The sequence below is a fragment of the Streptopelia decaocto genome (assembly GCF_964273445.1).
Source record: "Streptopelia decaocto genome assembly, chromosome: 19".
Lineage (NCBI taxonomy): Eukaryota > Metazoa > Chordata > Aves > Columbiformes > Columbidae > Streptopelia > Streptopelia decaocto.
In genome coordinates, this window is record NC_138674.1 from 8377676 (window position 1) to 8521854 (window position 144179).

The window sequence follows — 144179 nt, forward strand, 5'->3', positions numbered from 1 at the left end:
GCTGAAACTTTGGACATTCTCGCGAAGGGTTCCCAATCCCCGACAAGACTGGTACCCTTTCACGTCCAAATCTCTCAAACTCCGGGAGAGATTCTCAAAACCAAGGTTGACATGTTTCGAGTTCCTCTCAACATTTTGGAAATCCCGCTGAAACTTTGGACATTCTCGCGAAGGGTTCCCAATCCCCGACAAGACTGGTACCCTTTCACGTCCAAATCTCTCAAACTCCGGGAGAGATTCTCAAAACCGAGGTTGACATGTTTCGAGTTCCTCTCAACATTTTAAAAATCCCGCTGAAACTTTGGACATTCTGGCGAAGGGTTCCAAATCCCCGACAAGACTGGTACCCTTTCACGTCCAAATCTCTCAAACTCCGGGAGAGATTCTCAAAACCGAGGTTGACATGTTTCGAGTTCCTCTCAACATTTTGGAAATCCCGCTGAAACTTTGGACATTCTGGCGAAGGGTTCCCAATCCCCGACAAGACTGGTACCCTTTCACGTCCAAATCTCTCAAACTCCGGGAGAGATTCTCAAAACCGAGGTTGACATGTTTCGAGTTCCTCTCAACATTTTGGAAATCCCGCTGAAACTTTGGACATTCTCGCGAAGGGTTCCCAATCCCCGACAAGACTGGTACCCTTTCACGTCCAAATCTCTCAAACTCCGGGAGAGATTCTCAAAACCAAGGTTGACATGTTTCGAGTTCCTCTCAACATTTTGGAAATCCCGCTGAAACTTTGGTCATTCTCGCGAAGGGTTCCCAATCCCCGACAAGACTGGTACCCTTTCACGTCCAAATCTCTCGAACTCCGGGAGAGATTCTCAAAACCAAGGTTGACATGTTTCGAGTTCCTCTCAACATTTTGGAAATCCCGCTGAAACTTTGGACATTCTCGCGAAGGGTTCCCAATCCCCGACAAGACTGGTACCCTTTCACGTCCAAATCTCTCAAACTCCGGGAGAGATTCTCAAAACCGAGGTTGACATGTTTCGAGTTCCTCTCAACATTTTGGAAATCCCGCTGAAACTTTGGACATTCTGGCGAAGGGTTCCCAATCCCCGACAAGACTGGTACCCTTTCACGTCCAAATCTCTCAAACTCCGGGAGAGATTCTCAAAACCGAGGTTGACATGTTTCGAGTTCCTCTCAACATTTTGGAAATCCCGCTGAAACTTTGGACATTCTGGCGAAGGGTTCCCAATCCCCGACAAGACTGGTACCCTTTCACGTCCAAATCTCTCAAACTCCAGGAGAGATTCTCAAAACCAAGGTTGACATGTTTCGAGTTCCTCTCAACATTTTGGAAATCCCGCTGAAACTTTGGACATTCTCGCGAAGGGTTCCCAATCCCCGACAAGACTGGTACCCTTTCACGTCCAAATCTCTCGAACTCCGGGAGAGATTCTCAAAACCAAGGTTGACATGTTTCGAGTTCCTCTCAACATTTTGGAAATCCCGCTGAAGCTTTGGACATTCTCGCGAAGGGTTCCCAATCCCCGACAAGACTGGTACCCTTTCACGTCCAAATCTCTCAAACTCCGGGAGAGATTCTCAAAACCAAGGTTGAAATGTTTCGAGTTCCTCTTAACATTTTGGAAATCCCGCTGAAACTTTGCACATTCTCGCGAAGGGTTCCCAATCCCCGACAAGACTGGTACCCTTTCACGTCCAAATCTCTCGAACTCCGGAAGAGATTCTCAAAACCAAGGTTGACATGTTTCGAGTTCCTCTCAACATTTTGGAAATCCCGCTGAAACTTTGGACATTCTCGCGAAGGGTTCCCGATCCCCGACAAGACTGGTACCCTTTCACGTCCAAATCTCTCAAACTCCGGGAGAGATTCTCAAAACCAAGGTTGACATGTTTCGAGTTCCTCTCAACATTTTGGAAATCCCGCTGAAACTTTGGACATTCTCGCGAAGGGTTCCCAATCCCCGACAAGACTGGTACCCTTTCACGTCCAAATCTCTCAAACTCCGGGAGAGATTCTCAAAACCGAGGTTGACATGTTTCGAGTTCCTCTCAACATTTTGGAAATCCCGCTGAAACTTTGGACATTCTCGCGAAGGGTTCCCAATCCCCAACAAGACTGGTACCCTTTCACGTCCAAATCTCTCAAACTCCGGGAGAGATTCTCAAAACCGTGGTTGACATGTTTCGAGTTCCTCTCAACATTTTGGAAATCCCGCTGAAACTTTGGACATTCTGGCGAAGGGTTCCCAATCCCCGACAAGACTGGTACCCTTTCACGTCCAAATCTCTCAAACTCCGGGAGAGATTCTCAAAACCAAGGTTGACATGTTTCGAGTTCCTCTCAACATTTTGGAAATCCCGCTGAAACTTTGGACATTCTCGCGAAGGGTTCCCAATCCCCGACAAGACTGGTACCCTTTCACGTCCAAATCTCTCAAACTCCGGGAGAGATGCTCAAAACCAAGGTTGACATGTTTCGAGTTCCTCTCAACATTTTGGAAATCCCGCTGAAGCTTTGGACATTCTCGCGAAGGGTTCCCAATCCCCGACAAGACTGGTACCCTTTCACGTCCAAATCTCTCAAACTCCGGGAGAGATTCTCAAAACCAAGGTTGACATGTTTCGAGTTCCTCTCAACATTTTGGAAATCCCGCTGAAACTTTGCACATTCTCGCGAAGGGTTCCCAATCCCCGACAAGACTGGTACCCTTTCACGTCCAAATCTCTCGAACTCCGGGAGAGATTCTCAAAACCAAGGTTGACATGTTTCGAGTTCCTCTCAACATTTTGGAAATCCCGCTGAAGCTTTGGACATTCTCGCGAAGGGTTCCCAATCCCCGACAAGACTGGTACCCTTTCACGTCCAAATCTCTCAAACTCCGGGAGAGATTCTCAAAACCTAGGTTGACATGTTTCGAGTTCCTCTTAACATTTTGGAAATCCCGCTGAAACTTTGGACATTCTGGCGAAGGGTTCCCAATCCCCGACAAGACTGGTACCCTTTCACGTCCAAATCTCTCGAACTCCGGGAGAGATTCTCAAAACCAAGGTTGACATGTTTCGAGTTCCTCTCAACATTTTGGAAATCCCGCTGAAACTTTGGACATTCTCGCGAAGGGTTCCCGATCCCCGACAAGACTGGTACCCTTTCACGTCCAAATCTCTCAAACTCCGGGAGAGATTCTCAAAACCAAGGTTGACATGTTTCGAGTTCCTCTCAACATTTTGGAAATCCCGCTGAAACTTTGGACATTCTCGCGAAGGGTTCCCAATCCCCGACAAGACTGGTACCCTTTCACGTCCAAATCTCTCAAACTCCGGGAGAGATTCTCAAAACCGAGGTTGACATGTTTCGAGTTCCTCTCAACATTTTGGAAATCCCGCTGAAACTTTGGACATTCTCGCGAAGGGTTCCCAATCCCCAACAAGACTGGTACCCTTTCACGTCCAAATCTCTCAAACTCCGGGAGAGATTCTCAAAACCGTGGTTGACATGTTTCGAGTTCCTCTCAACATTTTGGAAATCCCGCTGAAACTTTGGACATTCTGGCGAAGGGTTCCCAATCCCCGACAAGACTGGTACCCTTTCACGTCCAAATCTCTCAAACTCCGGGAGAGATTCTCAAAACCAAGGTTGACATGTTTCGAGTTCCTCTCAACATTTTGGAAATCCCGCTGAAACTTTGGACATTCTCGCGAAGGGTTCCCAATCCCCGACAAGACTGGTACCCTTTCACGTCCAAATCTCTCAAACTCCGGGAGAGATGCTCAAAACCAAGGTTGACATGTTTCGAGTTCCTCTCAACATTTTGGAAATCCCGCTGAAGCTTTGGACATTCTCGCGAAGGGTTCCTAATCCCCGACAAGACTGGTACCCTTTCACGTCCAAATCTATCAAACTCCGGGAGAGATTCTCAAAACCAAGGTTGACATGTTTCGAGTTCCTCTCAACATTTTGGAAATCCCGCTGAAACTTTGCACATTCTCGCGAAGGGTTCCCAATCCCCGACAAGACTGGTACCCTTTCACGTCCAAATCTCTCAAACTCCGGGAGAGATTCTCAAAACCAAGGTTGACATGTTTCGAGTTCCTCTCAACATTTTGGAAATCCCGCTGAAACTTTGGACATTCTCGCGAAGGGTTCCCAATCCCCGACAAGACTGGTACCCTTTCACGTCCAAATCTCTCAAACTCCGGGAGAGATGCTCAAAACCAAGGTTGACATGTTTCGAGTTCCTCTCAACATTTTGGAAATCCCGCTGAAGCTTTGGACATTCTCGCGAAGGGTTCCCAATCCCCGACAAGACTGGTACCCTTTCACGTCCAAATCTCTCAAACTCCGGGAGAGATTCTCAAAACCAAGGTTGACATGTTTCGAGTTCCTCTCAACATTTTGGAAATCCCGCTGAAACTTTGCACATTCTCGCGAAGGGTTCCCAATCCCCGACAAGACTGGTACCCTTTCACGTCCAAATCTCTCAAACTCCGGGAGAGATTCTCAAAACCAAGGTTGACATGTTTCGAGTTCCTCTCAACATTTTGGAAATCCCGCTGAAACTTTGGACATTCTCGCGAAGGGTTCCCAATCCCCGACAAGACTGGTACCCTTTCACGTCCAAATCTCTCAAACTCCGGGAGAGATTCTCAAACCTGAGGTTGACATGTTTCGAGTTCCTCTCAACATTTTGGAAATCCCGCTGAAACTTTGGACATTCTGGCGAAGGGTTCCCAATCCCCGACAAGACTGGTACCCTTTCACGTCCAAATCTCTCAAACTCCGGGAGAGATTCTCAAAACCAAGGTTGACATGTTTCGAGTTCCTCTCAACATTTTGGAAATCCCGCTGAAACTTTGGACATTCTGGCGAAGGGTTCCCAATCCCCGACAAGACTGGTACCCTTTCACGTCCAAATCTCTCAAACTCCAGGAGGGATTCTCAAAACCGAGGTTGACATGTTTCGAGTTCCTCTCAACATTTTGGAAATCCCGCTGAAACTTTGGACATTCTGGCGAAGGGTTCCCAATCCCCGACAAGACTGGTACCCTTTCACGTCCAAATCTCTCAAACTCCGGGAGAGATTCTCAAAACCGAGGTTGACATGTTTCGAGTTCCTCTCAACATTTTGGAAATCCCGCTGAAACTTTGGACATTCTCGCGAAGGGTTCCCAATCCCCGACAAGACTGGTACCCTTTCACGTCCAAATCTCTCCAACTCCGGGAGAGATTCTCAAAACCGAGGTTGACATGTTTCGAGTTCCTCTCAACATTTTGGAAATCCCGCTGAAACTTTGGACATTCTGGCGAAGGGTTCCCAATCCCCGACAAGACTGGTACCCTTTCACGTCCAAATCTCTCAAACTCCGGGAGAGATTCTCAAAACCAAGGTTGACATGTTTCGAGTTCCTCTCAACATTTTGGAAATCCCGCTGAAACTTTGGTCATTCTCGCGAAGGGTTCCCAATCCCCGACAAGACTGGTACCCTTTCACGTCCAAATCTCTCGAACTCCGGGAGAGATTCTCAAAACCAAGGTTGACATGTTTCGAGTTCCTCTCAACATTTTGGAAATCCCGCTGAAACTTTGGACATTCTCGCGAAGGGTTCCCAATCCCAGACAAGACTGGTACCCTTTCACGTCCAAATCTCTCAAACTCCGGGAGAGATTCTCAAAACCGAGGTTGACATGTTTCGAGTTCCTCTCAACATTTTGGAAATCCCGCTGAAACTTTGCACATTCTCGCGAAGGGTTCCCAATCCCCGACAAGACTGGTACCCTTTCACGTCCAAATCTCTCAAACTCCGGGAGAGATTCTCAAAACCAAGGTTGACATGTTTCGAGTTCCTCTCAACATTTTGGAAATCCCGCTGAAACTTTGGACATTCTCGCGAAGGGTTCCCAATCCCCGACAAGACTGGTACCCTTTCACGTCCAAATCTCTCAAACTCCGGGAGAGATTCTCAAAACCAAGGTTGACATGTTTCGAGTTCCTCTCAACATTTTGGAAATCCCGCTGAAACTTTGGAAATTCTGGCCAAGGGTTCCCTAATCCCCGACAAGACTGGTACCCTTTCACGTCCAAATCTCTCAAACTCCGGGAGAGATTCTCAAAACCAAGGTTGACATGTTTCGAGTTCCTCTCAACATTTTGGAAATCCCGCTGAAACTTTGGACATTCTGGCGAAGGGTTCCCAATCCCCGACAAGACTGGTACCCTTTCACGTCCAAATCTCTCGAACTCCGGGAGAGATTCTCAAAACCAAGGTTGACATGTTTCGAGTTCCTCTCAACATTTTGGAAATCCCGCTGAAACTTTGGACATTCTCGCGAAGGGTTCCCAATCCCCGACAAGACTGGTACCCTTTCACGTCCAAATCTCTCAAACTCCGGGAGAGATTCTCAAAACCGAGGTTGACATGTTTCGAGTTCCTCTCAACATTTTGGAAATCCCGCTGAAACTTTGGACATTCTGGCGAAGGGTTCCCAATCCCCGACAAGACTGGTACCCTTTCACGTCCAAATCTCTCAAACTCCGGGAGAGATTCTCAAAACCGAGGTTGACATGTTTCGAGTTCCTCTCAACATTTTGGAAATCCCGCTGAAACTTTGGACATTCTGGCGAAGGGTTCCCAATCCCCGACAAGACTGGTACCCTTTCACGTCCAAATCTCTCAAACTCCGGGAGAGATTCTCAAAACCAAGGTTGACATGTTTCGAGTTCCTCTCAACATTTTGGAAATCCCGCTGAAACTTTGGACATTCTCGCGAAGGGTTCCCAATCCCCGACAAGACTGGTACCCTTTCACGTCCAAATCTCTCGAACTCCGGGAGAGATTCTCAAAACCAAGGTTGACATGTTTCGAGTTCCTCTCAACATTTTGGAAATCCCGCTGAAGCTTTGGACATTCTCGCGAAGGGTTCCCAATCCCCGACAAGACTGGTACCCTTTCACGTCCAAATCTCTCAAACTCCGGGAGAGATTCTCAAAACCAAGGTTGAAATGTTTCGAGTTCCTCTTAACATTTTGGAAATCCCGCTGAAACTTTGGACATTCTCGCGAAGGGTTCCCAATCCCCGACAAGACTGGTACCCTTTCACGTCCAAATCTCTCGAACTCCGGGAGAGATTCTCAAAACCAAGGTTGACATGTTTCGAGTTCCTCTCAACATTTTGGAAATCCCGCTGAAACTTTGGACATTCTCGCGAAGGGTTCCCGATCCCCGACAAGACTGGTACCCTTTCACGTCCAAATCTCTCAAACTCCGGGAGAGATTCTCAAAACCAAGGTTGACATGTTTCGAGTTCCTCTCAACATTTTGGAAATCCCGCTGAAACTTTGGACATTCTGGCGAAGGGTTCCCAATCCCCGACAAGACTGGTACCCTTTCACGTCCAAATCTCTCAAACTCCGGGAGAGATTCTCAAAACCAAGGTTGACATGTTTCGAGTTCCTCTCAACATTTTGGAAATCCCGCTGAAACTTTGGACATTCTCGCGAAGGGTTCCCAATCCCCGACAAGACTGGTACCCTTTCACGTCCAAATCTCTCAAACTCCGGGAGAGATTCTCAAAACCGAGGTTGACATGTTTCGAGTTCCTCTCAACATTTTAAAAATCCCGCTGAAACTTTGGACATTCTGGCGAAGGGTTCCAAATCCCCGACAAGACTGGTACCCTTTCACGTCCAAATCTCTCAAACTCCGGGAGAGATTCTCAAAACCGAGGTTGACATGTTTCGAGTTCCTCTCAACATTTTGGAAATCCCGCTGAAACTTTGGACATTCTGGCGAAGGGTTCCCAATCCCCGACAAGACTGGTACCCTTTCACGTCCAAATCTCTCAAACTCCGGGAGAGATTCTCAAAACCGAGGTTGACATGTTTCGAGTTCCTCTCAACATTTTGGAAATCCCGCTGAAACTTTGGACATTCTCGCGAAGGGTTCCCAATCCCCGACAAGACTGGTACCCTTTCACGTCCAAATCTCTCAAACTCCGGGAGAGATTCTCAAAACCAAGGTTGACATGTTTCGAGTTCCTCTCAACATTTTGGAAATCCCGCTGAAAATTTGCACATTCTCGCGAAGGGTTCCCAATCCCCGACAAGACTGGTACCCTTTCACGTCCAAATCTCTCGAACTCCGGGAGAGATTCTCAAAACCAAGGTTGACATGTTTCGAGTTCCTCTCAACATTTTGGAAATCCCGCTGAAACTTTGGACATTCTGGCGAAGGGTTCCCAATCCCCGACAAGACTGGTACCCTTTCACGTCCAAATCTCTCAAACTCCGGGAGAGATTCTCAAAACCGAGGTTGACATGTTTCGAGTTCCTCTCAACATTTTGGAAATCCCGCTGAAACTTTGGACATTCTGGCGAAGGGTTCCCAATCCCCGACAAGACTGGTACCCTTTCACGTCCAAATCTCTCAAACTCCGGGAGAGATTCTCAAAACCGAGGTTGACATGTTTCGAGTTCCTCTCAACATTTTGGAAATCCCGCTGAAACTTTGGACATTCTGGCGAAGGGTTCCCAATCCCCGACAAGACTGGTACCCTTTCACGTCCAAATCTCTCAAACTCCGGGAGAGATTCTCAAAACCAAGGTTGACATGTTTCGAGTTCCTCTCAACATTTTGGAAATCCCGCTGAAACTTTGGACATTCTCGCGAAGGGTTCCCAATCCCCGACAAGACTGGTACCCTTTCACGTCCAAATCTCTCGAACTCCGGGAGAGATTCTCAAAACCAAGGTTGACATGTTTCGAGTTCCTCTCAACATTTTGGAAATCCCGCTGAAGCTTTGGACATTCTCGCGAAGGGTTCCCAATCCCCGACAAGACTGGTACCCTTTCACGTCCAAATCTCTCAAACTCCGGAAGAGATTCTCAAAACCAAGGTTGAAATGTTTCGAGTTCCTCTTAACATTTTGGAAATCCCGCTGAAACTTTGCACATTCTCGCGAAGGGTTCCCAATCCCCGACAAGACTGGTACCCTTTCACGTCCAAATCTCTCGAACTCCGGGAGAGATTCTCAAAACCAAGGTTGACATGTTTCGAGTTCCTCTCAACATTTTGGAAATCCCGCTGAAACTTTGGACATTCTCGCGAAGGGTTCCCGATCCCCGACAAGACTGGTACCCTTTCACGTCCAAATCTCTCAAACTCCGGGAGAGATTCTCAAAACCAAGGTTGACATGTTTCGAGTTCCTCTCAACATTTTGGAAATCCCGCTGAAACTTTGGACATTCTCGCGAAGGGTTCCCAATCCCCGACAAGACTGGTACCCTTTCACGTCCAAATCTCTCAAACTCCGGGAGAGATTCTCAAAACCGAGGTTGACATGTTTCGAGTTCCTCTCAACATTTTGGAAATCCCGCTGAAACTTTGGACATTCTCGCGAAGGGTTCCCAATCCCCAACAAGACTGGTACCCTTTCACGTCCAAATCTCTCAAACTCCGGGAGAGATTCTCAAAACCGTGGTTGACATGTTTCGAGTTCCTCTCAACATTTTGGAAATCCCGCTGAAACTTTGGACATTCTGGCGAAGGGTTCCCAATCCCCGACAAGACTGGTACCCTTTCACGTCCAAATCTCTCAAACTCCGGGAGAGATTCTCAAAACCAAGGTTGACATGTTTCGAGTTCCTCTCAACATTTTGGAAATCCCGCTGAAACTTTGGACATTCTCGCGAAGGGTTCCCAATCCCCGACAAGACTGGTACCCTTTCACGTCCAAATCTCTCAAACTCCGGGAGAGATGCTCAAAACCAAGGTTGACATGTTTCGAGTTCCTCTCAACATTTTGGAAATCCCGCTGAAGCTTTGGACATTCTCGCGAAGGGTTCCCAATCCCCGACAAGACTGGTACCCTTTCACGTCCAAATCTCTCAAACTCCGGGAGAGATTCTCAAAACCAAGGTTGACATGTTTCGAGTTCCTCTCAACATTTTGGAAATCCCGCTGAAACTTTGCACATTCTCGCGAAGGGTTCCCAATCCCCGACAAGACTGGTACCCTTTCACGTCCAAATCTCTCGAACTCCGGGAGAGATTCTCAAAACCAAGGTTGACATGTTTCGAGTTCCTCTCAACATTTTGGAAATCCCGCTGAAGCTTTGGACATTCTCGCGAAGGGTTCCCAATCCCCGACAAGACTGGTACCCTTTCACGTCCAAATCTCTCAAACTCCGGGAGAGATTCTCAAAACCAAGGTTGAAATGTTTCGAGTTCCTCTTAACATTTTGGAAATCCCGCTGAAACTTTGGACATTCTGGCGAAGGGTTCCCAATCCCCGACAAGACTGGTACCCTTTCACGTCCAAATCTCTCGAACTCCGGGAGAGATTCTCAAAACCAAGGTTGACATGTTTCGAGTTCCTCTCAACATTTTGGAAATCCCGCTGAAACTTTGGACATTCTCGCGAAGGGTTCCCGATCCCCGAAAAGACTGGTACCCTTTCACGTCCAAATCTCTCAAACTCCGGGAGAGATTCTCAAAACCAAGGTTGACATGTTTCGAGTTCCTCTCAACATTTTGGAAATCCCGCTGAAACTTTGGACATTCTCGCGAAGGGTTCCCAATCCCCGACAAGACTGGTACCCTTTCACGTCCAAATCTCTCAAACTCCGGGAGAGATTCTCAAAACCGAGGTTGACATGTTTCGAGTTCCTCTCAACATTTTGGAAATCCCGCTGAAACTTTGGACATTCTCGCGAAGGGTTCCCAATCCCCAACAAGACTGGTACCCTTTCACGTCCAAATCTCTCAAACTCCGGGAGAGATTCTCAAAACCGTGGTTGACATGTTTCGAGTTCCTCTCAACATTTTGGAAATCCCGCTGAAACTTTGGACATTCTGGCGAAGGGTTCCCAATCCCCGACAAGACTGGTACCCTTTCACGTCCAAATCTCTCAGACTCCGGGAGAGATTCTCAAAACCAAGGTTGACATGTTTCGAGTTCCTCTCAACATTTTGGAAATCCCGCTGAAACTTTGGACATTCTCGCGAAGGGTTCCCAATCCCCGACAAGACTGGTACCCTTTCACGTCCAAATCTCTCAAACTCCGGGAGAGATGCTCAAAACCAAGGTTGACATGTTTCGAGTTCCTCTCAACATTTTGGAAATCCCGCTGAAGCTTTGGACATTCTCGCGAAGGGTTCCCAATCCCCGACAAGACTGGTACCCTTTCACGTCCAAATCTCTCAAACTCCGGGAGAGATTCTCAAAACCAAGGTTGACATGTTTCGAGTTCCTCTCAACATTTTGGAAATCCCGCTGAAACTTTGCACATTCTCGCGAAGGGTTCCCAATCCCCGACAAGACTGGTACCCTTTCACGTCCAAATCTCTCAAACTCCGGGAGAGATTCTCAAAACCAAGGTTGACATGTTTCGAGTTCCTCTCAACATTTTGGAAATCCCGCTGAAACTTTGGACATTCTCGCGAAGGGTTCCCAATCCCCGACAAGACTGGTACCCTTTCACGTCCAAATCTCTCAAACTCCGGGAGAGATTCTCAAACCTGAGGTTGACATGTTTCGAGTTCCTCTCAACATTTTGGAAATCCCGCTGAAACTTTGGACATTCTGGCGAAGGGTTCCCAATCCCCGACAAGACTGGTACCCTTTCACGTCCAAATCTCTCAAACTCCGGGAGAGATTCTCAAAACCAAGGTTGACATGTTTCGAGTTCCTCTCAACATTTTGGAAATCCCGCTGAAACTTTGGACATTCTGGCGAAGGGTTCCCAATCCCCGACAAGACTGGTACCCTTTCACGTCCAAATCTCTCAAACTCCAGGAGGGATTCTCAAAACCGAGGTTGACATGTTTCGAGTTCCTCTCAACATTTTGGAAATCCCGCTGAAACTTTGGACATTCTGGCGAAGGGTTCCCAATCCCCGACAAGACTGGTACCCTTTCACGTCCAAATCTCTCAAACTCCGGGAGAGATTCTCAAAACCGAGGTTGACATGTTTCGAGTTCCTCTCAACATTTTGGAAATCCCGCTGAAACTTTGGACATTCTGGCGAAGGGTTCCCAATCCCCGACAAGACTGGTACCCTTTCACGTCCAAATCTCTCAAACTCCGGGAGAGATTCTCAAAACCAAGGTTGACATGTTTCGAGTTCCTCTCAACATTTTGGAAATCCCGCTGAAGCTTTGGACATTCTCGCGAAGGGTTCCCAATCCCCGACAAGACTGGTACCCTTTCACGTCCAAATCTCTCAAACTCCGGGAGAGATTCTCAAAACCAAGGTTGAAATGTTTCGAGTTCCTCTTAACATTTTGGAAATCCCGCTGAAACTTTGCACATTCTCGCGAAGGGTTCCCAATCCCCGACAAGACTGGTACCCTTTCACGTCCAAATCTCTCGAACTCCGGGAGAGATTCTCAAAACCAAGGTTGACATGTTTCGAGTTCCTCTCAACATTTTGGAAATCCCGCTGAAACTTTGGACATTCTCGCGAAGGGTTCCCGATCCCCGACAAGACTGGTACCCTTTCACGTCCAAATCTCTCAAAGTCCGGGAGAGATTCTCAAAACCAAGGTTGACATGTTTCGAGTTCCTCTCAACATTTTGGAAATCCCGCTGAAACTTTGGACATTCTCGCGAAGGGTTCCCAATCCCCGACAAGACTGGTACCCTTTCACGTCCAAATCTCTCAAACTCCGGGAGAGATTCTCAAAACCGAGGTTGACATGTTTCGAGTTCCTCTCAACATTTTGGAAATCCCGCTGAAACTTTGGACATTCTCGCGAAGGGTTCCCAATCCCCGACAAGACTGGTACCCTTTCACGTCCAAATCTCTCAAACTCCGGGAGAGATTCTCAAAACCGTGGTTGACATGTTTCGAGTTCCTCTCAACATTTTGGAAATCCCGCTGAAACTTTGGACATTCTGGCGAAGGGTTCCCAATCCCCGACAAGACTGGTACCCTTTCACGTCCAAATCTCTCAAACTCCGGGAGAGATTCTCAAAACCAAGGTTGACATGTTTCGAGTTCCTCTCAACATTTTGGAAATCCCGCTGAAACTTTGGACATTCTCGCGAAGGGTTCCCAATCCCCGACAAGACTGGTACCCTTTCACGTCCAAATCTCTCAAACTCCGGGAGAGATGCTCAAAACCAAGGTTGACATGTTTCGAGTTCCTCTCAACATTTTGGAAATCCCGCTGAAGCTTTGGACATTCTCGCGAAGGGTTCCCAATCCCCGACAAGACTGGTACCCTTTCACGTCCAAATCTCTCAAACTCCGGGAGAGATTCTCAAAACCAAGGTTGAAATGTTTCGAGTTCCTCTTAACATTTTGGAAATCCCGCTGAAACTTTGGACATTCTCGCGAAGGGTTCCCAATCCCCGACAAGACTGGTACCCTTTCACGTCCAAATCTCTCAAACTCCGGGAGAGATTCTCAAAACCAAGGTTGACATGTTTCGAGTTCCTCTCAACATTTTGGAAATCCCGCTGAAACTTTGCACATTCTGGCGAAGGGTTCCCAATCCCCGACAAGACTGGTACCCTTTCACGTCCAAATCTCTCAAACTCCGGGAGAGATTCTCAAAACCAAGGTTGACATGTTTCGAGTTCCTCTCAACATTTTGGAAATCCCGCTGAAACTTTGGACATTCTCGCGAAGGGTTCCCAATCCCCGACAAGACTGGTACCCTTTCACGTCCAAATCTCTCAAACTCCGGGAGAGATTCTCAAACCTGAGGTTGACATGTTTCGAGTTCCTCTCAACATTTTGGAAATCCCGCTGAAACTTTGGACATTCTGGCGAAGGGTTCCCAATCCCCGACAAGACTGGTACCCTTTCACGTCCAAATCTCTCAAACTCCGGGAGAGATTCTCAAAACCAAGGTTGACATGTTTCGAGTTCCTCTCAACATTTTGGAAATCCCGCTGAAACTTTGGACATTCTGGCGAAGGGTTCCCAATCCCCGACAAGACTGGTACCCTTTCACGTCCAAATCTCTCCAACTCCGGGAGAGATTCTCAAAACCGAGGTTGACATGTTTCGAGTTCCTCTCAACATTTTGGAAATCCCGCTGAAACTTTGGACATTCTGGCGAAGGGTTCCCAATCCCCGACAAGACTGGTACCCTTTCACGTCCAAATCTCTCCAACTCCGGGAGAGATTCTCAAAACCGAGGTTGACATGTTTCGAGTTCCTCTCAACATTTTGGAAATCCCGCTGAAACTTTGGACATTCTGGCGAAGGGTTCCCAATCCCCGACAAGACTGGTACCCTTTCACGTCCAAATCTCTCAAACTCCGGGAGAGATTCTCAAAACCAAGGTTGACATGATTCGAGTTCCTCTCAACATTTTGGAAATCCCGCTGAAACTTTGCACATTCTGGCGAAGGGTTCCCAATCCCCGACAAGACTGGTACCCTTTCACGTCCAAATCTCTCAAACTCCGGGAGAGATTCTCAAAACCAAGGTTGACATGTTTCGAGTTCCTCTCAACATTTTGGAAATCCCGCTGAAACTTTGGACATTCTGGCGAAGGGTTCCCAATCCCCGACAAGACTGGTACCCTTTCACGTCCAAATCTCTCAAACTCCGGGAGAGATTCTCAAAACCAAGGTTGACATGTTTCGAGTTCCTCTCAACATTTTGGAAATCCCGCTGAAACTTTGGACATTCTGGCGAAGGGTTCCCAATCCCCGACAAGACTGGTACCCTTTCACGTCCAAATCTCTCAAACTCCGGGAGAGATTCTCAAAACCGAGGTTGACATGTTTCGAGTTCCTCTCAACATTTTGGAAATCCCGCTGAAACTTTGGACATTCTGGCGAAGGGTTCCCAATCCCCGACAAGACTGGTACCCTTTCACGTCCAAATCTCTCAAACTCCGGGAGAGATTCTCAAAGCCAAGGTTGACATGTTTCGAGTTCCTCTCAACATTTTGGAAATCCCGCTGAAACTTTGGACATTCTCGCGAAGGGTTCCCAATCCCCGACAAGACTGGTACCCTTTCACGTCCAAATCTCTCAAACTCCGGGAGAGATTCTCAAAACCGTGGTTGACATGTTTCGAGTTCCTCTCAACATTTTGGAAATCCCGCTGAAACTTTGGACATTCTGGCGAAGGGTTCCCAATCCCCGACAAGACTGGTACCCTTTCACGTCCAAATCTCTCAAACTCCGGGAGAGATTCTCAAAACCAAGGTTGACATGTTTCGAGTTCCTCTCAACATTTTGGAAATCCCGCTGAAACTTTGGACATTCTCGCGAAGGGTTCCCAATCCCCGACAAGACTGGTACCCTTTCACGTCCAAATCTCTCAAACTCCGGGAGAGATGCTCAAAACCAAGGTTGACATGTTTCGAGTTCCTCTCAACATTTTGGAAATCCCGCTGAAGCTTTGGACATTCTCGCGAAGGGTTCCCAATCCCCGACAAGACTGGTACCCTTTCACGTCCAAATCTCTCAAACTCCGGGAGAGATTCTCAAAACCAAGGTTGAAATGTTTCGAGTTCCTCTTAACATTTTGGAAATCCCGCTGAAACTTTGGACATTCTCGCGAAGGGTTCCCAATCCCCGACAAGACTGGTACCCTTTCACGTCCAAATCTCTCAAACTCCGGGAGAGATTCTCAAAACCAAGGTTGACATGTTTCGAGTTCCTCTCAACATTTTGGAAATCCCGCTGAAACTTTGGACATTCTGGCGAAGGGTTCCCAATCCCCGACAAGACTGGTACCCTTTCACGTCCAAATCTCTCAAACTCCGGGAGAGATTCTCAAAACCAAGGTTGACATGTTTCGAGTTCCTCTCAACATTTTGGAAATCCCGCTGAAACTTTGGACATTCTCGCGAAGGGTTCCCAATCCCCGACAAGACTGGTACCCTTTCACGTCCAAATCTCTCAAACTCCGGGAGAGATTCTCAAACCTGAGGTTGACATGTTTCGAGTTCCTCTCAACATTTTGGAAATCCCGCTGAAACTTTGGACATTCTGGCGAAGGGTTCCCAATCCCCGACAAGACTGGTACCCTTTCACGTCCAAATCTCTCAAACTCCGGGAGAGATTCTCAAAACCAAGGTTGACATGTTTCGAGTTCCTCTCAACATTTTGGAAATCCCGCTGAAACTTTGGACATTCTGGCGAAGGGTTCCCAATCCCCGACAAGACTGGTACCCTTTCACGTCCAAATCTCTCAAACTCCAGGAGGGATTCTCAAAACCGAGGTTGACATGTTTCGAGTTCCTCTCAACATTTTGGAAATCCCGCTGAAACTTTGGACATTCTGGCGAAGGGTTCCCAATCCCCGACAAGACTGGTACCCTTTCACGTCCAAATCTCTCCAACTCCGGGAGAGATTCTCAAAACCGAGGTTGACATGTTTCGAGTTCCTCTCAACATTTTGGAAATCCCACTGAAACTTTGGACATTCTGGCGAAGGGTTCCCAATCCCCGACAAGACTGGTACCCTTTCACGTCCAAATCTCTCCAACTCCGGGAGAGATTCTCAAAACCGAGGTTGACATGTTTCGAGTTCCTCTCAACATTTTGGAAATCCCGCTGAAACTTTGGACATTCTGGCGAAGGGTTCCCAATCCCCGACAAGACTGGTACCCTTTCACGTCCAAATCTCTCAAACTCCGGGAGAGATTCTCAAAACCAAGGTTGACATGATTCGAGTTCCTCTCAACATTTTGGAAATCCCGCTGAAACTTTGCACATTCTGGCGAAGGGTTCCCAATCCCCGACAAGACTGGTACCCTTTCACGTCCAAATCTCTCAAACTCCGGGAGAGATTCTCAAAACCAAGGTTGACATGTTTCGAGTTCCTCTCAACATTTTGGAAATCCCGCTGAAACTTTGGACATTCTGGCGAAGGGTTCCCAATCCCCGACAAGACTGGTACCCTTTCACGTCCAAATCTCTCAAACTCCGGGAGAGATTCTCAAAACCAAGGTTGACATGTTTCGAGTTCCTCTCAACATTTTGGAAATCCCGCTGAAACTTTGGACATTCTGGCGAAGGGTTCCCAATCCCCGACAAGACTGGTACCCTTTCACGTCCAAATCTCTCAAACTCCGGGAGAGATTCTCAAAACCGAGGTTGACATGTTTCGAGTTCCTCTCAACATTTTGGAAATCCCGCTGAAACTTTGGACATTCTGGCGAAGGGTTCCCAATCCCCGACAAGACTGGTACCCTTTCACGTCCAAATCTCTCAAACTCCGGGAGAGATTCTCAAAGCCAAGGTTGACATGTTTCGAGTTCCTCTCAACATTTTGGAAATCCCGCTGAAACTTTGGACATTCTCCCGAAGGGTTCCCAATCCCCGACAAGACTGGTACCCTTTCACGTCCAAATCTCTCAAACTCCGGGAGAGATTCTCAAAACCAAGGTTGACATGTTTCGAGTTCCTCTCAACATTTTGGAAATCCCGCTGAAACTTTGGACATTCTGGCGAAGGGTTCCCAATCCCCGACAAAACTGGTACCCTTTCACGTCCAAATCTCTCAAACTCCGGGAGAGATTCTCAAAACCAACGTTGACATGTTTCGAGTTCCTCTCAACATTTTGGAAATCCCGCTGAAACTTTGGACATTCTCGCGCAGGGTTGCCAATCCCCGACAAGACTGGTACCCTTTCACGTCCAACTCTCTCAAACTCCGGGAGAGATTCTCAAAACCAAGGTTGACATGTTTCGAGTTCCTCTCAACATTTTGGAAATCCCGCTGAAACTTTGGACATTCTGGCGAAGGGTTCCCAATCCCCGACAAGACTGGTACCCTTTCACGTCCAAATCTCTCAAACTCCGGGAGAGATTCTCAAAGCCAAGGTTGACATGTTTCGAGTTCCTCTCAACATTTTGGAAATCCCGCTGAAACTTTGGACATTCTCCCGAAGGGTTCCCAATCCCCGACAAGACTGGTACCCTTTCACGTCCAAATCTCTCAAACTCCGGGAGAGATTCTCAAAACCAAGGTTGACATGTTTCGAGTTCCTCTCAACATTTTGGAAATCCCGCTGAAACTTTGGACATTCTGGCGAAGGGTTCCCAATCCCCGACAAAACTGGTACCCTTTCACGTCCAAATCTCTCAAACTCCGGGAGAGATTCTCAAAACCAACGTTGACATGTTTCGAGTTCCTCTCAACATTTTGGAAATCCCGCTGAAACTTTGGACATTCTCGCGCAGGGTTGCCAATCCCCGACAAGACTGGTACCCTTTCACGTCCAACTCTCTCAAACTCCGGGAGAGATTCTCAAAACCAAGGTTGACATGTTTCGAGTTCCTCTCAACATTTTGGAAATCCCGCTGAAACTTTGGACATTCTCGCGAAGGGTTCCCAATCCCCGACAAGACTGGTACCCTTTCACGTCCAAATCTCTCAAACTCCGGGAGAGATTCTCAAAACCTAGGTTGACATGTTTCAAGTTCCTCTCAACATTTTGGAAATCCCGCTGAAACTTTGGACATTCTCGCGAAGGGTTCCCAATCCCCGACAAGACTGGTACCCTTTCACGTCCAAATCTCTCAAACTCCGGGAGAGATTCTCAAAACCAAGGTTGACATGTTTCGAGTTCCTCTCAACATTTTGGAAATACCGCTGAAACTTTGGACATTCTCGCGAAGGGTTCCCAATCCCCGACAAGACTGGTACCCTTTCACGTCCAAATCTCTCGAACTCCGGGAGAGATTCTCAAAACCAAGGTTCACATGTTTCGAGTTCCTTTCAACATTTTGGAAATCCCGCTGAAACTTTGGACATTCTCGCGAAGGGTTCCCAATCCCCGACAAGACTGGTACCCTTTCACGTCCAAATCTCTCAAACTCCGGGAGAGATTCTCAAAACCAAGGTTGACATGTTTCGAGTTCCTCTCAACATTTTGGAAATCCCGCTGAAACTTTGGACATTCTGGCGAAGGGTTCCCAATCCCCGACAAGACTGGTACCCTTTCACGTCCAAATCTCTCAAACTCCGGGAGAGATTCTCAAAACCAAGGTTGACATGTTTCGAGTTCCTCTCAACATTTTGGAAATACCGCTGAAACTTTGGACATTCTCGCGAAGGGTTCCCAATCCCCGAAAGACTGGTACCCTTTCACTTCCAAATCTCTCAAACTCCGGGAGAGATTCTCAAAACCGAGGTTGACATGTTTCGAGTTCCTCTCAACATTTTGGAAATCCCGCTGAAACTTTGGACATTCTCGCGAAGGGTTCCCAATCCCCGACAAGACTGGTACCCTTTCACGTCCAAATCTCTCAAACTCCGGGAGAGATTCTCAAAACCGAGGTTGACATGTTTCGAGTTCCTCTCAACATTTTGGAAATCCCGCTGAAACTTTGGACATTCTCGCGAAGGGTTCCCAATCCCCGACAAGACTTTTACCCTTTCACGTCCAAATCTCTCCAACTCCGGGAGAGATTCTCAAAACCGAGGTTGACATGTTTCGAGTTCCTCTCAACATTTTGGAAATCCTGCTGAAACTTTGGTCATTCTGGCGAAGGGTTCCCAATCCCCGACAGGACTGGTACCCTTTCACGTCCAAATCTCTCGAACTCCGGGAGAGATTCTCAAAACCGAGGTTGACATGTTTCGAGTTCCTCTCAACATTTTGGAAATCCCGCTGAAACTTTGGACATTCTCGCGAAGGGTTCCCAATCCCCGACAAGACTGGTACCCTTTCACGTCCAAATCTTTCAAACTCCGGGAGAGATTCTCAAAACCAAGGTTGACATGTTTCGAGTTCCTCTCAACATTTTGGAAATCCCGCTGAAGCTTTGGACATTCTCGCGAAGGGTTCCCAATCCCCGACAAGACTGGTACCCTTTCACGTCCAAATCTCTCAAACTCCGGGAGAGATTCTCAAAGCCAAGGTTGACATGTTTCGAGTTCCTCTCAACATTTTGGAAATCCCGCTGAAACTTTGGACATTCTCCCGAAGGGTTCCCAATCCCCGACAAGACTGGTACCCTTTCACGTCCAAATCTCTCAAACTCCGGGAGAGATTCTCAAAACCAAGGTTGACATGTTTCGAGTTCCTCTCAACATTTTGGAAATCCCGCTGAAACTTTGGACATTCTCGCGAAGGGTTCCCAATCCCCGACAAGACTGGTACCCTTTCACGTCCAAATCTCTCAAACTCCGGGAGAGATTCTCAAAACCAAGGTTGACATGTTTCGAGTTCCTCTCAACATTTTGGAAATCCCGCTGAAACTTTGGACATTCTGGTGAAGGGTTCCCAATCCCCGACAAGACTGGTACCCTTTCACGTCCAAATCTCTCAAACTCCGGGAGAGATTCTCAAAACCGAGGTTGACATGTTTCGAGTCCCTCTCAACATTTTGGAAATCCCGCTGAAACTTTCGACATTCTCGCGAAGGGTTCCCAATCCCCGACAAGACTGGTACCCTTTCACGTCCAAATCTCTCAAACTCCGGGAGAGATTCTCAAAACCGAGGTTGACATGTTTCGAGTTCCTCTCAACATTTTGGAAATCCCGCTGAAACTTTGGACATTCTCGCGAAGGGTTCCCAATCCCCGACAAGACTTGTACCCTTTCACGTCCAAATCTCTCCAACTCCGGGAGAGATTCTCAAAACCGAGGTTGACATGTTTCGAGTTCCTCTCAACATTTTGGAAATCCTGCTGAAACTTTGGTCATTCTGGCGAAGGGTTCCCAATCCCCGACAGGACTGGTACCCTTTCACGTCCAAATCTCTCGAACTCCGGGAGAGATTCTCAAAACCGAGGTTGACATGTTTCGAGTTCCTCTCAACATTTTGGAAATCCCGCTGAAACTTTGGACATTCTCGCGAAGGGTTCCCAATCCCCGACAAGACTGGTACCCTTTCACGTCCAAATCTTTCAAACTCCGGGAGAGATTCTCAAAACCAAGGTTGACATGTTTCGAGTTCCTCTCAACATTTTGGAAATCCCGCTGAAGCTTTGGACATTCTCGCGAAGGGTTCCCAATCCCCGACAAGACTGGTACCCTTTCACGTCCAAATCTCTCAAACTCCGGGAGAGATTCTCAAAGCCAAGGTTGACATGTTTCGAGTTCCTCTCAACATTTTGGAAATCCCGCTGAAACTTTGGACATTCTCCCGAAGGGTTCCCAATCCCCGACAAGACTGGTACCCTTTCACGTCCAAATCTCTCAAACTCCGGGAGAGATTCTCAAAACCAAGGTTGACATGTTTCGAGTTCCTCTCAACATTTTGGAAATCCCGCTGAAACTTTGGACATTCTCGCGAAGGGTTCCCAATCCCCGACAAGACTGGTACCCTTTCACGTCCAAATCTCTCAAACTCCGGGAGAGATTCTCAAAACCAAGGTTGACATGTTTCGAGTTCCTCTCAACATTTTGGAAATCCCGCTGAAACTTTGGACATTCTGGTGAAGGGTTCCCAATCCCCGACAAGACTGGTACCCTTTCACGTCCAAATCTCTCAAACTCCGGGAGAGATTCTCAAAACCGAGGTTGACATGTTTCGAGTCCCTCTCAACATTTTGGAAATCCCGCTGAAACTTTCGACATTCTCGCGAAGGGTTCCCAATCCCCGACAAGACTGGTACCCTTTCACGTCCAAATCTCTCAAACTCCGGGAGAGATTCTCAAAACCGAGGTTGACATGTTTCGAGTTCCTCTCAACATTTTGGAAATCCCGCTGAAACTTTGGACATTCTCGCAAAGGGTTCCCTATCCCCGACAAGACTGGTACCCTTTCACGTCCAAATCTCTCAAACTCCGGGAGAGATTCTCAAAAGCAAGGTTGACATGTTTCGAGTTCCTTTCAACATTTTGGAAATCCCGCTGAAACTTTGGTCATTCTCGCGAAGGGTTCCCAATCCCCGACAAGACTGGTACCCTTTCACGTCCAAATCTCTCAAACTCCGTGAGAGATTCTCAAAACCGAGGTTGACATGTTTCGAGTTCCTCTCAACATTTTGGAAATCCCGCTGAAACTTTGGACATTCTGGCGAAGGGTTCCCAATCCCCGACAAGACTGGTACCCTTTCACGTCCAAATCTCTCAAACTCCGGGAGAGATTCTCAAAACCGAGGTTGACATGTTTCGAGTTCCTCTCAACATTTTGGAAATCCCGCTGAAACTTTGGACATTCTCGCGAAGGGTTCCCAATCCCCGACAAGACTTGTACCCTTTCACGTCCAAATCTCTCCAACTCCGGGAGAGATTCTCAAAACCGAGGTTGACATGTTTCGAGTTCCTCTCAACATTTTGGAAATCCTGCTGAAACTTTGGTCATTCTGGCGAAGGGTTCCCAATCCCCGACAGGACTGGTACCCTTTCACGTCCAAATCTCTCGAACTCCGGGAGAGATTCTCAAAACCGAGGTTGACATGTTTCGAGTTCCTCTCAACATTTTGGAAATCCCGCTGAAACTTTGGACATTCTCGCGAAGGGTTCCCAATCCCCGACAAGACTGGTACCCTTTCACGTCCAAATCTTTCAAACTCCGGGAGAGATTCTCAAAACCAAGGTTGACATGTTTCGAGTTCCTCTCAACATTTTGGAAATCCCGCTGAAGCTTTGGACATTCTCGCGAAGGGTTCCCAATCCCCGACAAGACTGGTACCCTTTCACGTCCAAATCTCTCAAACTCCGGGAGAGATTCTCAAAGCCAAGGTTGACATGTTTCGAGTTCCTCTCAACATTTTGGAAATCCCGCTGAAACTTTGGACATTCTCCCGAAGGGTTCCCAATCCCCGACAAGACTGGTACCCTTTCACGTCCAAATCTCGCAAACTCCGGGAGAGATTCTCAAAACCAAGGTTGACATGTTTCGAGTTCCTCTCAACATTTTGGAAATCCCGCTGAAACTTTGGACATTCTCGCGAAGGGTTCCCAATCCCCGACAAGACTGGTACCCTTTCACGTCCAAATCTCTCAAACTCCGGGAGAGATTCTCAAAACCAAGGTTGACATGTTTCGAGTTCCTCTCAACATTTTGGAAATCCCGCTGAAACTTTGGACATTCTGGTGAAGGGTTCCCAATCCCCGACAAGACTGGTACCCTTTCACGTCCAAATCTCTCAAACTCCGGGAGAGATTCTCAAAACCGAGGTTGACATGTTTCGAGTCCCTCTCAACATTTTGGAAATCCCGCTGAAACTTTCGACATTCTCGCGAAGGGTTCCCAATCCCCGACAAGACTGGTACCCTTTCACGTCCAAATCTCTCAAACTCCGGGAGAGATTCTCAAAACCGAGGTTGACATGTTTCGAGTTCCTCTCAACATTTTGGAAATCCCGCTGAAACTTTGGACATTCTCGCAAAGGGTTCCCTATCCCCGACAAGACTGGTACCCTTTCACGTCCAAATCTCTCAAACTCCGGGAGAGATTCTCAAAAGCAAGGTTGACATGTTTCGAGTTCCTTTCAACATTTTGGAAATCCCGCTGAAACTTTGGTCATTCTCGCGAAGGGTTCCCAATCCCCGACAAGACTGGTACCCTTTCACGTCCAAATCTCTCAAACTCCGTGAGAGATTCTCAAAACCGAGGTTGACATGTTTCGAGTTCCTCTCAACATTTTGGAAATCCCGCTGAAACTTTGGACATTCTGGCGAAGGGTTCCCAATCCCCGACAAGACTGGTACCCTTTCACGTCCAAATCTCTCAAACTCCGGGAGAGATTCTCAAAACCGAGGTTGACATGTTTCGAGTTCCTCTCAACATTTTGGAAATCCCGCTGAAACTTCGGACATTCTGGCGAAGGGTTCCCAATCCCCGACAAGACTGGTACCCTTTCACGTCCAAATCTCTCAAACTCCGGGAGAGATTCTCAAAAGCAAGGTTGACATGTTTCGAGTTCCTCTCAACATTTTGGAAATCCCGCTGAAACTTTGGACATTCTGGTGAAGGGTTCCCAATCCCCGACAAGACTGGTACCCTTTCACGTCCAAATCTCTCAAACTCCGGGAGAGATTCTCAAAACCAAGGTTGACATGTTTCGAGTTCCTCTCAACATTTTGGAAATCCCGCTGAAACTTTGGACATTCTCGCGAAGGGTTCCCAATCCCCGACAAGACTGGTACCCATTCACGTCCAAATCTCGCAAACTCCGGGAGAGATTGTCAAAACCGAGGTTGACATGTTTCGAGTTCCTCTCAACATTTTGGAAATCCCGCTGAAACTTTGGACATTCTGGCGAAGGGTTCCCAATCCCCGACAAGACTGGTACCCTTTCACGTCCAAATCTCTCAAACTCCGGGAGAGATTCTCAAAACCGAGGTTGACATGTTTCGAGTTCCTCTCAACATTTTGGAAATCCCGCTGAAACTTTGGACATTCTGGCGAAGGGTTCCCAATCCCCGACAAGACTGGTACCCTTTCACGTCCAAATCTCTCAAACTCCGGGAGAGATTCTCAAAACCGAGGTTGACATGTTTCGAGTTCCTCTCAACATTTTGGAAATCCCGCTGAAACTTCGGACATTCTGGCGAAGGGTTCCCAATCCCCGACAAGACTGGTACCCTTTCACGTCCAAATCTCTCAAACTCCGGGAGAGATTCTCAAAACCAAGGTTGACATGTTTCGAGTTCCTCTCAACATTTTGGAAATCCCGCTGAAACTTTGGACATTCTGGCGAAGGGTTCCCAATCCCCGACAAGACTGGTACCCTTTCACGTCCAAATCTCTCAAACTCCGGGAGAGATTCTCAAAACCAAGGTTGACATGTTTCGAGTTCCTCTCAACATTTTGGAAATCCCGCTGAAACTTTGGACATTCTGGCGAAGGGTTCCCAATCCCCGACAAGACTGGTACCCTTTCACGTCCAAATCTCTCAAACTCCGGGAGAGATTCTCAAAACCAATGTTGACATGATTCGAGTTCCTCTCAACATTTTGGAAATCCCGCTGAAACTTTGGACATTCTGGCGAAGGGTTCCCAATCCCCGACAAGACTGGTACCCTTTCACGTCCAAATCTCTCAAACTCCGGGAGAGATTCTCAAAACCGAGGTTGACATGTTTCGAGTTCCTCTCAACATTTTGGAAATCCTGCTGAAACTTTGGACATTCTGGCGAAGGGTTCCCAATCCCCGACAAGACTGGTACCCTTTCACGTCCAAATCTCTCAAACTCCGGGAGAGATTCTCAAAAGCAAGGTTGACATGTTTCGAGTTCCTCTCAACATTTTGGAAATCCCGCTGAAACTTTGCACATTCTGGCGAAGGGTTCCCAATCCCCGACAAGACTGGTACCCTTTCACGTCCAAATCTCTCAAACTCCGAGAGAGATTCTCAAAACCAAGGTTGACATGTTTCGAGTTCCTCTCAACATTTTGGAAATCCTGCTGAAACTTTGGACATTCTGGCGAAGGGTTCCAAATCCCCGACAAGACTGATTCCCTTTCACGTCCAAATCTCTCAAACTCCAAGAGAGATTCTCAAAACCAAGGTTGACATGTTTCGAGTTCCTCTCAACATTTTGGAAATCCCGCTGAAACTTTGGACATTCTGGCGAAGGGTTGCCAATCCCCGACAAGACTGGTACCCTTTCACGTCCAAATCTCTCAAACTCCGGGAGAGATTCTCAAAACCAAGGTTGACATGTTTCGAGTTCCTCTCAACATTTTGGAAATCCCGCTGAAACTTTGCACATTCTGGGGAAGGGTTCCCAATCCCCGACAAGACTGGTACCCTTTCACGTCCAAATCTCTCAAACTCCGGGAGAGATTCTCAAAACCAAGGTTGACATGTTTCGAGTTCCTCTCAACATTTTGGAAATCCTGCTGAAACTTTGGACATTCTGGCGAAGGGTTCCAAATCCCCGACAAGATTGGTACCCTTTCACGTCCAAATCTCTCAAACTCCGGGAGAGATTCTCAAAAGCAAGGTTGACATGTTTCGAGTTCCTCTCAACATTTTGGAAATCCCGCTGAAACTTTGGACATTCTGGCGAAGGGTTCCCAATCCCCGACAAGACTGGTACCCTTTCACGTCCAAATCTCTCAAACTCCGGGAGAGATTCTCAAAACCGAGGTTGACATGTTTCGAGTTCCTCTCAACATTTTGGAAATCCCGCTGAAACTTTGGTCATTCTCGCGAAGGGTTCCCAATCCCCGACAAGACTGGTACCCTTTCACGTCCAAATCTCTCAAACTCCGTGAGAGATTCTCAAAACCGAGGTTGACATGTTTCGAGTTCCTCTCAACATTTTGGAAATCCCGCTGAAACTTTGGACATTCTGGCGAAGGGTTCCCAATCCCCGACAAGACTGGTACCCTTTCACGTCCAAATCTCTCAAACTCCGGGAGAGATTCTCAAAACCGAGGTTGACATGTTTCGAGTTCCTCTCAACATTTTGGAAATCCCGCTGAAACTTCGGACATTCTGGCGAAGGGTTCCCAATCCCCGACAAGACTGGTACCCTTTCACGTCCAAATCTCTCAAACTCCGGGAGAGATTCTCAAAAGCAAGGTTGACATGTTTCGAGTTCCTCTCAACATTTTGGAAATCCCGCTGAAACTTTGGACATTCTGGTGAAGGGTTCCCAATCCCCGACAAGACTGGTACCCTTTCACGTCCAAATCTCTCAAACTCCGGGAGAGATTCTCAAAACCAAGGTTGACATGTTTCGAGTTCCTCTCAACATTTTGGAAATCCCGCTGAAACTTTGGACATTCTCGCGAAGGGTTCCCAATCCCCGACAAGACTGGTACCCATTCACGTCCAAATCTCGCAAACTCCGGGAGAGATTGTCAAAACCAAGGTTGACATGTTTCGAGTTCCTCTCAACATTTTGGAAATCCCGCTGAAACTTTGGACATTCTGGCGAAGGGTTCCCAATCCCCGACAAGACTGGTACCCTTTCACGTCCAAATCTCTCAAACTCCGGGAGAGATTCTCAAAACCGAGGTTGACATGTTTCGAGTTCCTCTCAACATTTTGGAAATCCCGCTGAAACTTTGGACATTCTGGCGAAGGGTTCCCAATCCCCGACAAGACTGGTACCCTTTCACGTCCAAATCTCTCAAACTCCGGGAGAGATTCTCAAAACCGAGGTTGACATGTTTCGAGTTCCTCTCAACATTTTGGAAATCCCGCTGAAACTTCGGACATTCTGGCGAAGGGTTCCCAATCCCCGACAAGACTGGTACCCTTTCACGTCCAAATCTCTCAAACTCCGGGAGAGATTCTCAAAACCAAGGTTGACATGTTTCGAGTTCCTCTCAACATTTTGGAAATCCCGCTGAAACTTTGGACATTCTGGCGAAGGGTTCCCAATCCCCGACAAGACTGGTACCCTTTCACGTCCAAATCTCTCAAACTCCGGGAGAGATTCTCAAAACCAAGGTTGACATGTTTCGAGTTCCTCTCAACATTTTGGAAATCCCGCTGAAACTTTGGACATTCTGGCGAAGGGTTCCCAATCCCCGACAAGACTGGTACCCTTTCACGTCCAAATCTCTCAAACTCCGGGAGAGATTCTCAAAACCAATGTTGACATGATTCGAGTTCCTCTCAACATTTTGGAAATCCCGCTGAAACTTTGGACATTCTGGCGAAGGGTTCCCAATCCCCGACAAGACTGGTACCCTTTCACGTCCAAATCTCTCAAACTCCGGGAGAGATTCTCAAAACCGAGGTTGACATGTTTCGAGTTCCTCTCAACATTTTGGAAATCCTGCTGAAACTTTGGACATTCTGGCGAAGGGTTCCCAATCCCCGACAAGACTGGTACCCTTTCACGTCCAAATCTCTCAAACTCCGGGAGAGATTCTCAAAAGCAAGGTTGACATGTTTCGAGTTCCTCTCAACATTTTGGAAATCCCGCTGAAACTTTGCACATTCTGGCGAAGGGTTCCCAATCCCCGACAAGACTGGTACCCTTTCACGTCCAAATCTCTCAAACTCCGAGAGAGATTCTCAAAACCAAGGTTGACATGTTTCGAGTTCCTCTCAACATTTTGGAAATCCTGCTGAAACTTTGGACATTCTGGCGAAGGGTTCCAAATCCCCGACAAGACTGATTCCCTTTCACGTCCAAATCTCTCAAACTCCAAGAGAGATTCTCAAAACCAAGGTTGACATGTTTCGAGTTCCTCTCAACATTTTGGAAATCCCGCTGAAACTTTGGACATTCTGGCGAAGGGTTGCCAATCCCCGACAAGACTGGTACCCTTTCACGTCCAAATCTCTCAAACTCCGGGAGAGATTCTCAAAACCAAGGTTGACATGTTTCGAGTTCCTCTCAACATTTTGGAAATCCCGCTGAAACTTTGCACATTCTGGGGAAGGGTTCCCAATCCCCGACAAGACTGGTACCCTTTCACGTCCAAATCTCTCAAACTCCGGGAGAGATTCTCAAAACCAAGGTTGACATGTTTCGAGTTCCTCTCAACATTTTGGAAATCCTGCTGAAACTTTGGACATTCTGGCGAAGGGTTCCAAATCCCCGACAAGATTGGTACCCTTTCACGTCCAAATCTCTCAAACTCCGGGAGAGATTCTCAAAAGCAAGGTTGACATGTTTCGAGTTCCTCTCAACATTTTGGAAATCCCGCTGAAACTTTGGACATTCTGGCGAAGGGTTCCCAATCCCCGACAAGACTGGTACCCTTTCACGTCCAAATCTCTCAAACTCCGGGAGAGATTCTCAAAACCGAGGTTGACATGTTTCGAGTTCCTCTCAACATTTTGGAAATCCCGCTGAAACTTTGGACATTCTGGCGAAGGGTTCCCAATTGCCGACAAGACTGGTACCCTTTCACGTCCAAATCTCTCAAACTCCGGGAGAGATTCTCAAAACCGAGGTTGACATGTTTCGAGTTCCTCTCAACATTTTGGAAATCCCGCTGAAACTTTGGACATTCTGGCGAAGGGTTCCCAATCCCCGACAAGACTGGTACCCTTTCACGTCCAAATCTCTCAAACTCCGGGAGAGATTCTCAAAACCGAGGTTGACATGTTTCGAGTTCCTCTCAACATTTTGGAAATCCCGCTGAAACTTTGGACATTCTGGCGAAGGGTTCCCAATCCCCGACAAGACTGGTACCCTTTCACGTCCAAATCTCTCAAACTCCGGGAGAGATTCTCAAAACCGAGGTTGACATGATTCGAGTTCCTCTCAACATTTTGGAAATCCCGCTGAAACTTCGGACATTCTGGCGAAGGGTTCCCAATCCCCGACAAGACTGGTACCCTTTCACGTCCAAATCTCTCAAACTCCGGGAGAGATTCTCAAAACCAAGGTTGACATGTTTCGAGTTCCTCTCAACATTTTGGAAATCCCGCTGAAACTTTGGACATTCTGGCGAAGGGTTCCCAATCCCCGACAAGACTGGTACCCTTTCACGTCCAAATCTCTCAAACTCCGGGAGAGATTCTCAAAACCAAGGTTGACATGTTTCGAGTTCCTCTCAACATTTTGGAAATCCCGCTGAAACTTTGGACATTCTGGCGAAGGGTTCCCAATCCCCGACAAGACTGGTACCCTTTCACGTCCAAATCTCTCAAACTCCGGGAGAGATTCTCAAAACCGAGGTTGACATGTTTCGAGTTCCTCTCAACATTTTGGAAATCCCGCTGAAACTTTGGACATTCTGGCGAAGGGTTCCCAATCCCCGACAAGACTGGTACCCTTTCACGTCCAAATCTCTCAAACTCCGGGAGAGATTCTCAAAACCGAGGTTGACATGTTTCGAGTTCCTCTCAACATTTTGGAAATCCTGCTGAAAATTTGGACATTCTGGCGAAGGGTTCCAAATCCCCGACAAGAATGGTACCCTTTCACGTCCAAATCTCTCAAACTCCGGGAGAGATTCTCAAAACCGAGGTTGACATGTTTCGAGTTCCTCTCAACATTTTGGAAATCCCGCTGAAACTTTGGACATTCTGGCGAAGGGTTCCCAATCCCCGACAAGACTGGTACCCTTTCACGTCCAAATCTCTCAAACTCCGGGAGAGATTCTCAAAAACGAGGTTGACATGTTTCGAGTTCCTCTCAACATTTTGGAAATCGCGCTGAAACTTTGGACATTCTGGCGAAGGGTTCCCAATCCCCGACAAGACTGGTACCCTTTCACGTCCAAATCTCTCAAACTCCGGGAGAGATTCTCAAAACCGAGGTTGACATGTTTCGAGTTCCTCTCAACATTTTGGAAATCCCGCTGAAACTTTGGACATTCTGGCGAAGGGTTCCCAATCCCCGACAAGACTGGTACCCTTTCACGTCCAAATCTCTCAAACTCCGGGAGAGATTCTCAAAAGCAAGGTTGACATGTTTCGAGTTCCTCTCAACATTTTGGAAATCCCGCTGAAACTTTGGACATTCTGGCGAAGGGTTCCCAGTCCCCGACAAGACTGGTACCCTTTCACGTCCAAATCTCTCAAACTCCGGGAGAGATTCTCAAAACCAAGGTTGACATGTTTCGAGTTCCTCTCAACATTTTGGAAATCCTGCTGAAACTTTGGACATTCTGGCGAAGGGTTCCCAATCCCCGACAAGACTGGTACCCTTTCACGTCCAAATCTCTCAAACTCCGGGAGAGATTCTCAAAAGCAAGGTTGACATGTTTCGAGTTCCTCTCAACATTTTGGAAATCCCGCTGAAACTTCGGACATTCTGGCGAATGGTTCCCAATCCCCGACAAGACTGATTCCCTTTCACGTCCAAATGTCTCAAACTCCAAGAGAGATTCTCAAAACCAAGGTTGACATGTTTCGAGTTCCTCTCAACATTTTGGAAATCCCGCTGAAACTTTGGACATTCTGGCGAAGGGTTCCCAATCCCCGACAAGACTGGTACCCTTTCACGTCCAAATCTCTCAAACTCCGGGAGAGATTCTCAAAAGCAAGGTTGACATGTTTCGAGTTCCTCTCAACATTTTGGAAATCCCGCTGAAACTTTGGACATTCTGGTGAAGGGTTCCCAATCCCCGACAAGACTGGTACCCTTTCACGTCCAAATCTCTCAAACTCCGGGAGAGATTCTCAAAACCAAGGTTGACATGTTTCGAGTTCCTCTCAACATTTTGGAAATCCCGCTGAAACTTTGGACATTCTCGCGAAGGGTTCCCAATCCCCGACAAGACTGGTACCCATTCACGTCCAAATCTCGCAAACTCCGGGAGAGATTGTCAAAACCGAGGTTGACATGTTTCGAGTTCCTCTCAACATTTTGGAAATCCCGCTGAAACTTTGGACATTCTGGCGAAGGGTTCCCAATCCCCGACAAGACTGGTACCCTTTCACGTCCAAATCTCTCAAACTCCGGGAGAGATTCTCAAAACCGAGGTTGACATGTTTCGAGTTCCTCTCAACATTTTGGAAATCCCGCTGAAACTTTGGACATTCTGGCGAAGGGTTCCCAATCCCCGACAAGACTGGTACCCTTTCACGTCCAAATCTCTCAAACTCCGGGAGAGATTCTCAAAACCGAGGTTGACATGTTTCGAGTTCCTCTCAACATTTTGGAAATCCCGCTGAAACTTTGGACATTCTCGCGAAGGGTTCCCAATCCCCGACAAGACTGGTACCCTTTCACGTCCAAATCTCTCAAACTCCGGGAGAGATTCTCAAAACCGAGGTTGACATGTTTCGAGTTCCTCTCAACATTTTGGAAATCCCGCTGAAACTTTGGACATTCTCGCGAAGGGTTCCCAATCCCCGACAAGACTTGTACCCTTTCACGTCCAAATCTCTCCAACTCCGGGAGAGATTCTCAAAACCGAGGTTGACATGTTTCGAGTTCCTCTCAACATTTTGGAAATCCTGCTGAAACTTTGGTCATTCTGGCGAAGGGTTCCCAATCCCCGACAAGACTGGTACCCTTTCACGTCCAAATCTCTCGAACTCCGGGAGAGATTCTCAAAACCGAGGTTGACATGTTTCGAGTTCCTCTCAACATTTTGGAAATCCCGCTGAAACTTTGGACATTCTCGCGAAGGGTTCCCAATCCCCGACAAGACTGGTACCCTTTCACGTCCAAATCTCTCAAACTCCGGGAGAGATTCTCAAAACCAAGGTTGACATGTTTCGAGTTCCTCTCAACATTTTGGAAATCCCGCTGAAGCTTTGGACATTCTCGCGAAGGGTTCCCAATCCCCGACAAGACTGGTACCCTTTCACGTCCAAATCTCTCAAACTCCGGGAGAGATTCTCAAAACCAAGGTTGACATGTTTCGAGTTCCTCTCAACATTTTGGAAATCCCGCTGAAACTTTGGACATTCTCCCGAAGGGTTCCCAATCCCCGACAAGACTGGTACCCTTTCACGTCCAAATCTCTCAAACTCCGGGAGAGATTCTCAAAACCAAGGTTGACATGTTTCGAGTTCCTCTCAACATTTTGGAAATCCCGCTGAAACTTTGGACATTCTCGCGAAGGGTTCCCAATCCCCGACAAGACTGGTACCCTTTCACGTCCAAATCTCTCAAACTCCGGGAGAGATTCTCAAAACCAAGGTTGACATGTTTCGAGTTCCTCTCAACATTTTGGAAATCCCGCTGAAACTTTGGACATTCTGGCGAAGGGTTCCCAATCCCCGACAAGACTGGTACCCTTTCACGTCCAAATCTCTCAAACTCCGGGAGAGATTCTCAAAACCGAGGTTGACATGTTTCGAGTCCCTCTCAACATTTTGGAAATCCCGCTGAAACTTTCGACATTCTCGCGAAGGGTTCCCAATCCCCGACAAGACTGGTACCCTTTCACGTCCAAATCTCTCAAACTCCGGGAGAGATTCTCAAAACCGAGGTTGACATGTTTCGAGTTCCTCTCAACATTTTGGAAATCCCGCTGAAACTTTGGACATTCTCGCAAAGGGTTCCCAATCCCCGACAAGACTGGTACCCTTTCACGTCCAAATCTCTCAAACTCCGGGAGAGATTCTCAAAAGCAAGGTTGACATGTTTCGAGTTCCTTTCAACATTTTGGAAATCCCGCTGAAACTTTGGTCATTCTCGCGAAGGGTTCCCAATCCCCGACAAGACTGGTACCCTTTCACGTCCAAATCTCTCAAACTCCGTGAGAGATTCTCAAAACCGAGGTTGACATGTTTCGAGTTCCTCTCAACATTTTGGAAATCCCGCTGAAACTTTGGACATTCTGGCGAAGGGTTCCCAATCCCCGACAAGACTGGTACCCTTTCACGTCCAAATCTCTCAAACTCCGGGAGAGATTCTCAAAACCGAGGTTGACATGTTTCGAGTTCCTCTCAACATTTTGGAAATCCCGCTGAAACTTCGGACATTCTGGCGAAGGGTTCCCAATCCCCGACAAGACTGGTACCCTTTCACGTCCAAATCTCTCAAACTCCGGGAGAGATTCTCAAAAGCAAGGTTGACATGTTTCGAGTTCCTCTCAACATTTTGGAAATCCCGCTGAAACTTTGGACATTCTGGTGAAGGGTTCCCAATCCCCGACAAGACTGGTACCCTTTCACGTCCAAATCTCTCAAACTCCGGGAGAGATTCTCAAAACCAAGGTTGACATGTTTCGAGTTCCTCTCAACATTTTGGAAATCCCGCTGAAACTTTGGACATTCTCGCGAAGGGTTCCCAATCCCCGACAAGACTGGTACCCATTCACGTCCAAATCTCGCAAACTCCGGGAGAGATTGTCAAAACCGAGGTTGACATGTTTCGAGTTCCTCTCAACATTTTGGAAATCCCGCTGAAACTTTGGACATTCTGGCGAAGGGTTCCCAATCCCCGACAAGACTGGTACCCTTTCACGTCCAAATCTCTCAAACTCCGGGAGAGATTCTCAAAACCGAGGTTGACATGTTTCGAGTTCCTCTCAACATTTTGGAAATCCCGCTGAAACTTTGGACATTCTGGCGAAGGGTTCCCAATCCCCGACAAGACTGGTACCCTTTCACGTCCAAATCTCTCAAACTCCGGGAGAGATTCTCAAAACCAAGGTTGACATGTTTCGAGTTCCTCTCAACATTTTGGAAATCCCGCTGAAACTTCGGACATTCTGGCGAAGGGTTCCCAATCCCCGACAAGACTGGTACCCTTTCACGTCCAAATCTCTCAAACTCCGGGAGAGATTCTCAAAACCAAGGTTGACATGTTTCGAGTTCCTCTCAACATTTTGGAAATCCCGCTGAAACTTTGGACATTCTGGCGAAGGGTTCCCAATCCCCGACAAGACTGGTACCCTTTCACGTCCAAATCTCTCAAACTCTGGGAGAGATTCTCAAAACCAAGGTTGACATGTTTCGAGTTCCTCTCAACATTTTGGAAATCCCGCTGAAACTTTGGACATTCTGGCGAAGGGTTCCCAATCCCCGACAAGACTGGTACCCTTTCACGTCCAAATCTCTCAAACTCCGGGAGAGATTCTCAAAACCAATGTTGACATGATTCGAGTTCCTCTCAACATTTTGGAAATCCCGCTGAAACTTTGGACATTCTGGCGAAGGGTTCCCAATCCCCGACAAGACTGGTACCCTTTCACGTCCAAATCTCTCAAACTCCGGGAGAGATTCTCAAAACCGAGGTTGACATGTTTCGAGTTCCTCTCAACATTTTGGAAATCCTGCTGAAACTTTGGACATTCTGGCGAAGGGTTCCCAATCCCCGACAAGACTGGTACCCTTTCACGTCCAAATCTCTCAAACTCCGGGAGAGATTCTCAAAAGCAAGGTTGACATGTTTCGAGTTCCTCTCAACATTTTGGAAATCCCGCTGAAACTTCGGACATTCTGGCGAATGGTTCCCAATCCCCGACAAGACTGATTCCCTTTCACGTCCAAATCTCTCAAACTCCAAGAGAGATTCTCAAAACCAAGGTTGACATGTTTCGAGTTCCTCTCAACATTTTGGAAATCCCGCTGAAACTTTGGACATTCTGGCGAAGGGTTCCCAATCCCCGACAAGACTGGTACCCTTTCACGTCCAAATCTCTCAAACTCCGGGAGAGATTCTCAAAACCAAGGTTGACATGTTTCGAGTTCCTCTCAACATTTTGGAAATCCTGCTGAAACTTTGGACATTCTGGCGAAGGGTTCCCAATCCCCGACAAGACTGGTACCCTTTCACGTCCAAATCTCTCAAACTCCGAGAGAGATTCTCAAAACCAAGGTTGACATGTTTCGAGTTCCTCTCAACATTTTGGAAATCCTGCTGAAACTTTGGACATTCTGGCGAAGGGTTCCAAATCCCCGACAAGACTGATTCCCTTTCACGTCCAAATCTCTCAAACTCCAAGAGAGATTCTCAAAACCAAGGTTGACATGTTTCGAGTTCCTCTCAACATTTTGGAAATCCCGCTGAAACTTTGGACATTCTGGCGAAGGGTTGCCAATCCCCGACAAGACTGGTACCCTTTCACGTCCAAATCTCTCAAACTCCGGGAGAGATTCTCAAAACCAAGGTTGACATGTTTCGAGTTCCTCTCAACATTTTGGAAATCCCGCTGAAACTTTGCACATTCTGGGGAAGGGTTCCCAATCCCCGACAAGACTGGTACCCTTTCACGTCCAAATCTCTCAAACTCCGGGAGAGATTCTCAAAACCAAGGTTGACATGTTTCGAGTTCCTCTCAACATTTTGGAAATCCTGCTGAAACTTTGGACATTCTGGCGAAGGGTTCCAAATCCCCGACAAGATTGGTACCCTTTCACGTCCAAATCTCTCAAACTCCGGGAGAGATTCTCAAAAGCAAGGTTGACATGTTTCGAGTTCCTCTCAACATTTTGGAAATCCCGCTGAAACTTTGGACATTCTGGCGAAGGGTTCCCAATCCCCGACAAGACTGGTACCCTTTCACGTCCAAATCTCTCAAACTCCGGGAGAGATTCTCAAAACCGAGGTTGACATGTTTCGAGTTCCTCTCAACATTTTGGAAATCCCGCTGAAACTTTGGACATTCTGGCGAAGGGTTCCCAATTGCCGACAAGACTGGTACCCTTTCACGTCCAAATCTCTCAAACTCCGGGAGAGATTCTCAAAACCGAGGTTGACATGTTTCGAGTTCCTCTCAACATTTTGGAAATCCCGCTGAAACTTTGGACATTCTGGCGAAGGGTTCCCAATCCCCGACAAGACTGGTACCCTTTCACGTCCAAATCTCTCGAACTCCGGGAGAGATTCTCAAAACCAAGGTTGACATGTTTCGAGTTCCTCTCAACATTTTGGAAATCCCGCTGAAACTTTGGACATTCTGGCGAAGGGTTCCCAATCCCCGACAAGACTGGTACCCTTTCACGTCCAAATCTCTCAAACTCCGGGAGAGATTCTCAAAACCAAGGTTGACATGTTTCGAGTTCCTCTCAACATTTTGGAAATCCCGCTGAAACTTTGGACATTCTGGCGAAGGGTTCCCAATCCCCGACAAGACTGGTACCCTTTCACGTCCAAATCTCTCAAACTCCGGGAGAGATTCTCAAAACCAAGGTTGACATGTTTCGAGTTCCTCTCAACATTTTGGAAATCCCGCTGAAACTTTGGACATTCTCGCGAAGGGTTCCCAATCCCCGACAAGACTGGTACCCTTTCACGTCCAAATCTCTCAAACTCCGGGAGAGATTCTCAAAACCAAGGTTGACATGTTTCGAGTTCCTCTCAACATTTTGGAAATCCCGCTGAAACTTTGGACATTCTCGCGAAGGGTTCCCAATCCCCGACAAGACTGGTACCCTTTCACGTCCAAATCTCTCAAACTCCGGGAGAGATTCTCAAAACCAAGGTTGACATGTTTCGAGTTCCTCTCAACATTTTGGAAATCCCGCTGAAACTTTGGACATTCTGGCGAAGGGTTACCAATCCCCGACAAGACTGGTACCCTTTCACGTCCAAATCTCTCAAACTCCGGGAGAGATTCTCAAAACCGAGGTTGACATGTTTCGAGTTCCTCTCAACATTTTGGAAATCCCGCTGAAACTTTGGACATTCTGGCGAAGGGTTCCCAATCCCCGACAAGACTGGTACCCTTTCACGTCCAAATCTCTCAAACTCCGGGAGAGATTCTCAAAACCGAGGTTGACATGTTTCGAGTTCCTCTCAACATTTTGGAAATCCCGCTGAAACTTCGGACATTCTGGCGAAGGGTTCCCAATCCCCGACAAGACTGGTACCCTTTCACGTCCAAATCTCTCAAACTCCGGGAGAGATTCTCAAAACCAAGGTTGACATGTTTCGAGTTCCTCTCAACATTTTGGAAATCCCGCTGAAACTTTGGACATTCTGGCGAAGGGTTCCCAATCCCCGACAAGACTGGTACCCTTTCACGTCCAAATCTCTCAAACTCCGGGAGAGATTCTCAAAACCAAGGTTGACATGTTTCGAGTTCCTCTCAACATTTTGGAAATCCCGCTGAAACTTTGGACATTCTCGCGAAGGGTTCCCAATCCCCGACAAGACTGGTACCCTTTCACGTCCAAATCTCTCAAACTCCGGGAGAGATTCTCAAAACCGAGGTTGACATGTTTCGAGTTCCTCTCAACATTTTGGAAATCCCGCTGAAACTTTGGACATTCTGGCGAAGGGTTCCCAATCCCCGACAAGACTGGTACCCTTTCACGTCCAAATCTCTCAAACTCCGGGAGAGATTCTCAAAACCGAGGTTGACATGTTTCGAGTTCCTCTCAACATTTTGGAAATCCTGCTGAAACTTTGGACATTCTGGCGAAGGGTTCCAAATCCCCGACAAGAATGGTACCCTTTCACGTCCAAATCTCTCAAACTCCGGGAGAGATTCTCAAAACCGAGGTTGACATGTTTCGAGTTCCTCTCAACATTTTGGAAATCCCGCTGAAACTTTGGACATTCTGGCGAAGGGTTCCCAATCCCCGACAAGACTGGTACCCTTTCACGTCCAAATCTCTCAAACTCCTGGAGAGATTCTCAAAAACGAGGTTGACATGTTTCGAGTTCCTCTCAACATTTTGGAAATCGCGCTGAAACTTTGGACATTCTGGCGAAGGGTTCCCAATCCCCGACAAGACTGGTACCCTTTCACGTCCAAATCTCTCAAACTCCGGGAGAGATTCTCAAAACCGAGGTTGACATGTTTCGAGTTCCTCTCAACATTTTGGAAATCCCGCTGAAACTTCGGACATTCTGGCGAAGGGTTCCCAATCCCCGACAAGACTGGTACCCTTTCACGTCCAAATCTCTCAAACTCCGGGAGAGATTCTCAAAACCAAGGTTGACATGTTTCGAGTTCCTCTCAACATTTTGGAAATCCCGCTGAAACTTTGGACATTCTGGCGAAGGGTTCCCAGTCCCCGACAAGACTGGTACCCTTTCACGTCCAAATCTCTCAAACTCCGGGAGAGATTCTCAAAACCAAGTTTGACATGTTTCGAGTTCCTCTCAACATTTTGGAAATCCTGCTGAAACTTTGGACATTCTGGCGAAGGGTTCCCAATCCCCGACAAGACTGGTACCCTTTCACGTCCAAATCTCTCAAACTCCGGGAGAGATTCTCAAAAGCAAGGTTGACATGTTTCGAGTTCCTCTCAACATTTTGGAAATCCCGCTGAAACTTCGGACATTCTGGCGAATGGTTCCCAATCCCCGACAAGACTGATTCCCTTTCACGTCCAAATCTCTCAAACTCCAAGAGAGATTCTCAAAACCAAGGTTGACATGTTTCGAGTTCCTCTCAACATTTTGGAAATCCCGCTGAAACTTTGGACATTCTGGCGAAGGGTTCCCAATCCCCGACAAGACTGGTACCCTTTCACGTCCAAATCTCTCAAACTCCGGGAGAGATTCTCAAAAGCAAGGTTGACATGTTTCGAGTTCCTCTCAACATTTTGGAAATCCCGCTGAAACTTTGGACATTCTGGTGAAGGGTTCCCAATCCCCGACAAGACTGGTACCCTTTCACGTCCAAATCTCTCAAACTCCGGGAGAGATTCTCAAAACCAAGGTTGACATGTTTCGAGTTCCTCTCAACATTTTGGAAATCCCGCTGAAACTTTGGACATTCTCGCGAAGGGTTCCCAATCCCCGACAAGACTGGTACCCATTCACGTCCAAATCTCGCAAACTCCGGGAGAGATTGTCAAAACCGAGGTTGACATGTTTCGAGTTCCTCTCAACATTTTGGAAATCCCGCTGAAACTTTGGACATTCTGGCGAAGGGTTCCCAATCCCCGACAAGACTGGTACCCTTTCACGTCCAAATCTCTCAAACTCCGGGAGAGATTCTCAAAACCGAGGTTGACATGTTTCGAGTTCCTCTCAACATTTTGGAAATCCCGCTGAAACTTTGGACATTCTGGCGAAGGGTTCCCAATCCCCGACAAGACTGGTACCCTTTCACGTCCAAATCTCTCAAACTCCGGGAGAGATTCTCAAAACCGAGGTTGACATGTTTCGAGTTCCTCTCAACATTTTGGAAATCCCGCTGAAACTTCGGACATTCTGGCGAAGGGTTCCCAATCCCCGACAAGACTGGTACCCTTTCACGTCCAAATCTCTCAAACTCCGGGAGAGATTCTCAAAACCAAGGTTGACATGTTTCGAGTTCCTCTCAACATTTTGGAAATCCCGCTGAAACTTTGGACATTCTGGCGAAGGGTTCCCAATCCCCGACAAGACTGGTACCCTTTCACGTCCAAATCTCTCAAACTCCGGGAGAGATTCTCAAAACCGAGGTTGACATGTTTCGAGTTCCTCTCAACATTTTGGAAATCCCGCTGAAACTTTGGACATTCTGGCGAAGGGTTCCCAATCCCCGACAAGACTGGTACCCTTTCACGTCCAAATCTCTCAAACTCCGGGAGAGATTCTCAAAACCAATGTTGACATGATTCGAGTTCCTCTCAACATTTTGGAAATCCCGCTGAAACTTTGGACATTCTGGCGAAGGGTTCCCAATCCCCGACAAGACTGGTACCCTTTCACGTCCAAATCTCTCAAACTCCGGGAGAGATTCTCAAAACCGAGGTTGACATGTTTCGAGTTCCTCTCAACATTTTGGAAATCCTGCTGAAACTTTGGACATTCTGGCGAAGGGTTCCCAATCCCCGACAAGACTGGTACCCTTTCACGTCCAAATCTCTCAAACTCCGGGAGAGATTCTCAAAAGCAAGGTTGACATGTTTCGAGTTCCTCTCAACATTTTGGAAATCCCGCTGAAACTTCGGACATTCTGGCGAATGGTTCCCAATCCCCGACAAGACTGATTCCCTTTCACGTCCAAATCTCTCAAACTCCAAGAGAGATTCTCAAAACCAAGGTTGACATGTTTCGAGTTCCTCTCAACATTTTGGAAATCCCGCTGAAACTTTGGACATTCTGGCGAAGGGTTCCCAATCCCCGACAAGACTGGTACCCTTTCACGTCCAAATCTCTCAAACTCCGGGAGAGATTCTCAAAACCAAGGTTGACATGTTTCGAGTTCCTCTCAACATTTTGGAAATCCCGCTGAAACTTTGCACATTCTGGCGAAGGGTTCCCAATCCCCGACAAGACTGGTACCCTTTCACGTCCAAATCTCTCAAACTCCGAGAGAGATTCTCAAAACCAAGGTTGACATGTTTCGAGTTCCTCTCAACATTTTGGAAATCCTGCTGAAACTTTGGACATTCTGGCGAAGGGTTCCAAATCCCCGACAAGACTGATTCCCTTTCACGTCCAAATCTCTCAAACTCCAAGAGAGATTCTCAAAACCAAGGTTGACATGTTTCGAGTTCCTCTCAACATTTTGGAAATCCCGCTGAAACTTTGGACATTCTGGCGAAGGGTTGCCAATCCCCGACAAGACTGGTACCCTTTCACGTCCAAATCTCTCAAACTCCGGGAGAGATTCTCAAAACCAAGGTTGACATGTTTCGAGTTCCTCTCAACATTTTGGAAATCCCGCTGAAACTTTGCACATTCTGGCGAAGGGTTCCCAATCCCCGACAAGACTGGTACCCTTTCACGTCCAAATCTCTCAAACTCCGGGAGAGATTCTCAAAACCAAGGTTGACATGTTTCGAGTTCCTCTCAACATTTTGGAAATCCTGCTGAAACTTTGGACATTCTGGCGAAGGGTTCCCAATCCCCGACAAGATTGGTACCCTTTCACGTCCAAATCTCTCAAACTCCGGGAGAGATTCTCAAAAGCAAGGTTGACATGTTTCGAGTTCCTCTCAACATTTTGGAAATCCCGCTGAAACTTTGGACATTCTGGCGAAGGGTTCCCAATCCCCGACAAGACTGGTACCCTTTCACGTCCAAATCTCTCAAACTCCGGGAGAGATTCTCAAAACCGAGGTTGACATGTTTCGAGTTCCTCTCAACATTTTGGAAATCCCGCTGAAACTTTGGACATTCTGGCGAAGGGTTCCCAATTGCCGACAAGACTGGTACCCTTTCACGTCCAAATCTCTCAAACTCCGGGAGAGATTCTCAAAACCGAGGTTGACATGTTTCGAGTTCCTCTCAACATTTTGGAAATCCCGCTGAAACTTTGGACATTCTGGCGAAGGGTTCCCAATCCCCGACAAGACTGGTACCCTTTCACGTCCAAATCTCTCGAACTCCGGGAGAGATTCTCAAAACCAAGGTTGACATGTTTCGAGTTCCTCTCAACATTTTGGAAATCCCGCTGAAACTTTGGACATTCTGGCGAAGGGTTCCCAATCCCCGACAAGACTGGTACCCTTTCACGTCCAAATCTCTCAAACTCCGAGAGAGATTCTCAAAACCAAGGTTGACATGTTTCGAGTTCCTCTCAACATTTTGGAAATCCCGCTGAAACTTTGCACATTCTGGCGAAGGGTTCCCAATCCCCGACAAGACTGGTACCCTTTCACGTCCAAATCTCTCAAACTCCGGGAGAGATTCTCAAAACCAAGGTTGACATGTTTCGAGTTCCTCTCAACATTTTGGAAATCCCGCTGAAACTTTGGACATTCTCGCGAAGGGTTCCCAATCCCCGACAAGACTGGTACCCTTTCACGTCCAATTCTCTCAAACTCCGGGAGAGATTCTCAAAACCGAGGTTGACATGTTTCGAGTTCCTCTCAACATTTTGGAAATCCCGCTGAAACTTTGGACATTCTCGCGAAGGGTTCCCAATCCCCGACAAGACTGGTACCCTTTCACGTCCAAATCTCTCAAACTCCGGGAGAGATTCTCAAAACCAAGGTTGACATGTTTCGAGTTCCTCTCAACATTTTGGAAATCCCGCTGAAACTTTGGACATTCTGGCGAAGGGTTCCCAATCCCCGACAAGACTGGTACCCTTTCACGTCCAAATCTCTCAAACTCCGGGAGAGATTCTCAAAACCGAGGTTGACATGTTTCGAGTTCCTCTCAACATTTTGGAAATCCCGCTGAAACTTTGGACATTCTGGCGAAGGGTTCCCAATCCCCGACAAGACTGGTACCCTTTCACGTCCAAATCTCTCAAACTCCGGGAGAGATTCTCAAAACCGAGGTTGACATGTTTCGAGTTCCTCTCAACATTTTGGAAATCCCGCTGAAACTTTGCACATTCTGGCGAAGGGTTCCCAATCCCCGACAAGACTGGTACCCTTTCACGTCCAAATCTCTCAAACTCCGGGAGAGATTCTCAAAACCAAGGTTGACATGTTTCGAGTTCCTCTCAACATTTTGGAAATCCCGCTGAAACTTTGGACATTCTGGCGAAGGGTTCCCAATCCCCGACAAGACTGGTACCCTTTCACGTCCAAATCTCTCAAACTCCGGGAGAGATTCTCAAAACCAAGGTTGACATGTTTCGAGTTCCTCTCAACATTTTGGAAATCCCGCTGAAACTTTGGACATTCTGGCGAAGGGTTCCCAATCCCCGACAAGACTGGTACCCTTTCACGTCCAAATCTCTCAAACTCCGGGAGAGATTCTCAAAACCGAGGTTGACATGTTTCGAGTTCCTCTCAACATTTTGGAAATCCCGCTGAAACTTTGGACATTCTGGCGAAGGGTTCCCAATTGCCGACAAGACTGGTACCCTTTCACGTCCAAATCTCTCAAACTCCGGGAGAGATTCTCAAAACCGAGGTTGACATGTTTCGAGTTCCTCTCAACATTTTGGAAATCCTGCTGAAACTTTGGACATTCTGGCGAAGGGTTCCAAATCCCCGACAAGAATGGTACCCTTTCACGTCCAAATCTCTCAAACTCCGGGAGAGATTCTCAAAACCGAGGTTGACATGTTTCGAGTTCCTCTCAACATTTTGGAAATCCCGCTGAAACTTTGGACATTCTGGCGAAGGGTTCCCAATCCCCGACAAGACTGGTACCCTTTCACGTCCAAATCTCTCAAACTCCGGGAGAGATTCTCAAAAACGAGGTTGACATGTTTCGAGTTCCTCTCAACATTTTGGAAATCGCGCTGAAACTTTGGACATTCTGGCGAAGGGTTCCCAATCCCCGACAAGACTGGTACCCTTTCACGTCCAAATCTCTCAAACTCCGGGAGAGATTCTCAAAACCGAGGTTGACATGTTTCGAGTTCCTCTCAACATTTTGGAAATCCCGCTGAAACTTCGGACATTCTGGCGAAGGGTTCCCAATCCCCGACAAGACTGGTACCCTTTCACGTCCAAATCTCTCAAACTCCGGGAGAGATTCTCAAAACCAAGGTTGACATGTTTCGAGTTCCTCTCAACATTTTGGAAATCCCGCTGAAACTTTGGACATTCTGGCGAAGGGTTCCCAGTCCCCGACAAGACTGGTACCCTTTCACGTCCAAATCTCTCAAACTCCGGGAGAGATTCTCAAAACCAAGGTTGACATGTTTCGAGTTCCTCTCAACATTTTGGAAATCCTGCTGAAACTTTGGACATTCTGGCGAAGGGTTCCCAATCCCCGACAAGACTGGTACCCTTTCACGTCCAAATCTCTCAAACTCCGGGAGAGATTCTCAAAAGCAAGGTTGACATGTTTCGAGTTCCTCTCAACATTTTGGAAATCCCGCTGAAACTTCGGACATTCTGGCGAATGGTTCCCAATCCCCGACAAGACTGATTCCCTTTCACGTCCAAATCTCTCAAACTCCAAGAGAGATTCTCAAAACCAAGGTTGACATGTTTCGAGTTCCTCTCAACATTTTGGAAATCCTGCTGAAACTTTGGACATTCTGGCGAAGGGTTCCCAATCCCCGACAAGACTGGTACCCTTTCACGTCCAAATCTCTCAAACTCCGGGAGAGATTCTCAAAACCAAGGTTGACATGTTTCGAGTTCCTCTCAACATTTTGGAAATCCCGCTGAAACTTTGCACATTCTGGCGAAGGGTTCCCAATCCCCGACAAGACTGGTACCCTTTCACGTCCAAATCTCTCAAACTCCGAGAGAGATTCTCAAAACCAAGGTTGACATGTTTCGAGTTCCTCTCAACATTTTGGAAATCCTGCTGAAACTTTGGACATTCTGGCGAAGGGTTCCAAATCCCCGACAAGACTGATTCCCTTTCACGTCCAAATCTCTCAAACTCCAAGAGAGATTCTCAAAACCAAGGTTGACATGTTTCGAGTTCCTCTCAACATTTTGGAAATCCCGCTGAAACTTTGGACATTCTGGCGAAGGGTTCCCAATCCCCGACAAGACTGGTACCCTTTCACGTCCAAATCTCTCAAACTCCGGGAGAGATTCTCAAAACCGAGGTTGACATGTTTCGAGTTCCTCTCAACATTTTGGAAATCCCGCTGAAACTTTGGACATTCTGGCGAAGGGTTCCCAATCCCCGACAAGACTGGTACCCTTTCACGTCCAAATCTCTCAAACTCCGGGAGAGATTCTCAAAACCGAGGTTGACATGTTTCGAGTTCCTCTCAACATTTTGGAAATCCCGCTGAAACTTTGCACATTCTGGCGAAGGGTTCCCAATCCCCGACAAGACTGGTACCCTTTCACGTCCAAATCTCTCAAACTCCGGGAGAGATTCTCAAAACCAAGGTTGACATGTTTCGAGTTCCTCTCAACATTTTGGAAATCCCGCTGAAACTTTGGACATTCTGGCGAAGGGTTCCCAATCCCCGACAAGACTGGTACCCTTTCACGTCCAAATCTCTCAAACTCCGGGAGAGATTCTCAAAACCAAGGTTGACATGTTTCGAGTTCCTCTCAACATTTTGGAAATCCCGCTGAAACTTTGGACATTCTGGCGAAGTGTCCCAATCCCCGACAAGACTGGTACCCTTTCACGTCCAAATCTCTCAAACTCCGGGAGAGATTCTCAAAACCGAGGTTGACATGTTTCGAGTTCCTCTCAACATTTTGGAAATCCCGCTGAAACTTTGGACATTCTGGCGAAGGGTTCCCAATCCCCGACAAGACTGGTACCCTTTCACGTCCAAATCTCTCAAACTCCGGGAGAGATTCTCAAAACCGAGGTTGACATGTTTCGAGTTCCTCTCAACATTTTGGAAATCCTGCTGAAACTTTGGACATTCTGGCGAAGGGTTCCAAATTCCCGACAAGAATGGTACCCTTTCACGTCCAAATCTCTCAAACTCCGGGAGAGATTCTCAAAACCGAGGTTGACATGTTTCGAGTTCCTCTCAACATTTTGGAAATCCCGCTGAAACTTTGGACATTCTGGCGAAGGGTTCCCAATCCCCGACAAGACTGGTACCCTTTCACGTCCAAATCTCTCAAACTCCGGGAGAGATTCTCAAAAACGAGGTTGACATGTTTCGAGTTCCTCTCAACATTTTGGAAATCGCGCTGAAACTTTGGACATTCTGGCGAAGGGTTCCCAATCCCCGACAAGACTGGTACCCTTTCACGTCCAAATCTCTCAAACTCCGGGAGAGATTCTCAAAACCGAGGTTGACATGTTTCGAGTTCCTCTCAACATTTTGGAAATCCCGCTGAAACTTCGGACATTCTGGCGAAGGGTTCCCAATCCCCGACAAGACTGGTACCCTTTCACGTCCAAATCTCTCAAACTCCGGGAGAGATTCTCAAAACCAAGGTTGACATGTTTCGAGTTCCTCTCAACATTTTGGAAATCCCGCTGAAACTTTGGACATTCTGGCGAAGGGTTCCCAGTCCCCGACAAGACTGGTACCCTTTCACGTCCAAATCTCTCAAACTCCGGGAGAGATTCTCAAAACCAAGGTTGACATGTTTCGAGTTCCTCTCAACATTTTGGAAATCCTGCTGAAACTTTGGACATTCTGGCGAAGGGTTCCCAATCCCCGACAAGACTGGTACCCTTTCACGTCCAAATCTCTCAAACTCCGGGAGAGATTCTCAAAAGCAAGGTTGACATGTTTCGAGTTCCTCTCAACATTTTGGAAATCCCGCTGAAACTTCGGACATTCTGGCGAATGGTTCCCAATCCCCGACAAGACTGATTCCCTTTCACGTCCAAATCTCTCAAACTCCAAGAGAGATTCTCAAAACCAAGGTTGACATGTTTCGAGTTCCTCTCAACATTTTGGAAATCCTGCTGAAACTTTGGACATTCTGGCGAAGGGTTCCCAATCCCCGACAAGACTGGTACCCTTTCACGTCCAAATCTCTCAAACTCCGGGAGAGATTCTCAAAACCAAGGTTGACATGTTTCGAGTTCCTCTCAACATTTTGGAAATCCCGCTGAAACTTTGCACATTCTGGCGAAGGGTTCCCAATCCCCGACAAGACTGGTACCCTTTCACGTCCAAATCTCTCAAACTCCGAGAGAGATTCTCAAAACCAAGGTTGACATGTTTCGAGTTCCTCTCAACATTTTGGAAATCCTGCTGAAACTTTGGACATTCTGGCGAAGGGTTCCAAATCCCCGACAAGACTGATTCCCTTTCACGTCCAAATCTCTCAAACTCCAAGAGAGATTCTCAAAACCAAGGTTGACATGTTTCGAGTTCCTCTCAACATTTTGGAAATCCCGCTGAAACTTTGGACATTCTGGCGAAGGGTTCCCAATCCCCGACAAGACTGGTACCCTTTCACGTCCAAATCTCTCAAACTCCGGGAGAGATTCTCAAAACCATGGTTGACATGTTTCGAGTTCCTCTCAACATTTTGGAAATCCCGCTGAAACTTTGGACATTCTGGCGAAGGGTTCCCAATCCCCGACAAGACTGGTACCCTTTCACGTCCAAATCTCTCAAACTCCGGGAGAGATTCTCAAAACCAAGGTTGACATGTTTCGAGTTCCTCTCAACATTTTGGAAATCCCGCTGAAACTTTGGACATTCTCGCGAAGGGTTCCCAATCCCCGACAAGACTGGTACCCTTTCACGTCCAAATCTCTCAAACTCCGGGAGAGATTCTCAAAACCAAGGTTGACATGTTTCGAGTTCCTCTCAACATTTTGGAAATCCCGCTGAAACTTTGGACATTCTGGCGAAGGGTTCCCAATCCCCGACAAGACTGGTACCCTTTCACGTCCAAATCTCTCAAACTCCGGGAGAGATTCTCAAAACCAAGGTTGACATGTTTTGAGTTCCTCTCAACATTTTGGAAATCCCGCTGAAACTTTGGACATTCTGGCGAAGGGTTCCCAATCCCCGACAAGACTGGTTCCCTTTCACGTCCAAATCTCTCAAACTCCGGGAGAGATTCTCAAAACCAAGGTTGACATGTTTCGAGTTCCTCTCAACATTTTGGAAATCCCGCTGAAATTTTGGACATTCTCGCGAAGGGTTCCCAATCCCCGACAAGACTGATTCCCTTTCACGTCCAAATCTCTCAAACTCCGGGAGAGATTCTCAAAACCAAGGTTGACATGTTTCGAGTTCCTCTCAACATTTTGGAAATCCCGCTGAAACTTTGGACATTCTGGCGAAGGGTTCCAAATCCCCGACAAGACTGGTACCCTTTCACGTGCAAATCTCTCAAACTCCAGGAGAGATTCTCAAAACCGAGGTTGACATGTTTCGAGTTCCTTTCAACATTTTGGAAATCCCGCTGGAACTTTGGACATTCTCGTGAAGGGTTCCCGATCCCCGACAAGACTGGTACCCTTTCACGTCCAAATCTCTCAAACTCCGGGAGAGATTCTCAAAACCGAGGTTGACATGTTTCGAGTTCCTTTCAACATTTTGGAAATCCCGCTGAAACTTTGGACATTCTGGCGAAGGGTTCCCAATCCCCGACAAGACTGGTACCCTTTCACGTCCAAATCTCTCAAACTCCGGGAGAGATTCTAAAAACCAAGGCTGACATGTTTCGAGTTCCTCTCAACATTTTGGAAATCCCGCTGAAACTTTGGACATTCTGGCGAAGGGTTCCCAATCCCCGACAAGACTGGTACCCTTTCACGTCCAAATCTCTCAAACTCCGCGAGAGATTCTCAAAACCAAGTTTGACATGTTACGAGTTCCTCTCAACATTTTGGAAATCCCGCTGAAATTTTGGACATTCTCGCGAAGGGTTCCCAATCCCCGACAAGACTGATTCCCTTTCACGTCCAAATCTCTCAAACTCCAAGAGAGATTCTCAAAACCAAGGTTGACATGTTTCGAGTTCCTCTCAACATTTTGGAAATCCCGCTGAAACTTTGCACATTCTGGCGAAGGGTTCCAAATCCCCGACAAGACTGGTACCCTTTCACGTGCAAATCTCTCAAACTCCAGGAGAGATTCTCAAAACCAAGGTTGACATGTTTCGAGTTCCTCTCAACATTTTGGAAATCCCGCTGAAACTTCGGACATTCTGGCGAAGGGTTCCCAATCCCCGACAAGACTGGTACCCTTTCACGTCCAAATCTCTCAAACTCCGCGAGAGATTCTCAAAACCAAGGTTGACATGTTTCGAGTTCCTCTCAACATTTTGGAAATCCCGCTGAAACTTTGGACATTCTCGCGAAGGGTTCCCAATCCCCGACAAGACTGGTACCCTTTCACGTCCAAATCTCTCAAACTCCGGGAGAGATTCTCAAAACCAAGGTTGACATGTTTCGAGTTCCTCTCAACATTTTGGAAATCCCGCTGAAACTTTGGACATTCTGGCGAAGGGTTCCAAATCCCCGACAAGACTGGTACCCTTTCACGTCCAAATCTCTCAAACTCCGGGAGAGATTCTCAAAACCGAGGTTGACATGTTTCGAGTTCCTCTCAACATTTTGGAAATCCCGCTGAAACTTTGGACATTCTCGCGAAGGGTTCCCAATCCCCGACAAGACTGGTTCCCTTTCACGTCCAAATCTCTCAAACTCCGGGAGAGATTCTCAAAACCAAGGTTGACATGTTTCGAGTTCCTCTCAACATTTTGGAAATCCCGCTGAAACTTTGGACATTCTCGCGAAGGGTTCCCAATCCCGGACAAGACTGGTACCCTTTCACGTCCAAATCTCTCAAACTCCGGGAGAGATTCTCAAAACCAAGGTTGACATGTTTCGAGTTCCTCTCAACATTTTGGAAATCCCGCTGAAACTTTGGACATTCTGGCGAAGGGTTCCAAATCCCCGACAAGACTGGTACCCTTTCACGTCCAAATCTCTCAAACTCCGGGAGAGATTCTCAAAACCAAGGTTGACATGTTTCGAGTTCCTCTCAACATTTTGGAAATCCCGCTGAAACTTTGGACATTCTCGCGAAGGGTTCCCAATCCCCGACAAGATTGTTACACTTTCACGTCCAAATCTCTCAAACTCCGGGAGAGATTCTCAAAACCGAGGTTGACATGTTTCGAGTTCCTCTCAACATTTTGGAAATCCCGCTGAAACTTTGGACATTCTCGCGAAGGGTTCCCAATCCCCGACAAGACTTGTACCCTTTCACGTCCAAATCTCTCCAACTCCGGGAGAGATTCTCAAAACCGAGGTTGACATGTTTCGAGTTCCTCTCAACATTTTGGAAATCCTGCTGAAACTTTGGTCATTCTGGCGAAGGGTTCCCAATCCCCGACAAGACTGGTACCCTTTCACGTCCAAATCTCTCGAACTCCGGGAGAGATTCTCAAAACCGAGGTTGACATGTTTCGAGTTCCTCTCAACATTTTGGAAATCCCGCTGAAACTTTGGACATTCTCGCGAAGGGTTCCCAATCCCCGACAAGACTGGTACCCTTTCACGTCCAAATCTTTCAAACTCCGGGAGAGATTCTCAAAACCAAGGTTGACATGTTTCGAGTTCCTCTCAACATTTTGGAAATCCCGCTGAAGCTTTGGACATTCTCGCGAAGGGTTCCCAATGCCCGACAAGACTGGTACCCTTTCACGTCCAAATCTCTCAAACTCCGGGAGAGATTCTCAAAGCCAAGGTTGACATGTTTCGAGTTCCTCTCAACATTTTGGAAATCCCGCTGAAACTTTGGACATTCTCCCGAAGGGTTCCCAATCCCCGACAAGACTGGTACCCTTTCACGTCCAAATCTCTCAAACTCCGGGAGAGATTCTCAAAACCGAGGTTGACATGTTTCGAGTTCCTCTCAACATTTTGGAAATCCCGCTGAAACTTTCGACATTCTCGCGAAGGGTTCCCAATCCCCGACAAGACTGGTACCCTTTCACGTCCAAATCTCTCAAACTCCGGGAGAGATTCTCAAAACCGAGGTTGACATGTTTCGAGTTCCTCTCAACATTTTGGAAATCCCGCTGAAACTTTGGACATTCTCGCAAAGGGTTCCCAATCCCCGACAAGACTGGTACCCTTTCACGTCCAAATCTCTCAAACTCCGGGAGAGATTCTCAAAAGCAAGGTTGACATGTTTCGAGTTCCTTTCAACATTTTGGAAATCCCGCTGAAACTTTGGTCATTCTCGCGAAGGGTTCCCAATCCCCGACAAGACTGGTACCCTTTCACGTCCAAATCTCTCAAACTCCGTGAGAGATTCTCAAAACCGAGGTTGACATGTTTCGAGTTCCTCTCAACAGTTTGGAAATCCCGCTGAAACTTTGGACATTCTGGCGAAGGGTTCCCAATCCCCGACAAGACTGGTACCCTTTCACGTCCAAATCTCTCAAACTCCGGGAGAGATTCTCAAAACCGAGGTTGACATGTTTCGAGTTCCTCTCAACATTTTGGAAATCCCGCTGAAACTTCGGACATTCTGGCGAAGGGTTCCCAATCCCCGACAAGACTGGTACCCTTTCACGTCCAAATCTCTCAAACTCCGGGAGAGATTCTCAAAACCGAGGTTGACATGTTTCGAGTTCCTCTCAACATTTTGGAAATCCCGCTGAAACTTTCGACATTCTCGCGAAGGGTTCCCAATCCCCGACAAGACTGGTACCCTTTCACGTCCAAATCTCTCAAACTCCGGGAGAGATTCTCAAAACCGAGGTTGACATGTTTCGAGTTCCTCTCAACATTTTGGAAATCCCGCTGAAACTTTGGACATTCTCGCAAAGGGTTCCCAATCCCCGACAAGACTGGTACCCTTTCACGTCCAAATCTCTCAAACTCCGGGAGAGATTCTCAAAAGCAAGGTTGACATGTTTCGAGTTCCTTTCAACATTTTGGAAATCCCGCTGAAACTTTGGTCATTCTCGCGAAGGGTTCCCAATCCCCGACAAGACTGGTACCCTTTCACGTCCAAATCTCTCAAACTCCGTGAGAGATTCTCAAAACCGAGGTTGACATGTTTCGAGTTCCTCTCAACATTTTGGAAATCCCGCTGAAACTTTGGACATTCTGGCGAAGGGTTCCCAATCCCCGACAAGACTGGTACCCTTTCACGTCCAAATCTCTCAAACTCCGGGAGAGATTCTCAAAGCCAAGGTTGACATGTTTCGAGTTCCTCTCAACATTTTGGAAATCCCGCTGAAACTTTGGACATTCTCCCGAAGGGTTCCCAATCCCCGACAAGACTGGTACCCTTTCACGTCCAAATCTCTCAAACTCCGGGAGAGATTCTCAAAACCAAGGTTGACATGTTTCGAGTTCCTCTCAACATTTTGGAAATCCCGCTGAAACTTTGGACATTCTCGCGAAGGGTTCCCAATCCCCGACAAGACTGGTACCCTTTCACGTCCAAATCTCTCAAACTCCGGGAGAGATTCTCAAAACCAAGGTTGACATGTTTCGAGTTCCTCTCAACATTTTGGAAATCCCGCTGAAACTTTGGACATTCTGGCGAAGGGTTCCCAATCCCCGACAAGACTGGTACCCTTTCACGTCCAAATCTCTCAAACTCCGGGAGAGATTCTCAAAACCGAGGTTGACATGTTTCGAGTTCCTCTCAACATTTTGGAAATCCCGCTGAAACTTTCGACATTCTCGCGAAGGGTTCCCAATCCCCGACAAGACTGGTACCCTTTCACGTCCAAATCTCTCAAACTCCGGGAGAGATTCTCAAAACCGAGGTTGACATGTTTCGAGTTCCTCTCAACATTTTGGAAATCCCGCTGAAACTTTGGACATTCTCGCAAAGGGTTGCCAATCCCCGACAAGACTGGTACCCTTTCACGTCCAAATCTCTCAAACTCCGGGAGAGATTCTCAAAAGCAAGGTTGACATGTTTCGAGTTCCTTTCAACATTTTGGAAATCCCGCTGAAACTTTGGTCATTCTCGCGAAGGGTTCCCAATCCCCGACAAGACTGGTACCCTTTCACGTCCAAATCTCTCAAACTCCGTGAGAGATTCTCAAAACCGAGGTTGACATGTTTCGAGTTCCTCTCAACATTTTGGAAATCCCGCTGAAACTTTGGACATTCTCGCGAAGGGTTCCCAATCCCCGACAAGACTGGTACCCTTTCACGTCCAAATCTCTCAAACTCCGGGAGAGATTCTCAAAACCGAGGTTGACATGTTTCGAGTTCCTCTCAACATTTTGGAAATCCCGCTGAAACTTCGGACATTCTGGCGAAGGGTACCCAATCCCCGACAAGACTGGTACCCTTTCACGTCCAAATCTCTCAAACTCCGGGAGAGATTCTCAAAAGCAAGGTTGACATGTTTCGAGTTCCTCTCAACATTTTGGAAATCCCGCTGAAACTTTGGACATTCTGGTGAAGGGTTCCCAATCCCCGACAAGACTGGTACCCTTTCACGTCCAAATCTCTCAAACTCCGGGAGAGATTCTCAAAACCAAGGTTGACATGTTTCGAGTTCCTCTCAACATTTTGGAAATCCCGCTGAAACTTTGGACATTCTCGCGAAGGGTTCCCAATCCCCGACAAGACTGGTACCCTTTCACGTCCAAATCTCTCAAACTCCGGGAGAGATTCTCAAAACCAAGGTTGACATGTTTCGAGTTCCTCTCAACATTTTGGAAATCCCGCTGAAACTTTGGACATTCTGGCGAAGGGTTCCCAATCCCCGACAAGACTGGTACCCTTTCACGTCCAAATCTCTCAAACTCCGGGAGAGATTCTCAAAACCAAGGTTGACATGTTTCGAGTTCCTCTCAACATTTTGGAAATCCCGCTGAAACTTTGGACATTCTGGCGAAGGGTTCCCAATCCCCGACAAGACTGGTACCCTTTCACGTCCAAATCTCTCAAACTCCGGGAGAGATTCTCAAAACCAAGGTTGACATGTTTCGAGTTCCTCTCAACATTTTGGAAATCCCGCTGAAACTTTGGACATTCTGGCGAAGGGTTCCCAATCCCCGACAAGACTGGTACCCTTTCACGTCCAAATCTCTCAAACTCCGGGAGAGATTCTCAAAACCGAGGTTGACATGTTTCGAGTTCCTCTCAACATTTTGGAAATCCTGCTGAAACTTTGGACATTCTGGCGAAGGGTTCCCAATCCCCGACAAGACTGGTACCCTTTCACGTCCAAATCTCTCAAACTCCGGGAGAGATTCTCAAAACCAAGGTTGACATGTTTCGAGTTCCTCTCAACATTTTGGAAATCCCGCTGAAACTTCGGACATTCTGGCGAATGGTTCCCAATCCCCGACAAGACTGATTCCCTTTCACGTCCAAATCTCTCAAACTCCAAGAGAGATTCTCAAAACCAAGGTTGACATGTTTCGAGTTCCTCTCAACATTTTGGAAATCCCGCTGAAACTTTGGACATTCTGGCGAAGGGTTCCCAATCCCCGACAAGACTGGTACCCTTTCACGTCCAAATCTCTCAAACTCCGGGAGAGATTCTCAAAACCAAGGTTGACATGTTTCGAGTTCCTCTCAACATTTTGGAAATCCCGCTGAAACTTTGCACATTCTGGCGAAGGGTTCCCAATCCCCGACAAGACTGGTACCCTTTCACGTCCAAATCTCTCAAACTCCGAGAGAGATTCTCAAAACCAAGGTTGACATGTTTCGAGTTCCTCTCAACATTTTGGAAATCCTGCTGAAACTTTGGACATTCTGGCGAAGGGTTCCAAATCCCCGACAAGACTGATTCCCTTTCACGTCCAAATCTCTCAAACTCCAAGAGAGATTCTCAAAACCAAGGTTGACATGTTTCGAGTTCCTCTCAACATTTTGGAAATCCCGCTGAAACTTTGGACATTCTGGCGAAGGGTTCCCAATCCCCGACAAGACTGGTACCCTTTCACGTCCAAATCTCTCAAACTCCGGGAGAGATTCTCAAAACCGAGGTTGACATGTTTCGAGTTCCTCTCAACATTTTGGAAATCCCGCTGAAACTTTGGACATTCTGGCGAAGGGTTCCCAATTGCCGACAAGACTGGTACCCTTTCACGTCCAAATCTCTCAAACTCCGGGAGAGATTCTCAAAACCGAGGTTGACATGTTTCGAGTTCCTCTCAACATTTTGGAAATCCCGCTGAAACTTTGGACATTCTGGCGAAGGGTTCCCAATCCCCGACAAGACTGGTACCCTTTCACGTCCAAATCTCTCAAACTCCGGGAGAGATTCTCAAAACCGAGGTTGACATGTTTCGAGTTCCTCTCAACATTTTGGAAATCCCGCTGAAACTTTGGACATTCTGGCGAAGGGTTCCCAATTGCCGACAAGACTGGTACCCTTTCACGTCCAAATCTCTCAAACTCCGGGAGAGATTCTCAAAACCGAGGTTGACATGTTTCGAGTTCCTCTCAACATTTTGGAAATCCCGCTGAAACTTTGGACATTCTGGCGAAGGGTTCCCAATCCCCGACAAGACTGGTACCCTTTCACGTCCAAATCTCTCGAACTCCGGGAGAGATTCTCAAAACCAAGGTTGACATGTTTCGAGTTCCTCTCAACATTTTGGAAATCCCGCTGAAACTTTGGACATTCTGGCGAAGGGTTCCCAATCCCCGACAAGACTGGTACCCTTTCACGTCCAAATCTCTCAAACTCCGGGAGAGATTCTCAAAACCAAGGTTGACATGTTTCGAGTTCCTCTCAACATTTTGGAAATCCCGCTGAAACTTTGGACATTCTGGCGAAGGGTTCCCAATCCCCGACAAGACTGGTACCCTTTCACGTCCAAATCTCTCAAACTCCGGGAGAGATTCTCAAAACCAAGGTTGACATGTTTCGAGTTCCTCTCAACATTTTGGAAATCCCGCTGAAACTTTGGACATTCTCGCGAAGGGTTCCCAATCCCCGACAAGACTGGTACCCTTTCACGTCCAAATCTCTCAAACTCCGGGAGAGATTCTCAAAACCAAGGTTGACATGTTTCGAGTTCCTCTCAACATTTTGGAAATCCCGCTGAAACTTTGGACATTCTCGCGAAGGGTTCCCAATCCCCGACAAGACTGGTACCCTTTCACGTCCAAATCTCTCAAACTCCGGGAGAGATTCTCAAAACCAAGGTTGACATGTTTCGAGTTCCTCTCAACATTTTGGAAATCCCGCTGAAACTTTGGACATTCTGGCGAAGGGTTCCCAATCCCCGACAAGACTGGTACCCTTTCACGTCCAAATCTCTCAAACTCCGGGAGAGATTCTCAAAACCGAGGTTGACATGTTTCGAGTTCCTCTCAACATTTTGGAAATACCGCTGAAACTTTGGACATTCTGGCGAAGGGTTCCCAATCCCCGACAAGACTGGTACCCTTTCACGTCCAAATCTCTCAAACTCCGGGAGAGATTCTCAAAACCGAGGTTGACATGTTTCGAGTTCCTCTCAACATTTTGGAAATCCCGCTGAAACTTCGGACATTCTGGCGAAGGGTTCCCAATCCCCGACAAGACTGGTACCCTTTCACGTCCAAATCTCTCAAACTCCGGGAGAGATTCTCAAAACCAAGGTTGACATGTTTCGAGTTCCTCTCAACATTTTGGAAATCCCGCTGAAACTTTGGACATTCTGGCGAAGGGTTCCCAATCCCCGACAAGACTGGTACCCTTTCACGTCCAAATCTCTCAAACTCCGGGAGAGATTCTCAAAACCAAGGTTGACATGTTTCGAGTTCCTCTCAACATTTTGGAAATCCTGCTGAAACTTTGGACATTCTGGCGAAGGGTTCCCAATCCCCGACAAGACTGGTACCCTTTCACGTCCAAATCTCTCAAACTCCGGGAGAGATTCTCAAAAGCAAGGTTGACATGTTTCGAGTTCCTCTCAACATTTTGGAAATCCCGCTGAAACTTCGGACATTCTGGCGAATGGTTCCCAATCCCCGACAAGACTGATTCCCTTTCACGTCCAAATCTCTCAAACTCCAAGAGAGATTCTCAAAACCAAGGTTGACATGTTTCGAGTTCCTCTCAACATTTTGGAAATCCCGCTGAAACTTTGGACATTCTGGCGAAGGGTTCCCAATCCCCGACAAGACTGGTACCCTTTCACGTCCAAATCTCTCAAACTCCGGGAGAGATTCTCAAAACCAAGGTTGACATGTTTCGAGTTCCTCTCAACATTTTGGAAATCCCGCTGAAACTTTGCACATTCTGGCGAAGGGTTCCCAATCCCCGACAAGACTGGTACCCTTTCACGTCCAAATCTCTCAAACTCCGAGAGAGATTCTCAAAACCAAGGTTGACATGTTTCGAGTTCCTCTCAACATTTTGGAAATCCTGCTGAAACTTTGGACATTCTGGCGAAGGGTTCCAAATCCCCGACAAGACTGATTCCCTTTCACGTCCAAATCTCTCAAACTCCAAGAGAGATTCTCAAAACCAAGGTTGACATGTTTCGAGTTCCTCTCAACATTTTGGAAATCCCGCTGAAACTTTGGACATTCTGGCGAAGGGTTCCCAATCCCCGACAAGACTGGTACCCTTTCACGTCCAAATCTCTCAAACTCCGGGAGAGATTCTCAAAACCAAGGTTGACATGTTTCGAGTTCCTCTCAACATTTTGGAAATCCCGCTGAAACTTTGGACATTCTGGCGAAGGGTTCCCAATCCCCGACAAGACTGGTACCCTTTCACGTCCAAATCTCTCAAACTCCGGGAGAGATTCTCAAAACCAAGGTTGACATGTTTCGAGTTCCTCTCAACATTTTGGAAATCCCGCTGAAACTTTGGACATTCTCGCGAAGGGTTCCCAATCCCCGACAAGACTGGTACCCTTTCACGTCCAAATCTCTCAAACTCCGGGAGAGATTCTCAAAACCAAGGTTGACATGTTTCGAGTTCCTCTCAACATTTTGGAAATCCCGCTGAAACTTTGGACATTCTGGCGAAGGGTTCCCAATCCCCGACAAGACTGGTACCCTTTCACGTCCAAATCTCTCAAACTCCGGGAGAGATTCTCAAAACCAAGGTTGACATGTTTTGAGTTCCTCTCAACATTTTGGAAATCCCGCTGAAACTTTGGACATTCTGGCGAAGGGTTCCCAATCCCCGACAAGACTGGTTCCCTTTCACGTCCAAATCTCTCAAACTCCGGGAGAGATTCTCAAAACCAAGGTTGACATGTTTCGAGTTCCTCTCAACATTTTGGAAATCCCGCTGAAACTTTGGACATTCTGGCGAAGGGTTCCAAATCCCCGACAAGACTGGTACCCTTTCACGTGCAAATCTCTCAAACTCCAGGAGAGATTCTCAAAACCGAGGTTGACATGTTTCGAGTTCCTTTCAACATTTTGGAAATCCCGCTGGAACTTTGGACATTCTCGTGAAGGGTTCCCGATCCCCGACAAGACTGGTACCCTTTCACGTCCAAATCTCTCAAACTCCGGGAGAGATTCTCAAAACCGAGGTTGACATGTTTCGAGTTCCTTTCAACATTTTGGAAATCCCGCTGAAACTTTGGACATTCTGGCGAAGGGTTCCCAATCCCCGACAAGACTGGTACCCTTTCACGTCCAAATCTCTCAAACTCCGGGAGAGATTCTAAAAACCAAGGCTGACATGTTTCGAGTTCCTCTCTAACATTTTGGAAATCCCGCTGAAACTTTGGACATTCTGGCGAAGGGTTCCCAATCCCCGACAAGACTGGTACCCTTTCACGTCCAAATCTCTCAAACTCCGCGAGAGATTCTCAAAACCAAGTTTGACATGTTACGAGTTCCTCTCAACATTTTGGAAATCCCGCTGAAATTTTGGACATTCTGGCGAAGGGTTCCCAATCCCCGACAAGACTGGTACCCTTTCACGTCCAAATCTCTCAAACTCCAAGAGAGATTCTCAAAACCAAGGTTGACATGTTTCGAGTTCCTCTCAACATTTTGGAAATCCCGCTGAAACTTTGCACATTCTGGCGAAGGGTTCCAAATCCCCGACAAGACTGGTACCCTTTCACGTGCAAATCTCTCAAACTCCAGGAGAGATTCTCAAAACCAAGGTTGACATGTTTCGAGTTCCTCTCAACATTTTGGAAATCCCGCTGAAACTTCGGACATTCTGGCGAAGGGTTCCCAATCCCCGACAAGACTGGTACCCTTTCACGTCCAAATCTCTCAAACTCCGGGAGAGATTCTCAAAACCAAGGTTGACATGTTTCGAGTTCCTCTCAACATTTTGGAAATCCCGCTGAAACTTTGGACATTCTCGCGAAGGGTTCCCAATCCCCGACAAGACTGGTACCCTTTCACGTCCAAATCTCTCAAACTCCGGGAGAGATTCTCAAAACCAAGGTTGACATGTTTCGAGTTCCTCTCAACATTTTGGAAATCCCGCTGAAACTTTGGACATTCTGGCGAAGGGTTCCAAATCCCCGACAACACTGGTACCCTTTCACGTCCAAATCTCTCAAACTCCGGGAGAGATTCTCAAAACCGAGGTTGACATGTTTCGAGTTCCTCTCAACATTTTGGAAATCCCGCTGAAACTTTGGACATTCTCGCGAAGGGTTCCCAATCCCCGACAAGACTGGTTCCCTTTCACGTCCAAATCTCTCAAACTCCGGGAGAGATTCTCAAAACCAAGGTTGACATGTTTCGAGTTCCTCTCAACATTTTGGAAATCCCGCTGAAACTTTGGACATTCTCGCGAAGGGTTCCCAATCCCCGACAAGACTGGTACACTTTCACGTCCAAATCTCTCAAACTCCGGGAGAGATTCTCAAAACCAAGGTTGACATGTTTCGAGTTCCTCTCAACATTTTGGAAATCCCGCTGAAACTTTGGACATTCTGGCGAAGGGTTCCAAATCCCCGACAAGACTGGTACCCTTTCACGTCCAAATCTCTCAAACTCCGGGAGAGATTCTCAAAACCAAGGTTGACATGTTTCGAGTTCCTCTCAACATTTTGGAAATCCCGCTGAAACTTTGGACATTCTCGCGAAGGGTTCCCAATCCCCGACAAGATTGTTACCCTTTCACGTCCAAATCTCTCAAACTCCGGGAGAGATTCTCAAAACCAAGGTTGACATGTTTCGAGTTCCTCTCAACATTTTGGAAATCCCGCTGAAACTTTGGACATTCTGGCGAAGGGTTCCCAATCCCCGACAAGACTGGTACCCTTTCACGTCCAAATCTCTCAAACTCCGGGAGAGATTCTCAAAACCGAGGTTGACATGTTTCGAGTTCCTCTCAACATTTTGGAAATCCTGCTGAAACTTTGGACATTCTGGCGAAGGGTTCCAAATCCCCGACAAGAATGGTACCCTTTCACGTCCAAATCTCTCAAACTCCGGGAGAGATTCTCAAAACCAAGGTTGACATGTTTCGAGTTCCTCTCAACATTTTGGAAATCCCGCTGAAACTTTGGACATTCTGGCGAAGGGTTCCCAATCCCCGACAAGACTGGTACCCTTTCACGTCCAAATCTCTCAAACTCCGGGAGAGATTCTCAAAACCGAGGTTGACATGTTTCGAGTTCCTCTCAACATTTTGGAAATCCCGCTGAAACTTTGGACATTCTCGCGAAGGGTTCCCAATCCCCGACAAGACTGGTACCCTTTCACGTCCAAATCTCTCAAACTCCGGGAGAGATTCTCAAAACCGAGGTTGACATGTTTCGAGTTCCTCTCAACATTTTGGAAATCCCGCTGAAACTTCGGACATTCTGGCGAAGGGTTCCCAATCCCCGACAAGACTGGTACCCTTTCACGTCCAAATCTCTCAAACTCCGGGAGAGATTCTCAAAACCAAGGTTGACATGTTTCGAGTTCCTCTCAACATTTTGGAAATCCCGCTGAAACTTTGGACATTCTGGCGAAGGGTTCCCAATCCCCGACAAGACTGGTACCCTTTCACGTCCAAATCTCTCAAACTCCGGGAGAGATTCTCAAAACCAAGGTTGACATGTTTCGAGTTCCTCTCAACATTTTGGAAATCCTGCTGAAACTTTGGACATTCTGGCGAAGGGTTCCCAATCCCCGACAAGACTGGTACCCTTTCACGTCCAAATCTCTCAAACTCCGGGAGAGATTCTCAAAAGCAAGGTTGACATGTTTCGAGTTCCTCTCAACATTTTGGAAATCCCGCTGAAACTTCGGACATTCTGGCGAATGGTTCCCAATCCCCGACAAGACTGATTCCCTTTCACGTCCAAATCTCTCAAACTCCAAGAGAGATTCTCAAAACCAAGGTTGACATGTTTCGAGTTCCTCTCAACATTTTGGAAATCCCGCTGAAACTTTGGACATTCTGGCGAAGGGTTCCCAATCCCCGACAAGACTGGTACCCTTTCACGTCCAAATCTCTCAAACTCCGGGAGAGATTCTCAAAACCAAGGTTGACATGTTTCGAGTTCCTCTCAACATTTTGGAAATCCCGCTGAAACTTTGCACATTCTGGCGAAGGGTTCCCAATCCCCGACAAGACTGGTACCCTTTCACGTCCAAATCTCTCAAACTCCGAGAGAGATTCTCAAAACCAAGGTTGACATGTTTCGAGTTCCTCTCAACATTTTGGAAATCCTGCTGAAACTTTGGACATTCTGGCGAAGGGTTCCAAATCCCCGACAAGACTGATTCCCTTTCACGTCCAAATCTCTCAAACTCCAAGAGAGATTCTCAAAACCAAGGTTGACATGTTTCGAGTTCCTCTCAACATTTTGGAAATCCCGCTGAAACTTTGGACATTCTGGCGAAGGGTTCCCAATCCCCGACAAGACTGGTACCCTTTCACGTCCAAATCTCTCAAACTCCGGGAGAGATTCTCAAAACCAAGGTTGACATGTTTCGAGTTCCTCTCAACATTTTGGAAATCCCGCTGAAACTTTGGACATTCTGGCGAAGGGTTCCCAATCCCCGACAAGACTGGTACCCTTTCACGTCCAAATCTCTCAAACTCCGGGAGAGATTCTCAAAACCAAGGTTGACATGTTTCGAGTTCCTCTCAACATTTTGGAAATCCCGCTGAAACTTTGGACATTCTCGCGAAGGGTTCCCAATCCCCGACAAGACTGGTACCCTTTCACGTCCAAATCTCTCAAACTCCGGGAGAGATTCTCAAAACCAAGGTTGACATGTTTCGAGTTCCTCTCAACATTTTGGAAATCCCGCTGAAACTTTGGACATTCTGGCGAAGGGTTCCCAATCCCCGACAAGACTGGTACCCTTTCACGTCCAAATCTCTCAAACTCCGGGAGAGATTCTCAAAACCAAGGTTGACATGTTTTGAGTTCCTCTCAACATTTTGGAAATCCCGCTGAAACTTTGGACATTCTGGCGAAGGGTTCCCAATCCCCGACAAGACTGGTTCCCTTTCACGTCCAAATCTCTCAAACTCCGGGAGAGATTCTCAAAACCAAGGTTGACATGTTTCGAGTTCCTCTCAACATTTTGGAAATCCCGCTGAAACTTTGGACATTCTCGCGAAGGGTTCCCAATCCCGGACAAGACTGGTACACTTTCACGTCCAAATCTCTCAAACTCCGGGAGAGATTCTCAAAACCAAGGTTGACATGTTTCGAGTTCCTCTCAACATTTTGGAAATCCCGCTGAAACTTTGGACATTCTGGCGAAGGGTTCCAAATCCCCGACAAGACTGGTACCCTTTCACGTCCAAATCTCTCAAACTCCGGGAGAGATTCTCAAAACCAAGGTTGACATGTTTCGAGTTCCTCTCAACATTTTGGAAATCCCGCTGAAACTTTGGACATTCTGGCGAAGGGTTCCCAATCCCCGACAAGATTGGTACCCTTTCACGTCCAAATCTCTCAAACTCCGGGAGAGATTCTCAAAACCAAGGTTGACATGTTTCGAGTTCCTCTCAACATTTTGGAAATCCTGCTGAAACTTTGGACATTCTGGCGAAGGGTTCCCAATCCCCGACAAGACTGGTACCCTTTCACGTCCAAATCTCTCAAACTCCGGGAGAGATTCTCAAAACCAAGGTTGACATGTTTCGAGTTACTCTCAACATTTTGGAAATCCCGCTGAAACTTTGGACATTCTCGCGAAGGGTTCCCAATCCCCGACAAGATTGTTACCCTTTCACGTCCAAATCTCTCAAACTCCGGGAGAGATTCTCAAAACCAAGGTTGACATGTTTCGAGTTCCTCTCAACATTTTGGAAATCCTGCTGAAACTTTGGACATTCTGGCGAAGGGTTCCCAATCCCCGACAAGACTGGTACCCTTTCACGTCCAAATCTCTCAAACTCCAGGAGAGATTCTCAAAACCAAGGTTGACATGTTTCGAGTTCCTCTCAACATTTTGGAAATCCCGCTGAAACTTTGGACATTATGGCGAAGGGTTCCCAATCCCCGACAAGACTGGTACCCTTTCACGTCCAAATCTCTCAAACTCCGGGAGAGATTCTCAAAACCGAGGTTGACATGTTTCGAGTTCCTTTCAACATTTTGGAAATCCCGCTGAAACTTTGGACATTCTCGCGAAGGGTTCCCAATCCCCGACAAGACTGGTACCCTTTCACGTCCAAATCTCTCAAACTCCGGGAGAGATTCTCAAAACCGAGGTTGACATGTTTCGAGTTCCTTTCAACATTTTGGAAATCCCGCTGAAACTTTGGACATTCTCGCGAAGGGTTCCCAATCCCCGACAAGACTGGTACCCTTTCACGACCAAATCTCTCAAACTCCGGGAGAGATTCTCAAAACCGAAGTTGACATGTTTCGAGTTCCTCTCAACATTTTGGAAATCCCGCTGAAACTTTGGACATTCTCGCGAAGGGTTCCCAATCCCCGACAAGACTGGTACCCTTTCACGTCCAAATCTCTCAAACTCCGGGAGAGATTCTCAAAACCAAGGTTGACATGTTTCGAGTTCCTTTCAACATTTTAGAAATCCCGCTGAAACTTTGGTCATTCTCGCGAAGGGTTCCCAATCCCCGACAAGACTGGTACCTTTTCACGTCCAAATCTCTCAAACTCTGGGAGAGATTCTCAAAACCAAGGCTGACATGTTTCGAGTTCCTCTCAACATTTTGGAAATCCCGCTGAAACTTTGGACATTCTGGCGAAGGGTTCCCAATCCCCGACAAGACTGGTACCCTTTCACGTCCAAATCTCTCAAACTCCGGGAGAGATTCTCAAAACCGAGGTTGACATGTTTCGAATTCCTCTCAACATTTTGGAAATCCTGCTGAAACTTTGGGCATTCTCGCGAAGGGTTCCCAATCCCCGACAAGACTGGTACCCTTTCACGTGCAAATCTCTCAAACTTTGGGAGATATTCTCAGAACCAAGGCTGACACGTTTCGAGTTCCTCTCAACATTTTGGAAATCCCGCTGAAACTTTGGACATTATGGCGAAGGGTTCCCAATCCCCGACAAGACTGGTACCCTTTCACGTCCAAATCTCGCAAACTCCGGGAGATATTCTAAAAAACCAAGGTTGACATGTTTCGAGTTCCTCTCAACATTTTGGAAATCCTGCTGAAACTTTGGGCATTATCGCGAAGGGTTCCCAATCCCCGACAAGACTGGTACCCTTTCACGTCCAAATCTCTCAAACTCCGGGAGAGATTCTGAAAACCAAGGTTGGCATGTTTCGAGTTCCTCTCAACATTTTGGAAATCCTGCTGAAACTTTGGACATTCTCGCGAAGGGTTCCCAATCCCCGACAAGACTGGTACCCTTTCACGTCCAAATCTCTCAAACTCCGGGAGAGATTCTCAAAACCAAGGTAGACATGTTTCGAATTCCTCTCAACATTTTGGAAATCCCGCTGAAACTTTGGACATTCTCGCGAAGGGTTCCCAATCCCCGACAAGACTGGTACCCTTTCACGTCCAAATCTCTCAAACTCCGGGAGAGATTCTCAAAACCAAGGTTGACATGTTTCGAGTTCCTTTCAACATTTTGGAAATCCCGCTGAAACTTTGGACATTCTGGCGAAGGGTTCCCAATGCCCGACAAGACTGGTTCCCTTTCACGTCCAAATCTCTCAAACTCCGGGAGAGATTCTCAAAACCAAGGTTGACATGTTTCGAGTTCCTCTCAACATTTTGGAAATCCCGCTGAAACTTTGGACATTCTGGCGAAGGGTTCCCAATCCCCGACAAGACTGGTACCCTTTCACGTCCAAATCTCTCAAACTCCGGGAGAGATGCTCAAAACCGAGGTTGACATGTTTCGAGTTCCTTTCAACATTTTAGAAATCCCGCTGAAACTTTGGTCATTCTGGCGAAGGGTTCCCAATCCCCGACAAGACTGGTACCCTTTCACGACCAAATCTCTCAAGCTCCGGGAGAGATTCTCAAAACCGAAGTTGACATGTTTCGAGTTCCTCTCAACATTTCGGAAATCCCGCTGAAACTTTGGACATTCTGGCGAAGGGTTCCCAATCCCCGACAAGATTGTTACCCTTTCACGTCCAAATCTCTCAAACTCCGGGAGAGATTCTCAAAACCAAGGTTGACATGTTTCGAGTTCCTCTCAACATTTTGGAAATCCTGCTGAAACTTTGGACATTCTGGCGAAGGGTTCCCAATCCCCGACAAGACTGGTACCCTTTCACGTCCAAATCTCTCAAACTCCGGGAGAGATTCTCAAAACCAAGGTTGACATGTTTCGAGTTCCTCTCAACATTTTGGAAATCCCGCTGAAACTTTGGACATTCTGGCGAAGGGTTCCCAATCCCCGACAAGATTGTTACCCTTTCACGTCCAAATATCTCAAACTCCGGGAGAGATTCTCAAAACCAAGGTTGACATGTTTCGAGTTCCTCTCAACATTTTGGAAATCCTGCTGAAACTTTGGACATTCTGGCGAAGGGTTCCCAATCCCCGACAAGACTGGTACCCTTTCACGTCCAAATCTCTCAAACTCCGGGAGAGATTCTCAAAACCAAGGTTCACATGTTTCGAGTTCCTCTCAACATTTTGGAAATCCCGCTGAAACTTTGGACATTCTCGCGAAGGGTTCCCAATCCCTGACAAGACTGGTACCCTTTCACGTCCAAATCTCTCAAACTCCGGGAGAGATTCTCAAAACCGAGGTTGACATGTTTCGAGTTCCTCTCAACATTTTGGAAATCCCGCTGAAACTTTGGACATTCTCGCGAAGGGTTCCCAATCCCCGACAAGACTGGTACCCTTTCACGTCCAAATCTCTCAAACTGTGGGAGATATTCTCAAAACCGAAGTTGACATGTTTCGAGTTCCTCTCAACATTTTGGAAATCCCGCTGAAACTTTGGACATTCTGGCGAAGGGTTCCCAATCCCCGACAAGACTGGTACCCTTTCACGTCCAAATCTCTCAAACTCCGGGAGAGATTCTCAAAACCAAGGTTGACATGTTTCGAGTTCCTCTCAACATTTTGGAAATCCTGCTGAAACTTTGGGCATTCTGGCGAAGGGTTCCCAATCCCCGACAAGACTGGTACCCTTTCACGTCCAAATCTCTCAAACTCTGGGAGAGATTCTGAAAACCAAGGTTGGCATGTTTCGAGTTCCTCTCAACATTTTGGAAATCCCGCTGAAACTTTGGACATTCTGGCGAAGGGTTCCCAATCCCCGACAAGACTGGTACCCTTTCACGTCCAAATCTCTCAAACTCCGGGAGAGATTCTCAAAACCAAGGTTGACATGTTTCGAATTCCTCTCAACATTTTGGAAATCCCGCTGAAACTTTGGACATTCTCGCGAAGGGTTCCCAATCCCCGACAAGACTGGTACCCTTTCACGTCCAAATCTCTCAAACTTTGGGAGATATTCTCAAAACCAAGGCTGACACGTTTCGAGTTACTCTCAACATTTTGGAAATCCCGCTGAAACTTTGGACATTCTGGCGAAGGGTTCCCAATCCCCGACAAGACTGGTACCCTTTCACGTCCAAATCTCTCAAACTCCGGGAGAGATTCTCAAAACCAAGGTTGACATGTTTCGAGTTCCTCTCAACATTTTGGAAATCCCGCTGAAACTTTGGACATTCTGGCGAAGGGTTCCCAATCCCCGACAAGACTGGTACCCTTTCACGTCCAAATCTCTCAAACTCCGGGAGAGATTCTCAAAACCAAGGTTGACATGTTTCGAGTTCCTCTCAACATTTTGGAAATCCCGCTGAAACTTTGGACATTCTGGCGAAGGGTTCCCAATGCCCGACAAGACTGGTACCCTTTCACGTCCAAATCTCTCAAACTCCGGGAGAGATTCTCAAAACCAAGGTTGACATGTTTCGAGTTCCTCTCAACATTTTGGAAATCCCGCTGAAACTTTGGACATTCTCGCGAAGGGTTCCCAATCCCCGACAAGACTGGTACCCTTTCACGTCCAAATCTCTCAAACTCCGGGAGAGATCCTCAAAACCGAGGTTGACATGTTTCGAGTTCCTTTCAACATTTTAGAAATCCCGCTGAAACTTTGGACATTCTGGCGAAGGGTTCCCAATCCCCAACAAGACTGGTACACTTTCACGTCCAAATCTCTCAAACTCCGGGAGAGATTCTCAAAACAGAGGTTGACATGTTTCGAGTTCCTTTCAACATTTTGGAAATCCCGCTGAAACTTTGGACATTCTGGCGAAGGGTTCCCAATCCCCGACAAGACTGGTACCCTTTCACGTCCAAATCTCGCAAACTCCGGGAGAGATTCTCAAAACCGAGGTTGACATGTTTCGAGTTCTTCTCAACATTTTGGAAATCCCGCTGAAACTTTGGACATTCTCGCGAAGGGTTCCCAATCCCCGACAGGACTGGTACCCTTTCACGACCAAATCTCTCAAACTCCGGGAGAGATTCTCAAAACCGAAGTTGACATGTTTCGAGTTCCTCTCAACATTTTGGAAATCCCGCTGAAACTTTGGACATTCTCGCGAAGGGTTCCCAATCCCCGACAAGACTGGTACCCTTTCACGTCCAAATCTCTCAAACTCCGGGAGAGATTCTCAAAACCAAGGTTGACATGTTTCGAGTTCCTTTCAACATTTTAGAAATCCCGCTGAAACTTTGGTCACTCTCGCGAAGGGTTCCCAATCCCCGACAAGACTGGTACCTTTTCACGTCCAAATCTCTCAAACTCTGGGAGAGATTCTCAAAACCAAGGCTGACATGTTTCGAGTTCCTCTCAACATTTTGGAAATCCCGCTGAAACTTTGGACATTCTGGCGAAGGGTTCCCAATCCCCGACAAGACTGGTACCCTTTCACGTCCAAATCTCTCAAACTCCGGGAGAGATTCTCAAAACCGAGGTTGACATGTTTCGAATTCCTCTCAACATTTTGGAAATCCTGCTGAAACTTTGGGCATTCTCGCGAAGGGTTCCCAATCCCCGACAAGACTGGTACCCTTTCACGTGCAAATCTCTCAAACTCCAGGAGAGATTCTCAAAACCAAGGCTGACACGTTTCGAGTTACTCTCAACATTTTGGAAATCCCGCTGAAACTTTGGACATTCTGGCGAAGGGTTCCCAATCCCCGACAAGACTGGTACCCTTTCACGTCCAAATCTCGCAAACTCCGGGAGATATTCTAAAAAACCAAGGTTGACATGTTTCGAGTTCCTCTCAACATTTTGGAAATCCTGCTGAAACTTTGGGCATTATCGCGAAGGGTTCCCAATCCCCGACAAGACTGGTACCCTTTCACGTCCAAATCTCTCAAACTCCGGGAGAGATTCTGAAAACCAAGGTTGGCATGTTTCGAGTTCCTCTCAACATTTTGGAAATCCTGCTGAAACTTTGGACATTCTCGCGAAGGGTTCCAAATCCCCGACAAGACTGGTACCCTTTCACGTCCAAATCTCTCAAACTCCGGGAGAGATTCTCAAAACCAAGTTTCACATGTTTCGAATTCCTCTCAACATTTTGGAAATCCCGCTGAAACTTTGGACATTCTCGCGAAGGGTTCCCAATCCCCGACAAGACTGGTACCCTTTCACGTCCAAATCTCTCAAACTCCGGGAGAGATTCTCAAAACCAAGGTTGACATGTTTCGAGTTCCTTTCAACATTTTGGAAATCCCGCTGAAACTTTGGACATTCTGGCGAAGGGTTCCCAATGCCCGACAAGACTGGTTCCCTTTCACGTCCAAATCTCTCAAACTCCGGGAGAGATTCTCAAAACCAAGGTTGACATGTTTCGAGTTCCTCTCAACATTTTGGAAATCCCGCTGAAACTTTGGACATTCTCGCGAAGGGTTCCCAATCCCCGACAAGACTGGTACCCTTTCACGTCCAAATCTCTCAAACTCCGGGAGAGATGCTCAAAACCGAGGTTGACATGTTTCGAGTTCCTTTCAACATTTTAGAAATCCCGCTGAAACTTTGGTCATTCTGGCGAAGGGTTCCCAATCCCCGACAAGACTGGTACCCTTTCACGTCCAAATCTCTCAAGCTCCGGGAGAGATTCTCAAAACCGAAGTTGACATGTTTCGAGTTCCTCTCAACATTTTGGAAATCCCGCTGAAACTTTGGACATTCTGGCGAAGGGTTCCCAATCCCCGACAAGATTGTTACCCTTTCACGTCCAAATCTCTCAAACTCCGGGAGAGATTCTCAAAACCAAGGTTGACATGTTTCGAGTTCCTCTCAACATTTTGGAAATCCTGCTGAAACTTTGGACATTCTGGCGAAGGGTTCCCAATCCCCGACAAGACTGGTACCCTTTCACGTCCAAATCTCTCAAACTCCGGGAGAGATTCTCAAAACCAAGGTTGACATGTTTCGAGTTCCTCTCAACATTTTGGAAATCCCGCTGAAACTTTGGACATTCTCGCGAAGGGTTCCCAATCCCCGACAAGATTGTTACCCTTTCACGTCCAAATCTCTCAAACTCCGGGAGAGATTCTCAAAACCAAGGTTGACATGTTTCGAGTTCCTCTCAACATTTTGGAAATCCTGCTGAAACTTTGGACATTCTGGCGAAGGGTTCCCAATCCCCGACAAGACTGGTACCCTTTCACGTCCAAATCTCTCAAACTCCGGGAGAGATTCTCAAAACCAAGGTTGACATGTTTCGAGTTCCTCTCAACATTTTGGAAATCCCGCTGAAACTTTGGACATTCTCGCGAAGGGTTCCCAATCCCTGACAAGACTGGTACCCTTTCACGTCCAAATCTCTCAAACTCCGGGAGAGATTCTCAAAACCGAGGTTGACATGTTTCGAATTCCTCTCAACATTTTGGAAATCCCGCTGAAACTTTGGACATTCTCGCGAAGGGTTCCCAATCCCCGACAAGACTGGTACCCTTTCACGTCCAAATCTCTCAAACTTTGGGAGATATTCTCAAATCCGAAGTTGACATGTTTCGAGTTACTCTCAACATTTTGGAAATCGCGCTGAAACTTTGGACATTCTGGCGAAGGGTTCCCAATCCCCGACAAGACTGGTACCCTTTCACGTCCAAATCTCTCAAACTCCGGGAGAGATTCTCAAGACCAAGGTTGACATGTTTCGAGTTCCTCTCAACATTTTGGAAATCCTGCTGAAACTTTGGGCATTATCGCGAAGGGTTCCCAATCCCCGACAAGACTGGTACCCTTTCACGTCCAAATCTCTCAAACTCCGGGAGAGATTCTGAAAACCAAGGTTGGCATGTTTCGAGTTCCTCTCAACATTTTGGAAATCCCGCTGAAACTTTGGACATTCTCGCGAAGGGTTCCCAATCTCTGACAAGACTGGTACCCTTTCACGTCCAAATCTCTCAAACTCCGGGAGAGATTCTCAAAACCAAGGTTGACATGTTTCGAATTCCTTTCAACATTTTGGAAATCCCGCTGAAACTTTGGACATTCTCGCGAAGGGTTCCCAATCCCCGACAAGACTGGTACCCTTTCACGTCCAAATCTCTCAAACTTTGGGAGATATTCTCAAAACCAAGGCTGACACGTTTCGAGTTACTCTCAACATTTTGGAAATCCCGCTGAAACTTTGGACATTCTGGCGAAGGGTTCCCAATCCCCGACAAGACTGGTACCCTTTCACGTCCAAATCTCTCAAACTCCGGGAGAGATTCTCAAAACCAAGGTTGACATGTTTCGAGTTCCTCTCAACATTTTGGAAATCCCGCTGAAACTTTGGACATTCTGGCGAAGGGTTCCCAATCCCCGACAAGACTGGTACCCTTTCACGTCCAAATCTCTCAAACTCCGGGAGAGATTCTCAAAACCAAGGTTGACATGTTTCGAGTTCCTCTCAACATTTTGGAAATCCCGCTGAAACTTTGGACATTCTGGCGAAGGGTTCCCAATGCCCGACAAGACTGGTACCCTTTCACGTCCAAATCTCTCAAACTCCGGGAGAGATTCTCAAAACCAAGGTTGACATGTTTCGAGTTCCTCTCAACATTTTGGAAATCCCGCTGAAACTTTGGACATTCTCGCGAAGGGTTCCCAATCCCCGACAAGACTGGTACCCTTTCACGTCCAAATCTCTCAAACTCCGGGAGAGATGCTCAAAACCGAGGTTGACATGTTTCGAGTTCCTTTCAACATTTTAGAAATCCCGCTGAAACTTTGGTCATTCTGGCGAAGGGTTCCAAATCCCCGACAAGACTGGTACACTTTCACGTCCAAATCTCTCAAACTCCGGGAGAGATTCTCAAAACCAAGGTTGACATGTTTCGAGTTCCTTTCAACATTTTAGAAATCCCGCTGAAACTTTGGACATTCTGGCGAAGGGTTCCCAATCCCCGACAAGACTGGTACCCTTTCATGTCCAAATCTCTCAAACTCCGGGAGAGATTCTCAAAACCGAGGTTGACATGTTTCGAGTTCCTTTCAACATTTTGGAAATCCTGCTGAAACTTTGGGCATTATCGCGAAGGGTTCCCAATCCCCGACAAGACTGGTACCCTTTCACGTCCAAATATCTCAAACTCCGGGAGAGATTCTGAAAACCAAGGTTGGCATGTTTCGAGTTCCTCTCAACATTTTGGAAATCCCGCTGAAACTTTGGACATTCTCGCGAAGGGTTCCCAATCCCCGACAAGACTGGTACCCTTTCACGTCCAAATCTCTCAAACTCCGGGAGAGATTCTCAAAACCAAGGTTGACATGTTTCGAGTTGCTCTCAACATTTTGGAAATCCCGCTGAAACTTTGGACATTCTCGCGAAGGGTTCCCAATCCCCGACAAGACTGGTACCCTTTCACGTCCAAATCTCTCAAACTCCGGGAGAGATTCTCAAAACCAAGGTTGACATGTTTCGAGTTCCTTTCAACATTTTGGAAATCCCGCTGAAACTTTGGACATTCTGGCGAAGGGTTCCCAATCCCCGACAAGACTGGTACCCTTTCACGACCAAATCTCTCAAACTCCGGGAGAGATTCTCAAAACCGAAGTTGACATGTTTCGAGTTCCTCTCAACATTTTGGAAATCCCGCTGAAACTTTGGACATTCTGGCGAAGGGTTCCCAATCCCCGACAAGACTTCTACCCTTTCACGTCCAAATCTCTCAAACTCCGGGAGAGATTCTCAAAACCAAGGTTGACATGTTTCGAATTCCTCTCAACATTTTGGAAATCCCGCTGAAACTTTGGACATTCTCGCGAAGGGTTCCCAATCCCCGACAAGACTGGTACCCTTTCACGTGCAAATCTCTCAAACTTTGGGAGATATTCTCAAAACCAAGGCTGACACGTTTCGAGTTCCTCTCAACATTTTGGAAATCCCGCTGAAACTTTGGACATTCTCGCGAAGGGTTCCCAATCCCCGACAAGACTGGTACCCTTTCACGTCCAAATCTCTCAAACTCCGGGAGAGATTCTCAAAACCAAGGTTGACATGATTCGAGTTCCTCTCAACATTTTGGAAATCCCGCTGAAACTTTGCACATTCTGGCGAAGGGTTCCCAATCCCCGACAAGACTGGTACCCTTTCATGTCCAAATCTCTCAAACTCCGGGAGAGATTCTCAAAACCAAGGTTGACATGTTTCGAGTTGCTCTCAACATTTTGGAAATCCCGCAGAAACTTTGGACATTCTCGCGAAGGGTTCCCAATCCCCGACAAGACTGGTACCCTTTCACGTCCAAATCTCTCAAACTCCGGGAGAGATTCTCAAAACCAAGGTTGACATGTTTCGAGTTCCTCTCAACATTTTGGAAATCCCGCTGAAACTTTGGACATTCTGGCGAAGGGTTCCCAATCCCCGACAAGACTGGTACCCTTTCACGTCCAAATCTCTCAAACTCCGGGAGAGATTCTCAAAACCAAGGTTGACATGTTTCGAGTTCCTCTCAACATTTTGGAAATCCCGCTGAAACTTTGGACATTCTGGCGAAGGGTTCCCAATCCCCGACAAGACTGGTTCCCTTTCACGTCCAAATCTCTCAAACTCCGGGAGAGATTCTCAAAACCAAGGTTGACATATTTCGAGTTCCTCTCAACATTTTGGAAATCCCGCTGAAACTTTGGACATTCTGGCGAAGGGTTCCCAATCCCCGACAAGACTGGTACCCTTTCACGTCCAAATCTCTCAAACTCCGGGAGAGATTCTCAAAACCAAGGTTTACATGTTTCGAGTTCCTCTCAACATTTTGGAAATCCCGCTGAAACTTTGGACATTCTGGCGAAGGGTTCCCAATCCCCGACAAGACTGGTACCCTTTCACGACCAAGTCTCTCAAACTCCGGGAGAGATTCTCAAAACCGAAGTCGACATGTTTCGAGTTCCTCTCAACATTTTGGAAATCCCGCTGAAACTTTGGACATTCTGGCGAAGGGTTCCCAATCCCCGACAAGACTGGTACCCTTTCACGTCCAAATCTCTCAAACTCCGGGAGAGATTCTCAAAACCAAGGTTGACATGTTTCGAGTTCCTCTCAACATTTTAGAAATCCCGCTGAAACTTTGGTCATTCTCGCGAAGGGTTCCCAATCCCCGACAAGACTGGTACCTTTTCACGTCCAAATCTCTCAAACTCTGGGAGAGATTCTCAAAACCAATGCTGACATGTTTCGAGTTCCTCTCAACATTTTGGAAATCCCGCTGAAACTTTGGACATTCTGGCGAAGGGTTCCCAATCCCCGACAAGACTGGTACCCTTTCACGTCCAAATCTCTCAAACTCCGGGAGAGATTCTCAAAACCAAGGTTGACATGTTTCGAGTTCCTCTCAACATTTTGGAAATCCTGCTGAAACTTTGGGCATTCTCGCGAAGGGTTCCCAGTCCCCGACAAGACTGGTACCCTTTCACGTCCAAATCTCTCAAACTCCGGGAGAGATTCTCAAAACCAAGGTTGACATGTTTCGAGTTCCTCTCAACATTTTGGAAATCCCGCTGAAACTTTGGACATTCTCGCGAAGGGTTGCCAATCCCTGACAAGACTGGTACCCTTTCACGTCCAAATCTCTCAAACTCCGGGAGAGATTCTCAAAACCAAGGTTGACATGTTTCGAGTTCCTCTCAACATTTTGGAAATCCCGCTGAAACTTTGGACATTCTCGCGAAGGGTTCCCAATCCCCGACAAGACTGGTACCCTTTCACGTGCAAATCTCTCAAACTTTGGGAGATATTCTCAAAACCAAGGCTGACACGTTTCGAGTTCCTCTCAACATTTTGGAAATCCCGCTGAAACTTTGGACATTCTCGCGAAGGGTTCCCAATCCCCGACAAGACTGGTACCCTTTCACGTCCAAATCTCTCAAACTCCGGGAGAGATGCTCAAAACCGAGGTTGACATGTTTCGAGTTCCTTTCAGCATTTTAGAAATCCCGCTGAAACTTTGGTCATTCTGGCGAAGGGTTCCCAATCCCCGACAAGACTGGTACCCTTTCACGACCAAATCTCTCAAACTCCGGGAGAGATTCTCAAAACCGAAGTTGACATGTTTCGAGTTCCTCTCAACATTTTGGAAATCCCGCTGAAACTTTGGACATTCTGGCGAAGGGTTCCCAATCCCCGACAAGACTGGTACCCTTTCACGTCCAAATCTCTCAAACTCCGGGAGAGATTCTCAAAACCAATGCTGACATGTTTCGAGTTCCTCTCAACATTTTGGAAATCCCGCTGAAACTTTGGACATTCTGGCGAAGGGTTCCCAATCCCCGACAAGACTGGTACCCTTTCACGTCCAAATCTCTCAAACTCCGGGAGAGATTCTCAAAACCAAGGTTGACATGTTTCGAGTTCCTCTCAACATTTTGGAAATCCCGCTGAAACTTTGGACATTCTCGCGAAGGGTTGCCAATCCCTGACAAGACTGGTACCCTTTCACGTCCAAATCTTTCAAACTCCGGGAGAGATTCTCAAAACCGAGGTTGACATGTTTCGAATTCCTCTCAACATTTTGGAAATCCCGCTGAAACTTTGGACATTCTCGCGAAGGGTTCCCAATCCCCGACAAGACTGGTACCCTTTCACGTGCAAATCTCTCAAACTTTGGGAGATATTCTCAAAAACAAGGCTGACACGTTTCGAGTTCCTCTCAACATTTTGGAAATCCCGCTGAAACTTTGGACATTCTGGCGAAGGGTTCCCAATCCCCGACAAGACTGGTACCCTTTCACGTCCAAATCTCGCAAACTCCGGGAGAGATTCTCAAAACCAAGGTTGACATGTTTCGAGTTCCTCTCAACATTTTGGAAATCTTGCTGAAACTTTGGGCATTATCGCGAAGGGTTCCCAATCCCCGACAAGACTGGTACCCTTTCACGTCCAAATCTCTCAAACTCCGGGAGAGATTCTGAAAACCAAGGTTGGCATGTTTCGAGTTCCTCTCAACATTTTGGAAATCCCGCTGAAACTTTGGACATTCTCGCGAAGGGTTCCCAATCCCCGACAAGACTGGTACCCTTTCACGTCCAAATCTCTCAAACTCCGGGAGAGATTCTCAAAACCAAGGTTGACATGTTTCGAATTCCTCTCAACATTTTGGAAATCCCGCTGAAACTTTGGACATTCTCGCGAAGGGTTCCCAATCCCCGACAAGACTGGTACCCTTTCACGTCCAAATCTCTCAAACTCCGGGAGAGATTCTCAAAACCAAGGCTGACACGTTTCGAGTTACTCTCAACATTTTGGAAATCCCGCTGAAACTTTGGACATTCTGGCGAAGGGTTCCCAATCCCCGACAAGACTGGTACCCTTTCACGTCCAAATCTCTCAAACTCCGGGAGAGATTCTCAAAACCAAGGCTGACATGTTTCGAGTTCCTCTCAACATTTTGGAAATCCCGCTGAAACTTTGGACATTCTGGCGAAGGGTTCCCAATCCCCGACAAGACTGGTACCCTTTCACGTCCAAATCTCTCAAACTCCGGGAGAGATTCTCAAAACCAAGGTTGACATGTTTCGAGTTCCTCTCAACATTTTGGAAATCCCGCTGAAACTTTGGACATTCTGGCGAAGGGTTCCCAATGCCCGACAAGACTGGTACCCTTTCACGTCCAAATCTCTCAAACTCCGGGAGAGATTCTCAAAACCAAGGTTGACATGTTTCGAGTTCCTCTCAACATTTTGGAAATCCTGCTGAAACTTTGGACATTCTCGCGAAGGGTTCCCAATCCCCGACAAGACTGGTACCCTTTCACGTCCAAATCTCTCAAACTCCGGGAGAGATGCTCAAAACCGAGGTTGACATGTTTCGAGTTCCTTTCAACATTTTAGAAATCCCGCTGAAACTTTGGTCATTCTGGCGAAGGGTTCCCAATCCCCGACAAGACTGGTACCCTTTCACGTCCAAATCTCTCAAACTCCGGGAGAGATTCTCAAAACCGAGGTTGACATGTTTCGAGTTCCTTTCAACATTTTGGAAATCCCGCTGAAACTTTGGACATTCTCGCGAAGGGTTCCCAATCCCCAACAAGACTGGTACCCTTTCACGTCCAAATCTCTCGAACTCCGGGAGAGATTCTCAAAACCGAGGTTGACATGTTTCGAGTTCCTTTCAACATTTTGGAAATCCCGCTGAAACTTTGGACATTCTCGCGAAGGGTTCCCAATCCCCGACAAGATTGGTACCCTTTCACGTCCAAATCTCTCAAACTCCGGGAGAGATTCTGAAAACCAAGTCTGACATGTTTCGAGTTCCTTTCAACATTTTGGAAATCCCGCTGAAACTTTGGTCATTCTGGCGAAGGGTTCCAAATCCCCGACAAGACTGGTACCCTTTCACGTCCAAATCTCTCAAACTCCGGGAGAGATTCTCAAAACCAAGGTTGACATGTTTCGAGTTCCTCTCAACATTTTGGAAATCCTGCTGAAACTTTCGCATTCTCGCGAAGGGTTCCCAATCCCCGACAAGACTGGTACCCTTTCACGTCCAAATCTCTCAAACTCCGGGAGAGATTCTCAAAACCAAGGTTGACATGTTTCGAGTTCCTCTCAACATTTTGGAAATCCCGCTGAAACTTTGGACATTCTCGCGAAGGGTTCCCAATCCCCGACAAGACTGGTACCCTTTCACGTCCAAATCTCTCAAACTCCGGGAGAGATTCTCAAAACCAAGGTTGACATGTTTCGAGTTCCTTTCAACATTTTAGAAATCCCGCTGAAACTTTGGACCTTCTCGCGAAGGGTTCCCAATCCCCGACAAGACTGGTACCTTTTCACGTCCAAATCTCTCAAACTCCGGGAGAGATTCTCAAAACCAAGGCTGACATGTTTCGAGTTCCTCTCAACATTTTGGAAATCCCGCTGAAACTTTGGACATTCTGGCGAAGGGTTCCCAATCCCCGACAAGACTGGTACCCTTTCACGTCCAAATCTCTCAAACTCCGGGAGAGATTCTCAAAACCAAGGTTGACATGTTTCGAGTTCCTCTCAACATTTTGGAAATCCTGCTGAAACTTTGGGCATTCTCGCGAAGGGTTCCCAATCCCCGACAAGACTGGTACCCTTTCACGTCTAAATCTCTCAAACTCCGGGAGAGATTCTGAAAACCAAGGTTGGCATGTTTCGAGTTCCTCTCAACATTTTGGAAATCCCGCTGAAACTTTGGACATTCTCGCGAAGGGTTCCCAATCCATGACAAGACTGGTACCCTTTCACGTCCAAATCTCTCAAACTCCGGGAGAGATTCTCAAAACCGAGGTTGACATGTTTCGAGTTCCTTTCAACATATTGGAAATCCCGCTGAAACTTTGGACATTCTCGCGAAGGGTTCCCAATCCCCGACAAGACTGGTACCCTTTCACGTGCAAATCTCTCAAACTTTGGGAGAGATTCTCAAAACCAAGGCTGACACGTTTCGAGTTCCTCTCAACATTTTGGAAATCCCGCTGAAACTTTGGACATTCTGGCGAAGGGTTCCCAATCCCCGACAAGACTGGTACCCTTTCACGTCCAAATCTCTCAAACTCCGGGAGAGATTCTCAAAACCAAGGTTGACATGTTTCGAGTTCCTCTCAACATTTTGGAAATCCTGCTGAAACTTTGGGCATTCTCGCGAAGGGTTCCCAATCCCCGACAAGACTGGTACCCTTTCACGTCCAAATCTCTCAAACTCCGGGAGAGATTCTCAAAACCAAGGTTGACATGTTTCGAGTTCCTCTCAACATTTTGGAAATCCCGCTGAAACTTTGGACATTCTCGCGAAGGGTTCCCAATCCCCGACAAGACTGGTACCCTTTCACGTGCAAATCTCTCAAACTTTGGGAGAGATTCTCAAAACCAAGGCTGACATGTTTCGAGTTCCTCTCAACATTTTGGAAATCCCGCTGAAACTTTGGACATTCTGGCGAAGGGTTCCCAATCCCCGACAAGACTGGTACCCTTTCACGTCCAAATCTCTCAAACTCCGGGAGAGATTCTCAAAACCAAGGTTGACATGTTTCGAGTTCCTCTCAACATTTTGGAAATCCTGCTGAAACTTTGGGCATTCTCGCGAAGGGTTCCCAATCCCCGACAAGACTGGTACCCTTTCACGTCCAAATCTCTCAAACTCCGGGAGAGATTCTCAAAACCATGGTTGACATGTTTCGAGTTCCTTTCAACATTTTGGAAATCCCGCTGAAACTTTGGACATTCTGGCGAAGGGTTCCCAATCCCCGACAAGACTGGTACCCTTTCACGACCAAATCTCTCAAACTCCGGGAGAGATTCTCAAAACCAAGGTTGACATGTTTCGAGTTCCTCTCAACATTTTGGAAATCCTGCTGAAACTTTGGACATTCTCGCGAAGGGTTCCCAATCCCTGACAAGACTGGTACCCTTTCACGTCCAAATCTCTCAAACTCCGGGAGAGATTCTCAAAACCGAGGTTGACATGTTTCGAATTCCTCTCAACATTTTGGAAATCCCGCTGAAACTTTGGACATTCTCGCGAAGGGTTCCCAATCCCCGACAAGACTGGTACCCTTTCACGTGCAAATCTCTCAAACTTTGGGAGATATTCTCAAAACCAAAGCTGACATGTTTCGAGTTCCTCTCAACATTTTGGAAATCCCGCTGAAACTTTGGGCATTATCGCGAAGGGTTCCCAATCCCCGACAAGACTGGTACCCTTTCACGTCCAAATCTCTCAAACTCTGGGAGAGATTCTGAAAACCAAGGTTGGCATGTTTCGAGTTCCTCTCAACATTTTGGAAATCCCGCTGAAACTTTGGACATTCTCGCGAAGGGTTCCCAATCCCCGACAAGACTGGTACCCTTTCACGTCCAAATCTCTCAAACTCCGGGAGAGATTCTATAACCAACGTTGACATGTTTCGAATTCCTCTCAACATTTTGGAAATCCCGCTGAAACTTTGGACATTCTGGCGAAGGGTTCCCAATCCCCGACAAGACTGGTACCCTTTCACGTCCAAATCTCTCAAACTTTGGGAGATATTCTCAAAACCAAGGCTGACACGTTTCGAGTTACTCTCAACATTTTGGAAATCCCGCTGAAACTTTGGACATTCTGGCGAAGGGTTCCCAATCCCCGACAAGACTGGTACCCTTTCACGTCCAAATCTCTCAAACTCCGGGAGAGATTCTCAAAACCAAGGTTGACATGTTTCGAGTTGCTCTCAACATTTTGGAAATCCCGCTGAAACTTTGGACATTCTGGCGAAGGGTTCCCAATCCCCGACAAGACTGGTACCCTTTCACGTCCAAATCTCTCAAACTCCGGGAGAGATTCTCAAAACCAAGGTTGACATGTTTCGAGTTCCTCTCAACATTTTGGAAATCCCGCTGAAACTTTGGACATTCTGGCGAAGGGTTCCCAATCCCCGACAAGACTGGTACCCTTTCACGTCCAAATCTCTCAAACTCCGGGAGAGATTCTCAAAACCAAGGTTGACATGTTTCGAGTTCCTCTCAACATTTTGGAAATCCCGCTGAAACTTTGGACATTCTGGCGAAGGGTTCCCAATCCCCGACAAGACTGGTACCCTTTCACGTCCAAATCTCTCAAACTCCGGGAGAGATGCTCAAAACCGAGGTTGACATGTTTCGAGTTCCTTTCAACATTTTAGAAATCCCGCTGAAACTTTGGTCATTCTGGCGAAGGGTTCCCAATCCCCGACAAGACTGGTACCCTTTCACGTCCAAATCTCTCAAACTCCGAGAGAGATTCTCAAAACCGAGGTTGACATGTTTCGAGTTCCTTTCAACATTTTGGAAATCCCGCTGAAACTTTGGACATTCTCGCGAAGGGTTCCCAGTCCCCAACAAGACTGGTACCCTTTCACGTCCAAATCTCTCGAACTCCGGGAGAGATTCTCAAAACCGAGGTTGACATGTTTCGAGTTCCTTTCAACATTTTGGAAATCCCGCTGAAACTTTGGACATTCTGGCGAAGGGTTCCCAATCCCCGACAAGACTGGTACCCTTTCACGTCCAAATCTCTCAAACTCCGGGAGAGATTCTCAAAACCAAGGCTGACATGTTTCGAATTCCTTTCAACATTTTGGAAATCCCGCTGAAACTTTGGTCATTCTGGCGAAGGGTTCCAAATCCCCGACAAGACTGGTACCCTTTCACGTCCAAATCTCTCAAACTCCGGGAGAGATGCTCAAAACCAAGGTTGACATGTTTCGAGTTCCTCTCAACATTTTGGAAATCCTGCTGAAACTTTGGGCATTCTCGCGAAGGGTTCCCAATCCCCGACAAGACTGGTACCCTTTCACGTCCAAATCTCTCAAACTTTGGGAGAGATTCTCAAATCCGAAGTTGACATGTTTCGAGTTCCTCTCAACATTTTGGAAATCCCGCTGAAACTTTGGACATTCTCGCGAAGGGTTCCCAATCCCCGACAAGACTGGTACCCTTTCACGTCCAAATCTCTCAGACTCCGGGAGAGATTCTCAAAACCGAGGTTGACATGTTTCGAGTTCCTTTCAACATTTTGGAAATCCCGCTGAAACTTTGGACATTCTGGCGAAGGGTTCCCAATCCCCGACAAGACTGGTACCCTTTCACGACCAAATCTCTCAAACTCCGGGAGAGATTCTCAAAACCGAGGTTGACATGTTTCGAGTTCCTCTCAACATTTTGGAAATCCCGCTGAAACTTTGGACATTCTGGCGAAGGGTTCCCAATCCCCGACAAGACTGGTACCCTTTCACGTCCAAATCTCTCAAACTCCGGGAGAGATTCTCAAAACCGAGGTTGACATGTTTCGAGTTCCTTTCAACATTTTGGAAATCCCGCTGAAACTTTGGACATTCTCGCGAAGGCTTCCCAATCTTCGACAAGACTGGTACCCTTTCACGTCCAAATCTCTCAAACTCCGGGAGAGATTCTCAAAACCAAGGCTGACATGTTTCGAGTTCCTCTCAACATTTTGGAAATCCTGCTGAAACTTTGGACATTCTCGCGAAGGGTTCCAAATCCCCAACAAGACTGGTACCCTTTCACGTCCAAATCTCTCAAACTCCGGGAGAGATGCTCAAAACCAAGGTTGACATGTTTCGAGTTCCTCTCAACATTTTGGAAATCCTGCTGAAACTTTGGGCATTCTCGCGAAGGGTTCCCAATCCCCGACAAGACTGGTACCCTTTCACGTCCAAATCTCTCAAACTCCGGGAGAGATTCTCAAAACCGAAGTTGACATGTTTCGAGTTCCTCTCAACATTTTGGAAATCCCGCTGAAACTTTGGACATTCTCGCGAAGGGTTCCCAATCCCCGACAAGACTGGTACCCTTTCACGTCCAAATCTCTCAAACTCCGGGAGAGATTCTCAAAACCAAGGTTGACATGTTTCGAGTTCCTCTCAACATTTTGGAAATCCCGCTGAAACTTTGGACATTCTCGCGAAGGGTTCCCAATCCCCGACAAGACTGGTACCCTTTCACGTCCAAATCTCTCAAACTCCGGGAGAGATTCTCAAAACCAAGGTTGACATGTTTCGAGTTCCTTTCAACATTTTGGAAATCCCGCTGAAGCTTTGGACATTCTCGCGAAGGGTTCCCAATCCCCGACAAGACTGGTACCCTTTCACGTCCAAATCTCTCAAACTCCGGGAGAGATTCTCAAAACCGAGGTTGACATGTTTCGAGTTCCTCTCAACGTTTTGGAAATCCCGCTGAAACTTTGGTCATTCTCGCGAAGGGTTCCCAATCCCCGACAAGACTGGTACCCTTTCACGTCCAAATCTCTCAAACTCCGGGAGAGATTCTCAAAACCGAGGTTGACATGTTTCGAGTTCCTTTCAACATTTTGGAAATCGCGCTGAAACTTTGGACATTCTGGCGAAGGGTTCCCAATCCCCGACAAGACTGGTACCCTTTCACGTCCAAATCTCTCGAACTCCGGGAGAGATTCTCAAAACCGAGGTTGACATGTTTCGAGTTCCTCTCAACATTTTGGAAATCCCGCTGAAGCTTTGGACATTCTGGCGAAGGGTTCCCAATGCCCGACAAGACTGGTTCCCTTTCACGTCCAAATCTCTCAAACTCCGGGAGAGATTCTCAAAACCAAGGTTGACATGTTTCGAGTTCCTCTCAACATTTTGGAAATCCCGCTGAAACTTTGGACATTCTCGCGAAGGGTTCCCAATCCCCGACAAGACTGGTACCCTTTCATGTCCAAATCTCTCAAACTCCGGGAGAGATGCTCAAAACCGAGGTTGACATGTTTCGAGTTCCTTTCAACATTTTAGAAATCCCGCTGAAACTTTGGTCATTCTGGCGAAGGGTTCCCAATCCCCGACAAGACTGGTACCCTTTCACGTCCAAATCTCTCAAACTCCGGGAGAGATTCTCAAAACCGAGGTTGACATGTTTCGAGTTCCTTTCAACATTTTGGAAATCCCGCTGAAACTTTGGACATTCTCGCGAAGGGTTCCCAATCCCCAACAAGACTGGTACCCTTTCACGTCCAAATCTCTCGAACTCCGGGAGAGATTCTCAAAACCGAGGTTGACATGTTTCGAGTTCCTTTCAACATTTTGGAAATCCTGCTGAAACTTTGGACATTCTCGCGAAGGCTTCCCAATCTTCGACAAGACTGGTACCCTTTCACGTCCAAATCTCTCAAACTCCGGGAGAGATTCTCAAAACAAAGGCTGACATGTTTCGAGTTCCTCTCAACATTTTGGAAATCCCGCTGAAACTTTGGACATTCTCGCGAAGGGTTCCAAATCCCCGACAAGACTGGTACCCTTTCACGTCCAAATCTCTCAAACTCCGGGAGAGATGCTCAAAACCAAGGTTGACATGTTTCGAGTTCCTCTCAACATTTTGGAAATCCTGCTGAAACTTTGGGCATTCTCGCGAAGGGTTCCCAATCCCCGACAAGACTGGTACCCTTTCACGTCCAAATCTCTCAAACTCCGGGAGAGATTCTCAAAACCGAAGTTGACATGTTTCGAGTTCCTCTCAACATTTTGGAAATCCCGCTGAAACTTTGCACATTCTCGCGAAGGGTTCCCAATCCCCGACAAGACTGGTACCCTTTCACGTCCAAATCTCTCAAACTCCGGGAGAGATTCTCAAAACCAAGGTTGACATGTTTCGAGTTCCTCTCAACATTTTGGAAATCCCGCTGAAACTTTGGACATTCTGGCGAAGGGTTCCCAATCCCCGACAAGACTGGTACCCTTTCACGTGCAAATCTCTCAAACTCCGGGAGATATTCTCAAAACCAAGGCTGACACGTTTCGAGTTACTCTCAACATTTTGGAAATCCCGCTGAAACTTTGGACATTCTCGCGAAGGGTTCCCAATCCCCGACAAGACTGGTACCCTTTCACGTGCAAATCTCTCAAACTCCGGGAGAGATTCTCAAAACCAAGGTTGACATGTTTCGAGTTCCTCTCAACATTTTGGAAATCCCGCTGAAACTTTCGACATTCTGGCGAAGGGTTCCCAATCCCCGACAAGACTGGTACCCTTTCACGTCCAAATCTCTCAAACTCCGGGAGAGATTCTCAAAACCAAGGTTGACATGTTTCGAGTTCCTCTCAACATTTTGGAAATCCCGCTGAAACTTTGGACATTCTGGCGAAGGGTTCCCAATCCCCGACAAGACTGGTTCCCTTTCACGTCCAAATCTCTCAGACTCCGAGAGAGATTCTCAAAACCAAGGTTGACATGTTTCGAGTTCCTCTCAACATTTTGGAAATCCCGCTGAAACTTTGGACATTCTCGCGAAGGGTTCCCAATCCCCGACAAGACTGGTACCCTTTCACGTCCAAATCTCTCAAACTCCGGGAGAGATGCTCAAAACCGAGGTTGACATGTTTCGAGTTCCTTTCAACATTTTAGAAATCCCGCTGAAACTTTGGTCATTCTGGCGAAGGGTTCCCAATCCCCGACAAGACTGGTACCCTTTCACGTCCAAATCTCTCAAACTCCGGGAGAGATTCTCAAAACCGAGGTTGACATGTTTCGAGTTCCTTTCAACATTTTGGAAATCCCGCTGAAACTTTGGACATTCTCGCGAAGGGTTCCCAATCCCCGACAAGACTGGTACCCTTTCACGTCCAAATCTCTCGAACTCCGGGAGAGATTCTCAAAACCAAGGTTGACATGTTTCGAGTTCCTCTCAACATTTTGGAAATCCCGCTGAAACTTTGGACATTCTGGCGAAGGGTTCCCAATGCCCGACAAGACTGGTTCCCTTTCACGTCCAAATCTCTCAAACTCCGGGAGAGATTCTCAAAACCAAGGTTGACATGTTTCGAGTTCCTACCAACATTTTGGAAATCCCGCTGAAACTTTGGACATTCTGGCGAAGGGTTCCCAATCCCCGACAAGACTGGTACCCTTTCATGTCCAAATCTCTCAAACTCCGGGAGAGATGCTCAAAACCGAGGTTGACATGTTTCGAGTTCCTTTCAACATTTTAGAAATCCCGCTGAAACTTTGGTCATTCTGGCGAAGGGTTCCCAATCCCCGACAAGACTGGTACCCTTTCACGTCCAAATCTCTCAAACTCCAGGAGAGATTCTCAAAACCGAGGTTGACATGTTTCGAGTTCCTTTCAACATTTTGGAAATCCCGCTGAAACTTTGGACATTCTCGCGAAGGGTTCCCAATCCCCAACAAGACTGGTACCCTTTCACGTCCAAATCTCTCGAACTCCGGGAGAGATTCTCAAAACCGAGGTTGACATGTTTCGAGTTCCTTTCAACATTTTGGAAATCCTGCTGAAACTTTGGACATTCTCGCGAAGGCTTCCCAATCTTCGACAAGACTGGTACCCTTTCACGTCCAAATCTCTCAAACTCCGGGAGAGATTCTCAAAACCAAGGCTGACATGTTTCGAGTTCCTCTCAACATTTTGGAAATCCCGCTGAAACTTTGGACATTCTCGTGAAGGGTTCCAAATCCCCGACAAGACTGGTACCCTTTCACGTCCAAATCTCTCAAACTCCGGGAGAGATGCTCAAAACCAAGGTTGACATGTTTCGAGTTCCTCTCAACATTTTGGAAATCCTGCTGAAACTTCGGGCATTCTCGCGAAGGGTTCCCAATCCCCGACAAGACTGGTACCCTTTCACGTCCAAATCTCTCAAACTCCGGGAGAGATTCTCAAAACCGAAGTTGACATGTTTCGAGTTCCTCTCAACATTTTGGAAATCCCGCTGAAACTTTGGACATTCTCGCGAAGGGTTCCCAATCCCCGACAAGACTGGTACCCTTTCACGTCCAAATCTCTCAAACTCCGGGAGAGATTCTCAAAACCAAGGTTGACATGTTTCGAGTTCCTCTCAACATTTTGGAAATCCCGCTGAAACTTTGGACATTCTCGCGAAGGGTTCCCAATCCCCGACAAGACTGGTACCCTTTCACGTCCAAATCTCTCAAACTCCGGGAGAGATTCTCAAAACCGAGGTTGACATGTTTCGAGTTCCTCTCAACATTTTGGAAATCCCGCTGAAACTTTGGACATTCTCGCGAAGGGTTCCCAATCCCCGACAAGACTGGTACCCTTTCACGTCCAAATCTCTCAAACTCCGGGAGAGATTCTCAAAACCAAGGTTGACATGTTTCGAGTTCCTCTCAACATTTTGGAAATCCCGCTGAAACTTTGGACATTCTCGCGAAGGGTTCCCAATCCCCGACTAGACTGGTACCCTTTCACGTCCAAATCTCTCAAACTCCGGGAGAGATTCTCAAACCTGAGGTTGACATGTTTCGAGTTCCTCTCAACATTTTGGAAATCCCGCTGAAACTTCGGACATTCTCGCGAAGGGTTCCCAATCCCCGACAAGACTGGTACCCTTTCACGTCCAAATCTCTCAAACTCCGGGAGAGATTCTCAAAACCAAGGTTGACATGTTTCGAGTTCCTCTCAACATTTTGGAAATCCCGCTGAAACTTTGGACATTCTGGCGAAGGGTTCCCAATCCCCGACAAGACTGGTACCCTTTCATGTCCAAATATCTAAAACTCCGGGAGAGATTCTCAAAACCAAGGTTGACATGTTTCGAGTTCCTCTCAACATTTTGGAAATCCCGCTGAAACTTTGGACATTCTCGCGAAGGGTTCCCAATCCCCGACAAGACTGGTACCCTTTCACGTCCAAATCTCTCAAACTCTGGGAGAGATTCTCAAAACCAAGGTTGACATGTTTCGAGTTCCTCTCAACATTTTGGAAATCCCGCTGATACTTTGGACATTCTCGCGAAGGGTTCCCAATCCCCGACAAGACTGGTACCCTTTCACGTCCAAATCTCTCAAACTCCGGGAGAGATTCTCAAAACCAAGGTTGACATGATTCGAGTTCCTCTCAACATTTTGGAAATCCGCTGAAACTTTGGACATTCTCGCGAAGGGTTCCCAATCCCCGACAAGACTGGTACCCTTTCACGTCCAAATCTCTCAAACTCCGGGAGAGATTCTCAAAACCAACGTTGACATGTTTCGAGTTCCTCTCAACATTTTGGAAATCCCGCTGAAACTTTGGACGTTCTGGCGAAGGGTTCCCAATCCTCGACAAGACTGGTACCCTTTCACGTCCAAATCTCTCAAACTCCGGGAGAGATTCTCAAAACCGAGGTTGACATGTTTCGAGTTCCTCTCAACATTTTGGAAATCCCGCTGAAACTTTGGACATTCTCGCGAAGGGTTCCCAATCCCCGACAAGACTGGTACCCTTTCACGTCCAAATCTCTCAAACTCCGGGAGAGATTCTCAAACCTGAGGTTGACATGTTTCGAGTTCCTCTCAACATTTTGGAAATCCCGCTGAAACTTTGGACATTCTGGCGAAGGGTTCCCAATCCCCGACAAGACTGGTACCCTTTCACGTCCAAATCTCTCAAACTCCGGGAGAGATTCTCAAAACCGAGGTTGACATGTTTCGAGTTCCTCTCAACATTTTGGAAATCCCGCTGAAACTTTGGACATTCTCGCGAAGGGTTCCCAATCCCCGACAAGACTGGTACCCTTTCACGTCCAAATCTCTCAAACTCCGGGAGAGATTCTCAAAACCAAGGTTGACATGTTTCGAGTTCCTGTCAACATTTTGGAAATCCCGCTGAAACTTTGGACATTCTGGCGAAGGGTTCCAAATCCCCGACAAGACTGGTACCCTTTCACGTCCAAATCTCTCAAACTCCGGGAGAGATTCTCAAAACCAAGGTTGACATGTTTCGAGTTCCTTTCAACATTTTAGAAATCCCGCTGAAACTTTGGTCATTCTCGCGAAGGGTTCCCAATCCCCGACAAGACTGGTACCTTTTCACGTCCAAATCTCTCAAACTCCGGGAGAGATTCTCAAAACCAAGGCTGACATGTTTCGAGTTCCTCTCAACATTTTGGAAATCCCGCTGAAACTTTGGACATTCTCGCGAAGGGTTCCCAATCCCCGACAAGACTGGTACCCTTTCACGTCCAAATCTCTCAAACTCCGGGAGAGATTCTCAAAACCGAGGTTGACATGTTTCCAATTCCTCTCAACATTTTGGAAATCCCGCTGAAACTTTGGACATTCTGGCGAAGGGTTCCCAATCCCCGACAAGACTGGTACCCTTTCACGTGCAAATCTCTCAAACTTTGGGAGATATTCTCAAAACCAAGGCTGACACGTTTCGAGTTACTCTCAACATTTTGGAAATCCTGCTGAAACTTTGGGCATTATCGCGAAGGGTTCCCAATCCCCGACAAGACTGGTACCCTTTCACGTCCAAATCTCTCAAACTCCGGGAGAGATTCTCAAAACCAAGGTTGGCATGTTTCGAGTTCCTCTCAACATTTTGGAAATCCCGCTGAAACTTTGGACATTCTGGCGAAGGGTTCCCAATCCCCGACAAGACTGGTACCCTTTCACGTCCAAATCTCTCAAACTCCGGGAGAGATTCTCAAAACCAAGGTTGACATGTTTCGAATTCCTCTCAACATTTTGGAAATCCCGCTGAAACTTTGGACATTCTCGCGAAGGGTTCCCAATCCCCGACAAGACTGGTACCCTTTCACGTCCAAATCTCTCGAACTCCGGGAGAGATTCTCAAAACCGAGGTTAACATGTTTCGAGTTCCTTTCAACATTTTGGAAATCCCGCTGAAACTTTGGACATTCTCGTGAAGGCTTCCCAATCCCCGACAAGACTGGTACCCTTTCACGTCCAAATCTCTCAAACTCCGGGAGAGATTCTCAAAACCAAGGCTGACATGTTTCGAGTTCCTCTCAACATTTTGGAAATCCCGCTGAAACTTTGGACATTCTCGCGAAGGGTTCCCAATCCCCGACAAGACTGGTACCCTTTCACGTCCAAATCTCTCAAACTCCGGGAGAGATTCTCAAAACCAAGGTTGACATGTTTCGAGTTCCTCTCAACATTTTGGAAATCCTGCTGAAACTTTGGACATTCTGGCGAAGGGTTCCCAATCCCCGACAAGACTGGTACCCTTTCACGTCCAAATCTCTCAAACTCCGGGAGAGATTCTCAAAACCGAAGTTGACATGTTTCGAGTTCCTCTCAACATTTTGGAAATCCCGCTGAAACTTTGGACATTCTCGCGAAGGGTTCCCAATCCCTGACAAGACTGGTACCCTTTCACGTCCAAATCTCTCAAACTCCGGGAGAGATTCTCAAAACCAAGGTTGACATGTTTCGAGTTCCTCTCAACATTTTGGAAATCCTGCTGAAACTTTGGGCATTATCGCGAAGGGTTCCCAATCCCCGACAAGACTGGTACCCTTTCACGTCCAAATCTCTCAAACTCCGGGAGAGATTCTCAAAACCAAGGTTGGCATGTTTCGAGTTCCTCTCAACATTTTGGAAATCCCGCTGAAACTTTGGACATTCTGGCGAAGGGTTCCCAATCCCCGACAAGACTGGTACCCTTTCACGTCCAAATCTCTCAAAATCCGGGAGAGATTCTCAAAACCAAGGTTGACATGTTTCGAATTCCTCTCAACATTTTGGAAATCCCGCTGAAACTTTGGACATTCTCGCGAAGGGTTCCCAATCCCCGACAAGACTGGTACCCTTTCACGTGCAAATCTCTCAAACTTTGGGAGATATTCTCAAAACCAAGGCTGACACGTTTCGAGTTACTCTCAACATTTTGGAAATCCCGCTGAAACTTTGGACATTCTGGCGAAGGGTTCCCAATCCCCGACAAGACTGGTACCCTTTCACGTCCAAATCTCTCAAACTCCGGGAGAGATTCTCAAAACCAAGGTTGACATGTTTCGAGTTCCTCTCAACATTTTGGAAATCCCGCTGAAACTTTGGACATTCTGGCGAAGGGTTCCCAATCCCCGACAAGACTGGTACCCTTTCACGTCCAAATCTCTCAAACTCCGGGAGAGATTCTCAAAACCAAGGTTGACATGTTTCGAGTTCCTCTCAACATTTTGGAAATCCCGCTGAAACTTTGGACATTCTCGCGAAGGGTTCCCAATCCCCGACAAGACTGGTTCCCTTTCACGTCCAAATCTCTCAAACTCCGAGAGAGATTCTCAAAACCAAGGTTGACATGTTTCGAGTTCCTCTCAACATTTTGGAAATCCCGCTGAAACTTTGGACATTCTCGCGAAGGGTTCCCAATCCCCGACAAGACTGGTACCCTTTCACGTCCAAATCTCTCAAACTCCGGGAGAGATGCTCAAAACCGAGGTTGACATGTTTCGAGTTCCTTTCAACATTTTAGAAATCCCGCTGAAACTTTGGTCATTCTGGCGAAGGGTTCCCAATCCCCGACAAGACTGGTACCCTTTCACGTCCAAATCTCTCAAACTCTGGGAGAGATTCTCAAAACCGAGGTTGACATGTTTCGAGTTCCTTTCAACATTTTGGAAATCCCGCTGAAACTTTGGACATTCTCGCGAAGGGTTCCCAATCCCCGACAAGACTGGTACCCTTTCACGTCCAAATCTCTCAAACTCCGGGAGAGATGCTCAAAACCGAGGTTGACATGTTTCGAGTTCCTTTCAACATTTTAGAAATCCCGCTGAAACTTTGGTCATTCTGGCGAAGGGTTCCCAATCCCCGACAAGACTGGTACCCTTTCACGTCCAAATCTCTCAAACTCTGGGAGAGATTCTCAAAACCGAGGTTGACATGTTTCGAGTTCCTTTCAACATTTTGGAAATCCCGCTGAAACTTTGGACATTCTCGCGAAGGGTTCCCAATCCCCGACAAGACTGGTACCCTTTCACGTCCAAATCTCTCGAACTCCGGGAGAGATTCTCAAAACCGAGGTTAACATGTTTCGAGTTCCTTTCAACATTTTGGAAATCCCGCTGAAACTTTGGACATTCTCGTGAAGGCTTCCCAATCCCCGACAAGACTGGTACCCTTTCACGTCCAAATCTCTCAAACTCCGGGAGAGATTCTCAAAACCAAGGCTGACATGTTTCGAGTTCCTCTCAACATTTTGGAAATCCCGCTGAAACTTTGGACATTCTCGCGAAGGGTTCCCAATCCCCGACAAGACTGGTACCCTTTCACGTCCAAATCTCTCAAACTCCGGGAGAGATTCTCAAAACCAAGGTTGACATGTTTCGAGTTCCTCTCAACATTTTGGAAATCCTGCTGAAACTTTGGACATTCTGGCGAAGGGTTCCCAATCCCCGACAAGACTGGTACCCTTTCACGTCCAAATCTCTCAAACTCCGGGAGAGATTCTCAAAACCGAAGTTGACATGTTTCGAGTTCCTCTCAACATTTTGGAAATCCCGCTGAAACTTTGGACATTCTCGCGAAGGGTTCCCAATCCCTGACAAGACTGGTACCCTTTCACGTCCAAATCTCTCAAACTCCGGGAGAGATTCTCAAAACCAAGGTTGACATGTTTCGAGTTCCTCTCAACATTTTGGAAATCCTGCTGAAACTTTGGGCATTATCGCGAAGGGTTCCCAATCCCCGACAAGACTGGTACCCTTTCACGTCCAAATCTCTCAAACTCCGGGAGAGATTCTCAAAACCAAGGTTGGCATGTTTCGAGTTCCTCTCAACATTTTGGAAATCCCGCTGAAACTTTGGACATTCTGGCGAAGGGTTCCCAATCCCCGACAAGACTGGTACCCTTTCACGTCCAAATCTCTCAAAATCCGGGAGAGATTCTCAAAACCAAGGTTGACATGTTTCGAATTCCTCTCAACATTTTGGAAATCCCGCTGAAACTTTGGACATTCTCGCGAAGGGTTCCCAATCCCCGACAAGACTGGTACCCTTTCACGTGCAAATCTCTCAAACTTTGGGAGATATTCTCAAAACCAAGGCTGACACGTTTCGAGTTACTCTCAACATTTTGGAAATCCCGCTGAAACTTTGGACATTCTGGCGAAGGGTTCCCAATCCCCGACAAGACTGGTACCCTTTCACGTCCAAATCTCTCAAACTCCGGGAGAGATTCTCAAAACCAAGGTTGACATGTTTCGAGTTCCTCTCAACATTTTGGAAATCCCGCTGAAACTTTGGACATTCTCGCGAAGGGTTCCCAATCCCCGACAAGACTGGTACCCTTTCACGTCCAAATCTCTCAAACTCCGGGAGAGATTCTCAAAACCAAGGTTGACATGTTTCGAGTTCCTCTCAACATTTTGGAAATCCCGCTGAAACTTTGGACATTCTCGCGAAGGGTTCCCAATCCCCGACAAGACTGGTTCCCTTTCACGTCCAAATCTCTCAAACTCCGGGAGAGATTCTCAAAACCAAGGTTGACATGTTTCGAGTTCCTTTCAACATTTTGGAAATCCCGCTGAAACTTTGGACATTCTCGCGAAGGGTTCCCAATCCCCGACAAGACTGGTACCCTTTCACGTGCAAATCTCTCAAACTTTGGGAGATATTCTCAAAACCAAGGCTGACACGTTTCGAGTTCCTCTCAACATTTTGGAAATCCCGCTGAAACTTTGGACATTCTGGCGAAGGGTTCCCAATCCCCGACAAGACTGGTACCCTTTCACGTCCAAATCTCTCAAACTCCGGGAGAGATTCTCAAAACCAAGGTTGACATGTTTCGAGTTCCTCTCAACATTTTGGAAATCCCGCTGAAACTTTGGACATTCTGGCGAAGGGTTCCCAATCCCCGACAAGACTGGTACCCTTTCACGTCCAAATCTCTCAAACTCCGGGAGAGATTCTCAAAACCAAGGTTGACATGTTTCGAGTTCCTCTCAACATTTTGGAAATCCCGCTGAAACTTTGGACATTCTCGCGAAGGGTTCCCAATCCCCGACAAGACTGGTTCCCTTTATCGTCCAAATCTCTCAAACTCCGGGAGAGATTCTCAAAACCAAGGTTGACATGTTTCGAGTTCCTCTCAACATTTTGGAAATCCCGCTGAAACTTTGGACATTCTGGCGAAGGGTTCCCAATCCCCGACAAGACTGGTACCCTTTCACGTCCAAATCTCTCAAACTCCGGGAGAGATGCTCAAAACCGAGGTTGACATGTTTCGAGTTCCTTTCAACATTTTAGAAATCCCGCTGAAACTTTGGTCATTCTGGCGAAGGGTTCCCAATCCCCGACAAGACTGGTACCCTTTCACGTCCAAATCTCTCAAACTCCGGGAGAGATTCTCAAAACCGAGGTTGACATGTTTCGAGTTCCTTTCAACATTTTGGAAATCCCGCTGAAACTTTGGACATTCTCGCGAAGGGTTCCCAATCCCCGACAAGACTGGTACCCTTTCACGTCCAAATCTCTCGAACTCCGGGAGAGATTCTCAAAACCGAGGTTGACATGTTTCGAGTTCCTTTCAACATTTTGGAAATCCCGCTGAAACTTTGGACATTCTCGCGAAGGGTTCCCAATCCCCGACAAGACTGGTACCCTTTCACGTCCAAATCTCTCAAACTCCGGGAGAGATTCTCAAAACCAAGGCTGACATGTTTCGAGTTCCTCTCAACATTTTGGAAATCCCGCTGAAACTTTAGTCATTCTGGCGAAGGGTTCCAAATCCCCGACAAGACTGGTACCCTTTCACGTCCAAATCTCTCAAACTCCGGGAGAGATTCTCAAAACCAAGGTTGACATGTTTCGAGTTCCTCTCAACATTTTGGAAATCCTGCTGAAACTTTGCACATTCTGGCGAAGGGTTCCCAATCCCGGACAAGACTGGTACCCTTTCACGTCCAAATCTCTCAAACTCCGGGAGAGATTCTCAAAACCGAAGTTGACATGTTTCGAGTTCCTCTCAACATTTTGGAAATCCCGCTGAAACTTTGGACATTCTCGCGAAGGGTTCCCAATCCCCAACAAGACTGGTACCCTTTCACGTCCAAATCTCTCAAACTCTGGGAGAGATGCTCAAAACCAAGGTTGACATGTTTCGAGTTCCTCTCAACATTTTGGAAATCCTGCTGAAACTTTGGACATTCTGGCGAAGGGTTCCCAATCCCCTACAAGACTGGTACCCTTTCACGTCCAAATCTCTCAAACTCCGGGAGAGATTCTCAAAACTGAAGTTGACATGTTTCGAGTTCCTCTCAACATTTTGGAAATCCCGCTGAAACTTTGGACATTCTGGCGAAGGGTTCCCAATCCCCGACAAGACTGGTACCCTTTCACGTCCAAATCTCTCAAACTCCGGGAGAGATTCTCAAAACCAAGGTTGACATGATTCGAGTTCCTCTCAACATTTTGGAAATCCCGCTGAAACTTTGGACATTCTCGCGAAGGGTTCCCAATCCCCGACAAGACTGGTACCCTTTCACGTCCAAATCTCTCAAACTCCGGGAGAGATTCTCAAAACCAAGGTTGACATGTTTCGAGTTCCTCTCAACATTTTGGAAATCCCGCTGAAACTTTGGACATTCTCGCGAAGAGTTCCCAATCCCCGACAAGACTGGTTCCCTTTCACGTCCAAATCTCTCAAACTCCGGGAGAGATTCTCAAAACCAAGGTTGACATGTTTCGAGTTCCTCTCAACATTTTGGAAATCCCGCTGAAACTTTGGACATTCTCGCGAAGGGTTCCCAATCCCCGACAAGACTGGTACCCTTTCACGTCCAAATCTCTCAAACTCCGGGAGAGATTCTCAAAACCAAGGTTGACATGTTTCGAGTTCCTCTCAACATTTTGGAAATCCCGCTGAAACTTTGGACATTCTCGCGAAGGGTTCCCAATCCCCGACAAGACTGGTTCCCTTTCACGTCCAAATCTCTCAAACTCCGGGAGAGATTCTTAAAACCAAGGTTGACATGTTTCGAGTTCCTCTCAACATTTTGGAAATCCCGCTGAAACTTTGGACATTCTCGCGAAGGGTTCCCAATCCCCGACAAGACTGGTACCCTTTCACGTCCAAATCTCTCAAACTCCGGGAGAGATTCTCAAAACCAAGGTTGACATGTTTCGAGTTCCTCTCAACATTTTGGAAATCCCGCTGAAACTTTGGACATTCTGGCGAAGGGTTCCCAATCCCCGACAAGACTGGTACCCTTTCACGTCCAAATCTCTCAAACTCCGGGAGAGATTCTCAAAACCAAGGTTCACATGTTTCGAGTTCCTTTCAACATTTTGGAAATCCCGCTGAAACTTTGGACATTGTGGCGAAGGGTTCCCAATCCCCGACAAGACTGGTACCCTTTCACATCCAAATCTCTCAAACTCCGGGAGAGATTCTCAAAACCAAGGTTGACATGTTTCGAGTTCCTCTCAACATTTTGGAAATCCCGCTGAAACTTTGGACATTCTCGCGAAGGGTTCCCAATCCCCGACAAGACTGGTACCCTTTCACGTCCAAATCTCTCAAACTCCGGGAGAGATTCTCAAAACCAAGGTTGACGTGTTTCGAGTTCCTCTCAACATTTTGGAAATCCCGCTGAAACTTTGGACATTCTCGCGAAGGGTTCCCAATCCCCGACAAGACTGGTACCCTTTCACGTCCAAATCTCTCAAACTCCGGGAGAGATTCTCAAAACCAAGGTTGACATGTTTCGTGTTCCTCTCAACATTTTGGAAATCCGGCTGAAACTTTGGACATTCTCGCGAAGGGTTCCCAATCCCCGACAAGACTGGTACCCTTTTACGTCCAAATCTCTCAAACTCCGGGAGAGATTCTCAAAACCAAGGTTGACATGTTTCGAGTTCCTCTCAACATTTTGGAAATCCCGCTGAAACTTTGGACATTCTGGCGAAGGGTTCCCAATCCCCGACAAGACTGGTACCCTTTCACATCCAAATCTCTCAAACTCCGGGAGAGATTCTCAAAACCAAGGTTGACATGTTTCGAGTTCCTCTCAACATTTTGGAAATCCCGCTGAAACTTTGGACATTCTCGCGAAGGGTTCCCAATCCCCGACAAGACTGGCACCCTTTCACGTCCAAATCTCTCAAACTCCAGGAGAGATTCTCAAAACCAAGGTTGACATGTTTCGAGTTCCTCTCAACATTTTGGAAATCCCGCTGAAACTTTCTACATTCTCGCGAAGGGTTCCCAATCCCCGACAAGACTGGTATCCTTTCAGTCCAAATCTCTCAAACTCCGGGAGAGATTCTCAAAACCGAGGTTGACATGTTTCGAGTTCCTCTCAACATTTTGGAAATCCCGCTGAAACTTTGGACATTCTGGCGAAGGGTTCCCAATCCCCGACAAGACTGGTACCCTTTCACGTCCAAATCTCTCAAACTCCGGGAGAGATTCTCAAAACCAAGGTTGACATGTTTCGAGTTCCTCTCAACATTTTGGAAATCCCGCTGAAACTTTGGACATTCTGGCGAAGGGTTCCCAATCCCCGACAAGACTGGTACCCTTTCACGTCCAAATCTCTCAAACTCCGGGAGAGATTCTCAAAACCAAGGTTGACATGTTTCGTGTTCCTCTCAACATTTTGGAAATCCCGCTGAAACTTTGGACATTCTCGCGAAGGGTTCCCAATCCCCGACAAGACTGGTACCCTTTCACGTCCAAATCTCTCAAACTCCGGGAGAGATTCTCAAAACCAAGGTTGACATGTTTCGAGTTCCTCTCAACATTTTGGAAATCCCGCTGAAACTTTGGACATTCTCGCGAAGGGTTCCCAATCCCCGACAAGACTGGTACCCTTTCACGTCCAAATCTCTCAAACTCCGGGAGAGATTCTCAAAACCAAGGTTGACATGTTTCGAGTTCCTCTCAACATTTTGGAAATCCCGCTGAAACTTTGGACATTCTCGCGAAGGGTTCCCAATCCCCGACAAGACTGGTACCCTTTCACGTCCAAATCTCTCAAACTCCGGGAGAGATTCTCAAAACCAAGGTTGACATGTTTCGAGTTCCTCTCAACATTTTGGAAATCCCGCTGAAACTTTGGACATTCTCGCGAAGGGTTCCCAATCCCCGACAAGACTGGTACCCTTTCACGTCCAAATCTCTCAAACTCCGGGAGAGCTTCTCAAAACCGAGGTTGACATGTTTCGAGTTCCTCTCAACATTTTGGAAATCCCGCTGAAACTTTGGACATTCTGGCGAAGGGTTCCCAATCCCCGACAAGACTGGTACCCTTTCACGTCCAAATCTCTCAAACTCCGGGAGAGATTCTCAAAACCAAGGTTGGTATGTTTCGAGTTCCTCTCAACATTTTGGAAATCCCGCTGAAACTTTGGACATTCTGGCGAAGGGTTCCCAATCCCCGACAAGACTGCTACCCTTTCACGTCCAAATCTCTCAAACTGCGGGAGAGATTCTCAAAACCGAGGTTGACATGTTTCGAGTTCCTCTCAACATTTTGGAAATCCCGCTGAAACTTTGGACATTCTCGCGAAGGGTTCCCAATCCCCGACAAGACTGGTACCCTTTCACGTCCAAATCTCTCAAACTCCGGGAGAGCTTCTCAAAACCGAGGTTGACATGTTTCGAGTTCCTCTCAACATTTTGGAAATCCCGCTGAAACTTTGGACATTCTGGCGAAGGGTTCCCAATCCCCGACAAGACTGGTACCCTTTCACGTCCAAATCTCTCAAACTCCGGGAGAGATTCTCAAAACCAAGGTTGACATGTTTCGAGTTCCTCTCAACATTTTGGAAATCCCGCTGAAGCTTTGGACATTCTCGCGAAGGGTTCCCAATCCCCGACAAGACTGGTACCCTTTCACGTCCAAATCTCTCAAACTCCGGGAGAGATTCTCAAAACCAAGGTTGACATGTTTCGAGTTCCTCTCAACATTTTGGAAATCCCGCTGAAACTTTGGACATTCTCGCGAAGGGTTCCCAATCCCCGACAAGACTGGTACCCTTTCACGTCCAAATCTTTCAAACTCCGGGAGAGATTCTCAAAACCAAGGTTGACATGTTTCGAGTTCCTCTCAACATTTTGGAAATCCCGCTGAAACTTTGGACATTCTCGCGAAGGGTTCCCAATCCCCGACAAGACTGGTACCCTTTCACGTCCAAATCTCTCAAACTCCGGGAGAGATTCTCAAAACCAAGGTTGACATGTTTCGAGTTCCTCTCAACATTTTGGAAATCCCGCTGAAGCTTTGGACATTCTCGCGAAGGGTTCCCAATCCCCGACAAGACTGGTACCCTTTCACGTCCAAATCTCTCAAACTCCGGGAGAGATTCTCAAAACCGAGGTTGACATGATTCGAGTTCCTCTCAACATTTTGGAAATCCCTCTGAAAATTTGGACATTCTCGCGAAGGGTTTCCAATCCCCGACAAGACTGGTACCCTTTCACGTCCAAATCTCTCAAACTCCGGGAGAGATTCTCAAAACCAAGGTTGACATGTTTCGAGTTCCTCTCAACATTTTGGAAATCCCGCTGAAACTTTGGACATTCTCGCGAAGGGTTCCCAATCCCCGACAAGACTGGTACCCTTTCACGTCCAAATCTCTCAAACTCCGGGAGAGATTCTCAAAACCGAGGTTGACATGTTTCGAGTTCCTCTCAACATTTTGGAAATCCTGCTGAAACTTTGGACATTCTGGCGAAGGGTTCCCAATCCCCGACAAGACTGGTACCCTTTCACGTCCAAATCTCTCAAACTCCGGGAGAGATTCTCAAAACCAACGTTGACATGTTTCGAGTTCCTCTCAACATTTTGGAAATCCCGCTGAAACTTTGCACATTCTGGCGAAGGGTTCCCAATCCCCGACAAGACTGGTACCCTTTCACGTCCAAATCTCTCAAACTCCGGGAGAGATTCTCAAAACCAAGGTTGACATGTTTCGAGTTCCTCTCAACATTTTGGAAATCCCGCTGAAACTTTGGACATTCTCGCGAAGGGTTCCCAATCCCCGACAAGACTGGTACCCTTTTACGTCCAAATCTCTCAAACTCCGGGAGAGATTCTCAAAACCAAGGTTGACATGTTTCGAGTTCCTCTCAACATTTTGGAAATCCCGCTGAAACTTTGGACATTCTGGCGAAGGGTTCCCAATCCCCGACAAGACTGGTACCCTTTCACATCCAAATCTCTCAAACTCCGGGAGAGATTCTCAAAACCAAGGTTGACATGTTTCGAGTTCCTCTCAACATTTTGGAAATCCCGCTGAAACTTTGGACATTCTCGCGAAGGGTTCCCAATCCCCGACAAGACTGGTACCCTTTAACGTCCAAATCTCTCAAACTCCAGGAGAGATTCTCAAAACCAAGGTTGACATGTTTCGAGTTCCTCTCAACATTTTGGAAATCCCGCTGAAACTTTCTACATTCTCGCGAAGGGTTCCCAATCCCCGACAAGACTGGTATCCTTTCAGTCCAAATCTCTCAAACTCCGGGAGAGATTCTCAAAACCGAGGTTGACATGTTTCGAGTTCCTCTCAACATTTTGGAAATCCCGCTGAAACTTTGGACATTCTGGCGAAGGGTTCCCAATCCCCGACAAGACTGGTACCCTTTCACGTCCAAATCTCTCAAACTCCGGGAGAGATTCTCAAAACCAAGGTTGACATGTTTCGAGTTCCTCTCAACATTTTGGAAATCCCGCTGAAACTTTGGACATTCTGGCGAAGGGTTCCCAATCCCCGACAAGACTGGTACCCTTTCACGTCCAAATCTCTCAAACTCCGGGAGAGATTCTCAAAACCAAGGTTGACATGTTTCGTGTTCCTCTCAACATTTTGGAAATCCCGCTGAAACTTTGGACATTCTGGCGAAGGGTTCCCAATCCCCGACAAGACTGGTACCCTTTCACGTCCAAATCTCTCAAACTCCGGGAGAGATTCTCAAAACCAAGGTTGACATGTTTCGAGTTCCTCTCAACATTTTGGAAATCCCGCTGAAGCTTTGGACATTCTCGCGAAGGGTTCCCAATCCCCGACAAGACTGGTACCCTTTCACGTCCAAATCTCTCAAACTCCGGGAGAGATTCTCAAAACCGAGGTTGACATGATTCGAGTTCCTCTCAACATTTTGGAAATCCCTCTGAAAATTTGGACATTCTCGCGAAGGGTTTCCAATCCCCGACAAGACTGGTACCCTTTCACGTCCAAATCTCTCAAACTCCGGGAGAGATTCTCAAAACCAAGGTTGACATGTTTCGAGTTCCTCTCAACATTTTGGAAATCCCGCTGAAACTTTGGACATTCTCGCGAAGGGTTCCCAATCCCCGACAAGACTGGTACCCTTTCACGTCCAAATCTCTCAAACTCCGGGAGAGATTCTCAAAACCGAGGTTGACATGTTTCGAGTTCCTCTCAACATTTTGGAAATCCTGCTGAAACTTTGGACATTCTGGCGAAGGGTTCCCAATCCCCGACAAGACTGGTACCCTTTCACGTCCAAATCTCTCAAACTCCGGGAGAGATTCTCAAAACCAACGTTGACATGTTTCGAGTTCCTCTCAACATTTTGGAAATCCCGCTGAAACTTTGCACATTCTGGCGAAGGGTTCCCAATCCCCGACAAGACTGGTACCCTTTCACGTCCAAATCTCTCAAACTCCGGGAGAGATTCTCAAAACCAAGGTTGACATGTTTCGAGTTCCTCTCAACATTTTGGAAATCCCGCTGAAACTTTGGACATTCTCGCGAAGGGTTCCCAATCCCCGACAAGACTGGTACCCTTTTACGTCCAAATCTCTCAAACTCCGGGAGAGATTCTCAAAACCAAGGTTGACATGTTTCGAGTTCCTCTCAACATTTTGGAAATCCCGCTGAAACTTTGGACATTCTGGCGAAGGGTTCCCAATCCCCGACAAGACTGGTACCCTTTCACATCCAAATCTCTCAAACTCCGGGAGAGATTCTCAAAACCAAGGTTGACATGTTTCGAGTTCCTCTCAACATTTTGGAAATCCCGCTGAAACTTTGGACATTCTCGCGAAGGGTTCCCAATCCCCGACAAGACTGGCACCCTTTCACGTCCAAATCTCTCAAACTCCAGGAGAGATTCTCAAAACCGAGGTTGACATGTTTCGAGTTCCTCTCAACATTTTGGAAATCCCGCTGAAACTTTCTACATTCTCGCGAAGGGTTCCCAATCCCCGACAAGACTGGTATCCTTTCAGTCCAAATCTCTCAAACTCCGGGAGAGATTCTCAAAACCGAGGTTGACATGTTTCGAGTTCCTCTCAACATTTTGGAAATCCCGCTGAAACTTTGGACATTCTGGCGAAGGGTTCCCAATCCCCGACAAGACTGGTACCCTTTCACGTCCAAATCTCTCAAACTCCGGGAGAGATTCTCAAAACCAAGGTTGACATGTTTCGAGTTCCTCTCAACATTTTGGAAATCCCGCTGAAACTTTGGACATTCTGGCGAAGGGTTCCCAATCCCCGACAAGACTGGTACCCTTTCACGTCCAAATCTCTCAAACTCCGGGAGAGATTCTCAAAACCAAGGTTGACATGTTTCGTGTTCCTCTCAACATTTTGGAAATCCCGCTGAAACTTTGGACATTCTCGCGAAGGGTTCCCAATCCCCGACAAGACTGGTACCCTTTCACGTCCAAATCTCTCAAACTCCGGGAGAGATTCTCAAAACCAAGGTTGACATGTTTCGAGTTCCTCTCAACATTTTGGAAATCCCGCTGAAACTTTGGACATTCTCGCGAAGGGTTCCCAATCCCCGACAAGACTGGTACCCTTTCACGTCCAAATCTCTCAAACTCCGGGAGAGATTCTCAAAACCAAGGTTGACATGTTTCGAGTTCCTCTCAACATTTTGGAAATCCCGCTGAAACTTTGGACATTCTCGCGAAGGGTTCCCAATCCCCGACAAGACTGGTACCCTTTCACGTCCAAATCTCTCAAACTCCGGGAGAGATTCTCAAAACCAAGGTTGACATGTTTCGAGTTCCTCTCAACATTTTGGAAATCCCGCTGAAACTTTGGACATTCTGGCGAAGGGTTCCCAATCCCTGACAAGACTGGTACCCTTTCACGTCCAAATCTCTCAAACTCCGGGAGAGATTCTCAAAACCAAGGTTGACATGTTTCGAGTTCCTCTCAACATTTTGGAAATCCCGCTGAAACTTTGGACATTCTCGCGAAGGGTTCCCAATCCCCGACAAGACTGGTACCCTTTCACGTCCAAATCTCTCAAACTCCGGGAGAGCTTCTCAAAACCGAGGTTGACATGTTTCGAGTTCCTCTCAACATTTTGGAAATCCCGCTGAAACTTTGGACATTCTGGCGAAGGGTTCCCAATCCCCGACAAGACTGGTACCCTTTCACGTCCAAATCTCTCAAACTCCGGGAGAGATTCTCAAAACCAAGGTTGGTATGTTTCGAGTTCCTCTCAACATTTTGGAAATCCCGCTGAAACTTTGGACATTCTCGCGAAGGGTTCCCAATCCCCGACAAGACTGGTACCCTTTCACGTCCAAATCTCTCAAACTGCGGGAGAGATTCTCAAAACCAAGGTTGACATGTTTCGAGTTCCTCTCAACATTTTGGAAATCCCGCTGAAACTTTGGACATTCTCGCGAAGGGTTCCCAATCCCCGACAAGACTGGTACCCTTTCACGTCCAAATCTCTCGAACTCCGGGAGAGATTCTCAAAACCGAGGTTGACATGTTTCGAGTTCCTCTCAACATTTTGGAAATCCCGCTGAAACTTTGGACATTCTCGCGAAGGGTTCCCAATCCCCGACAAGACTGGTACCCTTTCACGTCCAAATCTCTCAAACTCCGGGAGAGATTCTCAAAACCAAGGTTGACATGTTTCGAGTTCCTCTCAACATTTTGGAAATCCCGCTGAAGCTTTGGACATTCTCGCGAAGGGTTCCCAATCCCCGACAAGACTGGTACCCTTTCACGTCCAAATCTCTCAAACTCCGGGAGAGATTCTCAAAACCGAGGTTGACATGATTCGAGTTCCTCTCAACATTTTGGAAATCCCTCTGAAAATTTGGACATTCTCGCGAAGGGTTTCCAATCCCCGACAAGACTGGTACCCTTTCACGTCCAAATCTCTCAAACTCCGGGAGAGATTCTCAAAACCAAGGTTGACATGTTTCGAGTTCCTCTCAACATTTTGGAAATCCCGCTGAAACTTTGGACATTCTCGCGAAGGGCTCCCAATCCCCGACAAGACTGGTACCCTTTCACGTCCAAATCTCTCAAACTCCGGGAGAGATTCTCAAAACCAAGGTTGACATGTTTCGAGTTCCTCTCAACATTTTGGAAATCCTGCTGAAACTTTGGACATTCTGGCGAAGGGTTCCCAATCCCCGACAAGACTGGTACCCTTTCACGTCCAAATCTCTCAAACTCCGGGAGAGATTCTCAAAACCAACGTTGACATGTTTCGAGTTCCTCTCAACATTTTGGAAATCCCGCTGAAACTTTGCACATTCTGGCGAAGGGTTCCCAATCCCCGACAAGACTGGTACCCTTTCACGTCCAAATCTCTCAAACTCCGGGAGAGATTCTCAAAACCAAGGTTGACATGTTTCGAGTTCCTCTCAACATTTTGGAAATCCCGCTGAAACTTTGGACATTCTCGCGAAGGGTTCCCAATCCCCGACAAGACTGGTACCCTTTCACGTCCAAATCTCTCAAACTCCGGGAGAGATTCTCAAAACCGAGGTTGACATGTTTCGAGTTCCTCTCAACATTTTGGAAATCCCGCTGAAGCTTTGGACATTCTCGCGAAGGGTTCCCAATCCCCGACAAGACTGGTACCCTTTCACGTCCAAATCTCTCAAACTCCGGGAGAGATTCTCAAAACCGAGGTTGACATGTTTCGAGTTCCTCTCAACATTTTGGAAATCCCGCTGAAACTTTGGACATTCTCGCGAAGGGTTCCCAATCCCCGACAAGACTGGTACCCTTTCACGTCCAAATCTCTCAAACTCCGGGAGAGATTCTCAAAACCAAGGTTGACATGTTTCGAGTTCCTCTCAACATTTTGGAAATCCCGCTGAAGCTTTGGACATTCTCGCGAAGGGTTCCCAATCCCCGACAAGACTGGTACCCTTTCACGTCCAAATCTCTCAAACTCCGGGAGAGATTCTCAAAACCGAGCTTGACATGTTTCGAGTTCCTCTCAACATTTTGGAAATCCCGCTGAAACTTTGGACATTCTCGCGAAGGGTTCCCAATCCCCGACAAGACTGGTACCCTTTCACGTCCAAATCTCTCAAACTCCGGGAGAGATTCTCAAAACCGAGGTTGACATGTTTCGAGTTCCTCTCAACATTTTGGAAATCCCGCTGAAACTTTGGACATTCTCGCGAAGGGTTCCCAATCCCCGACAAGACTGGTACCCTTTCACGTCCAAATCTCTCAAACTCCGGGAGAGATTCTCAAAACCGAGGTTGACATGTTTCGAGTTCCTCTCAACATTTTGGAATTCCCGCTGAAACTTTGGACATTCTCGCGAAGGGTTCCCAATCCCCGACAAGACTGGTACCCTTTCACGTCCAAATCTCTCAAACTCCGGGAGAGATTCTCAAAACCGAGGTTGACATGTTTCGAGTTCCTCTCAACATTTTGGAAATCCCGCTGAAACTTTGGACATTCTCGCGAAGGGTTCCCAATCCCCGACAAGACTGGTACCCTTTCACGTCCAAATCTCTCAAACTCCGGGAGAGATTCTCAAAACCGAGGTTGACATGTTTCGAGTTCCTCTCAACATTTTGGAAATCCCGCTGAAACTTTGGACATTCTGGCGAAGGGTTCCCAATCCCCGACAAGACTGGTACCCTTTCACGTCCAAATCTCTCAAACTCCGGGAGAGATTCTCAAAACCAAGGTTGACATGTTTCGAGTTCCTCTCAACATTTTGGAAATCCCGCTGAAACTTTGGACATTCTCGCGAAGGGTTCCCAATCCCCGACAAGACTGGTACCCTTTCACGTCCAAATCTCTCAAACTCCGGGAGAGATTCTCAAAACCAAGGTTGACATGTTTCGAGTTCCTCTCAACATTTTGGAAATCCCGCTGAAACTTTGGACATTCTGGCGAAGGGTTCCCAATCCCCGACAAGACTGGTACCCTTTCACGTCCAAATCTCTCAAACTCCGGGAGAGATTCTCAAAACCAACGTTGACATGTTTCGAGTTCCTCTCAACATTTTGGAAATCCCGCTGAAACTTTGGACATTCTCGCGAAGGGTTCCCAATCCCCGACAAGACTGGTACCCTTTCACGTCCAAATCTCTCAAACTCCGGGAGAGATTCTCAAAACCAACGTTGACATGTTTCGAGTTCCTCTCAACATTTTGGAAATCCCGCTGAAACTTTGCACATTCTGGCGAAGGGTTCCCAATCCCCGACAAGACTGGTACCCTTTCACGTCCAAATCTCTCAAACTCCGGGAGAGATTCTCAAAACCAAGGTTGACATGTTTCGAGTTCCTCTCAACATTTTGGAAATCCCGCTGAAACTTTGCACATTCTCGCGAAGGGTTCCCAATCCCCGACAAGACTGGTACCCTTTCACGTCCAAATCTCTCAAACTCCGGGAGAGATTCTCAAAACCAAGGTTGACATGTTTCGAGTTCCTCTCAACATTTTGGAAATCCCGCTGAAGCTTTGGACATTCTCGCGAAGGGTTCCCAATCCCCGACAAGACTGGTACCCTTTCACGTCCAAATCTCTCAAACTCCGGGAGAGATTCTCAAAACCGAAGTTGACATGTTTCGAGTTCCTCTCAACATTTTGGAAATCCCGCTGAAACTTTGGACATTCTCGCGAAGGGTTCCCAATCCCCGACAAGACTGGTACCCTTTCACGTCCAAATCTCTCAAACTCCGGGAGAGATTCTCAAAACCAAGGTTGACATGTTTCGAGTTCCTCTCAACATTTTGGAAATCCCGCTGAAACTTTGGACATTCTCGCGAAGGGTTCCCAATCCCCGACAAGACTGGTACCCTTTCACGTCCAAATCTCTCAAACTCCGGGAGAGATTCTCAAAACCAAGGTTGACATGTTTCGAGTTCCTCTCAACATTTTGGAAATCCCGCTGAAGCTTTGGACATTCTCGCGAAGGGTTCCCAATCCCCGACAAGACTGGTACCCTTTCACGTCCAAATCTCTCAAACTCCGGGAGAGATTCTCAAAACCAAGGTTGACATGTTTCGAGTTCCTCTCAACATTTTGGAAATACCACTGAAACTTTGGACATTCTCGCGAAGGGTTCCCAATCCCCGACAAGACTGGTACCCTTTCACGTCCAAATCTCTCAAACTCCGGGAGAGATTCTCAAAACCGAGGTTGACATGATTCGAGTTCCTCTCAACATTTTGGAAATCCCGCTGAAACTTTGGACATTCTCGCGAAGGGTTCCCAATCCCCGACAAGACTGGTACCCTTTCACGTCCAAATCTCTCAAACTCCGGGAGAGATTCTCAAAACCAAGGTTGACATGTTTCGAGTTCCTCTCAACATTTTGGAAATCCCGCTGAAACTTTGGACATTCTGGCGAAGGGTTCCCAATCCCCGACAAGACTGGTACCCTTTCACGTCCAAATCTCTCAAACTCCGGGAGAGATTCTCAAAACCGAGGTTGACATGTTTCGAGTTCCTCTCAACATTTTGGAAATCCTGCTGAAACTTTGGACATTCTGGCGAAGGGTTCCCAATCCCCGACAAGACTGGTACCCTTTCACGTCCAAATCTCTCAAACTCCGGGAGAGATTCTCAAAACCAACGTTGACATGTTTCGAGTTCCTCTCAACATTTTGGAAATCCCGCTGAAACTTTGCACATTCTGGCGAAGGGTTCCCAATCCCCGACAAGACTGGTACCCTTTCACGTCCAAATCTCTCAAACTCCGGGAGAGATTCTCAAAACCAAGGTTGACATGTTTCGAGTTCCTCTCAACATTTTGGAAATCCCGCTGAAACTTTGGACATTCTCGCGAAGGGTTCCCAATCCCCGACAAGACTGGTACCCTTTCACGTCCAAATCTCTCAAACTCCGGGAGAGATTCTCAAAACCAAGGTTGACATGTTTCGAGTTCCTCTCAACATTTTGGAAATCCCGCTGAAACTTTGGACATTCTCGCGAAGGGTTCCCAATCCCCGACAAGACTGGTACCCTTTCACGTCCAAATCTCTCAAACTCCGGGAGAGATTCTCAAAACCGAGGTTGACATGTTTCGAGTTCCTCTCAACATTTTGGAAATCCCGCTGAAGCTTTGGACATTCTCGCGAAGGGTTCCCAATCCCCGACAAGACTGGTACCCTTTCACGTCCAAATCTCTCAAACTCCGGGAGAGATTCTCAAAACCGAGGTTGACATGTTTCGAGTTCCTCTCAACATTTTGGAAATCCCGCTGAAACTTTGGACATTCTCGCGAAGGGTTCCCAATCCCCGACAAGACTGGTACCCTTTCACGTCCAAATCTCTCAAACTCCGGGAGAGATTCTCAAAACCAAGGTTGACATGTTTCGAGTTCCTCTCAACATTTTGGAAATCCCGCTGAAGCTTTGGACATTCTGGCGAAGGGTTCCCAATCCCCGACAAGACTGGTACCCTTTCACGTCCAAATCTCTCAAACTCCGGGAGAGATTCTCAAAACCGAGGTTGACATGTTTCGAGTTCCTCTCAACATTTTGGAAATCCCGCTGAAACTTTGGACATTCTCGCGAAGGGTTCCCAATCCCCGACAAGACTGGTACCCTTTCACGTCCAAATCTCTCAAACTCCGGGAGAGATTCTCAAAACCGAGGTTGACATGTTTCGAGTTCCTCTCAACATTTTGGAATTCCCGCTGAAACTTTGGACATTCTCGCGAAGGGTTCCCAATCCCCGACAAGACTGGTACCCTTTCACGTCCAAATCTCTCAAACTCCGGGAGAGATTCTCAAAACCGAGGTTGACATGTTTCGAGTTCCTCTCAACATTTTGGAAATCCCGCTGAAACTTTGGACATTCTCGCGAAGGGTTCCCAATCCCCGACAAGACTGGTACCCTTTCACGTCCAAATCTCTCAAACTCCGGGAGAGATTCTCAAAACCGAGGTTGACATGTTTCGAGTTCCTCTCAACATTTTGGAAATCCCGCTGAAACTTTGGACATTCTGGCGAAGGGTTCCCAATCCCCGACAAGACTGGTACCCTTTCACGTCCAAATCTCTCAAACTCCGGGAGAGATTCTCAAAACCAAGGTTGACATGTTTCGAGTTCCTCTCAACATTTTGGAAATCCCGCTGAAACTTTGGACATTCTGGCGAAGGGTTCCCAATCCCCGACAAGACTGGTACCCTTTCACGTCCAAATCTCTCAAACTCCGGGAGAGATTCTCAAAACCAAGGTTGACATGTTTCGAGTTCCTCTCAACATTTTGGAAATCCCGCTGAAACTTTGGACATTCTGGCGAAGGGTTCCCAATCCCCGACAAGACTGGTACCCTTTCACGTCCAAATCTCTCAAACTCCGGGAGAGATTCTCAAAACCAACGTTGACATGTTTCGAGTTCCTCTCAACATTTTGGAAATCCCGCTGAAACTTTGGACATTCTGGCGAAGGGTTCCCAATCCCCGACAAGACTGGTACCCTTTCACGTCCAAATCTCTCAAACTCCGGGAGAGATTCTCAAAACCAACGTTGACATGTTTCGAGTTCCTCTCAACATTTTGGAAATCCCGCTGAAACTTTGCACATTCTCGCGAAGGGTTCCCAATCCCCGACAAGACTGGTACCCTTTCACGTCCAAATCTCTCAAACTCCGGGAGAGATTCTCAAAACCAAGGTTGACATGTTTCGAGTTCCTCTCAACATTTTGGAAATCCCGCTGAAACTTTGCACATTCTCGCGAGGGGTTCCCAATCCCCGACAAGACTGGTACCCTTTCACGTCCAAATCTCTCAAACTCCGGGAGAGATTCTCAAAACCAAGGTTGACATGATTCGAGTTCCTCTCAACATTTTGGAAATCCCGCTGAAACTTTGGACATTCTCGCGAATGGTTCCCAATCCCCGACAAGACTGGTACCCTTTCACGTCCAAATCTCTCAAACTCCGGGAGAGATTCTCAAAACCAAGGTTGACATGTTTCGAGTTCCTCTCAACATTTTGGAAATCCCGCTGAAGTTTTGGACATTCTCGCGAAGGGTTCCCAATCCCCGACAAGACTGGTACCCTTTCACGTCCAAATCTCTAAAACTCCGGGAGAGATTCTCAAAACCGAGGTTGACATGTTTCGAGTTCCTCTCAACATTTTGGAAATCCCGCTGAAACTTTGGACATTCTCGCGAAGGGTTCCCAATCCCCGACAAGACTGGTACCCTTTCACGTCCAAATCTCTCAAACTCCGGGAGAGATTCTCAAAACCAAGGTTGACATGTTTCGAGTTCCTCTCAACATTTTGGAAATCCCGCTGAAACTTTGGACATTCTCGCGAAGGGTTCCCAATCCCCGACAAGACTGGTACCCTTTCACGTCCAAATCTCTCAAACTCCGGGAGAGATTCTCAAAACCAAGGTTGACATGTTTCGAGTTCCTCTCAACATTTTGGAAATCCCGCTGAAGCTTTGGACATTCTCGCGAAGGGTTCCCAATCCCCGACAAGACTGGTACCCTTTCACGTCCAAATCTCTCAAACTCCGGGAGAGATTCTCAAAACCAAGGTTGACATGTTTCGAGTTCCTCTCAACATTTTGGAAATCCCGCTGAAACTTTGGACATTCTCGCGAAGGGTTCCCAATCCCCGACAAGACTGGTACCCTTTCACGTCCAAATCTCTCAAACTCCGGGAGAGATTCTCAAAACCGAGGTTGACATGATTCGAGTTCCTCTCAACATTTTGGAAATCCCGCTGAAACTTTGGACATTCTCGCGAAGGGTTCCCAATCCCCGACAAGACTGGTACCCTTTCACGTCCAAATCTCTCAAACTCCGGGAGAGATTCTCAAAACCAAGGTTGACATGTTTCGAGTTCCTCTCAACATTTTGGAAATCCCGCTGAAACTTTGGACATTCTGGCGAAGGGTTCCCAATCCCCGACAAGACTGGTACCCTTTCACGTCCAAATCTCTCAAACTCCGGGAGAGATTCTCAAAACCGAGCTTGACATGTTTCGAGTTCCTCTCAACATTTTGGAAATCCCGCTGAAACTTTGGACATTCTGGCGAAGGGTTCCCAATCCCCGACAAGACTGGTACACTTTCACGTCCAAATCTCTCAAACTCCGGGAGAGATTCTCAAAACCAAGGTTGACATGTTTCGAGTTCCTCTCAACATTTTGGAAATCCCGCTGAAACTTTGGACATTCTGGCGAAGGGTTCCCAATCCCCGACAAGACTGGTACCCTTTCACGTCCAAATCTCTCAAACTCCGGGAGAGATTCTCAAAACCAAGGTTGACATGTTTCGAGTTCCTCTCAACATTTTGGAAATCCCGCTGAAACTTTGGACATTCTGGCGAAGGGTTCCCAATCCCCGACAAGACTGGTACCCTTTCACGTCCAAATCTCTCAAACTCCGGGAGAGATTCTCAAAACCGAGGTTGACATGTTTCGAGTTCCTCTCAACATTTTGGAAATCCCGCTGAAGCTTTGGACATTCTCGCGAAGGGTTCCCAATCCCCGACAAGACTGGTACCCTTTCACGTCCAAATCTCTCAAACTCCGGGAGAGATTCTCAAAACCAAGGTTGACATGTTTCGAGTTCCTCTCAACATTTTGGAAATACCGCTGAAACTTTGGACATTCTCGCGAAGGGTTCCCAATCCCCGACAAGACTGGTACCCTTTCACGTCCAAATCTCTCAAACTCCGGGAGAGATTCTCAAAACCGAGGTTGACATGATTCGAGTTCCTCTCAACATTTTGGAAATCCCGCTGAAACTTTGGACATTCTCGCGAAGGGTTCCCAATCCCCGACAAGACTGGTACCCTTTCACGTCCAAATCTCTCAAACTCCGGGAGAGATTCTCAAAACCAAGGTTGACATGTTTCGAGTTCCTCTCAACATTTTGGAAATCCCGCTGAAACTTTGGACATTCTGGCGAAGGGTTCCCAATCCCCGACAAGACTGGTACCCTTTCACGTCCAAATCTCTCAAACTCCGGGAGAGATTCTCAAAACCGAGGTTGACATGTTTCGAGTTCCTCTCAACATTTTGGAAATCCTGCTGAAACTTTGGACATTCTGGCGAAGGGTTCCCAATCCCCGACAAGACTGGTACCCTTTCACGTCCAAATCTCTCAAACTCCGGGAGAGATTCTCAAAACCAACGTTGACATGTTTCGAGTTCCTCTCAACATTTTGGAAATCCCGCTGAAACTTTGCACATTCTGGCGAAGGGTTCCCAATCCCCGACAAGACTGGTACCCTTTCACGTCCAAATCTCTCAAACTCCGGGAGAGATTCTCAAAACCAAGGTTGACATGTTTCGAGTTCCTCTCAACATTTTGGAAATCCCGCTGAAACTTTGGACATTCTCGCGAAGGGTTCCCAATCCCCGACAAGACTGGTACCCTTTCACGTCCAAATCTCTCAAACTCCGGGAGAGATTCTCAAAACCAAGGTTGACATGTTTCGAGTTCCTCTCAACATTTTGGAAATCCCGCTGAAACTTTGGACATTCTCGCGAAGGGTTCCCAATCCCCGACAAGACTGGTACCCTTTCACGTCCAAATCTCTCAAACTCCGGGAGAGATTCTCAAAACCGAGGTTGACATGTTTCGAGTTCCTCTCAACATTTTGGAATTCCCGCTGAAACTTTGGACATTCTCGCGAAGGGTTCCCAATCCCCGACAAGACTGGTACCCTTTCACGTCCAAATCTCTCAAACTCCGGGAGAGATTCTCAAAACCGAGGTTGACATGTTTCGAGTTCCTCTCAACATTTTGGAAATCCCGCTGAAACTTTGGACATTCTCGCGAAGGGTTCCCAATCCCCGACAAGACTGGTACCCTTTCACGTCCAAATCTCTCAAACTCCGGGAGAGATTCTCAAAACCGAGGTTGACATGTTTCGAGTTCCTCTCAACATTTTGGAAATCCCGCTGAAACTTTGGACATTCTGGCGAAGGGTTCCCAATCCCCGACAAGACTGGTACCCTTTCACGTCCAAATCTCTCAAACTCCGGGAGAGATTCTCAAAACCAAGGTTGACATGTTTCGAGTTCCTCTCAACATTTTGGAAATCCCGCTGAAACTTTGGACATTCTGGCGAAGGGTTCCCAATCCCCGACAAGACTGGTACCCTTTCACGTCCAAATCTCTCAAACTCCGGGAGAGATTCTCAAAACCAAGGTTGACATGTTTCGAGTTCCTCTCAACATTTTGGAAATCCCGCTGAAACTTTGGACATTCTGGCGAAGGGTTCCCAATCCCCGACAAGACTGGTACCCTTTCACGTCCAAATCTCTCAAACTCCGGGAGAGATTCTCAAAACCAACGTTGACATGTTTCGAGTTCCTCTCAACATTTTGGAAATCCCGCTGAAACTTTGGACATTCTGGCGAAGGGTTCCCAATCCCCGACAAGACTGGTACCCTTTCACGTCCAAATCTCTCAAACTCCGGGAGAGATTCTCAAAACCAACGTTGACATGTTTCGAGTTCTTCTCAACATTTTGGAAATCCCGCTGAAACTTTGCACATTCTCGCGAAGGGTTCCCAATCCCCGACAAGACTGGTACCCTTTCACGTCCAAATCTCTCAAACTCCGGGAGAGATTCTCAAAACCAAGGTTGACATGTTTCGAGTTCCTCTCAACATTTTGGAAATCCCGCTGAAACTTTGCACATTCTCGCGAGGGGTTCCCAATCCCCGACAAGACTGGTACCCTTTCACGTCCAAATCTCTCAAACTCCGGGAGAGATTCTCAAAACCAAGGTTGACATGATTCGAGTTCCTCTCAACATTTTGGAAATCCCGCTGAAACTTTGGACATTCTCGCGAATGGTTCCCAATCCCCGACAAGACTGGTACCCTTTCACGTCCAAATCTCTCAAACTCCGGGAGAGATTCTCAAAACCAAGGTTGACATGTTTCGAGTTCCTCTCAACATTTTGGAAATCCCGCTGAAGTTTTGGACATTCTCGCGAAGGGTTCCCAATCCCCGACAAGACTGGTACCCTTTCACGTCCAAATCTCTAAAACTCCGGGAGAGATTCTCAAAACCGAGGTTGACATGTTTCGAGTTCCTCTCAACATTTTGGAAATCCCGCTGAAACTTTGGACATTCTCGCGAAGGGTTCCCAATCCCCGACAAGACTGGTACCCTTTCACGTCCAAATCTCTCAAACTCCGGGAGAGATTCTCAAAACCAAGGTTGACATGTTTCGAGTTCCTCTCAACATTTTGGAAATCCCGCTGAAACTTTGGACATTCTCGCGAAGGGTTCCCAATCCCCGACAAGACTGGTACCCTTTCACGTCCAAATCTCTCAAACTCCGGGAGAGATTCTCAAAACCAAGGTTGACATGTTTCGAGTTCCTCTCAACATTTTGGAAATCCCGCTGAAGCTTTGGACATTCTCGCGAAGGGTTCCCAATCCCCGACAAGACTGGTACCCTTTCACGTCCAAATCTCTCAAACTCCGGGAGAGATTCTCAAAACCAAGGTTGACATGTTTCGAGTTCCTCTCAACATTTTGGAAATCCCGCTGAAACTTTGGACATTCTGGCGAAGGGTTCCCAATCCCCGACAAGACTGGTACCCTTTCACGTCCAAATCTCTCAAACTCCGGGAGAGATTCTCAAAACCGAGGTTGACATGATTCGAGTTCCTCTCAACATTTTGGAAATCCCGCTGAAACTTTGGACATTCTCGCGAAGGGTTCCCAATCCCCGACAAGACTGGTACCCTTTCACGTCCAAATCTCTCAAACTCCGGGAGAGATTCTCAAAACCAAGGTTGACATGTTTCGAGTTCCTCTCAACATTTTGGAAATCCCGCTGAAACTTTGGACATTCTGGCGAAGGGTTCCCAATCCCCGACAAGACTGGTACCCTTTCACGTCCAAATCTCTCAAACTCCGGGAGAGATTCTCAAAACCGAGCTTGACATGTTTCGAGTTCCTCTCAACATTTTGGAAATCCCGCTGAAACTTTGGACATTCTGGCGAAGGGTTCCCAATCCCCGACAAGACTGGTACACTTTCACGTCCAAATCTCTCAAACTCCGGGAGAGATTCTCAAAACCAAGGTTGACATGTTTCGAGTTCCTCTCAACATTTTGGAAATCCCGCTGAAACTTTGGACATTCTCGCGAAGGGTTCCCAATCCCCGACAAGACTGGTACCCTTTCACGTCCAAATCTCTCAAACTCCGGAAGGGATTCTCAAAACCGCGGTTGACATGTTTCGAGTTCCTCTCAACATTTTGGAAATCCCGCTGAAACTTTGGACATTCTCGCGAAGGGTTCCCAATCCCCGACAAGACTGGTACCCTTTCACGTCCAAATCTCTCAAACTCCGGGAGAGATTCTCAAAACCAAGGTTGACATGTTTCGAGTTCCTCTCAACATTTTGGAAATCCCGCTGAAACTTTGGACATTCTGGCGAAGGGTTCCCAATCCCCGACAAGACTGGTACCCTTTCACGTCCAAATCTCTCAAACTCCGGGAGAGATTCTCAAAACCGAGGTTGACATGTTTCGAGTTCCTCTCAACATTTTGGAAATCCCGCTGAAGCTTTGGACATTCTCGCGAAGGGTTCCCAATCCCCGACAAGACTGGTACCCTTTCACGTCCAAATCTCTCAAACTCCGGGAGAGATTCTCAAAACCAAGGTTGACATGTTTCGAGTCCCTCTCAACATTTTGGAAATACCACTGAAACTTTGGACATTCTCGCGAAGGGTTCCCAATCCCCGACAAGACTGGTACCCTTTCACGTCCAAATCTCTCAAACTCCGGGAGAGATTCTCAAAACCGAGGTTGACATGATTCGAGTTCCTCTCAACATTTTGGAAATCCCGCTGAAACTTTGGACATTCTCGCGAAGGGTTCCCAATCCCCGACAAGACTGGTACCCTTTCACGTCCAAATCTCTCAAACTCCGGGAGAGATTCTCAAAACCAAGGTTGACATGTTTCGAGTTCCTCTCAACATTTTGGAAATCCCCCTGAAACTTTGGACATTCTGGCGAAGGGTTCCCAATCCCCGACAAGACTGGTACCCTTTCACGTCCAAATCTCTCAAACTCCGGGAGAGATTCTCAAAACCGAGGTTGACATGTTTCGAGTTCCTCTCAACATTTTGGAAATCCCGCTGAAACTTTGGACATTCTGGCGAAGGGTTCCCAATCCCCGACAAGACTGGTACCCTTTCACGTCCAAATCTCTCAAACTCCGGGAGAGATTCTCAAAACCGAGGTTGACATGTTTCGAGTTCCTCTCAACATTTTGGAAATCCCGCTGAAACTTTGGACATTCTGGCGAAGGGTTCCCAATCCCCGACAAGACTGGTACCCTTTCACGTCCAAATCTCTCAAACTCCGGGAGAGATTCTCAAAACCAAGGTTGACATGTTTCGAGTTCCTCTCAACATTTTGGAAATCCCGCTGAAACTTTGGACATTCTCGCGAAGGGTTCCCAATCCCCGACAAGACTGGTACCCTTTCACGTCCAAATCTCTCAAACTCCGGGAGGGATTCTCAAAACCGCGGTTGACATGTTTCGAGTTCCTCTCAACATTTTGGAAATCCCGCTGAAACTTTGGACATTCTCGCGAAGGGTTCCCAATCCCCGACAAGACTGGTACCCTTTCACGTCCAAATCTCTCAAACTCCGGGAGAGATTCTCAAAACCGAGGTTGACATGTTTCGAGTTCCTCTCAACATTTTGGAAATCCCGCTGAAACTTTGGACATTCTCGCGAAGGGTTCCCAATCCCCGACAAGACTGGTACCCTTTCACGTCCAAATCTCTCAAACTCCGGGAGAGATTCTCAAAACCAAGGTTGACATGTTTCGAGTTCCTCTCAACATTTTGGAAATCCCGCTGAAACTTTGGACATTCTGGCGAAGGGTTCCCAATCCCCGACAAGACTGGTACCCTTTCACGTCCAAATCTCTCAAACTCCGGGAGAGATTCTCAAAACCAAGGTTGACATGTTTCGAGTTCCTCTCAACATTTTGGAAATCCCGCTGAAACTTTGGACATTCTCGCGAAGGGTTCCCAATCCCCGACAAGACTGGTACCCTTTCACGTCCAAATCTCTCAAACTCCGGGAGAGATTCTCAAAACCAAGGTTGACATGTTTCGAGTTCCTCTCAACATTTTGGAAATCCCGCTGAAACTTTGGACATTCTCGCGAAGGGTTCCCAATCCCCGACAAGACTGGTACCCTTTCACGTCCAAATCTCTCAAACTCCGGGAGAGATTCTCAAAACCGAGGTTGACATGATTCGAGTTCCTCTCAACATTTTGGAAATCCCGCTGAAACTTTGGACATTCTCGCGAAGGGTTCCCAATCCCCGACAAGACTGGTACCCTTTCACGTCCAAATCTCTCAGACTCCGGGAGAGATTCTCAAAACCAAGGTTGACATGTTTCGAGTTCCTCTCAACATTTTGGAAATCCCGCTGAAACTTTGGACATTCTGGCGAAGGGTTCCCAATCCCCGACAAGACTGGTACCCTTTCACGTCCAAATCTCTCAAACTCCGGGAGAGATTCTCAAAACCGAGGTTGACATGTTTCGAGTTCCTCTCAACATTTTGGAAATCCCGCTGAAACTTTGGACATTCTGGCGAAGGGTTCTCAATCCCCGACAAGACTGGTACACTTTCACGTCCAAATCTCTCAAACTCCGGGAGAGATTCTCAAAACCAAGGTTGACATGTTTCGAGTTCCTCTCAACATTTTGGAAATCCCGCTGAAACTTTGGACATTCTCGCGAAGGGTTCCCAATCCCCGACAAGACTGGTACCCTTTCACGTCCAAATCTCTCAAACTCCGGAAGGGATTCTCAAAACCGCGGTTGACATGTTTCGAGTTCCTCTCAACATTTTGGAAATCCCGCTGAAACTTTGGACATTCTCGCGAAGGGTTCCCAATCCCCGACAAGACTGGTACCCTTTCACGTCCAAATCTCTCAAACTCCGGGAGAGATTCTCAAAACCAAGGTTGACATGTTTCGAGTTCCTCTCAACATTTTGGAAATCCCGCTGAAACTTTGGACATTCTGGCGAAGGGTTCCCAATCCCCGACAAGACTGGTACCCTTTCACGTCCAAATCTCTCAAACTCCGGGAGAGATTCTCAAAACCGAGGTTGACATGTTTCGAGTTCCTCTCAACATTTTGGAAATCCCGCTGAAGCTTTGGACATTCTCGCGAAGGGTTCCCAATCCCCGACAAGACTGGTACCCTTTCACGTCCAAATCTCTCAAACTCCGGGAGAGATTCTCAAAACCAAGGTTGACATGTTTCGAGTTCCTCTCAACATTTTGGAAATACCACTGAAACTTTGGACATTCTCGCGAAGGGTTCCCAATCCCCGACAAGACTGGTACCCTTTCACGTCCAAATCTCTCAAACTCCGGGAGAGATTCTCAAAACCGAGGTTGACATGATTCGAGTTCCTCTCAACATTTTGGAAATCCCGCTGAAACTTTGGACATTCTCGCGAAGGGTTCCCAATCCCCGACAAGACTGGTACCCTTTCACGTCCAAATCTCTCAAACTCCGGGAGAGATTCTCAAAACCAAGGTTGACATGTTTCGAGTTCCTCTCAACATTTTGGAAATCCCGCTGAAACTTTGGACATTCTGGCGAAGGGTTCCCAATCCCCGACAAGACTGGTACCCTTTCACGTCCAAATCTCTCAAACTCCGGGAGAGATTCTCAAAACCGAGGTTGACATGTTTCGAGTTCCTCTCAACATTTTGGAAATCCCGCTGAAACTTTGGACATTCTGGCGAAGGGTTCCCAATCCCCGACAAGACTGGTACCCTTTCACGTCCAAATCTCTCAAACTCCGGGAGAGATTCTCAAAACCGAGGTTGACATGTTTCGAGTTCCTCTCAACATTTTGGAAATCCCGCTGAAACTTTGGACATTCTGGCGAAGGGTTCCCAATCCCCGACAAGACTGGTACCCTTTCACGTCCAAATCTCTCAAACTCCGGGAGAGATTCTCAAAACCAAGGTTGACATGTTTCGAGTTCCTCTCAACATTTTGGAAATCCCGCTGAAACTTTGGACATTCTCGCGAAGGGTTCCCAATCCCCGACAAGACTGGTACCCTTTCACGTCCAAATCTCTCAAACTCCGGGAGGGATTCTCAAAACCGCGGTTGACATGTTTCGAGTTCCTCTCAACATTTTGGAAATCCCGCTGAAACTTTGGACATTCTCGCGAAGGGTTCCCAATCCCCGACAAGACTGGTACCCTTTCACGTCCAAATCTCTCAAACTCCGGGAGAGATTCTCAAAACCGAGGTTGACATGTTTCGAGTTCCTCTCAACATTTTGGAAATCCCGCTGAAACTTTGGACATTCTCGCGAAGGGTTCCCAATCCCCGACAAGACTGGTACCCTTTCACGTCCAAATCTCTCAAACTCCGGGAGAGATTCTCAAAACCAAGGTTGACATGTTTCGAGTTCCTCTCAACATTTTGGAAATCCCGCTGAAACTTTGGACATTCTGGCGAAGGGTTCCCAATCCCCGACAAGACTGGTACCCTTTCACGTCCAAATCTCTCAAACTCCGGGAGAGATTCTCAAAACCAAGGTTGACATGTTTCGAGTTCCTCTCAACATTTTGGAAATCCCGCTGAAACTTTGGACATTCTCGCGAAGGGTTCCCAATCCCCGACAAGACTGGTACCCTTTCACGTCCAAATCTCTCAAACTCCGGGAGAGATTCTCAAAACCAAGGTTGACATGTTTCGAGTTCCTCTCAACATTTTGGAAATCCCGCTGAAACTTTGGACATTCTCGCGAAGGGTTCCCAATCCCCGACAAGACTGGTACCCTTTCACGTCCAAATCTCTCAAACTCCAGGAGAGATTCTCAAAACCGAGGTTGACATGTTTCGAGTTCCTCTCAACATTTTGGAAATCCCGCTGAAGCTTTGGACATTCTCGCGAAGGGTTCCCAATCCCCGACAAGACTGGTACCCTTTCACGTCCAAATCTCTCAAACTCCGGGAGAGATTCTCAAAACCAAGGTTGACATGTTTCGAGTTCCTCTCAACATTTTGGAAATACCACTGAAACTTTGGACATTCTCGCGAAGGGTTCCCAATCCCCGACAAGACTGGTACCCTTTCACGTCCAAATCTCTCAAACTCCGGGAGAGATTCTCAAAACCGAGGTTGACATGATTCGAGTTCCTCTCAACATTTTGGAAATCCCGCTGAAACTTTGGACATTCTCGCGAAGGGTTCCCAATCCCCGACAAGACTGGTACCCTTTCACGTCCAAATCTCTCAAACTCCGGGAGAGATTCTCAAAACCAAGGTTGACATGTTTCGAGTTCCTCTCAACATTTTGGAAATCCCCCTGAAACTTTGGACATTCTGGCGAAGGGTTCCCAATCCCCGACAAGACTGGTACCCTTTCACGTCCAAATCTCTCAAACTCCGGGAGAGATTCTCAAAACCGAGGTTGACATGATTCGAGTTCCTCTCAACATTTTGGAAATCCCGCTGAAACTTTGGACATTCTCGCGAAGGGTTCCCAATCCCCGACAAGACTGGTACCCTTTCACGTCCAAATCTCTCAAACTCCGGGAGAGATTCTCAAAACCAAGGTTGACATGTTTCGAGTTCCTCTCAACATTTTGAAAATCCCCCTGAAACTTTGGACATTCTGGCGAAGGGTTCCCAATCCCCGACAAGACTGGTACCCTTTCACGTCCAAATCTCTCAAACTCCGGGAGAGATTCTCAAAACCGAGGTTGACATGTTTCGAGTTCCTCTCAACATTTTGGAAATCCCGCTGAAACTTTGGACATTCTGGCGAAGGGTTCCCAATCCCCGACAAGACTGGTACCCTTTCACGTCCAAATCTCTCAAACTCCGGGAGAGATTCTCAAAACCGAGGTTGACATGTTTCGAGTTCCTCTCAACATTTTGGAAATCCCGCTGAAACTTTGGACATTCTCGCGAAGGGTTCCCAATCCCCGACAAGACTGGTACCCTTTCACGTCCAAATCTCTCAAACTCCGGGAGGGATTCTCAAAACCGCGGTTGACATGTTTCGAGTTCCTTTCAACATTTTGGAAATCCCGCTGAAACTTTGGACATTCTGGCGAAGGGTTCCCAATCCCCGACAAGACTGGTACCCTTTCACGTCCAAATCTCTCAAACTCCGGGAGAGATACTCAAAACCGAGTTTGACATGTTTTGAGTTCCTCTCAACATTTTGGAAATCCCGCTGAAACTTTGGACATTCTCGCGAAGGGTTCCCAATCCCCGACAAGACTGGTACCCTTTCACGTCCAAATCTCTCAAACTCCGGGAGAGATTCTCAAAACCAAGGTTGACATGTTTCGAGTTCCTCTCAACATTTTGGAAATCCCGCTGAAACTTTGGACATTCTGGCGAAGGGTTCCCAATCCCCGACAAGACTGGTACCCTTTCACGTCCAAATCTCTCAAACTCCGGGAGAGATTCTCAAAACCGAGTTTGACTGGTTTTGAGTTCCTCTCAACATTTTGGAAATCCCGCTGAAACTTTGGACATTCTGGCGAAGGGTTCCCAATCCCCGACAAGACTGGTACCCTTTCACGTCCAAATCTCTCAAACTCCGGGAGAGATTCTCAAAACCAAGGTTGACATGTTTCGAGTTCCTCTCAACATTTTGGAAATCCCGCTGAAACTTTGGACATTCTCGCGAAGGGTTCCCAATCCCCGACAAGACTGGTACCCTTTCACGTCCAAATCTCTCAAACTCCGGGAGAGATTCTCAAAACCGAGGTTGACATGTTTCGAGTTCCTCTCAACATTTTGGAAATCCCGCTGAAACTTTGCACATTCTGGCGAAGGGTTCCCAATCCCCGACAAGACTGGTACCCTTTCACGTCCAAATCTCTCAAACTCCGGGAGAGATTCTCAAAACCAAGGTTGACATGTTTCGAGTTCCTCTCAACATTTTGGAAATCCCGCTGAAACTTTGGACATTCTCGCGAAGGGTTCCCAATCCCCGACAAGACTGGTACCCTTTCACGTCCAAATCTCTCAAACTCCGGGAGAGATTCTCAAAACCGAGGTTGACATGTTTCGAGTTCCTCTCAACATTTTGGAAATCCCGCTGAAACTTTGGACATTCTCGCGAAGGGTTCCCAATCCGCGACAAGACTGGTACCCTTTCACGTCCAAATCTCTCAAACTCCGGGAGAGATTCTCAAAACCAAGGTTGACATGTTTCGTGTTCCTCTCAACATTTTGGAAATCCCGCTGAAACTCTGGACATTCTCGCGAAGGGTTCCCAATCCCCGACAAGACTGGTACCCTTTCACGTCCAAATCTCTCAAACTCCGGGAGAGATTCTCAAAACCAAGGTTGACATGTTTCGAGTTCCTCTCAACATTTTGGAAATCCCGCTGAAACTTTGGACATTCTCGCGAAGGGTTCCCAATCCCCTACAAGACTGGTACCCTTTCACGTCCAAATCTCTCAAACTCCGGGAGAGATTCTCAAAACCAAGGTTGACATGTTTCGAGTTCCTCTCAACATTTTGGAAATCCCGCTGAAACTTTGGACATTCTGGCGAAGGGTTCCCAATCCCCGACAAGACTGGTATCCTTTCACGTCCAAATCTCTCAAACTCCGGGAGAGATTCTCAAAACCAAGGTTGACATGTTTCGAGTTCCTCTCAACATTTTGGAAATCCCGCTGAAACTTTGGACATTCTCGCGAAGGGTTCCCAATCCCCGACAAGACTGGTACCTTTTCACGTCCAAATCTCTCAAACTCCGGGAGAGATTCTCAAAACCAACGTTGACATGTTTCGAGTTCCTCTCAACATTTTGGAAATCCCGCTGAAACTTTGGACATTCTCGCGAAGGGTTCCCAATCCCCGACAAGACTGGTACCCTTTCACGTCCAAATCTCTCAAACTCCGGGAGAGATTCTCAAAACCGAGGTTGACATGTTTCGAGTTCCTCTCAACATTTTGGAAATCCCGCTGAAACTTTGGACATTCTGGCGAAGGGTTCCCAATCCCCGACAAGACTGGTACCCTTTCACGTCCAAATCTCTCAAACTCCGGGAGAGATTCTCAAAACCAAGGTTGACATGATTCGAGTTCCTCTCAACATTTTGGAAATCCCGCTGAAACTTTGGACATTCTCGCGAATGGTTCCCAATCCCCGACAAGACTGGTACCCTTTCACGTCCAAATCTCTCAAACTCCGGGAGAGATTCTCAAAACCAAGGTTGACATGTTTCGAGTTCCTCTCAACATTTTGGAAATCCCGCTGAAACTTTGGACATTCTCGCGAAGGGTTCCCAATCCCCGACAAGACTGGTACCCTTTCACGTCCAAATCTCTCAAACTCCGGGAGAGATTCTCAAAACCAAGGTTGACATGATTCGAGTTCCTCTCAACATTTTGGAAATCCCGCTGAAACTTTGGACATTCTCGCAAAGGGTTCCCAATCCCCGACAAGACTGGTACCCTTTCACGTCCAAATCTCTCAAACTCCGGGAGAGATTCTCAAAACCAAGGTTGACATGTTTCGAGTTCCTCTCAACATTTTGGAAATCCCGCTGAAACTTTGGACATTCTGGCGAAGGGTTCCCAATCCCCGACAAGACTGGTACCCTTTCACGTCCAAATCTCTCAAACTCCGGGAGAGATTCTCAAAACCAAGGTTGACATGTTTCGAGTTCCTCTCAACATTTTAAAAATCCCGCTGAAACTTTGGACATTCTGGCGAAGGGTTCCCAATCCCCGACAAGACTGGTACCCTTTCACGTCCAAATCTCTCAAACTCCGGGAGAGATTCTCAAAACCAAGGTTGACATGTTTCGAGTTCCTCTCAACATTTTGGAAATCCCGCTGAAACTTTGGACATTCTGGCGAAGGGTTCCCAATCCCCGACAAGACTGGTACCCTTTCACGTCCAAATCTCTCAAACTCCGGGAGAGATTCTCAAAACCGAGGTTGACATGTTTCGAGTTCCTCTCAACATTTTGGAAATCCCGCTGAAACTTTGGACATTCTGGCGAAGGGTTCCCAATCCCCGACAAGACTGGTACCCTTTCACGTCCAAATCTCTCAAACTCCGGGAGAGATTCTCAAAACCAAGGTTGACATGTTTCGAGTTCCTCTCAACATTTTGGAAATCCCGCTGAAACTTTGGACATTCTGGCGAAGGGTTCCCAATCCCCGACAAGACTGGTACCCTTTCACGTCCAAATCTCTCAAACTCCGGGAGAGATTCTCAAAACCGAGGTTGACATGTTTCGAGTTCCTCTCAACATTTTGGAAATCCCGCTGAAACTTTGGACATTCTCGCGAAGGGTTCCCAATCCCCGACAAGACTGGTACCCTTTCACGTCCAAATCTCTCAAACTCCGGGAGAGATTCTCAAAACCAAGGTTGACATGTTTCGTGTTCCTCTCAACATTTTGGAAATCCCGCTGAAACTTTGGACATTCTCGCGAAGGGTTCCCAATCCCCGACAAGACTGGTACCCTTTCACGTCCAAATCTCTCAAACTCCGGGAGAGATTCTCAAAACCAAGGTTGACATGTTTCGAGTTCCTCTCAACATTTTGGAAATCCCGCTGAAACTTTGGACATTCTGGCGAAGGGTTCCCAATCCCCGACAAGACTGGTACCCTTTCACGTCCAAATCTCTCAAACTCCGGGAGAGATTCTCAAAACCAAGGTTGACATGTTTCGAGTTCCTCTCAACATTTTGGAAATCCCGCTGAAACTTTGGACATTCTCGCGAAGGGTTCCCAATCCCCGACAAGACTGGTATCCTTTCACGTCCAAATCTCTCAAACTCCGGGAGAGATTCTCAAAACCAAGGTTGACATGTTTCGAGTTCCTCTCAACATTTTGGAAATCCCGCTGAAACTTTGGACATTCTCGCGAAGGGTTCCCAATCCCCGACAAGACTGGTACCCTTTCACGTCCAAATCTCTCAAACTCCGGGAGAGATTCTCAAAACCAAGGTTGACATGATTCGAGTTCCTCTCAACATTTTGAAAATCCCGCTGAAACTTTGCACATTCTCGCGAAGGGTTCCCAATCCCCGACAAGACTGGTACCCTTTCACGTCCAAATCTCTCAAACTCCGGGAGAGATTCTCAAAACCAAGGTTGACATGATTCGAGTTCCTCTCAACATTTTGGAAATCCCGCTGAAACTTTGGACATTCTCGCGAAGGGTTCCCAATCCCCGACAAGACTGGTACCCTTTCACGTCCAAATCTCTCAAACTCCGGGAGAGATTCTCAAAACCGAGGTTGACATGTTTCGAGTTCCTCTCAACATTTTGGAAATCCCGCTGAAACTTTGGACATTCTCGCGAAGGGTTCCCAATCCCCGACAAGACTGGTACCCTTTCACGTCCAAATCTCTCAAACTCCGGGAGAGATTCTCAAAACCAATGTTGACATGTTTCGAGTTCCTCTCAACATTTTGGAAATCCCGCTGAAACTTTGGACATTCTGGCGAAGGGTTCCCAATCCCCGACAAGACTGGTACCCTTTCACGTCCAAATCTCTCAAACTCCGGGAGAGATTCTCAAAACCAAGGTTGACATGATTCGAGTTCCTCTCAACATTTTGGAAATCCCGCTGAAACTTTGGACATTCTCGCGAAGGGTTCCCAATCCCCGACAAGACTGGTACCCTTTCACGTCCAAATCTCTCAAACTCCGGGAGAGATTCTCAAAACCAAGGTTGACATGTTTCGAGTTCCTCTCAACATTTTGGAAATCCCGCTGAAACTTTGGACATTCTGGCGAAGGGTTCCCAATCCCCGACAAGACTGGTACCCTTTCACGTCCAAATCTCTCAAACTCCGGGAGAGATTCTCAAAACCAAGGTTGACATGTTTCGAGTTCCTTTCAACATTTTGGAAATCCCGCTGAAACTTTGGACATTCTCGCGAAGGGTTCCCAATCCCCGACAAGACTGGTACCCTTTCACGTCCAAATCTCTCAAACTCCGGGAGAGATTCTCAAAACCAACGTTGACATGTTTCGAGTTCCTCTCAACATTTTGGAAATCCCGCTGAAACTTTGGACATTCTCGCGAAGGGTTCCCAATCCCCGACAAGACTGGTACCCTTTCACGTCCAAATCTCTCAAACTCCGGGAGAGATTCTCAAAACCGAGGTTGACATGTTTCGAGTTCCTCTCAACATTTTGGAAATCCCGCTGAAACTTTGGACATTCTGGCGAAGGGTTCCCAATCCCCGACAAGACTGGTACCCTTTCACGTCCAAATCTCTCAAACTCCGGGAGAGATTCTCAAAACCAAGGTTGACATGATTCGAGTTCCTCTCAACATTTTGGAAATCCCGCTGAAACTTTGCACATTCTGGCGAAGGGTTCCCAATCCCCGACAAGACTGGTACCCTTTCATGTCCAAATCTTTCAAACTCCGGGAGAGATTCTCAAAACCAAGGTTGACATGTTTCGAGTTCCTCTCAACATTTTGGAAATCCCGCTGAAACTTTGGACATTCTCGCGAAGGGTTCCCAATCCCCGACAAGACTGGTACCCTTTCACGTCCAAATCTCTCAAACTCCGGGAGAGATTCTCAAAACCAAGGTTGACATGTTTCGAGTTCCTCTCAACATTTTGGAAATCCCGCTGAAACTTTGGACATTCTCGCGAAGGGTTCCCAATCCCCGACAAGACTGGTACCCTTTCACGTCCAAATCTCTCAAACTCCGGGAGAGATTCTCAAAACCAAGGTTGACATGATTCGAGTTCCTCTCAACATTTTGAAAATCCCGCTGAAACTTTGCACATTCTCGCGAAGGGTTCCCAATCCCCGACAAGACTGGTACCCTTTCACGTCCAAATCTCTCAAACTCCGGGAGAGATTCTCAAAACCAAGGTTGACATGATTCGAGTTCCTCTCAACATTTTGGAAATCCCGCTGAAATTTTGGACATTCTCGCGAAGGGTTCCCAATCCCCGACAAGACTGGTACCCTTTCACGTCCAAATCTCTCAAACTCCGGGAGAGATTCTCAAAACCAATGTTGACATGTTTCGAGTTCCTCTCAACATTTTGGAAATCCCGCTGAAACTTTGGACATTCTGGCGAAGGGTTCCCAATCCCCGACAAGACTGGTACCCTTTCACGTCCAAATCTCTCAAACTCCGGGAGAGATTCTCAAAACCAAGGTTGACATGATTCGAGTTCCTCTCAACATTTTGGAAATCCCGCTGAAACTTTGGACATTCTCGCGAAGGGTTCCCAATCCCCGACAAGACTGGTACCCTTTCACGTCCAAATCTCTCAAACTCCGTGAGAGATTCTCAAAACCAAGGTTGACATGTTTCGAGTTCCTCTCAACATTTTGGAAATCCCGCTGAAACTTTGGACATTCTGGCGAAGGGTTCCCAATCCCCGACAAGACTGGTACCCTTTCACGTCCAAATCTCTCAAACTCCGGGAGAGATTCTCAAAACCAAGGTTGACATGTTTCGAGTTCCTTTCAACATTTTGGAAATCCCGCTGAAACTTTGGACATTCTCGCGAAGGGTTCCCAATCACCGACAAGACTGGTACCCTTTCACGTCCAAATCTCTCAAACTCCGGGAGAGATTCTCAAAACCAACGTTGACATGTTTCGAGTTCCTCTCAACATTTTGGAAATCCCGCTGAAACTTTGGACATTCTCGCGAAGGGTTCCCAATCCCCGACAAGACTGGTACCCTTTCACGTCCAAATCTCTCAAACTCCGGGAGAGATTCTCAAAACCGAGGTTGACATGTTTCGAGTTCCTCTCAACATTTTGGAAATCCCGCTGAAACTTTGGACATTCTGGCGAAGGGTTCCCAATCCCCGACAAGACTGGTACCCTTTCACGTCCAAATCTCTCAAACTCCGGGAGAGATTCTCAAAACCAAGGTTGACATGATTCGAGTTCCTCTCAACATTTTGGAAATCCCGCTGAAACTTTGCACATTCTGGCGAAGGGTTCCCAATCCCCGACAAGACTGGTACCCTTTCATGTCCAAATCTTTCAAACTCCGGGAGAGATTCTCAAAACCAAGGTTGACATGTTTCGAGTTCCTCTCAACATTTTGGAAATCCCGCTGAAACTTTGGACATTCTCGCGAAGGGTTCCCAATCCCCGACAAGACTGGTACCCTTTCACGTCCAAATCTCTCAAACTCCGGGAGAGATTCTCAAAACCAAGGTTGACATGTTTCGAGTTCCTCTCAACATTTTGGAAATCCCGCTGAAACTTTGGACATTCTGGCGAAGGGTTCCCAATCCCCGACAAGACTGGTACCCTTTCACGTCCAAATCTCTCAAACTCTGGGAGAGATTCTCAAAACCATCGTTGACATGTTTCGAGTTCCTCTCAACATTTTGGAAATCCCGCTGAAACTTTGGACATTCTCGCGAAGGGTTCCCAATCCCCGACAAGACTGGTACCCTTTCACGTCCAAATCTCTCAAACTCCGGGAGAGATTCTCAAAACCGAGGTTGACATGTTTCGAGTTCCTCTCAACATTTTGGAAATCCCGCTGAAACTTTGGACATTCTGGCGAAGGGTTCCCAATCCCCGACAAGACTGGTACCCTTTCACGTCCAAATCTCTCAAACTCCGGGAGAGATTCTCAAAACCAAGGTTGACATGATTCGAGTTCCTCTCAACATTTTGGAAATCCCGCTGAAACTTTGGACATTCTGGCGAAGGGTTCCCAATCCCCGACAAGACTGGTACCCTTTCACGTCCAAATCTCTCAAACTCCGGGAGAGATTCTCAAAACCAAGGTTGACATGTTTCGAGTTCCTCTCAACATTTTGGAAATCCCGCTGAAACTTTGGACATTCTGGCGAAGGGTTCCCAATCCCCGACAAGACTGGTACCCTTTCACGTCCAAATCTCTCAAACTCCGGGAGAGATTCTCAAAACCAAGGTTCACATGTTTCGAGTTCCTCTCAACATTTTGGAAATCCCGCTGAAACTTTGGACATTCTGGCGAAGGGTTCCCAATCCCCGACAAGACTGGTACCCTTTCACGTCCAAATCTCTCAAACTCCGGGAGAGATTCTCAAAACCGAGGTTGACATGTTTCGAGTTCCTCTCAACATTTTGGAAATCCCGCTGAAACTTTGGACATTCTCGTGAAGGGTTCCCAATCCCCGACAAGACTGGTACCCTTTCACGTCCAAATCTCTCAAACTCCGGGAGAGATTCTCAAAACCAAGGTTGACATGATTCGAGTTCCTCTCAACATTTTGGAAATCCCGCTGAAACTTTGCACATTCTGGCGAAGGGTTCCCAATCCCCGACAAGACTGGTACCCTTTCATGTCCAAATCTCTCAAACTCCGGGAGAGATTCTCAAAACCAAGGTTGACATGTTTCGAGTTCCTCTCAACATTTTGGAAATCCCGCTGAAACTTTGGACATTCTGGCGAAGGGTTCCCAATCCCCGACAAGACTGGTACCCTTTCACGTCCAAATCTCTCAAACTCCGGGAGAGATTCTCAAAACCAAGGTTGACATGTTTCGAGTTCCTCTCAACATTTTGGAAATCCCGCTGAAACTTTGGACATTCTGGCGAAGGGTTCCCAATCCCCGACAAGACTGGTACCCTTTCACGTCCAAATCTCTCAAACTCCGGGAGAGATTCTCAAAACCAACGTTGACATGTTTCGAGTTCCTCTCAACATTTTGGAAATCCCGCTGAAACTTTGGACATTCTCGCGAAGGGTTCCCAATCCCCAACAAGACTGGTACCCTTTCACGTCCAAATCTCTCAAACTCCGGGAGAGATTCTCAAAACCGAGGTTGACATGTTTCGAGTTCCTCTCAACATTTTGGAAATCCCGCTGAAACTTTGGACATTCTCGCGAGGGGTTCCCAATCCCCGACAAGACTGGTACCCTTTCACGTCCAAATCTCTCAAACTCCGGGAGAGATTCTCAAAACCGACGTTGACATGTTTCGAGTTCCTCTCAACATTTTGGAAATCCCGCTGAAACTTTGGACATTCTCGCGAAGGGTTCCCAATCCCCGACAAGACTGGTACCCTTTCACGTCCAAATCTCTCAAACTCCGGGAGAGATTCTCAAAACCAACGTTGACATGTTTCGAGTTCCTCTCAACATTTTGGAAATCCCGCTGAAACTTTGGACATTCTCGCGAAGGGTTCCCAATCCCCGACAAGACTGGTACCCTTTCACGTCCAAATCTCTCAAACTCCGGGAGAGATTCTCAAAACCGAGGTTGACATGTTTCGAGTTCCTCTCAACATTTTGGAAATCCCGCTGAAACTTTGGACATTCTGGCGAAGGGTTCCCAATCCCCGACAAGACTGGTACCCTTTCACGTCCAAATCTCTCAAACTCCGGGAGAGATTCTCAAAACCAAGGTTCACATGTTTCGAGTTCCTCTCAACATTTTGGAAATCCCGCTGAAACTTTGGACATTCTGGCGAAGGGTTCCCAATCCCCGACAAGACTGGTACCCTTTCACGTCCAAATCTCTCAAACTCCGGGAGAGATTCTCAAAACCGAGGTTGACATGTTTCGAGTTCCTCTCAACATTTTGGAAATCCCGCTGAAACTTTGGACATTCTCGTGAAGGGTTCCCAATCCCCGACAAGACTGGTACCCTTTCACGTCCAAATCTCTCAAACTCCGGGAGAGATTCTCAAAACCAAGGTTGACATGATTCGAGTTCCTCTCAACATTTTGGAAATCCCGCTGAAACTTTGCACATTCTGGCGAAGGGTTCCCAATCCCCGACAAGACTGGTACCCTTTCATGTCCAAATCTCTCAAACTCCGGGAGAGATTCTCAAAACCAAGGTTGACATGTTTCGAGTTCCTCTCAACATTTTGGAAATCCCGCTGAAACTTTGGACATTCTGGCGAAGGGTTCCCAATCCCCGACAAGACTGGTACCCTTTCACGTCCAAATCTCTCAAACTCCGGGAGAGATTCTCAAAACCAAGGTTGACATGTTTCGAGTTCCTCTCAACATTTTGGAAATCCCGCTGAAACTTTGGACATTCTGGCGAAGGGTTCCCAATCCCCGACAAGACTGGTACCCTTTCACGTCCAAATCTCTCAAACTCCGGGAGAGATTCTCAAAACCAACGTTGACATGTTTCGAGTTCCTCTCAACATTTTGGAAATCCCGCTGAAACTTTGGACATTCTCGCGAAGGGTTCCCAATCCCCAACAAGACTGGTACCCTTTCACGTCCAAATCTCTCAAACTCTGGGAGAGATTCTCAAAACCGAGGTTGACATGTTTCGAGTTCCTCTCAACATTTTGGAAATCCCGCTGAAACTTTGGACATTCTCGCGAGGGGTTCCCAATCCCCGACAAGACTGGTACCCTTTCACGTCCAAATCTCTCAAACTCCGGGAGAGATTCTCAAAACCGACGTTGACATGTTTCGAGTTCCTCTCAACATTTTGGAAATCCCGCTGAAACTTTGGACATTCTCGCGAAGGGTTCCCAATCCCCGACAAGACTGGTACCCTTTCACGTCCAAATCTCTCAAACTCCGGGAGAGATTCTCAAAACCAACGTTGACATGTTTCGAGTTCCTCTCAACATTTTGGAAATCCCGCTGAAACTTTGGACATTCTCGCGAAGGGTTCCCAATCCCCGACAAGACTGGTACCCTTTCACGTCCAAATCTCTCAAACTCCGGGAGAGATTCTCAAAACCGAGGTTGACATGTTTCGAGTTCCTCTCAACATTTTGGAAATCCCGCTGAAACTTTGGACATTCTCGCGAGGGGTTCCCAATCCCCGACAAGACTGGTACCCTTTCACGTCCAAATCTCTCAAACTCCGGGAGAGATTCTCAAAACCAACGTTGACATGTTTCGAGTTCCTCTCAACATTTTGGAAATCCCGCTGAAACTTTGGACATTCTCGCGAAGGGTTCCCAATCCCCGACAAGACTGGTACCCTTTCACGTCCAAATCTCTCAAACTCCGGGAGAGATTCTCAAAACCGAGGTTGACATGTTTCGAGTTCCTCTCAACATTTTGGAAATCCCGCTGAAACTTTGGACATTCTCGCGAGGGGTTCCCAATCCCCGACAAGACTGGTACCCTTTCACGTCCAAATCTCTCAAACTCCGGGAGAGATTCTCAAAACCAAGGTTGACATGTTTCGAGTTCCTCTCAACATTTTGGAAATCCGGCTGAAACTTTGGACATTCTGGCGAAGGGTTCCCAATCCCCGACAAGACTGGTACCCTTTCACGTCCAAATCTCTCAAACTCCGGGAGAGATTCTCAAAACCAACGTTGACATGTTTCGAGTTCCTCTCAACATTTTGGAAATCCCGCTGAAACTTTGGACATTCTGGCGAAGGGTTCCCAATCCCCGACAAGACTGGTACCCTTTCACGTCCAAATCTCTCAAACTCCGGGAGAGATTCTCAAAACCAAGGTTCACATGTTTCGAGTTCCTCTCAACATTTTGGAAATCCCGCTGAAACTTTGGACATTCTGGCGAAGGGTTCCCAATCCCCGACAAGACTGGTACCCTTTCACGTCCAAATCTCTCAAACTCCGGGAGAGATTCTCAAAACCGAGGTTGACATGTTTCGAGTTCCTCTCAACATTTTGGAAATCCCGCTGAAACTTTGGACATTCTCGCGAAGGGTTCCCAATCCCCGACAAGACTGGTACCCTTTCACGTCCAAATCTCTCAAACTCTGGGAGAGATTCTCAAAACCAAGGTTGACATGATTCGAGTTCCTCTCAACATTTTGGAAATCCCGCTGAAACTTTGCACATTCTGGCGAAGGGTTCCCAATCCCCGACAAGACTGGTACCCTTTCATGTCCAAATCTCTCAAACTCCGGGAGAGATTCTCAAAACCAAGGTTGACATGTTTCGAGTTCCTCTCAACATTTTGGAAATCCCGCTGAAACTTTGGACATTCTGGCGAAGGGTTCCCAATCCCCGACAAGACTGGTACCCTTTCACGTCCAAATCTCTCAAACTCCGGGAGAGATTCTCAAAACCAAGGTTGACATGTTTCGAGTTCCTCTCAACATTTTGGAAATCCCGCTGAAACTTTGGACATTCTGGCGAAGGGTTCCCAATCCCCGACAAGACTGGTACCCTTTCACGTCCAAATCTCTCAAACTCCGGGAGAGATTCTCAAAACCAACGTTGACATGTTTCGAGTTCCTCTCAACATTTTGGAAATCCCGCTGAAACTTTGGACATTCTTGCGAAGGGTTCCCAATCCCCAACAAGACTGGTACCCTTTCACGTCCAAATCTCTCAAACTCCGGGAGAGATTCTCAAAACCGAGGTTGACATGTTTCGAGTTCCTCTCAACATTTTGGAAATCCCGCTGAAACTTTGGACATTCTCGCGAGGGGTTCCCAATCCCCGACAAGACTGGTACCCTTTCACGTCCAAATCTCTCAAACTCCGGGAGAGATTCTCAAAACCGACGTTGACATGTTTCGAGTTCCTCTCAACATTTTGGAAATCCCGCTGAAACTTTGGACATTCTCGCGAAGGGTTCCCAATCCCCGACAAGACTGGTACCCTTTCACGTCCAAATCTCTCAAACTCCGGGAGAGATTCTCAAAACCAACGTTGACATGTTTCGCGTTCCTCTCAACATTTTGGAAATCCCGCTGAAACTTTGGACATTCTCGCGAAGGGTTCCCAATCCCCGACAAGACTGGTACCCTTTCACGTCCAAATCTCTCAAACTCCGGGAGAGATTCTCAAAACCGAGGTTGACATGTTTCGAGTTCCTCTCAACATTTTGGAAATCCCGCTGAAACTTTGGACATTCTCGCGAGGGGTTCCCAATCCCCGACAAGACTGGTACCCTTTCACGTCCAAATCTCTCAAACTCCGGGAGAGATTCTCAAAACCAACGTTGACATGTTTCGAGTTCCTCTCAACATTTTGGAAATCCCGCTGAAACTTTGGACATTCTCGCGAAGGGTTCCCAATCCCCGACAAGACTGGTACCCTTTCACGTCCAAATCTCTCAAACTCCGGGAGAGATTCTCAAAACCGAGGTTGACATGTTTCGAGTTCCTCTCAACATTTTGGAAATCCCGCTGAAACTTTGGACATTCTCGCGAGGGGTTCCCAATCCCCGACAAGACTGGTACCCTTTCACGTCCAAATCTCTCAAACTCCGGGAGAGATTCTCAAAACCAAGGTTGACATGTTTCGAGTTCCTCTCAACATTTTGGAAATCCCGCTGAAACTTTGGACATTCTGGCGAAGGGTTCCCAATCCCCGACAAGACTGGTACCCTTTCACGTCCAAATCTCTCAAACTCTGGGAGAGATTCTCAAAACCAAGGTTGACATGTTTCGAGTTCCTCTCAACATTTTGGAAATCCCGCTGAAACTTTGGACATTCTCGCGAAGGGTTCCCAATCCCCGACAAGACTGGTACCCTTTCACGTCCAAATCTCTCAAAGTCCGGGAGAGATTCTCAAAACCGAGGTTGACATGTTTCGAGTTCCTCTCAACATTTTGGAAATCCCGCTGAAACTTTGGACATTCTGGCGAAGGGTTCCCAATCCCCGACAAGACTGGTACCCTTTCACGTCCAAATCTCTCAAACTCCGGGAGAGATTCTCAAAACCGAGGTTGACATGTTTCGAGTTCCTCTCAACATTTTGGAAATCCCGCTGAAACTTTGGACATTCTCGCGAAGGGTTCCCAATCCCCGACAAGACTGGTACCCTTTCACGTCCAAATCTCTCAAACTCCGGGAGAGATTCTCAAAACCAAGGTTGACATGTTTCGAGTTCCTCTCAACATTTTGGAAATCCCGCTGAAACTTTGGACATTCTCGCGAAGGGTTCCCAATCCCCGACAAGACTGGTACCCTTTCACGTCCAAATCTCTCAAACTCCGGGAGAGATTCTCAAAACCAACGTTGACATGTTTCGAGTTCCTCTCAACATTTTGGAAATCCCGCTGAAACTTTGGACATTCTCGCGAAGGGTTCCCAATCCCCAACAAGACTGGTACCCTTTCACGTCCAAATCTCTCAAACTCCGGGAGAGATTCTCAAAACCGAGGTTGACATGTTTCGAGTTCCTCTCAACATTTTGGAAATCCCGCTGAAACTTTGGACATTCTCGCGAGGGGTTCCCAATCCCCGACAAGACTGGTACCCTTTCACGTCCAAATCTCTCAAACTCCGGGAGAGATTCTCAAAACCAAGGTTGACATGATTCGAGTTCCTCTCAACATTTTGGAAATCCCGCTGAAACTTTGGACATTCTCGCGAAGGGTTCCCAATCCCCGACAAGACTGGTACCCTTTCACGTCCAAATCTCTCAAACTCCGGGAGAGATTCTCAAAACCGAGGTTGACATGTTTCGAGTTCCTCTCAACATTTTGGAAATCCCGCTGAAACTTTGGACATTCTGGCGAAGGGTTCCCAATCCCCGACAAGACTGGTACCCTTTCACGTCCAAATCTCTCAAACTCCGGGAGAGATTCTCAAAACCAACGTTGACATGTTTCGAGTTCCTCTCAACATTTTGGAAATCCCGCTGAAACTTTGGACATTCTGGCGAAGGGTTCCCAATCCCCGACTAGACTGGTACCCTTTCACGTCCAAATCTCTCAAACTCCGGGAGAGATTCTCAAAACCAACGTTGACATGTTTCGAGTTCCTCTCAACATTTTGGAAATCCTGCTGAAACTTTGGACATTCTCGCGAAGGGTTCCCAATCCCCGACAAGACTGGTACCCTTTCACGTCCAAATGTCTCAAACTCCGGGAGAGATTCTCAAAACCGAGGTTGACATGTTTCGAGTTCCTCTCAACATTTTGGAAATCCCGCTGAAACTTTGGACATTCTCGCGAGGGGTTCCCAATCCCCGACAAGACTGGTACCCTTTCACGTCCAAATCTCTCAAACTCCGGGAGAGATTCTCAAAACCAACGTTGACATGATTCGAGTTCCTCTCAACATTTTGGAAATCCCGCTGAAACTTTGGACATTCTCGCGAAGGGTTCCCAATCCCCGACAAGACTGGTACCCTTTCACGTCCAAATCTCTCAAACTCCGGGAGAGATTCTCAAAACCAAGGTTGACATGTTTCGAGTTCCTCTCAACATTTTGGAAATCCCGCTGAAACTTTGGACATTCTGGCGAAGGGTTCCCAATCCCTGACAAGACTGGTACCCTTTCATGTCCAAATCTCTCAAACTCCGGGAGAGATTCTCAAAACCGAGGTTGACATGTTTCGAGTTCCTCTCAACATTTTGGAAATCCCGCTGAAACTTTGGACATTCTGGCGAAGGGTTCCCAATCCCCGACAAGACTGGTACCCTTTCACGTCCAAATCTCTCAAACTCCGGGAGAGATTCTCAAAACCAAGGTTGACATGTTTCGAGTTCCTCTCAACATTTTGGAAATCCCGCTGAAACTTTGGACATTCTCGCGAAGGGTTCCCAATCCCCGACAAGACTGGTACCCTTTCACGTCCAAATCTCTCAAACTCCGGGAGAGATTCTCAAAACCAAGGTTGACATGTTTCGAGTTCCTCTCAACATTTTGGAAATCCCGCTGAAACTTTGGACATTCTGGCGAAGGGTTCCCAATCCCCGACAAGACTGGTACCCTTTCACGTCCAAATCTCTCAAACTCCGGGAGAGATTCTCAAAACCAACGTTGACATGTTTCGAGTTCCTCTCAACATTTTGGAAATCCGGCTGAAACTTTGGACATTCTGGCGAAGGGTTCCCAATCCCCGACAAGACTGGTACCCTTTCACGTCCAAATCTCTCAAACTCCGGGAGAGATTCTCAAAACCAAGGTTGACATGTTTCGAGTTCCTCTCAACATTTTGGAAATCCCGCTGAAACTTTGGACATTCTGGCGAAGGGTTCCCAATCCCCGACAAGACTGGTACCCTTTCACGTCCAAATCTCTCAAAGTCCGGGAGAGATTCTCAAAACCGAGGTTGACATGTTTCGAGTTCCTCTCAACATTTTGGAAATCCCGCTGAAACTTTGGACATTCTGGCGAAGGGTTCCCAATCCCCGACAAGACTGGTACCCTTTCACGTCCAAATCTCTCAAACTCCGGGAGAGATTCTCAAAACCGAGGTTGACATGTTTCGAGTTCCTCTCAACATTTTGGAAATCCCGCTGAAACTTTGGACATTCTCGCGAAGGGTTCCCAATCCCCGACAAGACTGGTACCCTTTCACGTCCAAATCTCTCAAACTCCGGGAGAGATTCTCAAAACCAAGGTTGACATGTTTCGAGTTCCTCTCAACATTTTGGAAATCCCGCTGAAACTTTGGACATTCTCGCGAAGGGTTCCCAATCCCCAACAAGACTGGTACCCTTTCACGTCCAAATCTCTCAAACTCCGGGAGAGATTCTCAAAACCGAGGTTGACATGATTCGAGTTCCTCTCAACATTTTGCAAATCCCGCTGAAACTTTGGACATTCTCGCGAGGGGTTCCCAATCCCCGACAAGACTGGTACCCTTTCACGTCCAAATCTCTCAAACTCCGAGAGAGATTCTCAAAACCAAGGTTGACATGATTCGAGTTCCTCTCAACATTTTGGAAATCCCGCTGAACCTTTGGACATTCTCGCGAAGGGTTCCCAATCCCCGACAAGACTGGTACCCTTTCACGTCCAAATCTCTCAAACTCCGGGAGAGATTCTCAAAACCAAGGTTGACATGTTTCGAGTTCCTCTCAACATTTTGGAAATCCCGCTGAAACTTTGGACATTCTGGCGAAGGGTTCCCAATCCCCGACAAGACTGGTACCCTTTCACGTCCAAATCTCTCAAACTCCGGGAGAGATTCTCAAAACCAACGTTGACATGTTTCGAGTTCCTCTCAACATTTTGGAAATCCCGCTGAAACTTTGGACATTCTGGCGAAGGGTTCCCAATCCCCGACTAGACTGGTACCCTTTCACGTCCAAATCTCTCAAACTCCGGGAGAGATTCTCAAAACCAACGTTGACATGTTTCGAGTTCCTCTCAACATTTTGGAAATCCTGCTGAAACTTTGGACATTCTCGCGAAGGGTTCCCAATCCCCGACAAGACTGGTACCCTTTCACGTCCAAATCTCTCAAACTCCGGGAGAGATTCTCAAAACCGAGGTTGACATGTTTCGAGTTCCTCTTAACATTTTGGAAATCCCGCTGAAACTTTGGACATTCTCGCGAGGGGTTCCCAATCCCCGACAAGACTGGTACCCTTTCACGTCCAAATCTCTCAAACTCCGGGAGAGATTCTCAAAACCAACGTTGACATGATTCGAGTTCCTCTCAACATTTTGGAAATCCCGCTGAAACTTTGGACATTCTCGCGAAGGGTTCCCAATCCCCGACAAGACTGGTACCCTTTCACGTCCAAATCTCTCAAACTCCGGGAGAGATTCTCAAAACCAAGGTTGACATGTTTCGAGTTCCTCTCAACATTTTGGAAATCCCGCTGAAACTTTGGACATTCTGGCGAAGGGTTCCCAATCCCTGACAAGACTGGTACCCTTTCACGTCCAAATCTCTCAAACTCCGGGAGAGATTCTCAAAACCGAGGTTGACATGTTTCGAGTTCCTCTCAACATTTTGGAAATCCCGCTGAAACTTTGGACATTCTGGCGAAGGGTTCCCAATCCCCGACAAGACTGGTACCCTTTCACGTCCAAATCTCTCAAACTCCGGGAGAGATTCTCAAAACCAAGGTTGACATGTTTCGAGTTCCTCTCAACATTTTGGAAATCCCGCTGAAACTTTGGACATTCTGGCGAAGGGTTCCCAATCCCCGACAAGACTGGTACCCTTTCACGTCCAAATCTCTCAAACTCCGGGAGAGATTCTCAAAACCAAGGTTGACATGTTTCGAGTTCCTCTCAACATTTTGGAAATCCCGCTGAAACTTTGGACATTCTGGCGAAGGGTTCCCAATCCCCGACAAGACTGGTACCCTTTCACGTCCAAATCTCTCAAACTCCGGGAGAGATTCTCAAAACCAACGTTGACATGTTTCGAGTTCCTCTCAACATTTTGGAAATCCGGCTGAAACTTTGGACATTCTGGCGAAGGGTTCCCAATCCCCGACAAGACTGGTACCCTTTCACGTCCAAATCTCTCAAACTCTGGGAGAGATTCTCAAAACCAAGGTTGACATGTTTCGAGTTCCTCTCAACATTTTGGAAATCCCGCTGAAACTTTGGACATTCTGGCGAAGGGTTCCCAATCCCCGACAAGACTGGTACCCTTTCACGTCCAAATCTCTCAAACTCCGGGAGAGATTCTCAAAACCAACGTTGACATGTTTCGAGTTCCTCTCAACATTTTGGAAATCCCGCTGAAACTTTGGACATTCTCGCGAAGGGTTCCCAATCCCCGACAAGACTGGTACCCTTTCACGTCCAAATCTCTCAAACTCCGGGAGAGATTCTCAAAACCAAGGTTGACATGATTCGAGTTCCTCTCAACATTTTGGAAATCTTGCTGAAACTTTGGACATTCTCGCGAAGGGTTCCCAATCCCCGACAAGACTGGTACCCTTTCACGTCCAAATCTCTCAAACTCCGGGAGAGATTCTCAAAACCAAGGTTGACATGATTCGAGTTCCTCTCAACATTTTGGAAATCCCGCTGAAACTTTGCACATTCTGGCGAAGGGTTCCCAATCCCCGACAAGACTGGTACCCTTTCATGTCCAAATCTCTCAAACTCCGGGAGAGATTCTCAAAACCAAGGTTGACATGTTTCGAGTTCCTCTCAACATTTTGGAAATCCCGCTGAAACTTTGGACATTCTCGCGAAGGGTTCCCAATCCCCGACAAGACTGGTACCCTTTCACGTCCAAATCTCTCAAACTCTGGGAGAGATTCTCAAAACCAAGGTTGACATGTTTTGAGTTCCTCTCAACATTTTGGAAATCCCGCTGAAACTTTGGACATTCTGGCGAAGGGTTCCCAATCCCCGACAAGACTGGTACCCTTTCACGTCCAAATCTCTCAAACTCCGGGAGAGATTCTCAAAACCGAGGTTGACATGTTTCGAGTTCCTCTCAACATTTTGGAAATCCCGCTGAAACTTTGGACATTCTCGCGAAGGGTTCCCAATCCCCGACAAAACTGGTACCCTTTCACGTCCAAATCTCTCAAACTCCGGGAGAGATTCTCAAAACCAAGGTTGACATGTTTCGAGTTCCTCTCAACATTTTGGAAATCCCGCTGAAACTTTGGACATTCTGGCGAAGGGTTCCCAATCCCCGACAAGACTGGTACCCTTTCACGTCCAAATCTCTCAAACTCCGGGAGAGATTCTCAAAACCAAGGTTGACATGATTCGAGTTCCTCTCAACATTTTGGAAATCCCGCTGAAACTTTGGACATTCTGGCGAAGGGTTCCCAATCCCCGACAAGACTGGTACCCTTTCACGTCCAAATCTCTCAAACTCCGGGAGAGATTCTCAAAACCAACGTTGACATGTTTCGAGTTCCTCTCAACATTTTGGAAATCCCGCTGAAACTTTGGACATTCTCGCGAAGGGTTCCCAATCCCCGACAAGACTGGTACCCTTTCACGTCCAAATCTCTCAAACTCCGGGAGAGATTCTCAAAACCGAGGTTGACATGTTTCGAGTTCCTCTCAACATTTTGGAAATCCCGCTGAAACTTTGGACATTCTCGCGAAGGGTTCCCAATCCCCGACAAGACTGGTACCCTTTCACGTCCAAATCTCTCAAACTCCGGGAGAGATTCTCAAAACCAAGGTTGACATGATTCGAGTTCCTCTCAACATTTTGGAAATCCCGCTGAAACTTTGCACATTCTGGCGAAGGGTTCCCAATCCCCGACAAGACTGGTACCCTTTCATGTCCAAATCTCTCAAACTCCGGGAGAGATTCTCAAAACCAAGGTTGACATGTTTCGAGTTCCTCTCAACATTTTGGAAATCCCGCTGAAACTTTGGACATTCTTGCGAAGGGTTCCCAATCCCCGACAAGACTGGTACCCTTTCACGTCCAAATCTCTCAAACTCCGGGAGAGATTCTCAAAACCAAGGTTGACATGTTTCGAGTTCCTCTCAACATTTTGGAAATCCCGCTGAAACTTTGGACATTCTCGCGAAGGGTTCCCAATCCCCGACAAGACTGGTACCCTTTCACGTCCAAATCTCTCAAACTCCGGGAGAGATTCTCAAAACCAAGGTTGACATGTTTCGAGTTCCTCTCAACATTTTGGAAATCCCGCTGAAACTTTGGACATTCTGGCGAAGGGTTCCCAATCCCCGACAAGACTGGTACCCTTTCACGTCCAAATCTCTCAAACTCCGGGAGAGATTCTCAAAACCGAGGTTGACATGTTTCGAGTTCCTCTCAACATTTTGGAAATCCCGCTGAAACTTTGGACATTCTCGCGAAGGGTTCCCAATCCCCGACAAGACTGGTACCCTTTCACGTCCAAATCTCTCAAACTCCGGGAGAGATTCTCAAAACCAAGGTTGACATGTTTCGAGTTCCTCTCAACATTTTGGAAATCCCGCTGAAACTTTGGACATTCTCGCGAAGGGTTCCCAATTCCCGACAAGACTGGTACCCTTTCACGTCCAAATCTCTCAAACTCCGGGAGAGATTCTCAAAACCAAGGTTGACATGATTCGAGTTCCTCTCAACATTTTGGAAATCCCGCTGAAACTTTGGACATTCTCGCGAAGGGTTCCCAATCCCCGACAAGACTGGTACCCTTTCACGTCCAAATCTCTCAAACTCCGGGAGAGATTCTCAAAACCGAGGTTGACATGATTCGAGTTCCTCTCAACATTTTGGAAATCCCGCTGAAACTTTGCACATTCTGGCGAAGGGTTCCCAATCCCCGACAAGACTGGTACCCTTTCATGTCCAAATCTCTCAAAATCCGGGAGAGATTCTCAAAACCAAGGTTGACATGTTTCGAGTTCCTCTCAACATTTTGGAAATCCCGCTGAAACTTTGGACATTCTGGCGAAGGGTTCCCAATCCCCGACAAGACTGGTAGCCTTTCACGTCCAAATCTCTCAAACTCCGGGAGAGATTCTCAAAACCAAGGTTGACATGTTTCGAGTTCCTCTCAACATTTTGGAAATCCCGCTGAAACTTTGGACATTCTCGCGAAGGGTTCCCAATCCCCGACAAGACTGGTACCCTTTCACGTCCAAATCTCTCAAACTCCGGGAGAGATTCTCAAAACCAAGGTTGACATGTTTCGAGTTCCTCTCAACATTTTGGAAATCCCGCTGAAACTTTGGACATTCTCGCGAAGGGTTCCCAATCCCCGACAAGACTGGTACCCTTTCACGTCCAAATCTCTCAAACTCCGGGAGAGATTCTCAAAACCAAGGTTGACATGTTTCGAGTTCCTCTCAACATTTTGGAAATCCCGCTGAAACTTTGGACATTCTGGCGAAGGGTTCCCAATCCCCGACAAGACTGGTACCCTTTCACGTCCAAATCTCTCAAACTCCGGGAGAGATTCTCAAAACCAAGGTTGACATGTTTCGAGTTCCTCTCAACATTTTGGAAATCCTGCTGAAACTTTGGACATTCTGGCGAAGGGTTCCCAATCCCCGACAAGACTGGTACCCTTTCACGTCCAAATCTCTCAAACTCCGGGAGAGATTCTCAAAACCAAGGTTGACATGATTCGAGTTCCTCTCAACATTTTGGAAATCCCGCTGAAACTTTGGACATTCTCGCGAAGGGTTCCCAATCCCCGACAAGACTGGTACCCTTTCACGTCCAAATCTCTCAAACTCCGGGAGAGATTCTCAAAACCAAGGTTGACATGTTTCGAGTTCCTCTCAACATTTTGGAAATCCCGCTGAAACTTTGGACATTCTGGCGAAGGGTTCCCAATCCCCGACAAGACTGGTACCCTTTCACGTCCAAATCTCTCAAACTCCGGGAGAGATTCTCAAAACCAAGGTTGACATGTTTCGAGTTCCTCTCAACATTTTGGAAATCCCGCTGAAACTTTGGACATTCTCGCGAAGGGTTCCCAATCCCCGACAAGACTGGTACCCTTTCACGTCCAAATCTCTCAAACTCCGGGAGAGATTCTCAAAACCAAGGTTGACATGTTTCGAGTTCCTCTCAACATTTTGGAAATCCCGCTGAAACTTTGGACATTCTCGCGAAGGGTTCCCAATCCCCGACAAGACTGGTACCCTTTCACGTCCAAATCTCTCAAACTCCGGGAGAGATTCTCAAAACCAAGGTTGACATGTTTCGAGTTCCTCTCAACATTTTGGAAATCCCGCTGAAACTTTGGACATTCTCGCGAAGGGTTCCCAATCCCCGACAAGACTGGTACCCTTTCACGTCCAAATCTCTCAAACTCCGGGAGAGATTCTCAAAACCAAGGTTGACATGTTTCGAGTTCCTCTCAACATTTTGGAAATCCCGCTGAAACTTTGGACATTCTCGCGAAGGGTTCCCAATCCCCGACAAGACTGGTACCCTTTCACGTCCAAATCTCTCAAACTCCGGGAGAGATTCTCAAAACCAAGGTTGACATGATTCGAGTTCCTCTCAACATTTTGGAAATCCCGCTGAAACTTTGGACATTCTCGCGAAGGGTTCCCAATCCCCGACAAGACTGGTACCCTTTCACGTCCAAATCTCTCAAACTCCGGGAGAGATTCTCAAAACCAAGGTTGACATGTTTCGAGTTCCTCTCAACATTTTGGAAATCCCGCTGAAACTTTGGACATTCTGGCGAAGGGTTCCCAATCCCCAACAAGACTGGTACCCTTTCACGTCCAAATCTCTCAAACTCCGGGAGAGATTCTCAAAACCAAGGTTGACATGTTTCGAGTTCCTCTCAACATTTTGGAAATCCCGCTGAAACTTTGGACATTCTGGCGAAGGGTTCCCAATCCCCGACAAGACTGGTACCCTTTCACGTCCAAATCTCTCAAACTCCGGGAGAGATTCTCAAAACCAAGGTTGACATGTTTCGAGTTCCTCTCAACATTTTGGAAATCCCGCTGAAACTTTGGACATTCTGGCGAAGGGTTCCCAATCCCCGACAAGACTGGTACCCTTTCACGTCCAAATCTCTCAAACTCCGGGAGAGATTCTCAAAACCAAGGTTGACATGTTTCGAGTTCCTCTCAACATTTTGGAAATCCCGCTGAAACTTTGGACATTCTCGCGAAGGGTTCCCAATCCCCGACAAGACTGGTACCCTTTCACGTCCAAATCTCTCAAACTCCGGGAGAGATTCTCAAAACCAAGTTTGACATGTTTCGAGTTCCACTCAACATTTTGGAAATCCCGCTGAAACTTTGGACATTCTCGCGAAGGGTTCCCGACAAGACTGGTACCCTTTCACGTCCAAATCTCTCAAACTCCGGGAGAGATTCTCAAAACCAAGGTTGACATGTTTCGAGTTCCTCTCAACATTTTGGAAATCCCGCTGAAACTTTGGACATTCTCGCGAAGGGTTCCCAATCCCCGACAAGACTGGTACCCTTTCACGTCCAAATCTCTCAAACTCCGGGAGAGATTCTCAAAACCAAGGTTGACATGATTCGAGTTCCTCTCAACATTTTGGAAATCCCGCTGAAACTTTGGACATTCTCGCGAAGGGTTCCCAATCCCCGACAAGACTGGTACCCTTTCACGTCCAAATCTCTCAAACTCCGGGAGAGATTCTCAAAACCGAGGTTGACATGATTCGAGTTCCTCTCAACATTTTGGAAATCCCGCTGAAACTTTGCACATTCTGGCGAAGGGTTCCCAATCCCCGACAAGACTGGTACCCTTTCATGTCCAAATCTCTCAAAATCCGGGAGAGATTCTCAAAACCAAGGTTGACATGTTTCGAGTTCCTCTCAACATTTTGGAAATCCCGCTGAAACTTTGGACATTCTCGCGAAGGGTTCCCAATCCCCGACAAGACTGGTACCCTTTCACGTCCAAATCTCTCAAACTCCGGGAGAGATTCTCAAAACCAAGGTTGACATGTTTCGAGTTCCTCTCAACATTTTGGAAATCCCGCTGAAACTTTGCACATTCTGGCGAAGGGTTCCCAATCCCCGACAAGACTGGTACCCTTTCACGTCCAAATCTCTCAAACTCCGGGAGAGATTCTCAAAACCGAGGGTGACATGTTTCGAGTTCCTCTCAACATTTTGGAAATCCCGCTGAAACTTTGGACATTCTCGCGAAGGGTTCCCAATCCCCGACAAGACTGGTACCCTTTCACGTCCAAATCTCTCAAACTCCGGGAGAGATTCTCAAAACCAAGGTTGACATGTTTCGAGTTCCTCTCAACATTTTGGAAATCCCGCTGAAACTTTGGACATTCTCGCGAAGGGTTCCCAATCCCCGACAAGACTGGTACCCTTTCACGTCCAAATCTCTCAAACTCCGGGAGAGATTCTCAAAACCAAGGTTGACATGTTTCGAGTTCCTCTCAACATTTTGGAAATCCTGCTGAAACTTTGCACATTCTCGCGAAGGGTTCCCAATCCCCGACAAGACTGGTACCCTTTCACGTCCAAATCTCTCAAACTCCGGGAGAGATTCTCAAAACCAAGGTTGACATGATTCGAGTTCCTCTCAACATTTTGGAAATCCCGCTGAAACTTTGGACATTCTCGCGAAGGGTTCCCAATCCCCGACAAGACTGGTACCCTTTCACGTCCAAATCTCTCAAACTCCGGGAG